This window comes from Nansenia antarctica (assembly GCF_963989245.1).
Source record: "Nansenia antarctica genome assembly, chromosome: 5".
Lineage (NCBI taxonomy): Eukaryota > Metazoa > Chordata > Actinopteri > Argentiniformes > Microstomatidae > Nansenia > Nansenia antarctica.
In genome coordinates, this window is record NC_137690.1 from 68,525,273 (window position 1) to 68,665,272 (window position 140,000).

The 140,000-nt window shown below is 44.2% G+C and overlaps 3 protein-coding genes across 3 annotated transcripts in view; all 3 read left to right on the plus strand.

Moving 5' to 3' along the window:
* Positions 1–20,487, plus strand: part of trip4 (thyroid hormone receptor interactor 4) — a 58,374-nt gene extending 37,887 nt beyond the window's left edge. Inside the window, 1 exon segment of the mRNA XM_080530810.1 lies at positions 20,101–20,487. Within this exon segment, the coding sequence (XP_080386936.1) occupies positions 20,101–20,165 (65 nt within the window). The 3' untranslated portion in view covers positions 20,166–20,487.
* Positions 20,488–36,241: 15,754 nt separating this feature from the next.
* Positions 36,242–114,403, plus strand: znf609b (zinc finger protein 609b). The gene is made up of 11 exons (XM_080531885.1): positions 36,242–36,487; positions 51,784–52,672; positions 91,516–91,750; positions 101,237–101,324; positions 104,768–105,188; positions 105,222–105,968; positions 106,296–107,690; positions 107,904–108,342; positions 108,686–109,042; positions 110,851–110,929; positions 114,315–114,403. Exons 2-10 carry the CDS (start codon positions 51,914–51,916, stop codon positions 110,922–110,924), a joined length of 4,515 nt encoding a protein of 1,504 aa, XP_080388011.1. The 5' UTR covers positions 36,242–36,487; positions 51,784–51,913; the 3' UTR covers positions 110,925–110,929; positions 114,315–114,403.
* Positions 114,404–121,662: 7,259 nt separating this feature from the next.
* The window catches only part of gramd2aa (GRAM domain containing 2Aa), a gene marked incomplete at both ends in the record, with an annotated part of 26,919 nt that continues 8,581 nt past the window's right edge, over positions 121,663–140,000 (plus strand). Inside the window, 3 exons of the mRNA XM_080530820.1 lie at positions 121,663–121,805; positions 128,633–128,753; positions 139,268–139,318. Coding sequence (XP_080386946.1) covers positions 121,663–121,805; positions 128,633–128,753; positions 139,268–139,318 — 315 coding nt within the window. The remainder of the gene's footprint in view (positions 121,806–128,632; positions 128,754–139,267; positions 139,319–140,000) is intronic.

The window sequence follows — 140,000 nt, forward strand, 5'->3', positions numbered from 1 at the left end:
ACAGGGCATTGTAGATACAACTATATTGTGTGTGAACAGATATGCCTCTGACATGTAGAGTAAAGAGTCATGTCAGCCCTATTCATGGCATTTCTACCTGCAGCGTTCAATACAGCACGTTGCACTCCTGTCCTGCCACCCAGTTGGACCCTCGTTCTCCACATGGCTATCTCGTCTATGGGGTTTCCTGTGTGAGCTATAGCCAGCAGCTTCCGTCTGGAAAAATAACCAGCCGCAAAAAAACGAATTCTTTATCTTAATTTGATCCTAATTTCCTCATTCCACAGTTGCAGTGGAAAGTCCCAGATGAAAAGAGTTGAGATTCCAATTAAGACGTAATGACAGTGGCAAGTCGATGGTGAAATCGTCCTTCTCTCTGTGTATCTCTGTGCAGCAATCATCTGAAAGTGCACCCTCGAAAATGATTTGCTGCCATTTACGTGACCCGTGAATGCCTTTTTTTGGCCTGTGTTTTTGGTCGGACTAGACCACATTTACTATTCTTGTTTTCAGCTGAAAAAGCCTCCCAGACCTAAATGGAGGAAACATTGTAGATGAATATAGTGCCACAAAGCCATGCCTGCATTTTGCCATTCATTGAATCGTCATGCTAATCATAAATTACCTCATGCTCGAACAAGGTCAATGGAGTAGAAGGGGCGGCCATTTTGAGAGGCCATCCTAGTTGGCTGTACACTCGTGTCCATTAGACCTACGCAGAGAGGCGAGGACTGTCCTTGGCCATTATCAGTTCAGGAGCCGAGACTTTTGCTTCCACGACCTCCTCCCCGTTCTCCCACCTCCTCCTCTCCCTACTCCACCTGCCTGGTCTTTCATTACAGTGTTTTCATTGAGTCCATTACCCAGGCGTAATGTGCACTTAGCCATCAAATGTATGCATAGCGGCGGCCGACATGCAACTCCCCCAGTGCACTCTACTCATAACCTCCCATACATCCTGTTAAGAACACTAATCTCCCCCCCCCCCTCCCTCCCCCCTCTCCCTTCCCCCCTCACCCACCTTCCTATTGCTGTACACCACCCTTTTTATGTAATTTTATTAATTCTGTCCTATTTCGTGGTTGCTGCCGTAGGCGATTTAGGTGTTATTTGCAATGCTAATGAGGCAAGCAATGGTTTGAGGGGAGCTGGCTGGAAAGATGGTTATAGTCTATGGCTCTCTCAAGCAGCTTCTTTAAGAAACTAACATGCTGGGAGATGTGGGTCACCTTGTTTACTTCAGCAATTCATCCTACTGTAGGTCCCATGAAACCTGGAAAAAAAGCAATAATTGAAAAAAAAAAAAAGAGCACAATGCCAAGACTAGGCTCTTTATAACAGACAAAACTGCATGCCCGGTAAAGGACGGCTTCTCAGCTAAAGCCACAGCTTTCTCCAATTAACCAGGGTTGGGCTCGGTTTGAATTTCAATTGACTCTTTGTAAGAAGTGGATTTGAAATTCAATGCCTGAATTGAAAGCAGACTATCGAAGTCATTTATTGAATTTGGATTCATTGAGAATAATACAAATGTGAATTGGCCCTCACCCTGAAATAATGCCAGCTGCTCTGTCCAATCTCCCAGATAGTGGGGTTGTGGAATTCCACTGTAAGCCTCTGGCAATCCGACTAATGCGTCTGGCATTCCCAATCCCTAAAGTACTGAAACGACACCCCCAAATGTTTTCGCCTCTCCCAACAAAGCTCCTGTTCCATACTAGTAACCCGTCAGGGTTCACACTAGCGATGACAACCACAGAGGAAGACCTATTGGAAAGTATTACATTATTTCCCCCAAATGTTTTAATGTCTTGTTGAAGAGATGTACAGTGCAGTGCAGTACATTATCGCCTACTGCCAGAACTGTGTGTGCTTTGGCCAAAACCCACAATAGCCATAGGAGTTGGCTCCGGCACATACACATGTGGAGCCAGGTAAGTGTAAGGCTGTGCGTCTGTAAATAATCTCTCTGATCTCGCATCGTAAGACTGGAAGTAAGAGACCAGAGTCGGCGATGGGGGGAAGGAATAGATGTCAAGGTAGCTGCGGCTCCATCTCAACTGATTCCACCCGCAGGCAGCTATCACTGAACCTTTCCCTTTTGTTCTTTAGCCAACCCACAGTTCGAGCCGTATGAATCTCCTGCCGCGACCGGAGCTAAAAGAAAACGACTCTGTGTGAATGGGAACGAATTCACAGGGAACTGTAAGCAAATAGACAGCTCGCTACAGATGCTAAAATGATTTGATGGATCGGGGATCTGTGAGAGACTAGAAATAGCATCATGTTCACTTGGCCCCCCCAGGGTAAACACAGCAGGTGGTAGTAGCTTCAGTGCTTAGCTCCAGTCTTGTTTGGATCTGTGGGAAGCATTTTGCAAGCCTCGGTTTTGCTTCTATTCTGTATCTTGCCACCCACGTCCTGAATTCTGGGGATATGCATACATTATACACTCCATGTATTATTCCATTCATTAGTGATTCCTGTTTCACCTGATTGAGTATAATACCTCAGGCTGGGTTGAAAGCGACTTAGTTTCAATCAGAAACTCTTTACTTGAACCCATGAGGGCCTACATAGATGTTTATGTTCATAAACGTTAACAGTCCCTAAAGTATGAGGCAAACCAATATAAACCTTTGCCAAGTATGAGTTACAAAACGTAACATCATCGACCGGTAGCGATAGCTTACACCGTCTTGCCTTCAAAGACATTTTAGATCTCGTTTACTGGTGAGGTTTGTTTTCACATTGCTGAGGATCATATTTACAGAGCCGCTAGACCAGACACGTACAAAAACAAACATGTTTGTGAGACAGGCTTGATACGGTGTTGTAATCGTTGCGTAGTCAAGGTTACCTGCTACGTCTGACGTTTTCCTAAAGCATAGATGTTGTGAGGGTCCTGTAGCAGCAGTGGAACATGATGGACATAAACACCATACAAAGTACCTGAGATTATAGTTCTCAATTATTTTTGGGACGTTTTAAACATATTCACTCTGCGTCATAGTGTAATAATGTTAATAGTAGTAGTATATACATACAAGAGTAGTACCTGTATGAAAAACAAACATATAAACCGAAATACAGTTGAACTCGTTTATATTTGGAGGTGAATGATGTTTAGACAAACCCCCATTCGAAGATATTCTGATTTTACAGGCTACTCAACATAAAACAAAAACAACTTCAACATCAGGAATTGATCAATTTGAAGTTCCTCACAGACACAAACTGGGAGAGCTATTTATTCTGAGTCCGTGCATGCGACCAATCATGCTTCTGGTGTAGCAGGCAAAATGACTGCACTGGCGGGGCATGTATGCTTTGCGTATGCTGTGTTGCTGTATATGATGGGCTTGTAGCTTGTTAGTCTAGAAGCATCTGCGCTCGTAGTCGTCCTGAGGTGAGGCGGGGGATGGGTGAATGAGCTACTTATAAACACCCTGGGAGCACCGCCGAGCTCCAATATCTTTTCCTTTACAGACCATGCTAACCTCTTTCAAATGTTGTTTACAATGCTCCTTACCTCGGGGCCAAGAAGTAAGTATGCTGGCACTGGGCCCCATTCTGATGCTTTGAAAATCCACCACTCTTCCCTTTCTTCCTTGAAGTCATCGCAGATCTGGCTGGCATTACATTCACATTTACATATTTGGCATTTAACAGATTCCAAAAGCGACTTACGACATAATACATTTGTCTAAGTAAGTGAATCATCTATCCATCAGTCATCACAAGGAAAAAGTAATCTATGATCGGGCGGCCAGAGACCATTGGCAGTCAAAATGCTAGAAGGAAGAATATTGTTTTATTTATTTATTTATTATAAATCGTTATCGAACTGCTACCATTTGATGGTACCTTTGCTTTCACCCACCCACCTAGCCAGTCCATTGTGTTATTGATTCTGTCATGGAAGGTTGGAAGGTAGGGTTCATTTTTTATCTATTGAAAAAGGGACCCAGTGTTTAGGGTTGCTGGGTTACTGCTGGCTGTGTGAATGTTAGAGCTTTCAGTCCATTTGTTTTCCTATGAATTGCTTTATCTTAAGGCGTATGTTCTTCTGATTCACATCCTACAAAGCACCTAAGAAAATAAATAAATAGAAGAACAGAAGAAAAAGACGAACCGGTACTCTTTTTGATTTACCTCCTGTTTTTCTTCTTTCTCTGCATGATGCTTCTAATCTAGACACATTTTTTATTTATTTACCTTTATTTAACCAGATAAAATCAGTTGACAACAAATTCTCATTTTCAATGATGATCGGCAAGAATAAAAACAAACATACAAACTGAAATACTCAGGGTCAACATAGAACAATACATACAATACATAAGAACAGCAAAGACCGTGAAGATAAATAAATAAAAACAAATAGAATATTTGTGTGTAACAAATAGAATAGGTGTGCGTGTGTGTGTGTGTGTGTGTGTGTGTGTATATATATATATGTGTGGGGGGGGGCAATCAGCAGGAACTAACAGTCAACTATGACCTGCTGAAGTTTATTTTTGAAAAATGGTAAGTGATGTGAGTTTGAGTGTGTTCGGTAAGGATGCATTTAGCTTTTTCACAGCATAGCCTATTTGCTAATGAGATCAGTGTGTGTGTGTGCGTGCGTGTGTGTGTGTGTGTGTGTGTGTGTGTGCGTGTGTGTGTGTGTGTGTGTGTGTGTGTGTGTGTGTGTGTGTTTGTGTGGTGTAGCGTGCCCTAGGTGGCGGACTGTGTCAGCCTGGCTTGGTCCTGTTTACTCTTCCTCCTCACCCCTCGCTCTCGTTCCCAGACACTTCCTGTAAACACTCAGAAGGTCTGGTGGACCACCTCGTCAAACTAGGCCCTTGTTTACCAGAAGCCCATTGGCTTTACCTTAATCTTCTCCCACAGCACCCCCCCCACCCCCCTCCCCCAGTGCTCGCGTGCTTACATGTGTCTGACTCTAAGCCCTGCCTTGCCGTCATGTGGTTGGCTGAAATCAGAAATGACAAAATACTTTACTAATGACTTCCCTCCCACTAAGGCCAGGTTTGAGTCTGTTATTCCAGGCTTTATATGCGCTGTGCGCAATAGCCTGGGGAAGGGGGGGGGGTGGGGGAGGGGGTTACACCTTCGCCTGAGAGCTCATGAGCTCCCGGGGTAGAAGTATGCTCACAAGTGTCAGCCCCAGCTGAGCCTCTTCTTGGGGTTCCAAGCCGACATCTCCTCACACCTCCTCTCAGGATGACAGTTAACCTGTTTACCTCTGGACAGTTAACCTGTTAACCTGTTAACCTGTTTACCTCAGGTTAAAGGGACACCAGCCGAGCCTACGTACTCGAGCGTTGTGGAGTACTTGAATTGAATGGAAGGTTTGCGAGCGCACAGTAGGTACTGTACTTCCTTGTTACGGCTATAGTAGTTTAATCAGCCCATTCCAACCCCCCTCCCCCACCCACAGGCTTCACGCGCCTCCTCCTCTACCTCTCTACATCTTTGTAATTATCGAGTGTGTTGTATAAAGCCTCTGGTTGCTTATGAAGCTCTCCAGGAGCGGTGTTGACCCACTTTACCACTTTACATGTGGAGTTACTGAGCCCTGGTGAACATCTCCTCTGCTGAACCACTCTCTCTTTCTCTTTCTCTTTCTTTCCCCCTCCACACAGCAGGGATCCTTACATGGTCTCTCCCTGTATACCAGTTGTCTTGTCTTCACTAATTCCTGTTAGTTAGCCCCTTCGGCAAATCACGTTTCACGTCGAGAGCTGTCCTGTCCTGTATGTTAATAGAATATCATAGGCTTGCAATTAGCAATAAGCATGGCTGACTAATAGTCATTTTGTATTCATAGACAATGCAGTATGCTTATATAATAATATATTTCTCATGGCTAACAAAAGCACCAGCCATGACAGCACTTAGAGTACACTGCATAACAAATAAGTGACTGTTTGGATTTAGGCTAGGCTCATAATGCAGAATCAAAGAGAAGTCATGTGTTCGCTTGAATTACAGTAAGCAGGGTTCCCGCGCTGGTCTTAAAAGCCTTAAAGTCAAAATTCCAGCAACCCGATCTATGAGGCCCAAAAGGACGTAAATTCCAGGTATTCGGTCTAAAAAAAAAAAAGAGGTGCTAGGTCTTAAAAATGAGATTAGATTGTCCTGCAAGGAAATCAGTCCGACCACATCTATTTACGCGGAAATTAATCAAACTGGAACCAATATTTATTTTATATTAATTATCCTTCAGACTTTTGTCTGTATGGCAGTGAAATCCCTCATTTCATCACCTTGAGGATGACAAAAAGCTATCATACGGTGTCGCGAATAGGTCTAAAATGATATCCAAAGACGTCTAAAAAAAGATCTAAAAAGGTCTTAAATTTGACTCGTTGAAACTTGTAGAAACCCTGAGGAAGCGTACTGTGAAATTGGCTCTGTCTTAAGCCAGACGGACACTGTGCAGTTTTCACCAACGCAGCCGATTCCACCCTGATGAGAGTGTCTCTCCTACAAGACACATTACCCACGTCACGATGTCCACTGCACGAGCAGGCCCCGCCGGTAACTCACACAGGGCAATGTGATGGAGCCCCCCCCCCTCTCACCCTCACCCTCCCATGTTTGTTTATGGCCATGGCAACAGCAGGCCGTGGAATAGTAAGAAAGTGCAGCGGTAGGCATAGCCTTCTTATGCACGGAGAGCACGGAGGGCTAAAAAAAGACAGGTTAATTTGGACATGATAGTCAGGCGCTGACAGCGTGGGCCTGTCGGTTCTTGAAAAAGCAGTTAGAATTGCACAGCGTCTGACTGGCTTCCACTTACGGCTGCATTTACACCACAGGTCGTAATGCCTAGTTCCGATTTAGCGCCTATATCCGATTTGTTTTGAACGCCTGCTTACATATACCGATACCTGTGCTTACACTAGTAACACTTGAAACAACCCGCATGCGCACATGCTTTGGTTACCGAAAACGAAAGTTAACAGACAGCCGGCGCTTGCAATGGATGCAAACGAGACAGAAATTATAATCCCTTTTATATATAGAATAATATAAAGCCATTGCTTTCCGAACTATGTTTAGATTAGCACTTCACTGTTGAAGTGAGTGAACCTCACGTCAAACGTCATCAAAATGCAAAATGACACACATCCGATTCGTATCTGATTGAGGCCAGTATGAGATTGAGGCCTGAATCGGATCTGAGTATCAGATTCAATGTGCTTTTTTACTGGTTAATGTTACATATCAAATCAGTGCCACATGTGAGCAAAAATCCCCCCCCCCCCCACACACACACACTGAACAATCCAATGTAACCTTTGCAAGACTGCTGGTTGCACATCCTTGGTCAATATGATCACTCTTTAACCTTTACACTACTGATGTTTACAATACTACCTTTACACATACTGTATATTGCACATTGCACATACCTCTTTGATATAGCCTCTTATTCATCTGCACATTACATACTGTACATAAACTACCTTAACTGTACATAGCTCATAACTGTATATACCTCTAAACTTACTGTAGGCTACCTATCACTGTCATGTTTTTAATATCATGTTCTTATATCATTATTTGCACTCCTGGTTAGATGCTTAACTGCATTTCATTGTCTAGTACTTGTACTCTGCAATGACAATAAAGTTGAATCTAATCTAATCAATGTGTAGGTCTGGTGAGTAATGTGTCTGACAGGATCATTTACTGTTAATAATCACGGTTCAATCACCATTTAGCATGTACAACCGTTCGGTTCCACGCTTCGTTTCCGAGCTGAACTCCACAGACCTCACTTCCTGCGCCTTTTGCTCTCGACACAGCTGAAGATTATCAGTAACATCACGACCATGTTAAGTAACCATAGCAAACAAACCCATCGTTTCAACTCTTCTTCTCATTTCTGGAAAAAAGATGGAATGAACATTCCTGCTTTGATGGATAATTTTTACAGTCACGGAACTGCAACGATTTATGACTTACTAGGGATATTTATTGTATTTCCCAGGGATATGTAGCCCAAGACTACCCTTGTTTGAGAGATAATGGCACATTAAACAACGACAGGGAACTTTTAGGACAATGTTTTGCCTTTTTTCGGCTGTTAAAAGGGTCATCGCATGACTAGCCACAAACTCTGAGCCAAACATTCAAAAAAATAAAACAATCTAATCCTGCTTCTGCCCCCTATAAAAAATACCGACAGGCTTTTAAAATGTTATCTTTATCAGGAGGCGGCGGGTTTGGTCAAAGAAGCAGCTTTGCTTTGCAGAGGCCTGGTCTAACACTGCTGTCACCAGGGGTGCATTCAGAATGCTGAAACCAGTATGGCAGATAGGAATGGCATGTACAGTAGGCCTACAGCTGACAAGATTGCCCTACTACTCTGTGCTCTGTGACAAAGAAACATTTCTGTTTCTATAGTTTGTCTATTCAAACCTTTTGGTAACTCTTGAATGCCTCGCTGATCTCTCTCACCTCCTCTGAGAGGATGAAGTGATTTTGAGAGCTACCTAGAAGAGAACACACTGTCTGGAAAGATGTTCTGTGGCACGTGCACAGGATGACATTCTGTTCAGTGACTAGTATGTTAACCCTGTATCTGACTAGTATGCCAACCCTGTATCTGACTAGTATGCTAACCCTGTATCTGACTAGTATGCTAACCCTGTATCTGACTAGTATGCTAACCCTGTATCTGACTAGTATGCCAACCCTGTATCTGACTAGTATGTTAACCCTGTATCTGACTAGTATGTTAACCCTGTATCTGACTAGTATGCTAACCCTGTATCTGACTAGTATGCTAACCCTGTATCTGACTTCACAACAAGCACTCAGTTGGTCATTTTACTAGACAAGTGAGATCATACAAAGCATAACACTGTATCTATAATATGTTATATATGCTATACTGAATTTTTAAGAGCTCCTTATTATAATGTTTATACAGCCCCTTTTGATTGTTAGGGTATTTCACTGATCACTATTCATGAAAGTGTAATGAACTTTGAAATTGGACCGTATAATATTCAAGCAAGGTTTCATTGAATCTGATTAGCTTTACATTAGGGTCCCAGAATCTGCTTCCAAAGTCAATACTTGCTTTCAGGCGGGAGTAGATGGGGATACTAAACAGTAATTACCTATTAAAAACCCTGCCTGCATATCCTTGCCAATACTGAAGTGCTGCTGGAGAGTAGCTCTCGGAGACATCATTGCCTTCCTTGTCTTTTGGAGGTCACACACTCTATCCAGCGTTACTGATCTAGCTCTGACTCAGCCAGCCATTAACGACATAGCTCTCCATAAAAGCATGTCAGACATTCAGAAAATCTGGGGCCGTTAGATACACGCCACCCCCTCCCCCCATCCCCAGGAAATCTATAGCATCTGATGGCGTGTCTAAGGCCGTTCTGCTGCCAAGGACTGGAGGTGGGGACGTGTGTGGGAGGGAGGGGGGCCGGGGGAGATACATTGATTAAATAACTCACTGTTCTTTAAGAGATGATGGATCCTCACTTAGACTGCTAGCCTCGGCCAGTTTCGTTTCTGGGGAGGCGAGAGAGCTGTAGATCCCGTCGCTACTCGTGTGAAGTCCAGTCATGTGACATGAAACAACGCTATGCTAATGAGGACTATACATGACATGACCGTGAAGAAGCTCACTGCATTGTGATGTCACATGAATGACGAGTCCTCCGAAGCCTAGATTTAATTGTTAAACCTCCTGAGGTCTTGTAAAAGGAACGGCAACAGGATAGGGAATGGGAACAACACAACAGCAAACCCGATGCTTTGCCCTCCCCTCTTCTCTCTCTTGTTTCCTCTCCCTCCCTCACCACCACCCGACTCTCCATCTGCGCCCCTACTCCACCCTCTCTGTCTGTTGGGTTATCTGTACATGTGTGGGTCTGCTTTGATGAAAAGAGCAATGCAACAGTGGCCTAGGGTGCGTGTGTGTGCGCGCGCATGCTCGTAGGTATGTATGTATGTATGAGCGTAGCATGGCTCAATTTCCATTTTTATTAACAATCCAGTTACCACTGTCAAGGAGACGGATGGAAGGGGGCCGGGCGAATCAATGTCAACGCGCCTCCGGCATGCTAAGATGCCTGAGCACAGTGTCAGAGAGTGTGTTGTGTGCGACTCACATCCTTGGAGGATGTCTCTCTCTCTCTTCTCTTCTTTTCTCTTCTCCCCTCCCCTCTCCTCTCCTCTCTTCTCCTCTCCTCTGCTCTTCTCTCCCTCTGGGTGGAAGCTGAATGGAGATTGACAGTCCCATCAGCATTCCCCTTTCTACTGACAGAGACGCGTTCACAGCCCTGGGAGACCGGAGCGTCACCTTGGGCTGACGTGACCTTGGGCTAAATGGAATACTTCCCCAGGACCCATCCATCGGGTCTTCATATCCACCACTGTTAAATAACTCACAGATTCACAAACGATTCATTCAAAAACAAAAACGGCGAGCTGATATCAAAGCCTTGTGAGAAATGATGATCACTATCGAACGATAGATACTTAACTAGACCCATCATGTTTCTTTTTTTGTTGGGGCAGTGCTGCATTCAAAATACCATCGGTGGCCCCCGAACTAAGCATGTCAAATCCCCGCCAGAAGTGATGTTCGCTGTCAACAGATATCATTTTTCCTGAAAGCTTTGATGTTGATCCTGGGAGAACTACCGATTTGCTGAATTAAGTCATTTTTAACAGCCTCACCTGGATAAGTAGGATAATGTTGATATCCTGGGGGGCGGTTTTGACCGCAAAAAAACAAGCATTTTCTCTTCATGTGCTCTTTTTTTCCAATCGAGGACATCAGATAAGGTAGCTTAGCTGACACACACAGAGCCGTTACGCACATACAGTAGGTCTTTTGACATACTGGAGATGCTGGAATGTAGAATGTACTGTATGTGTCCAGTGTATTCCAGAGGAGACTGTGTGAGCATGTGTTTCTCTCTCCCACGGTACTCACACTAGAGTGTGATTGGAGGCACTGTGCGGAGTTATTTACCACGGGGAGATCGGGGTTGAGGTGGGTCGGTGTTGGGTGTACGCATAGCTTCACTCTCTCTCTCTCTCTGTCCTACATGCACACACACACACTCTCTCTCTCTTTCTCCCTCTCTCTCACACACAGATGTCTCAGCGTGCCCTTTGAGCAAGGGAGTGCTCCAGTGGGTCATTTCCCTAGAGATGTGCCTTGCACTTGAACTGACCATTAAATAAACCAAACGCTACTGCACACTGCCATGTGGGAACAAAGCAATGCACAAATCCCCCAGTCTCCTGACCTTAAGCAGAGAGAGGGAGGGATTGAGTGAGTGAGTGAGTGAGTGAGAGAGGGAGAGAGAGAGTGAGAGAGAGAGAGAGCGAGAGAGAGAGAGATGCCCGCAGGGGTGTCAACAGAGGTTTAAGATATTCAGCGAGCTGTCAGCACTGACACATTTCTCCCGCTGCACTGCTGCACATATATGGAAATCCAGCCTCCTCTGAATGCAGAGCACTAGATCAGCTTCAATTTATTCCCTCTTCTGCTTTCTCTCTCTCTCTCTCTCTCTCTCTCTCTTTCTCTCTCTCTCTCCTCCCTCACTGTTTTTCTACATCTCCCTCTATCTCTGACTCCCTCCCCTGCTTCTCTGTTTGGTCTTGGCTAGCTCTGTTCCCAGCTTCTTCCCCCCCTGAAGAAGAAGAAATGTATTTAGTTTTTCTTTACACTGTGGAGTATCGAGTGAGGCAAAACAAGAGTCTCGGTTTAACACATTCAATCAGTTCTACAAGGTGGTGCGTGTGGTGCGTGCGTGCGTGCATGCATGCGCACCTGCTCTTGCAGTGCACGTGTGCTCATGTAACAACAAATTAATTTCTGCACTCCCTCTACCTAATTAGCGATGATAGAGCAGTGATAGCCTCTTACTGCCAGTGGTGAAATACAATTAGTCAGTCACCCAGGCTGTGGAACGAGCTATCTCCCCAACACACACTGTGTCATCAGTAATCTAGTCTCAGACTAATCTAAATGCCAGCGCCTCTCTCTCTCTCTCTCTCTCTCTCTCTCTCTCTCTCTCTCTCTCTCTCTCCTTCCCTCCCTCGTGCGTGATCCATCCACAGCCCACGCTACATTTACATTCTAATTAGACGAGGGTAGGCTGTTTTTAATACAGACCCCCTTCTTCATGACGGGCTGTATTCACACTCATTGCCCAGCCCTAGGCGACTGTAGGAGAGATCCGAATGTGTGTAAACAAACGGCCGTTCTAGCCTGGCCCCCGGGCAGAACGAACAACTACTTCCTTTCTACACAGGAAGCCGACGGTTACTAGCTAGCGAACAAGAAGAAGAAGATGGTGGTTTAACACCTATACTGAAGTCATGCTGTGTCTGGGGGGTGAAAGCTGAAAGGCCACATATTGGAGAGGTAAATGCAAATGCACATTTTCCGTCCGATAAATGCAAACCCACCTCAAAGACACAGATGGATACGTTAACGTTTAGTGGAGAACATAGAATGACCACGGATTAGGCCATGCTAATCTCATTCCAGAATGCCCAAATGCTGTAGTAAACAGGTGGACGGCCACATAAAAAGAATATAAGCTTATGTGGTATTTGGATTTCCACCAGCGAGAGTCCAGGTCAGCCTTTTACGTATAGGTGATGCCAATGACGGGGCTTGAGCTACCTTATGTTTTCTGAGTATTATTATTTATTTACATTTACATATGTGGCCTTGTGCACCCCCAGACACAGCATGACTATTGATTCGTCTACTTATTCAAACCTGGCCCTAAAACAAGACAGCATTCTAGTTGTTGCCTGTGGCTAGTTGAATTGGGACTGTTAAATAAATGAGTCTGCAGTCTTCATTTTATTTATTAAGCATCGATTATTCTAGCAGCACAGGTCTTTGCAGTGAACGTAGCTGACTCCTCGAGTGTGAGATTAGTTATTCGTTTTAGAGACGGGCACGGAAAATTACGCTAATGTGTTATGGTGCAATGCATCTGGCTTATTGAAATTTCAATGTCAATGTTTTTGCATCTGTCCTCTCTCTCACGTAAACACATACATAAATAAAATGTGCCAGTGTTCATTGCCAACTATACAGTATATTCTCAGGAAAGTGATTTTTATGTCCTTGCAAAGGGCTGAGATGAAATATTCAAAGACAGAAGAATGTCATAAGAGATGGGGGGAAAGTTATTGGAGCAGGACTCTACTCGACCACCAACCCCTATGTGTATTTGATTTGTCATAATGAAAAGAGAAGAATTTGAAGTTCCAGTATGGAGATTTAAATTAGTGCTAAATGGCCATGATTAATCAGTTGCAATCAAGGAATGAGATTTCATGATAAAGAACATTGATTGGAGAGCTCTGTCTTTAGCCAGACATGGTGTCTTCTAAAATCTGGTGTTGTGGCCGAGCACTGGCCTTTACGTACCATTTAGGCAGGTGAAACCCGTTATAACGATTTCTGGGAAATAACAAATAATCAACTGTAAAATCATGATAAGTTTTGGTATTTAACAATAGTATTTGCATCAAAAAACAAATGTGTTTATTATTAAGCTTCCTCTTTTGGTGTGCTTGCTGCTTAAAGTCCAACCGTTTATGCTTGTCAACAGATGCTAACTGCATATACGCTAATGTTTCTAAGAAGAAAACACTGACAGTTTTCAGCAGCAAGTGTAATGATAACATGAATTAACAAGTAAATGTACAATATTTGGGATATTTTGAACAGTTAAAAAGGCCCAACAGCGATATTTTTCCTGAAAGTGGACATTCAACATTCAACTCATGCCCATAGACAAGATAGTATTGTGGCCAGAAATGTTTACCACGCTACCATTTCTACGTTTTGTGGATAGACACACATTTACCAGTATTAGTAAACATAGCATATTGCGTGTTTTCCAAGTTATCAGTGTCTCCAAAGAGGGCAGCCATGCGCAAAACAACATGTTACCACATGTAACTTTCCAATACTTTCAGTGCATTTTTACACTTGGTTTTAAGAATGAAACCCTCCAGGACAGATGGTGGATTCTTGTAAGTGGAGTGCATAGCTACCCATGGTGCACCAGAGCTCCATATCTCTCTGTAGCACACTGTACTGCAGCAGCCAGTAGCTGGGACTAAGAGCCCTGGGTGATTGATAACCACAGAGGCAGCAGCCCTTCTAGACATTACTCCTGGGCGCATGAGAGAGCTGCTCTCTCCCTGTTGGGCCACATTAGGATGGCCGACCCTGGGTACTGGGAGATTAGTCACTACTGTGTGGAGTTCCCCAGTCACTGTGCAGAGAGGCCAGGTTACACAGATAAGACAAGAGATGGATTAGAGCAGAGTTATTACCACACAACGTTCTTTTTTTCTCCTAAAAGGGCAAATTGTGTAAACCAGAAACTGGCCCAACCCACCGTAGAATGACAAAGAAGGTTATACAACGGGTTGGTCAAATCAAGCATTGTGATTGGCTGAGAAGCATTTCAGCAGTTGAGATATCCTCGATATAAGCGCAGCTACCTCATCACTTTCACTTGCAACACGTATACGTCATGAACACCCTTCAGGATATCTGTGGAAACAGATTTTTCAGTCATGAAAACGTTGCTATACCATGGTTGTTTTTTATTTTATTTTATTTTATCAGTGTAGACTCATTGAGATTTAACAATCTCTTTTACAAGAGACACCTGACCAAAATATTCACAGTATATACAAAAAACATTTAAATGGGAGCTGTCTCATTATGACCTTATCGATACAAACAAGTCAATTAATCTCTGAAGAACTCAGGAAGACCACCTCACCCTCCTATAGAGGGTACAGTGATGAGCGAGGGCTTTGGAGTTGGTGACAAACCTCAGCGCCCCATGTTACTCAGTGTCCAGCAAACATAATGAGGCCACAGACGTCGACATCATCATAATCACTTACAGGCACAAATGTAGCGGAGACAAGACTTCTCACTTCAAAAAGAAAAACATGACTTATTCCCCAAATAAGAACGCAACTTGAGATTTTTCCCCCCCCCCAAGACCTTAGATGTGGGGTTTAAAAGTGAGACACTCATCTATCAAGAAACCCCACGTACTTGTACGTTGCTCTTTCTATTGGCTTGTCCTCCTTAGTGACTATGCTTAGAAGAGACTGTGGTTTAGTTTAAGATTTTGTGAAAACCGTTAACTTTGTCTTTTCAGTACTTTAAAAGCAACTTCAGCTGACAGAGCTGAACAAGTCTGAGTCTGAACAACAGTAAAGGCAGGACAGTTAACAACTTGCCGAGTTGCCATCAAAACTCAACTGCCATCAACTGAACACCCTGAGTTCTATCTGACATGTAGCTGTTGAACCTTGAGACCGCCTGATCAGATAAACCTATGATGACAAGTCTTTGCAACATGATGTCATGATCAACGGTGTCAAGTGCCGTAGACAGATCGATAACAAGGGAGACACAGTGCGGTTTCCTATCCGTGGCATCAGTTACATCATTACGGACTGCTGCAGTAGTATGGAGTGCCATGTTGTTTCCTAAAACCGGTTTTGATCCTTATGCTACTACACTCCTCAAAAACCCAACTGGCTAGCTTAGAAGCAGGCCAGGTAGAGATCTGTTTCACCGGGTTGCCATGCCAACCGTATTAGACCAATCCGTTCCAGAACTATCAATGAACCCTGTGTGAATCCCTAACTACGGTAATGAACTACTTTTATAGGCCGGGAGAGCATAAACCAATACAATATATCATGAGAAATCCCCCATTGGCACCATTGCTTGTTGTCAGAGTTATTGCTGCTGTAAACCAGTTGTATAAAAGCAATAACACACTCCAGGGTGTGTTATATCTAGGATATCGGAACGGCCGCGACGGTCGACAGCACTCTGCTGCGCCTCGCGCCCGTGACCGCATTACCGCATTAACCGCCATTCCGATATCCACGATATAGCACACCCTTGAGTGTGTTATTGGCTTAATTAAGAAACTAATTACATCATAGTTGAAACATGGACGCACACATGGCAACCAGAAGGAGTTTCTATTTGGGTCTTTGGTTTTAATTGAGTTGAGCTCTTCCTACAGGGTACTTCCTGGAGAGAACTGTTCCAATTGAATACCACTGGGTTGTTTATTTCATCCTTGACTTGATCCTCTTCTACCCACACACACACACACACACACACACACACACACACGCCCCCCCATTCCCCTTGACAAGGTGTGTGGCAGCAGGTACAATTGATCCGAAGCGTCACACCCTATTTAGGCCAGCAGCTTCAACGAGCCATCACACTTGTCCTTGCTCCTCAGAGCCTCCCCCACCCCCCCCTGCCATGCTAGCTCCGTCGTTTCCTTCACCACTAACCTGTCAGACACAGGCCGTGTTCAGCTGCTGTGTGTGTGTGACTAAACCAGCACAGCAGCAGTGGTGGGAATCACTCAGCCATTTCAGCCCCTTCGTTCGGTGTCTGTGAAAACAACTTCAGGGGGGCGGTGGGTGGGGGTGGGGGGGTTGGTGGAGTGAGAGAGAGAGAGAGAGACGTCCTCCAAGGAGAAAGAGCTTGCTTTGAGAGCAGACAGCCAGTGGAGCGGCAGCCGTGTTAGCCGCACAGGAGCAGCATCCTTCTCTTCTCCTCAACCTGTAAATGTACCAGCGAGCAGGAGAGGAGCAGGACAGGAATTTAAATTAGGTGTGACTAACACGAGGATGAGAATACTGTGTGCGTGCGTGCGTGCGTGGCTGCATTTTTCCCTCCCTCGCTGCTGCTAAAACAATTGTAGACATCCACTTTGCTGCAGTGGAGAGCTGGTGGGTTTTTTAGGTCTGGCGGTCTGCGGGAAGATTCCACTTTGAGAGGGGCACTCTCTGGCTTGGGTCTGTCTGTCTGGCACGCACATGCTGTCTTGGGAGCACGGATTGAACTTGAGAGCTTGCAAGTGTGAGGAGCCTTTTTTGGAGATTTCTTCATCGTTGATGAAGTATTCATAAAATGGAAAAACTCTGCAAGTTACTGCATTCTTGCAAAAACATACTAGGTCAACGTCACACGTGCAAGCCCTCAAGTTTAATTTGTGCACCCTACACTGCCAATGCGCTCTGTAAAGTTTATGCCGTCGCACAACTGAGTTTAGGCTTGCTCGGTGAGCGCTCGACAGCGCCATCTCACGCGTGCTTGACGTTTGTCACTAATCTGACGCCGTATTGAGGCTAGATTTGAGAAACAAGATGGATGCCTGTTGGACACTGATCTACAGTATAATCAGTTTGACATTTTCCTCCTTTGATTTTGGGGGAGGGTAAGCTGATCCTAGATCTGTGCCTAAGGGCAACTTGGCTTTCTTGGCCTTGTTTGCGTAGTGGGTGTTGCCCCAGAAATTTGAACAAGAACTGTTGAGAATACAAAGATTTACCTTATTTGTGTTGTTTGGTAGGTAATCATTATTCCTAACAGAAATTCGGCAACACAAAGAAGCCTTTCATTGTTGTCATACGGTTGTCTTAAGGTTGTTGTTGTCAATTGGCCCCCTGTCACATTGTAGTAAATACTGAATACAGACCTCTTCACTCTATCCTGGGTTTGGAGAGATTGAATTTTCAGGAACACATTACCGTCTCCTGACTGCGTGTTGCGCGTGCGTGCGCGGGTGTTTGTGTGCGTGAGAGCTATCTTTCTGTGGACACACTGCTGCGCCTATTATTGCCGCCTCCCCAGCTGCAGTGTGGGTAATAAACCTCTCTACAGCAGCCTCCACACTGAGCAGCAATCAATGGGAAATTATCTCAGCCGATCGATGAGCTTTCTCCCTCCTTACTCTTTCTCCCCTGTATCTCTTTTTTCTCTCTATCGCCTCCCTCCCCCTCTCTCTCTCTCATTCCCTCTCTGTGTTTTTTTTCCCCTCTCTGTTTCTTTCCTTCTTTCTTTCTCGTACTTCTGCTCTCTCTTTCCCGCTCTCTATCTCTATTAATGCCCCCCCCCCCTTTCTCTCAACCTTCTCCCCCTCCATCCCTCCATCCCTCTCTTCCTCTCCACCACTTTGAAAGCGTTGCCTCAGCAGCCTTGCAGATTTAACAGAGAGGAGAGGATAGAACCAGCCTGTGAGCCAGAGCATTAGCACTTCCCAGAAACAATCAGCCTCGTTGGCAAAACAACCCTCTTCATTACACACTTGAGAAGTGAACTATCGTCTCACGATTACAGACTTGTTTTTTAGTGGGTTGTTTTTTGGACGGACTGTGAAATAAGGGTACCAATGTAAAAAAATAATATATATATATATATATATATATCAGGGGTGCCACCACACGTGTCACCTTTTAGCTGTTTTAACCTCAAAATAGGTCAACAGTTTTCATAAATGTTCTTTGTTTTCAGGCAAAAAAAATGTTTGTCACCTTTTTGGGCCATCACCAGTTTGCATCCCTGTATATATTATAATAATAATAATAATAATAATAATAAATCTTAATTTGGAACAGATTTAGGTTGTTGAGTGAGATGGAAAGACAACATAATTTGTATTTATTCTAACATGTTTTCTCACTTTCTCAAATGATATCTAATCTTGAATGGATTGATTGATTGAATAGGACTATTGTTTGTGAATATGCATTCTTTCATCATGTTCAAAGGTTTCATTACGACACCCACTATCCTAACAGTTTCTGCTGACTGCCGTAACTAGACAATTCAGAGTCACTCCCACTCACCATGGAGGTTGTGCTCCAGGCGTAACAGACAGACACATGCATACATAAACACACTAACAGTATTTTCAGACACGTTTGGAAATGGTGAGCAAACAGTACTTCTCTTTAACACTTTGTTTACACTGCCTCTAACCAGGCAGTGAGGGTGTGTGTGTGTGTGTGTGTGTGTGTGTGTGTGTGCGCGCGCTCGCGCTCGTGCGTGTGTTTGTGTGCGTGCGTGCGTGGTCCGAGAGACACGCGATGGATAGAAAACAGAAGTGACAACCTCCGACTGCCTGCTTCACTTACATCATAGTTTTCCTACCACAGCTACTTGGAAAACAGAGCTAGCTAATGTCAGCACCGACTGTTTTGAATAGCATGAGGGGTTTTGGACCCTTCGAGGCTCTAGATTATTATGTGCTTAGACATTAACGGCTGGTTCCACACAGATTATCTGGCCTAATATGGGTCTCTGCTGGGCAGAGAGGGTGCTTCGGGAGCCTGGACGATGCTACGGGGAAGGCTGGCAGAGGCAGACATGGAAAGCAGGCTCATTGTAATGCATGGAATGGAATGAGGAATGGTATCAATGTGTTCCGTCCATTCCATGCATCACAATGAGCCCCCAGTCCTTCCCATCATGTCTGCCTCCGCCGAATTGCTGTGCTGTGAATGAGCTCTGTCTATTTGGGGGGGATGTTAATGTTGTGAGTTGGCGGAGGAAATGCGGTTGAGGGGGTAGGGTTATGAAAAGAGTCATTCCACTTCACTTCAACTCTTTTTATGGCTTACTAATTGTGTCCTATCATGTTGAAATGATCCCCCCACACACCGATGGCTATATGCTGATATGGTCACGTATCTACCCAGCCCAGAAAGTGTGACTGTGGAAAACCGATTGAATCACTAAAACAAACCCGCATTGAAAGAATTAGGGATGTTCTTGTCCCAGAGACTTTTGACTACCGGGTTATAAAGAGTTGCTCATTATCTGCCTGATTCTATATGGAACTGAATGCAGTACTTTGTCGCCTATATACATCTGTATAGACAGATTAAAAGACATGGCTAATTGTCCCGACAACAAAAGCCTGTGGACTAATCCATGCTAGCAGTAGGATAAACAGCCTCTAGCCTTTTGTCAGCTCTCTCTCTCTCTCTCTCTCTCTCTCTCTCTCTCTCTCTCTCTCTCTCTCTCTCTCTCTCTCTCTCTCTCTCTCTCTCTCTCTCTCTCTCTCTCTCTTTTCTCTATCTCTCTGCTATCTGCTGAGAGGTCACCTCTAATCAGTGGGTCTTGAGCTTTCAGAAAGGTCACTCTGTCCCTTTGATGGTGTTTTGATTCATCCCTTCCTCCCCTCTTCCCTTCCCTTCCACCCCCTGCCCCCTCCACAGGGAAGCTGGAGAGCCAGTACCACCAGGGTGCCAAAAATGGGTTGGTTCCGTCGGCAGCAGTGTGACATTGGAGAGAATGGGCGATAGGAAAAGGAAGAAAAGGACAGAGGAAGCGTGGCTGTTTCTCAACTGGAGGAGAGAGGGTTTGACTGTGGCTAAAGGGGGACTATTAGCGCCAGATTGAATCACCCCAGTATCTGCCAACTATGTTTTATCGGGAGTTCCAGCTAACAACATGGACACTGTGTAAATGTGTTATGAATCCATGTCATCTAATTAAAGGATTTACAGTCGGAGGTCCATGACCAAGCAGAAATGCACCATATACAGGAATGTCCATACCCATGGTCTCTCGCTAGCCTACATTCTGTTATGTACAGTGTGCTCTTGAACAGCTGTATTTTCTTTGCAATAAAAGATATTCAAGTTGCTTTGATTTTTTTCTCTCCGTTGTTTGCTAACAATGATCAAATCAGATAGAGGGGTCAATGAAGAAGTCATTTGAAAGATCTAATCGTCTTGTTTTAAATGTGTTTGTCTTTTGTGTATCCTTATTTCCGGATACCTTATTTTAGTTTTTCATTATTTATTTAAAATCTTTTTTTTTTCTTTTTTCGCCACAGTTATTTTACAGCTACCGTAATCACATTCCCCAGACACTTCCACTCAAATGCTGGAAGGGTCTAGCCTTCGTTTACAACACAAAGACCAGGTAATTCCCCACATTAGCCATGTCTTAATCGGCTTAATCTACCAATCAATCATCTTCCACATCACCTCCGGCCAATGCTTGCACACCACACGTTTCTGAAATGTACCACCACCAAGGCCAGGTTTGACTGGTTGTTATTATTCCAGGCTTATATGGGCTGTGTGCAAAACCTAGTTTGTCTAGTTTATCTTTCACAATGGAATGTTCAGTGTGACTGAAGCACCAATTGGCCACAGGAGTGATTAAGTCCCTGTTCTCTCTTCATTATCTAGGTCACAATGGCTGTCAGAAGCAGAGGCCTCTGGGCTTCAGGCCTGGGCTCAGAGTGATGGTGTCCTCACGGTGACAGCACCGTCATTGCCTCAATAGGAAATAAACAAAGGTGTCAAATGAGTACCGTGACTTCCAAACAGAGGCCTGGTAGTAGGAGAGCTATAAATATACTGGTTACATTGGGTTAGGTTTTACTTTTATTTAGTCTTATTTATACCGTTCTCACCCCCATATGCTCAAGATTGTGAGACTTTTTTTTAAAAATGTTATCGCTATCCAATATACAGTAGCTAGCTATGTTGCTCTATGATGTAACTACCCTTGTGCTTGTGTGTGTTCATTTCCTTCAGTGCTTTGAGTGGCTGTTTGACTTGAGCTGTTTCTTGCCTGAGGTTGTTTTCGGAGATGTTGCATGAATCACCACCATACACACCCATTGCTAGTTGTAGTGTTTTTGTGTATCCATGCCTAGCATTGTAATTCACCATTGATTAGCCTAGATTTACTCTTGTTTGAGTTGCAGATTACCCCCCCCCCCTCCCCTCTTCCCTACAGCATTCAGCAGGAGACCACCTAATTGCACCAATCCTCCCAGTCATCTCAGCCACCCAGAGAGCGTAAGAGCTCTCCTTTGTTAAACCCCCCCCCTCACCCACAAAAGGTGTTTTCCAGAAGGGGCTGTTCAAGAATTCACCGAATTCAGCCTCACTGAATCAATGATGACAGCTACTTGCCCCTGTGGGTGGCCTTCAGATCAGAGCATTTCTCTGGATGAGGAAAAAGACACCCGAGTTCGCACAAACACAAGCTCTGTTGGTGTTATTCCCTGCATTCGAGCATTCACAATTTTCACTAAGCGTGTTTAAATAAACACCGCATAGATCATTCAAGTCGTTTCTCCTGGGCAAAATGATGGAGGGATCTAATTATGTTAACAAAAGGCCCCAGTGTGAGTCGTTTGAATGAGAGTGAGCCCCTGGTCCTGAGGGTGTGTGCTTCTGCCATCGCTGAGAGAGAAAGAACACTCAGGAATCGAATGGAATGGAATGCCAGTGGCAGCTAGCAGCTCTTCCTGTTTCTCATCACACCAGACAGCTTCCTCCTCACAGCCGTTTCCTTGGGCCTGAAACAACCAGAAAGTGCTTGTGTGTCTCTAGTTCCTCGTAGGCCGGCTGGCAGGTTGCCCATCGCCAGAAGGTGGTTGTGTGTGTCTCTAGTTCCTAGCAGGCCTGGCTAGTTGCCCATCGCCTCTCAGATACCCCCATTTGTCCTCTCACATCATCCACATGAGGAGATGACCGAGGGACAACCCTTGAAATAGCAGCAGCAGCAGCAGCTTCCGGTGCTTTCCAAAAACAACCCATAACACCCCCCCCCCCTCCGCCCCCTCCCTATTTCACTTGTGTTTGTGTGAAAAGTGCAAAGTGGTGTAGATAAAAAATGATTGGAGAATGTCCACCAAGCCTCTCAGAGGATGAGATGGTGTTGCTACAACCTTACATACCCATCCAACCCTCGGGTCGACACAAGTGTTGTGTAGGGACTCAGGGCCAGGAGTTGTTCCTGGACAGGGCACACATTCTCTCTTCCCCTCAAGGCTACTGCTGCTGCTCCACTGGCTGTCCCTCTGTGATCCACTCCTGAGTCCTGAACTGGAACAACAGGACCAGTGGCCAAATGAAGGTACATGAGGCAGGGTTCCCACGGGTCCTTGAAATGTTTGAAAAGTTTGTGAATTTGAGAAAAATAAATCAAGGTCTTAAAAGTTTTTGAAAATAGACATGGGTCATTGAAAGTGCTTGAATTCCCCTCTCTCTATCTCTCTCGAATATATATATATATATATATATATATCGAATATATATATATATATTCAACAAAAAAATACTTAGCTCGTCAACTAGTTCTGTCTCAAACTATGCCGTGTCGGGTCCTTGAATTTGAGGGAATAAAAATGTAGTTATGACCCAACCCTGTGGTTCTCCCTCCTCCACCTGCCAGGCTATAATTCGTAAAATGAGTAGTGGCAACAGAAGGGTCTTTGTGTGTCTTCCCCAAACTGGGATGTGGAATTATACTGAGGAACACTTGAAAGAGGCGGCTGAGGAACAATGCAGCACAGGAACGTCTTGTACCCTATCTACAGTTGAGGCCAAAATGATTAGCCCCCCTTGTGAAATCAGACAAAACCCTTGATTTCTCCATGGAAATTACCATTAACAACAAGTGTTTATGGTGTATTGGTTTAAAAAATAATAAAGACAAAACGTCCACTAAGTTTGATTTGAAACAAGAAACGGCAACGGAAATGACACGTCCAAAATGATTAGCCCCCTGGCCATTAATAGTCAATAGTGTACCCTTTCTGAGCCATAACTGTCAACAACCTCTTAGAGTAGTTATTTACTAGGTTGGCACGGGTCTCTTGAGGGATTTTGGCCCATTCTTCCATTGCAAATGGTTCCAGCTGGTCCTAATTGCATGGTTTCCCGAGCATGGACATTCACTTTGAGCACCCACCACAGATTCTCAATAGGATTGAGATCTGGGCTCTGTGCGGGCCACTCCAGGACCTTGGTTTTGGTGTCCTTTAGGAACTGTTGGACCAATGTTGATGTATGCTTTGGGTCATGCTTCATATTATCCCTCAAAATGTCAACATCATTTTCTTTTTTCATGATGCCATGCACCCGGCTACAACAAGGCTCCCTGTGCACCCGAACAAGGCTCCCAAAATATTTTTGACCACCCCATTTTTCACTATATTTGATATAAAGCAAGCCTAAAAGCTTGTTTTATATTCCAAAATGTACCAAAAGCTACTAGATAGCACTGGTTAATGTTTGATTGTATCAAGTTTTATCAATGCTGCAAACATTGGGGGGCTAATAATTTTGGCCTCAACTGTATGTCGCAAACCGCCACTCCTACCAGAGGTTTTACTACAGGTTTGTGGCCAATGGTGATAGACGTTTTATTATGTGTAAACAGGGAGCGATTTGCCACCGGAGATGCTGGGTATTCCCCTCCTTCTGCTTTATCCTTTACTCTGATCAGTATCTGGTATCCCCAGTGGGGACACAGTAGCCTATATCCCCTCTTCTGATATCTGTTTGTACATTCGTTTCAAGAACAGATCCTAATGCATCACAGCGAACTACAGAGAATTTCCAACTTTTTTGAAATCCTTTTCTTCCCCCCAGCCCCTCCGCTCTAATTATTTTTCCTTTGGGGTGTAGTTTATTTGTATTTAATAATGGGCCTATATGTTTGCTCCTGACTGTGGGGCAAGGTATTTACCTCCTGGCCCCTCCCCCTGACCTGATAGGACCACTGGCTGTGACTGCATCTTGACCAAGTTTATAAGTAAGGATGTGGGCTCTGGCCCTGCCTCTCTTCTCCCTCACCTCTTGAGCAAGCAGCTCCCTCTCTCTCTCTCTCTCTCTGTCCCCTCCCCCTCTCGCTCTCTCTGTCTCTCTTTGCCAGACCAGCGTCCATCTTTGATGTCTGTGTACTTTTGCATTTTGAATAAATGGTCTTAAACTGCTCAATAACTGTTCTTCATTTTAGTAGCCAACAGGTTAGGAATTTACGACAGATGGCGAGCCTAGCACGGAGTCCAAAAAAGGAAATCTACGTTTGAAAACTTAAGCTGAAGCCACAGCTCTGAAAACGGTAAGAATTAAAATAGCGCTATTTTCTGTTTAAACCGCTAGGGGCGCGTGTGCAACAGCTGGGTTTTCAAGCGTTTTCTTTGAGACTAAAACAACCTTCAACTTTAAGGTTTAAAGGAAAGTAACTTGTTGGAGAAAAGGAAACACATCTTTCATAGTCTTTAAACTGGGGGTGAGAGCCGGGTTAAGAAGCCCGTATTTGAAAATATACGATTTGATTTGTAAGGTATTTGTAAATGAGGGATTTGATTTGCATGGTGTTATGGAATATCGTGTATGTGTGTAAAATTCGGTATTAGAGGAAGACGGACTCTAATAGTGTCTATATGAAAAAGTGTAGACTGCCAGCAACAAACTGATAAAGGCATTTTGAAGTGGACTGGTATATATATTATTGATTGTAAGTATATTAGATCAGAAAAGAGTCTGATGTGTGTAAAATTGAAATTTGATAAAGTGTAACTGGATTATGGAGTCTGTTTTGTAAATAAGAGCATTATTTGAAGTAGATTAAGAAATCAATTCTTCAGAACTGGGTCATAGAATCCATTCATAGACGCCATTGCCCTTTGTCCGGAGAAAAGACACGCACAGAGGGCGCGGTTTTCCCCAGAGGTTAGACAAAGGGTTGTTAAATTGACCCCCCTGCTTTCTGCCCTCTGGCCTTTTCACACATCAGGCTACAAACACGCGGTGATTTTTCAAGGGAAACGGGTTGTAGCCCCCCTCTTCTTGCCTCTGCAAACAAACACTCCTTTAGAAAGCATTCCTTTAGAAAGGAACCTGACTGATTAATTACATTCCTTATTTCTTACAGATCATTTCACATAGGTTGTGTAGTAATTTAGAGATAGAAAGATAGTGAATTGATCATTGGGGTATTTTAAAGTAGTTTAAAGTTTAAGCATTGTTTGTTAAAAGTAAAAGATAAATAATAGTTTAACTGGATTGAAAGATAATCGTGAAATTGTTGTCGTGAATGTTGTGAGACTAATCTCTTCACAGGAGCGGTTTTTCAAACATTGCCAAACCGCAAAGACCAAAGACCAGCCCCTCCCCCTCCTCCTTCCTCTCTCATACAAGGCTGTCTTTGTCTCCAGTTTCAAGGAGAAAAGGGGGGGCGGAAGAGTTGGCGCATGCGCAATCGATGCGCGTTAGCCGGAGCACAGCTCCACCTGCTGGACAAAAAAGTTACAAGACATTTTTAAAACATTGGCTCTCTGTAAATTGATGAAATACAACCCTCCTTCATTGATGATGTTTGTAGAGGATTGTTAGATATTACTTTAATTAATTTAATTAATTACTAATTGATTGAATTAATTATTCAGATCATTTCATTTTCTGTTTCACAGAACTTTGATCAATTGTTTTGTGATAATCTAATAATAACCATTTCTTTGTGTCGATAATAGCTAATTGACTTTACAGGTTTGCATCAATGAAGTGTCAATGAATAATTCTAACTAATCATTCATTCCTTTCATTTAACAGTTGATTTATTTACAGGTTGTAATTAATATTTGTAATTTACATATTTTATTTTAGTTAGGTCATTTCCACAGTGTTTGATTAAGGAATAGCAGAATAGTACATATTTGATAGTTGAGCAGTAAAAGGGTTTTTGTGGATCGGTGAATACTTAGGTGTTGATCAGCCTTTGTGATTTAATAATTGTGTTGACCAGAACTGTAATTAGTATTGAATGAGTAATTAAGTGACACATTCATAAACAATTAGGAAACACATTTAAGTATAAAGTACTTACACAGCTATTAGATTTAAGTTAATACTGCACTGACATACACAAGAGGCAAGTCTGTTATTCTGAAGTTGCAGGGTTTTTGTGGGGATGGTCAATACAGTTATATTGGACTAGCATTTGTTTAGCAAACAAGACAAAATAAGGTGGGTTGTAAGAAGCGTACACCTTATCTAATATAGAATATTGTCAGCATATTGAGCAAAGTAGAATGGGGTCGAATTCCACGAAGCTGTTAAAAGATATTAGTGAACATCGTGGAATGTTGGCTACGTTATCCCCTATGGCTGTAGTGGAAAAAATGAATCCTCTTGTTAGGGAAATTAGCAAAATGTCTACGAAATGGAATAGCCGTTGGGCATACATTGAACAGCCGTGGCCGAAAGAGGGCAGCATTAATTTACAATTAATTGCAACATTGGAAATACTTATCAATGGGCACAAAGCACATCAAAGAGGAAAGATTAGATCAGAGAAACGCAAGTTAGAGTTAGCTATTTTAGATCTATTTAAGGTAGAGGGACAGAAAATAGCTCAGATGGAACCGGAAAAGAAAAAAGAATTGGCCAGAACACTGGAACAGAAACTGAACATTTCATCCCCAGACCTGTGTCCTGCCCCCAGTCCCCCTCCATATGCTAAGGCACTGGAGGATCATTCCCAGAAGAAGAAGAAGGAGCCAAGGGGAAAAGGGGACGACAGGAGTGACGAGGAAGATGACAGCGAAGATGGCAGTGCAGACTCAAGTGATGACGACAATGCAGATGGAGGCTACAACGCGCAGGTCAGGAAGATGATAGCCACAGCCGAAAGGAAAGGTGGGAGAAGACGCCCGGAGAAAGAGGGAGATTGTCACCGAATGTCATCAAATACATTAAAGAACTGTCCAGTGCTGATTCGGGGTAACAAGATGGAATATCATCCGTGGCATCATACAGATTTGTCTGAAGTGATCGAGAAACTCCCAGTTCTTCAAGAGGGAGGACATTCGTGGACGCGAGAGGTCGACGTGATACTGACAGGAACGCAGGCCGCGATGGGAGACCTGAAAAGACTCTTAGCTTTTATTGCAGGATTGGATACAATGCAGGAAATATTGATGAAGGCAGGACTTCATAGATATATCAATACATCAGTTTATGATCCAGAGCTCTTCGCAGCAAACAGAGGCAGGCTGTGGAAAGCAATCAGAGAGACCTACCCTACTCACATTCACCCAGACAATATCATTGTGAAGCCACTGGGGGGGGATGAGAATCCCAGGGGTTATGTTGCCCGTGTGCACGCTCAATGGAGAAGTGTGACAGGGAAAGACGCTGAAGATAACCCCTTAGAAAAATCCATAATCAGGGAAAAAATACAAGAAGGGCTTCCTACCCCAGTTAAGGATAAGCTAGCAGAAGTGGTGGGGCTACGACACATGAACAAAGCTGTTTATATAGACCACGTAGCTCATCAAGTTGAGTTATATCGAAAGAACATTCAGATACAGAAGGCACGAGACGAAGAATCCCTCAGAATATTGACTCATTTGCAATTGACTGAAAGCGAGAGGAACATAGAGGGAGTGCAGGCTTTAGCCCCACAGCAACAGCCACCTGGAGTGCAGACTGCTACTTACCAGTCCTACTCACAGGGGCCACAAGGGGGGTATCCTGCTACTTACCAGTCCTACCCACAGGGGCCACAAGGGGGGTATCCATACCCACAAGGGCCACCAGGGGTGCAAGCGGTTCCATACCAGATGTACACACAGCCTGGCCAAGGACCACCACCAGGGGGATGGACAGCAGCAGGGAAGGAGATGCTAGAACCATGCCAATGCGACCAGAATGGACATCTAGCCTGTGCCTGCTGCAACAGGCCCCAGGGGGGCGCAGGGGGGAGCCAAGGAGGAGGATATTGGCCCCCTACTACACCTGCTCCAGGAGTGATGAACCCTTACGGAGGCCCAGCAGCTGGCCTATAGGGGTGCCCGGAAGATCCGAGTGGGAGGTGCCAGCTGGTGGTGACAAAGAAGCCTGAAGGCGCCACACACCTCCCTATGTCTAGAGAATATGTGAAGACAATCGGATTTGAGGGAATTAAACAGCTGATTCCTACAACTGAGCTTGTAGACTTAGAGTACAAGGGACAGAGAGCAACTCTGTCAACACTTGTGTCAGAACACACGCCAACAGGGCTGCTAGGGAGAGATGCTCTATGCCAATTGAACTGTACAGTAAAATGCACACCTGACGGCTGTCAGGTGACGGTGCCATCCGGTGTTCAGATTCCATCGACAGCCAGAGTGATTAAGCATAGAACAGACCTACAAGCTTTGCCTTTAAAGGGAGCTGATATAGAATATTGGGTTGATGGGTCTTGTTACGGGGTAGGAGAAACGTTGTGCGCTGGGTATTCCTTAGTTAAAGCACAGAATTCAAAGTTTATTGTAGAACAGGCTGAGGCAGTTCCTCAGCCTTGCTCGGCTCAGTTGGCTGAATTGATTGCCCTCACAGAAGCATGCAACTTGGGAACCGGACGGAGAGTGACAGTGTACACCGACTCTGCCTATGCACATAATGTTTGTCATTTTAATGGAGCTGTATGGAGGGGGCGGGGTTTTAAGAGAACTGATGGTACGCCTATACAGCATCACGCACAGATCATGAAGCTGTTACAAGCCATGATGAAGCCAAAGGAATTAGCTATAGTGAAGTGTGCCACACACAGGTCTGACTCATCACATGTCACACAAGGTAACAGGGCTGCAGAAGATGCAGCCAAAGCCATTACAGGAGCAGACAAGGCAGGTAAAGGTCTTCTGGTCACACATGAAAAGCAATTACAGGGCATGGTCACACTTGAGGATTTATTGATGTTACAGAGTAGAGCAACTATGTTAGACAAGAACGTTTGGCTAGCAAGGGGGGCAAGTCAGGATGACACAGGTCTATGGAGGAATCATGAGGGGTTGGTTGTAGCACCCTCAGATTTAATAGGCATGTTAATACGGGAAGCTCATGGATTAGCACATGTGGCTAGGGGGGAGGTAAGACGCAAAATCACCAAGGAATATGGGTTTTGGAGTCCATATTTGATGGAACAGATTGACCATGCTTTGGGTCAATGTGGGGTCTGCTGGAGAAACAACATCAGAGTGGGTACACCAGTGGTGTCTGGGCATATCCCTACCCCAATAGGGCCACGGGTGGTGGACAGGGGGGTGGATGTACAGAGTAGGCAGGATGTTGTGCCAACAGGTGCCGAGGTCCCCAGAGAACCTGAGAAGGGGGAGCTACGACGAGATGCTGTGGTGTTGCCTGAGCCAGTGGCAATGCCAGTGTTACAGCCAGTGACATTACCGGCAGTGCCTGAAACCGAGGGGACAGTGGAAAGCTGTCCAGATGCCAATGAACCAGAAACCAACGAAGCAGAGAGTGCTGACAGTCTGGAGGTCCAGCCTGGGAGTGTCCAAAGCCTGGACACCTGTGCTACTGGGGATGCTGGCGAGTGCCTGCACCATGCTTCAGATGATGCTGAGGGCGACTCCCCAGACCTTGATCAGCGTGGGAGGGGACCAGGCGGCTGCCTGAACCTCAATGATACTGACGGACGACGACCAGTTAGGAAAAGATTAAAGACTATGAATAGGGTAGTGAAGCAGCAGATCAAAGGGAACGACGGGAATGGACAGCAGATGATAGCATGGCTGGAAACGGTCTTAGGGGCATGGGAAACTTATTTTGCTAAGATAGGCGCACCTATTATAGCAGACATGATTTTTGACTTTCTTAGGAGGCAGGGCCTCATTGACTGTTTTTGGAAAATCAGTCACTCAGTCCACGTTAATGAACTTTTCAGAAGACTAGTCCTCACCTGAGGTGAAGATCTATGCATTAATGCATTCCCTTTGTCCTATGCTTACTGTTGGAGAATTATGTGTTATGATAACTGAATGTCATTATTTGTGTATTGTTTGTGTATTTGTGTGATTGATGTCAGTTGAGAAGTGATGTGGTGGTTATGCAAAGATAGGAAAGAGGTTCTGTTCCTAGCGCAACGAAAATGGAAGCTCCTGACTATGAAAGTGTTATCAATCTGAGACAGCGGTAAAGGCTGTTCTCCAACTGGGTTCAAGTGCTAGCAACCTCTGACCCTGACGCTTCAAGGACAAAGAAAACATCGGTCGTTGGAAGTTTTTGTGTTGAAATATGTATGATGTACTGTGTTTAGATTAATTTGTATTGTTATTTTTAGGATTCTTTTTTATTGTTGATTGTTTGTATTTGGTTTATATGATATCTTTGGTTGCTGGTACTGGTGCTGGGTTGGTCTGTGTTATTATGTTTCTTGTGTTGTGTGTTGATGTAGTTTTTCTGTTGTTTATTGGAACATGTTGTTTATTTTTTGAATTTTTTTTTTTTTTTTTTTTCTCTTTGGTTTCTTAGTTACAGTCGGTGGGGTTTTGTGTTTTTGTTTTTGTTTTGTGGTCATTTAGTTTCGGAACACCCTCTGGGTATTCCGAGGGGGGAATCTGTAGTTTATTTGTATTTAATAATGGGCCTATATGTTTGCTCCTGACTGTGGGGCAAGGTATTTACCTCCTGGCCCCTCCCCCTGACCTGATAGGACCACTGGCTGTGACTGCATCTTGACCAAGTTTATAAGTAAGGATGTGGGCTCTGGCCCTGCCTCTCTTCTCCCTCACCTCTTGAGCAAGCAGCTCCCTCTCTCTCTCTCTCTCTGTCCCCTCCCCCTCTCGCTCTCTCTGTCTCTCTTTGCCAGACCAGCGTCCATCTTTGATGTCTGTGTACTTTTGCATTTTGAATAAATGGTCTTAAACTGCTCAATAACTGTTCTTCATTTTAGTAGCCAACAGGTTAGGAATTTACGACAGGGGCTGAGCCTTGAATGTGTGTAAATTATAGAAACACTTCTGGCTTGTGGCTGAAGCCACAAATCATACTCTGTGTGTAGAAGGAAGGAAAGGAAACAACATTTACAGGAACACAATGTGCCACATGTAAGATGTCACCCCCTGGAGAGAAGTCACCCTGGAGAGAAATCAGGATTTCTGACCAATGTATTATTATCAAAATGAAATGGAATAGAAAGCATTGTTAAGACAGTGAAAATGGAGATGACCATGAATACTGTGTTGAATCATCCTGAAATCAGCAGATTATCCACAAGCTGCCACCGTCTGATGCTTCATTTTGTGACAACACTGATCCAGTCAGTTGCTATCTGTTCTCTGTCTCCTCCAATCTCCTCCTCCGAGGTCTTCTGCTCTGCCTGCATGGAACGCATCATTTCCTCATCACACCCATGATTGCCTGCCTGCTTGTGTGTGTTTGTCTGTGTGTGTGTTTGTCTGTGTGTGTGTGTGTGTGTGTGTGTGTGTGTGTGTGTGTGTGTGTGTGTGTGTGCGTGTGCGTCCGTGTGCGCGTGCGTGTGTGTGTTCATTCGGCATGCCACATATTCTTTGATGTAAGACAGGCTTATAGAGCTGTTAAGTAGAGCAGAAGTCCTGCTGTCTGCAGCCTCCCTCATTTCTGAAGCTGTAGCCTGCCAGCTCCACTGTTCATCTGCGGAGCCTCCAGTGTAGCTCATGGCTCGTCGACTTCGGTTAGTCACGAGGTCTGACTGAGGCAGGCCCTGACAGCAGGAAGTGAAGCACATGAACTTTTGAGCACCCCGGCTCCCCCAAGGCTAGTAAGTGGGTAAGATGGCGAAGTATGAAAAATCTGACATCAGCTGTGTAGCCGACAGTGTCCTCCGGAGACGGGCGCTGGGAAGATGATCAGATTTATCAAACGATTGCTTCTGCCTCCAAACATTCGTTTTTTGACAATCCAAACAATCCAATCTTAAATCTCCAATTTAGCCTTTGTACTACTGCTGGATGCACACATCTGGTCAATGTGATCACTTTACCCTTTGCACTACTGGTGTTTACAATACTACCTTTGCACACACCGTATTAGTGCACATTGCACATACCTCTTTGATATAGCCTCTTTTTTACATCTGTATATTACATACTGTACATAAACTACCTTAACTTTACAAAGCTCATAACTGTATATACCTATAAACTACCGTACTTGCCATACTGTACCTATCACTATCATTGTCATGTTCTTATATCATCTTCTAGTATCACTATTTGTACTTCTGGTTAGATGCTAAACTGCATTTCATTGTCTGGTACTCTGCAGTGACAATAAAGTTTAATCTAATCTAATCTAATCTAGTATGTGATTACTGGTGTGCTAGATTTTCTATGAACATATCCGTCAGAACATGATGGAAAAGAAACATACTGAATCGTTGTTTTGCTGCAGGCCTATGGACTGTGTGGTTTTGTCATTTACTCTCTTGACCTCGAAAGTGTTATAAAATGATCGCAGTCTTCCTCCTCAGGAGTCTATTATCTTTCACACTTGTCTGGGAGATCAAATAGAATACACAATTGTCTCCCTGAGCTGCCACATTGTTTCTCTCAATTTTCTCAAATCTCTGGTGCTTCTATCAACCTTTAACACTTCCTGTCAGCCTGAAGGGGGACACTTTTTTGAATTAACAATGTTATTTGTGGTGTGACAAGCAGCGGTTGTTGTCTAAGCATTACATTTTATTTTGTTGACGGAAATTATTCATAAGAAAAGAATACAGTGGGTCATGGCAATATTTTAATTGGTTTCCTGGATAAGCACCAAAGCTCAATGTCTGGTAATGACAACTACCACACGAATCAACCCAGAGCCTCTGTACTTCCACATGACTGACTAATGAGCCATTTTTTAAGTTAGCGGTAATGTATACGCTGTCAAAAAAAAATATGGTTTGGCACTGACCTTGGTTGTAATTGATTAGACGAGACAGTTTTTAGTTACATATTTTTTCTTCCGTAGATAGTTCGTATATTTCAGGCCCCATTCATTCTGGAAATTTGTCCTTGCACTTTCCAGACACTCCAATCCAACTCATAATATGACAGAATTCCTTTCTAAAAACTTTTTTGTCACTTTGTTATGCTGTAATACACGTTTCCATTTTGTTATCATGGTATGTGGATTACAGTGTAGTAAAGTGACTTTTAAAGTATGCAGTCAAAAATATGAGTTGGTTTGGAGTGTCTACAAAGTGTTTTTGAAATATTTCAAGAATGAATATGTCCCTACAGGGCCCATAATATGACTACTCAGTATCTAAGGGAGCAAAATATGTAGCTAAAATCTTTCTAGGCTAATCAACTACAGCCAAGGTCGGGGCCAAACCAGAGAAAAAAAAAGGGTGGAGCATCCTTGGTTTGAAGCCTAGGACGTGAAGAGCGAGTCATCAGTGAGATCTCTCTCTCTCAACACTGCTGTTCGCTGACCAATGAAGACTGACTGGTTGTTCCTTGGGGGAGCTTGGCATGAGTGTGCCTGCCAGCGGGAAAGCAATGCACATGGAGGAAATGTGAAAATGGAGAGGACAGTGGCTTGCTACTGTTCTCTCTCTCTCTCTCTCTTTGTGAAAATGAGCACATTAATTCAGCCCCCCCCTCCTCCTCCTCTGTCCTCCCCCCGGCCTCCCCGTGCCTGTTGTCTCTGTTTGTTAGTGAGATGATTCCTTCTGTCATGTCAGAGGAAACATTATCATAATGTTGCCGGGGAAACCAGCAGCAGTGAGGGAGAAAGAGAGGATCTCTCTCTAAAGCCGCCACCACGTTTGAAGCGAGAGGCTATCTTATCTGTGCTGTAGTGCTGTATGAGAAATGGCATCCTCACACTGTTTTCTCTTGTGTCTCCTTACTATAATTCCTCCTGCTGTTTTATGAAGAAAGGAAAAAAAACTAAATTACCTTGGTTGAGAGATAGAAGTCTCTCTAAGGAATTGCATTCCAGTATAGGCCAGCAGTATGAATCTTGTGAGAGCTGGATAATATAATCAGAGTTGCACACATTCTCTGATTGACCTGCACACAGAGCACTTTAAACAGTTCCAAGGAAAGCAAGACAGAGGATCAAACGTTTGCCTCATGACATCACTGAATCGTTTTTTTCTCATCTTTCAAAAGTATCATTCAAACAAACCAGTAAAAACACTGAGGGAGAATGGGTGAATACCTTTCAAAACAGAACAATTTAAGAAATGTGCTGTAGTACTGGTTATGTCTCCTCATGTTAATACCTTTTTTTCGTGTGGATTTCCTGCTGTCTCCCTCTAAACAAATAACTGGCAGAGACTGTGAGATATTCTACCCTGAAATACATTATCGCCAAGCACCCACATGGGAAATGTCTCATGCTCTGTAAATATACACTTGTTATGAAGATAATGACATTAAGTGTGTAAGGAGGGGAGTTATTGATATCTTTAATTGGAGAGGCACTCAGTAAAATGTTGTTGCCTATGGGAACTGAAAGATACTGTGTGATCACATGTACATGCACATGTTTAACGCTACGATTTAGCATGTAAGGCTTGTCACGTAGCCAGAATGAAGTTACATTTTTATAATGATATGTATGTAATGTTGGTATAATGTTAGTTATATTGACTTTATTCACTGCATTAACACATTGGTTATGTGTAACATTTAAGGTTGCCTTTATAAAGGGTTTAGATGTCATTTGTTGACTGTTCATTGTGTTGTATATCTTATAAATCCTTTTAAACAGTTACAACTCATTGGTTTGAAAAGTGATAGACACGAACATGAGCTTATGTGGCACAGAGACTATACTGTTATTAAAGGTGCATTATGTCATATTTAAGCTTTCTAATGGTTCTAAATTACTTATCTTGACTATGTTGAATTGGTAGCAATCTGGGAATAAGATCTCTTGAAAGAAATACTTCAGTTACAAATGCTGTTTTGATCATGAAGGCGCTTTCTAAAATTAAGTGTCTAGGGGCAACACCTAGGTTTGGTTTCCAACTAACCAGGGGTGTGTTGGGCTGACTATTTTCTATCTGTCTCTTCAAATACCGCCCAGCATGCAGAAACACAAACTGCTCATGTATGACACTGCAATTTCATTTTAATTTCACAACAGGACGTGCTGGCTTGTGATATCTTATAACATCATCTGCGTTATCACTTCTGACTGCAGCTCAGTAACCATTTAACAAGCTCTGTTCAGCTCAGGACTCAACAGTGTGGAGCGTGCAGTGCCCCCACCCAGAGCCTGTGTGGTGGTGGTGAGACTAGGGGAGGGAGGATGTTGTTTGGGAACTTCAAACTGAATGTCTCCTCTGTGGCCAGAGGTGGCAGATTTCCAACAGACTTACGCCCTAGTGTTTTTACACCTATTTTTAAACCCTTTACCCTTTATAAAAAAACCTCAATAAAGGCAAATAAAGGCCCTTATGCCCTGAAGCTTGGGTAAACAAGTTAATTGATAGTACTGGGGAAAAAACATTGTGAAAGCATTATGAATCCGTTCCCCATCCAGTTCCTTGTATTATCAGATCAGTTCAGTCCAGCATGGAGCAGAGGAGGGTGTCCAGTCCAGGGTTTCCCGACGCCTCCTCGCTCTGCTCGTCGGTTACATTGTATCCATCTCCAGTTGGATTGGAGGACACGGCACACACACAGTCAACAAGATAGCGCACACAGAGAGTACACCGAGAAGCGAAGGAGGATTTAACTCGGGGGGGAAGAAAGAAATCGATCCTATGTTGGATTTTATTTACGATTCAAACTTTGAAAGGGTGGGCCTTACGAAACGGAACCTGATGAGAAAAATAAAAATGCCAGCCGGTGGTGTTCTCGATGCGGAGCGGGATCTCGAGGTGTGATGGTGGCAGCAGTCCAGTGAGCCGCTGGCCTCCGAGCAGCACATTGGCTCTGTGTGGGTTTATTTTTTGAGAGGGTTTTTTTGTTGTCATTTTGATTCTAGTGAAGTCCATTACTTTCCAAACCCATTCGCATCTACTATGGAGTGTACATAAAAGACCGTTGGGGACCGTGGTTCACAAATCCGGGTAAGTAAAGACAAAGTGGTGTCGGAAATTGTCCCCTTGGCTTTTATTGTTGATGTGGTTGGTTGGTGGGAGTCACACTGAAGCTACTTGATGCTAGGAGAGGCTAGCTTAGCCTCATTGTCTGTCTGAGACACCGTGCTACTATAAGCTAACACAGCACAGCCAGGCTGGCTAGTGGGAACTAGTTACAGTGTAAGTGGCATAGCTAGTAGGCTATTATTGAAAGAATAAAACAACTGTTTTCTTTTGGGGGGAGAGGGGGGGTTTAACCTTAACCAATCCTATTTGGCACTTGGAGAGCTAGCTAGCTAACTAAACTAGCTCCCAGAATGAAAACAGAAAACACATATTCTTGCAACACAGCTCGTGTTTAGTGGAGGCTAACTAAGCTAAGCTAGCGGGTGGTTTGAATGTTGAATGACACGTTTCGTCTTCCACCGTTATTACAGAGATGAGCGATGTTATTATTACGATGGATCAACAACTAACTGCTAAAACCCACGTTGTCATATCAACCGCGTGTGGTTGGGGATTCGAGGTTTACCTCTGTTTTTGGTCACAGCCTAAGCTAAGTGTCTGTGCCAAGTAAACCGGTCCTCAGGTCAAATGTGGTCGTAACGAGTCTGTGCACCAATTTCAGTAAGGTAAAGTCACTGGGGGGCATTCATTCATTTGAATGCTCAGCCTCCATGCATTGAGTGTAGCCTGTCTGCTATTTCTTCCTTGTGCATACATGTGTAAGCTTGTCAGGCACCCTCCTATTCAAATCTCAGATCATTTCCCCCCTCTCTCAAGCAGTTTAGTTGCTGCCACCACCACACACTCCTTTCAGATTGCTTTCTAGTTGGTTAGCTAGACTAGAGTATGGTTGCGTTTGAGTCCCCCCACCCAGGTCAGTGGCTACATTAAAGACCCCCTGGCTAATGTATCTGCTAAATGTATAACGTCTAAAGAGCTAGGAAATGTTAGGGTATGCATAGCATAGAGTACAGCACAGTGTTTTATTTGTATAGCATAGTATAGTGGATAGTGTACATAGCCTTTATTTATGTAAACCAGCTCTTTTCCCTTCTTGTTTTTAGTTTTTTTCCTAGCACCAGGGGAGGCCCCCCTCCCAAATGTCGTTGTTTGGTACCTGTACTATAGCAATGACAAATAAAGACCATTCATTCATTCGAACACTCACTGATCATTTGAAGAAGGTTGAACCCATGAGGGTTGAACCTGATGTAGGATCAAAACATGGTGGTATGAAAGTGGGTCCATTCACCCCTGAATTGAGGGAAATAACATGATGAGGTCATCCCATATGCATTAGGCCCTACCATAATACAGACAATAGTACATTTAATCAATGAGAGCGGGTTTATGGATTGGATGATTCTTTGGAGCATACTGCTGTGTAACTCTGTAAAACAAACATGTTTTTGTTGCATAGCTTCTTGGATCAGCCATTCATCATTGGTGGTAGCTTACTTTAGGGTCCCTTTTACTCTTGTAGGGCTGGTGAACCAGTAGGCTTAACAACAGAGCTTTAGCCCAAATCACACGGTAGAAAGGGATTTTCAGCTTGTTTTTAGAGGCCTACAGCGTCTGATGGTTGTATTTCAGGGTAGCGGATTAATCCTGTGAGGTTCCAATCATCTCATTGAGGCACACTAGTAGATGACAGTCTAGATAGGATTTAGGCTACTAAAAGGTAGCTGGCAATTCAAAACCTCTCAGGGGAATCACTTACAATCACTTGAACAAAGCCAATTAGCTATGTCGGCTAAATCTGACGCCTACATTGGAGGTTTCAATTTGTCAGGCATTAAGTTTGGAAACAAAGTGTGATTGATTTGGATTGATTTTCCCTTGGATTCACAGTAGGTTGGGGCAGGTAGGCCTATAAGATAGCCTATTCCCAGGTGTATAAGGTGTTTAAGCTAAATGTAGGCTATTTCTGTCAATACCGTCCACACTGTCTCCACCTGTATTTTGCCATTATTTGTTTAATAAATATTGTTCAAATTAAACTTGTACACAAGCATCACAAGGCATGATGATGAATAACTCTTGTCTAAGGGCAAGGGGAGGGGTGGAAGAGGTCATAAATCGGACTTTTAGGCTGGTAACAATGGCCAGAGAGAAAAACTAGCCTACTTGCCGTACATTTCGAGTCAAGTCCGCTGAAAGGTATTACTTTATACAGGGTATTTTGGATGGAATGTAATGTATAAATCGTTTTCTAATTACCAGCCCAAGCCTAATACACAGTATCAAGGGAGATGTTTACGTCTTTACTCTAGGTCTAGATAACAAGTGTTTGCCTCCTTTTAATTGTCACCCATCACTCAGATGTATCGATGAAAGCTTTCAGTCCATTGTTTAAACTACCACTATTGGCAGGCAATCATGAACTATGCAGCTTCTTTAGTGTACGTCAGCATCATTTATCAACACACCAAAAATGAACAGATGTAACACAAAGGCATAGGTTAGTCTGCCCACCGCCCAACCCCAGTGCAAGTGAACCAACTTCAAAGCCCTTCTCGTAGCGTGAGGGTCCTATTAGGATTTCATGTGGCAGAGTTTGCGAGAATCAGGGAAAAACGTTGTTCTTCATCTACAGATTACGTTACTATTAGGCCTACTCCTCAATTGACGTCCTGTATATTACACTAGCTTAGTCTTGAGTCTTTCTCTCAGTCTGATGGAGTCTTAGGACGCGTTCAAACTGAAATATATGTTTTGAAATGACCACGGTAAACAAAAATATTTCATGTGAAAGGTAGGTGAAAGGTTAGCCAAATTGATGATGCTCGGACTGACAGACACTCCCTGTGACACGTTTTGTTTACCAATGACGTAAATTGATATCGTAGCTAAACCTCCGTGAAATAAAATGTAGGAACTGTAGTCTAGATACTCCAAGCTCATGGAATTCAAGGAACCATGGAATATTCCGAAATGCACTGATCATGCGCTTTAAAACTTTGCAAGTGTGAAATATAAAATATTTTCAAACAGTGCAAAACAAACTGAACGCAGTCTGAATACAGCCATAGAATGCTGAATTTGTCCCTGATGCTGGATTTGAGAAATTAAAATTATACAGTACTTTATTGGACACACAGACTTGCGGATGGTGTTGTCAATGGTTCCTGAAACCTAACTGTTCTTTCAGATCTAGGGTTTTTGTGTTTTTGTGGCTAAATCAATATTGAATTGTGCTCTAATAGCTTTACCTTCACTGAGCTTAGTCTTTGCAAAATACAGGGTTATGGCTAATCCACCGATAGGGCTTTCTTACCGGCAAAGAACCGTGCCGGTTCGCGTTTGGGAACCTCCGAAAGTTGGCGCTGTCTGGCGAACGAGCCCGCATATGAACGCGGGCTCGTTCGCCAGACAGCGGCAACGTTCGGAGGTTCCCGATCGCGAACCGGCACGGTTCTTTGCCGGTGTGAAAGCCCTATCAGTGGTTTATCTGGCTGTGTCTGGTCTCTTTGCATTCACACTGATTTACACAGCTGGGCCATGAACTGAAAATCAGTTGGGGCTCAAATTCTTTGGTCGCTTTGAGCCACTGAACACACACACACACACACACACACACACACACACACACACACACCATGTCTGTGGACAAGTTAGAGATGCACTGCACCATGCCAAGTAAGGATCGCTCACAGAAATTATTTCTAAATTGTCATGGGGAAACATGTATGAGGCGAGCTATGATTATGGAGACCGTGTCCTACGAAAACAGGGTAAAGAAGGTACCTGGTACAGATGGCTTATTAAAGAGTCTGTTGCACTGTTTGTGTCTTCAGTGTTAGGAGAATGATTAGGCTTAGTTGCCATGGCCAGGTCCTTACCTCCCCCTTCTGCTCCCAGGGTAGGCGAGGCTAATTATTATTCATTTGGCCCGTTTCTCGACAGGTGTCAGGGCTGTTGACATCCTGTTAAAATAAGGTGCTTGCCTAATTGCATTAAACATATTCAACATGCTATTGCCTTTGAAATGTGTGTGAGTAATGCAGAACCTTTTTAGAACTCACCCCCCCCACCCCCCCATAGCTCTGGGCACCATTCATCACTCCTTCTCTCACCTCCCTCTCCCCTGACAGTAATCATTGTTTCATTGCACCACACGGCCTGACTGGCCTTTATTCTCACTCTGACAAATGTTTGTTTCTTTTTGTAGAGATGTTGTGAAATTGTTAAAGGTTAGGCTACATAATTAGCCTACTGGAAGTTTAAGAGTCCAGGTATAGGCCTCGGCTAATACATCTGGAGTGGAGGGATGCCTTGGTGCAAGGTTTGAGATATTCAATCTGAATCAGGAATGTCTAGGTTATCCAACATGCCAGCTGTGGCCAGTTTGAAGAGCCAGTTCAGGATTTTGGGTGTTATACCTCATTTTTCACTTGTTGTGCTGTAGGCTCACCCAGACACTTTTTTCAGTCAATAGTCAAAGCTATTGCTGGGCTTTGCTGCTAGCGTTATCCATGCTAGTGGAAGGGGAATATCGACACAGCTCTCAGTATGACATAGGCTACATCTTACAAACATCTCCACAAGAAATATCGACAGCCGTATCATGGCCTATACACACATATTGATATGAAAACACTATGTTATTTCCACTATTGAAAGTGTAGATATACATTAATCGAACAGGCACTTGTTTGCACCTCAGTTTGCATCTCAGTTCGAATAATATACTACATGCTTGTAATAGTGGATATAACTAATAGGGGTGGGCATCAATGATCGACGATCGATAATTGATCGATAAGGATCTTGGTCGATCACAAAATATTTTGCTCGATAATCGATAATAATAATTTTTAAAAAATTAAGGACACTAACGTTTTCAGTCATCCTCCTATTTGTTATTAACAGTTTTTTTTACTGCTCCTATGGTGAGTTACTTATTTTCTATATTTTTATTTATAACGTAAAATGTGTCTTTAAGTTAAACAATTTAGGCTACTCACTGCCTTGTTTAAGAGGATTGTTATCTGACTGTAGTGTCTAGTTTGAATGTGAATGAATGTGTGCAATAGCAACACAAATAAAGTTTTCCCCAAGGAAAACATGCTTGTTATTTCTGCCCTATTATTTTTTTTTCGAATTTGTTTTCGAAAATGTTTAGATTTTTTTTTTAGATTTTTTTTTTTAATGAAAAAAAAGCTTATCGATTAATCGATAATTGATCGTTAATTCTTGCGATTATCGAAAAAGAAATTTTGATCGTTTGCCCAGCCCTAATAACTAATAATTTTCAGCCATGAGATGGCTGTAGGATGTTTTTGAGTAAGCCTAAGTAAGAGCGGCGTTGTATTCCCAGTCCACTTCCACTAGCATGCCCCTTATGCTGGTGGCCAAGCCCAGAAATAGTTTCACAAGAGTGCAATTATGACCGAAAAAAGTGTTTGGATGAGCCTACTGCACTCCAAGTAAGTGGACAATTAGGCATAACATCCAAAATCCTCAACTTATCATTTAAGAGCAAGTATGTCTTCTTTTTGGCCAACTGGGCTTTTTTCATATGACCGTCCTGTAAAGCAGTTGTATAAAGCTGTCCTGTTGCATTATCCTAGATGTTGTATGCTGAAGGGGTGATGTCTCAAATCAAACAATCTCTACCCTCACTGAGAAGTAGGGGTGGGCATCAATGATCGACGATCGATAATTGATCGATAAGGATCTTGGTCGATCACCTTTTTTATTTTATTTTATTTTATTTTTTTATAATAATAATAATGGAAATTAGTTTGTCCACGTGTCACCAGATTGCGTTCGTCTCTCACCCCTGAACATGTTAACATGATCATCTTTCTGAACAAGAACCAGTAGGCCTGCCGCCTACAGTCTCTCGCTGGAGTTTAAATTTAAGTTAAGCTGGACGCTCTTAAGGACACTAACGTTTTCAGCCATCCTCCTATTTGTGAGTAACTGTTTTTTTACTGCTCCTATGGTGAGTTACTTATTTTCTATATTTTTATTTATAACGTAAAATGTGTTTTTAAGTTAAACAATTTAAGCTACTCACTGCCTTGTTTAAGAGGATTGTTATCTGACTGTAGTGTCTAGTTTGAATGTGAATGAATGAATGTGTGCAATAGCAACACAAATAAAGTTTTTTCCCCAAGGAAAAAAAAGCTTATCGATTAATCGATAATAGATCGTTAATTCTTGCGATTATCGGAAAAGAAATTGTGATCGTTTGCCCAGCCCTACTGAGAAGTCTGTAAGACTTGTCTGGCTACCATCAAATCAAATCAAGTTTTATTTGTATAGCGCATTTCTCACAAGATGACTCAATGCGACTCAATGCGCTTCACGAACCATGAACCATAACACCTATGTCTAGTTGGAAATAGAGTAGTTATTAAGCCTACACAAGGCTTAAAGGCCCCAATCTAAATTCCAAATGTACTGTCTTCTGTATGGTGTTTTTACTTTTACAATGGAATATTGAATAGGCTAGGCCTAAACGTGTACAAATGTGAAAATTCAGCATTTTTACAAAGCGTTCTAAGCGTCTAAGTGTTCTCAGATAGCTACCATAATTTAGCCTAATGTGGGTTGTTTTGATTCTTGTGAAGGGCTGCTCAGAAACTATTAAAAACGTGTTAATGCATTTGCATTGCACCTGTCTGTGTACTAACAACATTGTATACAGTAGGCTACACCAGTGCTTTGTGTTGGAGCTATGACACAAGTGTGATCTTTATTACACCTGTGTAATTTTGCAGTTGCTTAATAAATTGTTTGGTCAATGCCTATTGTCATCATGTCTACCCTAATGACATGTTATTGCATTGTTGCTACAACCTAATGTAGGCTAGTATGCCAACTTTGTGTCTGTTACTATGTTACTGCCTTGCATACAAAGTATTGTATTATAATGAGACTGAAAGAGAGAGTTGAAGTAATTTCAATGGGCTGTAAGAAGACTTTGCTCGAGGCAGCTTTCATGATAATTTAATTGTCACCTAGACTAGTGTTGCATTTGCCTAAGTGACAGCATATAAGAGGTTGTCTGTCTAGTGTCTCCTTTCTTCTTTATCATTGCACTCACATAAAAAAAAAATACTTTTCAGGTTTTCACCTTAGTTTCATCTGCTTTGGTCTGCAGTAAAGATCAAATAGGCTGTGTCGTGTTCTTATCTTATCGCTTGACAGTTTGCCATTATCAGACAGATTTCGGCTTTCCACAAGCGTAGCGTATGTATTTTCGACCTGGTCTTTTTACGAGCGCTTAGTCAGCAGTAGGCTACATGGTGTCTCAAAGGCCTGGACATGATTTACAGTGGACGAACGCTTGACAGATTTCTTCCCCTCCTGACTTTTCATGTGGCTTTTCGATAACTGTTAGTGATTGGGCCGAGGCTAGATGTTTTCCTAAGCTTTCGCCAGCTGTTAAAAAAGAAAGGCTAGGCCATAGAACATGAGGAACTGTCAACTGAATAAAGTCTGCTTGAATTCCTGAAATTCCACATTGGTACGTAATGGGATTCCTTTGGGTGTGAAATGAATGTCAGATTCCTTTTACCGATGCAGGGAGGTAATAGTCGACAGGGTGCCTCTCACTCTCTCCCTCTCTCTAAAAATAGGCCTGTTCACTCTTGTTATTGCTTCCCTCCTTGTCTTATAGCCTAAACTGTGTAGAGTGGGCCCATGCTATTTGAGTTCTTGTTTGTTTGACCAACCTCTGTTTCTGTGGCAGTGTAAACAGGCATTGAGCAGTTAGCCTATTTTAAGGTTAAAGGCATGGTTGTTCATCCTTAATGGCGAGAATGCAATGTATGGTAGGTCTTTGCTAATCGTTGTGCCATTTTAGGCCAACTCTGCCTAATTGTTCTGATGAACCGTAGAGGTTTCACTATACTTTGCATTTGGAAATGTGGTGTGGGCAGTTTATTTATTTATTTAATTTATCTAGGCATAGATCTAGCTCAGTATTTCATCCATACAGCCTTTTAGAAAGCCGAGTTAGAAAATGTGTTTTCATTCACGGAAAGCTGGTGTCAGATTGAGGAATGATCAGTACAATAAGGAGGAAGAAAGCAATGCAGAGTTTGTAAGTATTCAAACTAGGGCTGGGCAAACGATCAACATTTTTTTTTCCGATAATCGTAACGAATTAACGATCAATTATCGATTAATCAATAAGCTTTTTTTGTATATTTTATTTATTTTTATTATTTTTAAAAAATAAAAATAGGGCAGAAATAACAAGCATGTTTTCCTTGGGGAAAAAACTTTATTTGTGTTGCTATTGCACACATTCATTCATTCACATACAAACTAGACACTACAGTCAGATAACAATCCTCTTAAACAAGGCAGTGAGTAGCCTAAATTGTTTAACTTAAAAACACATTTTACGTTATAAATAAAAATATAGAAAATAAGTAACTCACCATAGGAGCAGTAAAAAAACAGTTACTCACAAATAGGAGGATGACTGAAAACGTTAGTGTCCTTAAGAGCGTCCAGCTTAACTTAAATTTAAACTCCAGCGAGAGACTGTAGGCGGCAGGCCTACTGGTTCTTGTTCAGAAAGATGATCATGTTAACATGTTCAGGGGTGAGAGACGAACGCAATCTGGTGACACGTGGACAAACTAATTTCCATTATTATTATTCCCAAAAAATAAATAATAATAATAATAATAATAATATTAATGATTATCGATCAAAATATTTTGTGATCGACCAAGACCTTATCGATCAATTAATCGATCATCGATCATTGTTGCCCACCCCTAATTCAAACAGGCCCCACGTGTCTGTAGGTCCCTCTGTAGAGACTGGCTGTTGTTATGCAGGCATCATGTCAGATGGCGAGGATGAGCTTGTTAATGGAGTTGCTCTTTTTTCATCCGGGCTCCTCTTTGAGCACAGGAAAAATCAATCTGGCAACTTGTCAGCCTCTGAAGATGGGGCCTCCCTTTCACTACTGGCAACGTGAGTGTGTTTTTCCCTTCCTCCCCCACTGTATCAATTGCCTGGAAGAGATCTGTGACATGAGGCCACAGAAAATGTCTCTTCAGATCCATTAGCCAGAAGGCTTTCGCTCAATTTACTAAAGCATTTTTCCCCATGGGCTCGAGGTGTGATCACAATACACAATAACATGATGACAAAGTTAGGGTCCGACAACAGCTTCACTTCCTTGGACTCAAGTTCAGAGCAGGCCTAGGCCTTCTACACTAATAGTCTAGCCTAATTTCCCCCAAATGTACTCAACGCTACAGGCCTAATGTAGACATTTAAACAGTAGCCTAATACTGGCATCACTTCTGCCAACGTTGCAGAGACGTAACGCTGGACTCTGTAACGAGCTCTGCTGCATGCCACAGGAAATCGAAGTCCCACTGTGATTCAGGAGGCTAGGCTGCTCCTCACTTCTCACATTAACATTTGCTGAGATGGAAGCTGGCTGACCTGTAGGCTCATGATTCCGCTCACGTGGAGTGCCCTGTGCATTTCTATTTTGGTAGCTAGCTCAAGCACACAATCCAATTACATGGAGGTTACTGTGTGGCTGTCTTTTACCAGCAGGCAGAGAAAAATTGCTCCTTGGCCAGACATTCGATTGAAGTTGTTATTGGGTTATTACTCTGCCACAGTAAATTATTGGGGAGCTCATGGCAGGTGCCACAAAATATCATTCTAATCTGCCGACAACTTTGTCAGCTTTCTCTGCACCATTCCCCTGTGGCTTGCACAGTAGTTTGTTGCAGAGGGGGGAGGGAGGGAGGGTGGGAGGGAGGAGACTTCTCCCTTCTTTCATGGCCCCTCAAACAGCAGTTTATTGTTAAGAAACTTTCTCCCCTGGATCTGTTCACTGGAGTCAAGGTGATTGATATTCTGCCACACGCCCCATGGAGCAGGGTAAGCTGTAACAGCAGATCGATTTCATTAAGACAGAGTCTGAAGAGAAGGGCAGAATGAGTGTGGCAGTGTTGCTGAGAGTCACCAGTTCAAGTCGTTGGACCCTGGTTGACTGATTATGGTAGTTGTCATTGCTAGTCTCTGGCGGCTGCACAGATGGTACCCTCGAACATTCAGATGCCGAAACTAAATCAGACCATTTAATTAGGATGGAACTTAAATTGGAGGAATACATTCTACAGTGAAAAGTCTCAGAGAATATTCTTGTAATAGGCCTATGTGAGCAATAGATCGCTAACTCACTATTTTGTTCTCAGGGTTCCCGCGCTGGTCTTAAAAAGCCGATTTTCGGATGTCTGAAAACAACAGAAAACGCCCGGTTATCAGATGGATCTTAACATTTTCCTATAACAAAATCCTGTAGTGTGAGGTGTGTTAAGAGTCAGTTCTCTTCAATTGTGCAATCAACTCTCCCGGCAACCTGCTCGGAAAATGGGCGTGGCCGGCAATCGTAAATGTGAAATGCGTTCAATACTTCCGACCAGAAACCATAGGGTTGCCAGATTGTTTGGTGAAATTAGCGGTTTTAGACTGTGGTTTGGGTGGAAAATGTCATTCCCATCTGGCAACCCTGCTCGCCAATCAAGAAGCGTGGGGAACGAGACTAGAGAGTTTGGAGTCTGTCGTAACGAACATCTTTATGTCTGTGGGGTGCTGAAATGGGGAAATTGGCGCACACCACACACAACACGACCAAGGCTGTTCAAATCCAAGATTTTGTTTCTTCATGTGTGGGGTCTGTCTCAGATAAGATTTCTGTTAAGATTTTGAAATTCCTTATGTGTGTACCCCGCTTTAAAGTCTAAAATCCAACAAAACAAATGGCCTAAAAAGGTCTTGAATTCCAGCTATTCGGTCTAAAAATGAGGTGCTAGGTCTTAAAAATTAGATCTTGCAAGAAAATCAGTCCGGCCACATCTATTTACACGGAAATTAATCAAGCTGTAACCAAAGCAAATGCCAATTCGCTTCCTTTTTTGTCTGTATGGCAGTGAAATCTGTAATTTCATCACCTCGAGGATGACAAAAAGCTATCATATGATGTCGCAAATAGGTCTAAAATTCTATTCAAAGAGGTCTAAAAAAGGTCTAAAAAGGTCTTCAATTTGACTTGTTGAAACTTGTAGGAACCCTGTGTTCTGGACCGTGGAGATAGTCACTCACACTAGAGACAGGTTTCTGTGATGGATGTCTGGAGGAAATCGGATCTGAGAAAAAAGGGACAAGCACCAAGGGAGGTAACATCGCTTCATGCCTCTCAGTCAACATGCTGCCTACTGGGATGTTTCCTCGGCTTAAAAATGGCCTTGCACTGCAGTTCTCGTTAAGGGCAGTACAGTAGGTCAACTGGCGATAGAGTTACAACCCTTCATTTGTGGAGGTGTTGGACAAATTGGACCCCACAACTGTTTACCCAGCCAAACAGGGGACAGCTGTGTTCTCCACCCACCAACAACTGCGCAAGCGGTGAGCAAGCAGGGTGATCAGATTAGAGTTTACCAGTTCCCAGTGGTGAGTTCCATGACTTGACCTTTACAAGAACCTGGTGAATTGTGGGCCTCCGATGAGAAGTCTGCAGCTATCCTCCCTCCACTCTGTCAGACCAGCTAAAGCAGGTATAAGGAGTGGGTGTATGGGTCTAGTCCAGGTGTAAGGAGTGGGTGTTTGGGTCTAGTCCAGGTGTAGGGAGTAGGTGTCTGGGTCTAGTCCAGGTATAAGGAGTGGGTGTATGGGTCTAGTCCAGGTGTAGGGAGTGGGTGTATGGGTCATAATGATACATTTGCAATTACGCTTAAATAATAGCCTCCGACAATTGAGGAGCAACCTTATGTCCACAAGAAGACACTAACGTTTAGCGGAGATCTAACAGCACGAAAGCGTGTGATGCAGTATTTACAATCATCTTTCCATGATCAACAATATTAAATTCGAAATTGTTATGAACCATTTGCATGCTGTTACATGAGTAGCCTGAGCTGCATAGCCTATCAACAATGGGCTAGAACGACACAGGAGCAAGGTTAGTCAGACGGCCTTTTTAGTACCTGGCAATCCAATCCAGTTATCGAAACAACAGAACAGCTAACGACCACACACACACACACACACGTGTGTTTCAGACCACCAATTTAAACGTTATGGCGATCCCCTCCATAATCAAAGTACTCCGACCTAGTGATCGAGGCATTTGAAAATTGAAAGGCCTGGAGGCAAACAACAGCAGCACAGAAGCTCTTTACAAACAGGTCAGGGGGGTTCGCTCGAGATCCTTTTGTGCGCTGTGTTGGCCCTGTGTTTTAGTCAGTGGGCGTTTGCGGCAGCACAAAGAGAATCATCAGAACCCAGACCTCTCTGAGTAGTATTGATCTCATCTCCCTGCCTGCCCCCCCACCCCCACCCCCCACCCCCCCTCTGAAGAGTCTTTTGTGCTGTGTTTGTTTGCCCCTGCTGCAGGTTCCCTGTCACAGGGGGAGACGAGCACTGCAGATGTGAGTGTTAATTATTTACTAGTGTGTGTTGGTTGGTTGGGGAGTGCGGGGGTGGGGGGGGGGGTACTCAGACAGGCAGGAGGCAGGGTGTTAGACTCTGCTCAGCCTCAGCCCGTACCCTAATGTGCTGCGCTCAGTCAGCGACATGTGAAAGAGAATGGTAAATGAGTTTATGGAGGGTTATTTACAACCTCTGAAAAGGCACCAGTAGCCAGCAGACAGCCTAATGCCCGCTGCTCGCGGTGGTTTTTATAGGAGGCTGGCGGGAGGGCCACCTGTTCAAGGCAAGCCGAGGGGGGAGGAGGCGGTGGCGGTGGCGGTGGCCATTGGAGCTGTGCAGGCAAGCGTTCAAAGTGCATTATGATGATGATCAAGATCTGGGTATCAAAAGTGTCTATCAGTGTTTGAATAGATACAGTAGGTGAACACTTTTTTTTTTTTTTACTAATTGAAAGGCACAACGTAAGAATCACAGGTTTCCGTCGAAACTTGCACAGTACAATGCGGCAGTTTCCCAGACACAAATGGATAGTAAAGAAAGGCCTAGCTACTCAAAATACATCATCACACGGCTGCAATCAATATTGTGTTTTGAGCACATTATCCTTTTCTCTGGGAAATCGCCCTCATTGTGCTCAAGTTACACTGTTTACTCAGTTTACACACTCAATCTCCAACCTATCAGAAGAGGTGATGAAAGTGTTTTCGTGCCTGTGCTTGATCTGTGCGAGGGAAACCACCGCAATAATGATTTTGAAAAAGCACAGCGTGAACAGCAGCGTGTAGAACAGGGATGGGCAACTTTGAAGCTGGTGGGGGGGGGGGGGGTGAATAAAGTAATCTGTCTGATGGGGCCGCAATGCTGTGCACGCGCGTGCACACACAATTAACCAATTTATGCATTTAATAATTAGTGTTGTTCCGATACCGATACTAGTATCGGCATGGCCACCGATACGCACAAAAATGCTGGTATCGGTATCGGCGAGTACTTTACAAAAACGTTTATTTTTTTACTTAAGTTTTACAAAAACTTTACGAGTTTTACAAAGGTTTTGAGCAGTGCCAGACTAAGTGTTAGCAATAATTTTACATCGAGGTGAGTATGCGGCTCAAAAAACATGTTTTTTTGTTTTGTTTTTTCAAACGCCGTGGTATCGGATCGGTACTCGGTATCGGCAAGTACTGCACGGTCAGGTATCGGTATCGGTATCGGGGTAAAAAAATGGTATCGGAACAACACTATTAATAATAATTATCTCTCATAACCAGTTAACCAGTAACCTGGAGTGTTTGTTAACAATTCCATTGTGAACATTTAATGGAGTGGTTTATATGTTGGGTTCTGATGGTATAGGACAGTTGAACTAAGCTCATGCGGCATTTTTTAAGTTATTCCTTAAGAAACAATGTCTATACTTAAATGACTGAATAATGGATGTATCAATCCCTGATTGATCAGTCGCCCATCCCCGGTGTAGGGCATGGAAGTGAACACAGTGCTCTAGTCAGGTTAGCCCTACTAGTGCTGTCTGAGTGGTTTCTTTCAGCTGTCTTGTTGATGCAGGGTTGTCAGTGTCTACCTGACAGAGCATGGCTATGTAAACCATTTGAGGGTGAGTGAGGCCAGTTAGCCTGTTCCACATCCATCAACGGTGACACTATCAGCACTCCTGGTGGAAAGAGAGCTAGTCACTCAGAACAGCATGGCTCCATTGGGTGTCAATCAGGATTTAGTCCTACGTTTTTCCCCCAAGGTTGCCATGGTGACCGTGGGAAATGGTGGTTACGAGGACCAGGATTTCTGAGCAAATCCATAGCATGCTCTGGGATTACTATCGGGTTTGTGTAATGTTCAGATGATGTTTAAAATGGATGGGCCCTCTTGGCCCAGAATGCAATGATTCCCCCATGTTTTAGAATATTACTATGATAAGAAGTAAGTATGTTATGATTTCTGCAGGAAAAATCTAACTCTCATTCATAGACATTCCTAAGGTTATGAGTGCCACTGACCATCCATGAGACATCTATCATCTATGTTCATGGTTGTTCCTAGCTTAAATAAGGCTTAGGTGGTAGAAGTGGAGGTGAAGCGAGAATAGTTTTTTACAACAACAACAAAATGTGTGCGCCCGCAAACCTCCTGTTTGTGAACGTCATCGCAAAGTCTTGCTAGTCTAGCATCCTTCATCAGCCGAGCAGTCCAGATTGCTACGAGCCTGGCTAAGGCTAGTTACCAGCTATGAGCCTGGCTAAGGCTAGTTACCAGCTATGAGCCTGGCTAAGGCTAGTTACAGCTATGAGCCTGGCTAAGGCTAGTTACCAGCTATGAGCCTGGCTAAGGCTAGTTACAGCTATGAGCCTGGCTAAGGCTAGTTACCAGCTATGAGCCTGGCTAAGGCTAGTTACCAGCTATGAGCCTGGCCAAGGCTAGTTACCAGCTATGAGCCTGGCTAAGGCTAGTTACAGCTATGAGCCTGGCTAAGGCTAGTTACCAGCTATGAGCCTGGCCAAGGCTAGTTACCAGCTATGAGCCTGGCTAAGGCTAGTTACCAGCTATGAGACTGACTAAGGCTAGGAAATCTTAGCTTTGATGTGCCCTCGTGGCTGGCTGGGAGGTGCAAAGAACTATGGATGTTGTAGGACTTCAACATTCAGACATATTACTTCTGGTGCGATAAAAGGCTATTTTCTCACGTTTGCCGGCTAGACAATTTAGACAATAAAGACCCCTAATAGTATTTATTAGTATTAGTATTTAGTAACTTGCTGTTGTTGAGTCAATCTGTGAAATGTTCCTTTCAAGTATCTATCATCTAATTAACGCTCTTTTTATTTTCTCCTTAGGACAAGATGTGGGTAAATGGGAAGGGGACACCTAGACCTTAAGGATTCTCTTACCCCAACACTCTAGTGCCCCAACACTCTGAGAAGGTGGCAGACCTCGTCGGGGCAAACCTGGGCCGTTGGCACTAAGATGTCCCTAAGTAGTGGCACTGCAGGCGGGAAAGGTGTGGACTCTTCTGCGGTGGACACTTACGACAGCGGGGATGAGTGGGACATCGGTGTTGGCAATCTGATAATCGATCTCGACGCCGACTTAGAAAAGGACAAACTTGAAATGTCTGGCACCAAGGACGGAGGGGGCATGGCGGCGCCGCCCAGCGCAGTAGCAGCTTTGCCTGAAAACATTAGGTTTGTTAGTCCCGTGCCCGGCCCTCAGGGGAAAGAGAGCAAATCCAAATCCAAACGCAGCAAGAACTCAAAAGACAATAGTAGCAAGGCCTCAGCTGGAGATGGGGCCAAGAAAGAAACCCAAGGGCGGACCCAAGGGGAGCCAACAGGCACAGCGGCCATTGCTGGAGCCACTGGCAATAATTCCACCCCTGCCAAAGGCATTGAAAAGGGTGGCAAAGCCTCTCGAAATGTGCCCAGTAGTAAAAAAGACAAGGATGGGGCAAGTGGGAAAAGTAAGAAGGAGAAAAGCGAAGGAGGGCCAGTGGTGGCAATAGCCGTCTCTGAGAAGGAGGTGGTTTCTCAAGCTCAAATAGCGTTGGGGGGCAACCGTAGTGCCCCCTTTGAAAACACACAATCTACGGACTTGGCAGGAGCCGATCAAATGGGGAATATTGCACTTGAGTCTGTTGGGATAGTCCCAGCGTTGACCATTAAAACTGAGCCAGAGGAACTAGACAATAGTGAATGCAGAACGTTGAAGAAAGTGAAAAATGAAAAGGTAAGCTAATTGTTGTCTTCACTTCATTTACTGCTGTGGATATTGTGGTTTTTGTAGCCTAATGTCATTCTAGAGATTTATTTTCTAGATTTTGTCTGGGAGTAACATTTGAGCTGTGTCTCACTGCCTTCTCTTGTCAGGAGATTGCAGTTTATGTGTCAGTTGTTATGGTTATCACTCAACACAACAGCCTTGGCTACAGGCTAACAAAAATGTCCTCTCTCTCATTAGACAAACAAGAATGTCATAGACAATCATGCGGCTTTTGGCTGCAGTTAAATTAGTCCAATTCTGCCTGTGGTGATTTAAGTAATCAAATGTTCAACAGGAAAATGAATAAACAAGGCCACCGCTCCTGGTTAGCCAACTGTTCTGGGCTTGCTGATATTGGGGTGAATTCTTTTCTCCCCCTTCAAGCATGGACATGGTAATGCAAGAAACTCATGAGCAGTTGCTTAACTATTTACCCGCACTTATCCTGTTCCCTCATTGAGCTGGTCTATCAGTGTGTCTATTGTGTGCGCCAGAGCAGGCTTTTCATGCTCTTCTGAGTACAAAAGACAGCAGTGCAGGGAGGTGCTAGTGGGGGCTGTTTTGTCTGTCGTTGTGTTCTATGCCTGGTGGGGTTGGTTATGCTAGGTGGGGGAGGGGTGAGGGCAGAGCGCGCCTTCCTCCGCTTTCCCTGCTGCTGCTGTGAAAGTGAAGTGCGGGGGAGAGGGGGGAGGGTTTGGGGAGAAGAAGAGGAGTCCCTTTGACTCCTTCAACCCAAGCCCTGTCAGGAATGTCAAGCTGTGGAGTCTCCTCAGGTAACTCATGTGGAAAGAAATCTGAGGAGCAAAGTGCGAGCAAACTGAAAATAATAATTCCCCTTAAAGACCATTCTGCCTGGTCTGGAAAAAACCACTCATGAACAATTAGAAAAACAATAAAATGTACTGGAAAGATTTGGAGGGTCATGGAAAAAATTATTAATAAGATAACAAATACATAGTCTTAACCCCTTTTCTCTGCCATAATAACTCGATTAAATAAGCAGCTGCATCAAATAAAAACATGTTTGCGCACATAGCTTGTTTCCGCACACGAGTCCAGAGAAGGTCGGTACAGAAGTGTGGATTAAAAGCATCATTGACTGTGCCGCTTTCCGACAGCACTCTTCTTCAACTCGTTGAGAACAGAAACGGCTAGTAGTAAGACGTAAGACAATTTGTGTGGCTACTCGCCCCCTGTACTGTACACCCCCTCGGTCAACAGAAGTCAGGTAGCATATTGGATCAGCGCGACTGCAGTTGGCATGCCACATGCTGAGCTGCAGTGATGTCGGCTACAACCACAACTGGTGAAGTTTACCAGCATGCCATGGTTACCTACTGGTACATAGAGAGGGTAGAATCAAGTATTTTAAAGAACTATAAAAGTAATTAAAACAATTTAGTCCATGGCATGAGTGTCAGTCTGTTATCGTTATACAAGGCGTACATTAACCCTAACTGCGTTAGTTTGGTGATTATACGCCTACACACATCGTATTGGAAAATCGCTGTTTCTGTCAGTTCTGTTATGTAGTCCATTAGGCTTGCTTATTTTATTGTAATTTATTGCCGGGAATAGCCTATGCAGTCTTCACTGAAGCAATTCACGGGTAGGTTCCTGTGTAGCCAAAGTAAAATAATTAAAAGATACCATGGTAAAACATTTTGAGTCAAAAACAAGATTAACAAAGTTAATTATTTGCACACAAGTACCGATGTTCTCTCAATATGAAACATGTGCCATGACACATGGCATTATTTGACGCAGGACAGTGGGGGCTCCCAGTGTTGTCGATGGGTAGCAAGCAAACTGCTGCTTGAAAATGCTGTTGAAAACTGAAGAATTGCATGAAATGCGCTTACAGAAGACATATTTTCCTGGGAGAGGACTTCCAGACCCACCCGCACAAATTATGATTCACCATATTCTAAGCCTATTATTCTACCACAGCCTGGTTTTAGCAGAAAAAAATGCCTCTGTAGTGCTTCTTCATTGACTTGAACACAAGTGTATTAGTCAGTCTTGGCTAAGGATATTAAAGTAGTACAATAAAGGGAGGGTCAATATTGCTGTTTGAGGAGAGTGGAGAGTACAAAGGGGAGGGGTGACATGGGTGGCACGAGGTACCTACTGAGGCAGCCAGCCATTGACAGTAATGGTGTGTTTAGTTTCAGAGTAATGTCTTTGTATTATTTATCCTGAAATGTAATTGGAAAATATCTGGGAAATGTCCTCGGAAGTGGTTTCAAAACATGAGACAAGTGGGATACGCTGAGCTGAGCATGGACAACCTTTAACCAAGAGAAAGGGACACTGGTGGCTCCATTGTACACTGACTTGGAGGCTTTGGAAAACGGTTGTTCATAGAAACCTCTTTGTTTTACTGTATTGAGATTCTATGAAAGTTCTATTTCCCATTCTGTATAATGCTAGGCCTATTATTTGATTTGAAATAATGATGTTCTCAGCTTTATGACATTGAATATAAATTCACTCAACACTTTATTAGGAACATTACTAATATGTGGCAGGGCCTCCCTTTGCTCTTAAAACAGCCTCAATTCTTCATGGCATTGATTCCACAAGATGTTGGAAACATTCCTTTGAGATTCTGGTCCATGATGACATGATTGCATCACACAATGTCTAACAGATTCTTCAGGTGCACTTTCAACCTGTGAATCTCCCGTTCTACCACATCCCAAAGGTGTTCTATTGGATTCAGATCCTGTGACTGGGAAGGCCACTGAAGAACCATGAACTCATTGTCATGGTCTCATGTTCATGAGACCAGTTTGAGACTTATGCTTTGTGACATGGTGCATTATCATGCTGGAAGTAGCCATTAGAACAGGGGTACATTGTGGCCATGAAGGGATAAACAAGGCAGGGCTGTGGCATTCAAGCGATGATTGATTGGTATTAACGGGCCCAAAGTGTGCCAAGAAAACATTCCCCACACCACCTGAATGAATGAGAAGGTAGGTGTTCCTAATAGTGTTCTCCGGTGATCTTGATAATGTCACACCATTAATCTTTGCTCCACTCTTGTTCTAGGGTTAAAGGCATAGTCCACCTAAAATACTAGCATACCCAACATGATTTTGGTAGACAACCCAAAGGAATATCCCTTTAAAGTCACCTCTGAGCAAACTCACTATTAAATCTACAAGAAGATATCAGGTGTTTGTGGCTTGTTTCGTTGTTGTTACTATTCCATTTGGTGAAGTCTGATTATAAGACTGGTGAAGATCCTGTACAGGTTTGACTGTAAACATTCGATGTGATGCTTTCATTTGACATCCTCAAGAGCACTCCATTTCCTTTAATTTCTTTCTGTTACGATGATGAGTCACAACCATTCAGGCTCTTATCCTGCTTGATTGAGTGTGCGGCTATGTGCTCACACAGTCTGTGTCTTAAGATGCAGCCCCCCTAAAGCATTGGCTCTTCATTCTGGAATAAATCATTGCTGCTTCCTCAATTTCAACACTGGCCCACACTCTCTCTCTCCCCCTGCTCTCATACAAGCCTGGAGGAGCCAGGCATTCGTCAGCTGTCTCGACACGATGCTGGCCTTGACGAATGGAGCAGCTCTCATGGAAAATTACATTGGCAATGTCAGTTCAAACGGGGAAGGAGGGAGAAAGAGCGACTGCTCAAAGAGTTAAGGAGCATGGCCACCACTCAGGGTAGTCGTTGATGTGCGGCTGGGGAGAGAAAGCTGAATTTCCTTTTTTACTTGCCTGTGTGACCAACTGACTTGCGCTATTGTGTTACAGCTCATTCCTTTTAACTAGTGCCAGGTTCTTTAAGGACTCTGAAGACGGGGGGAAGTGGATGAATGAGTGGATTTTGTAGCGTTGTGGCCATTTTAATAGAGTAGCTCCCCTTCACTGCACAAACTAAGCTAATAGCCCGACCTGCTCATGTGCAGGTTTGTCTAATTCTATCTTGAGACTTTGGAGCTCTTTGCTGAATTGTCCAATTTCAGTTTTGTGTGAAAACACGCGTCAGCACAACAGGGGAAAAGAAATGGGTTGTTGTTTTTTTCCCCTCAACCCCCGCCACCAATTTCAGACTTGTGCTAGGATGGTCTGCAATGATGAAGCCACATTGTTTTGTCGCACTACATCACAAAACACTTTAAAGGAAACCTATTATTCTCTTTTTCCACAAGTTAATGTAGCTCTCTTGGGTCCCCAAAACAAAGGGGAGTTGGAGTTCTTTAGGTGAAAATACCACTAATTCCAGCATGCCTCTAAACGCATCTGTTTCAATCAGTCCTTTTCTGGACAGGCTGTTTCACGGGTTGGGAAATTGTCAGTGGTTCGCAGTGCGGCGAAGAAACACACGGCTATTAAAAACCAAATATCCCATTGTTCCCCACAAAACAAGGAATGCAAAACCATTTGAATGGTAACGATCGGACCTTGCGATGTCGAAAGTGACATGTGGATAAACACAGGTCGGGAAACCGTCAGTGGTTTTCTGCAGATTCTCTATGTGGCGGCGTAGCGTTTTCAACACACGGTTCCCGCAGGAATAAAATTAAAAACCAAATATCCCAGTGTTCCCCACAAAACAATGAATACAAAGCCATTTAAATGTTGAATTGCAAATCGCATGTCTTTTTATGAAATATTCAGCCCACAAAAAAACGAATTGCTTTATTTCACAAGCACTGAAAAAGTGAGTTTGCCCCTATAGCTGTGTAGTAACACTTAACTCTAGTACCGGTAACAATGTTTTATTATAGCCTAAGTATTAGATAGTAGCCTACATAGTAAATTGAGTTGCGTAATAACAGTTATTCTTATTCCAAATTGTACTGCTTCACTCCATTACTATGCAATTATAAAGTAATTACTTATGTAGCCTACTATGTCATAGCATGTCTACAATGTTGTTAATAGAGTTATAACAGCGTTACTAGACAGATGGGGGAAACGCAACAGAAAGTGTTACCAAACCCTCTTTGCTTGAGCGACTTCCAACACTAATCTTGATTCAAACAAACCAAGAGTAACTGCTAGACAACCTTCCCGCGCTGGTCTTAAAAAGCCTTAAAGTCCAAAATCCAGCAATCCAATTCATAAGGCCTAAAAAGCCCAACATTTCAGTTATTCGGTCTAAAAATGAGGTGCTAGGTCGTAAGAATTAGATCCTACAAGGAAATTAGTCCAACCACATCTATTTACGCAGTAATTAATCAAGCTGGAACCAAAAAAATGCCAATTCGCTTCCTTTTTTGTCTGAATGGCAGTGAAATCCTTAATTTCACTACCTCGAGGATGACAAAAAGCTATCGTATGGTGTCGCGAATAGGTCTAAAATTCTATTCAAAGAGGTCCAAAAGGTCTTAAATTTGACTTGTTGAAACTTGGAGGAACCCTGGACTCATCCAATCAATCATTTTGATTCAGGACATGAAACGCTAAACGACCTATTCTTAATTTCTCCCTTTAAAGCCGAGAGGGTCAGAATTCTCAGCCCTCGTTTCAAACAGGAGACGGCCCCTTCATCTGATAAGCAGACAAGCCTTGCTTTGCATACTGCTCTGTGTTTTCGCCGCAAGCGAGCGACCGTGGAGAAGTGATTCCTCTTGATCAGCAGAGGTGCGCGTTACGTTTGATTGCGACTAATGAAGAGCTCTCATTCAGGCTGCCATGAAGTCTCTAGGTAGCTAAGGGGAATATATTTTGTCCTAGGCTTATTTTTCCACAGTGTTTACTGGTGTTGCCTCAAGTTCTCGTGGTAAAGATGATTTGTGAACCCTTTTTTTTTTGCCTTTCTTTTTTTCCCTTAGTCGTTGGCTACCCAAGCATACTGGCATAGCTCGGATTGATTGGACAGTTTGTAAAATAGGCTCGATCAGGGGAGGCTCAGATGTGCTGTGATTCCTGTAGTGCTGCCTCTGCCTGTTTCAAACACTTGCCTTCAGGGAGCCCCTACTACTCCAGTAAATCACACACACACACACACACACACACACACACACACACACACACACACACACACACTACTCTAGTAAAAGCAGTCAACACTGGTCTAATTGTTTTCCACATGTGTGCCATTAGCCTCTGTGTCTCCACAACAATCTAAAAGGCTTTGAGGTTAAGAGCTAAATACAAACACAGGGCTGTAAAAATGTGAGGTTGGGAGAAGTACAATGGAGGGTTTGCGACAATAATTCTACTGCCCACTGATTAAGTCAATATACTGTGTATAGGCTACTAGCCGCTAGTGTTTGATGTAGGATGAAGAGCTGATGATGGTCGAAGGTCAGTTTAACTGTACCACCTTTTTAATGGTTGGTATGGAGATATTGGTTGGTATGGAGATATTGGTTGGTATGGAGATATGGGTTGGTATGGAGATATTGGTTGGTATGGAGATATTGGTTGGTATGGAGATATGGGTTGGTAAAGCTGATCGTAGCCTGCTGTTAGTAATAGGCCTATGTTTTGGTCTCTTTATGGTTAGAACCCCACCCCCTTTGTTAATCTCTCTTGTTTTTTAAGCATTTGAACTCCGTTTCAACTGAAATACAAGTGTACAGTGAATGATGTAGGCCTAGCTCCCCTCCTTGTGTGAATTGCTGACAGTTATTCAAACATATGATTGGAAAGTTACCAGAATGTGTAGTGCTTATTTGATTCATTATCCGTCTTGCTCCTTACAGCTTAGCTTGAAGGCAGTTCACAGATAGGTAGGCTGAAAAATCACTGGAGCATGTTGTACTTATTCGATTCACTTCCAAGGATTTGACAGTATTCAGTCAGCCAAAGGTGTGGTCTGAGGTGCGCTCTCCTCTTTGCGCCCTGTTATGAAATGTTTAATGATAACAACCTTCCACTTTAACTGCACCATCACAAAACGATTCGAATCCGCATCACCTAGAAACTCCTAAACAATCTCTAGTTTCCTCAAATTGGGCCAATCTGTGTAATTGTAAATGCCGGAATCTGTATGGCAAGACGCATCATTCACCCAAGTTATGTCAACATTGTCCCAGTGGTGTCGGGGAGATAAAGCGTGTGACATACGTACACCGTACGGACAGAGACCGATCTATAGTCCACTCCGCGATTTCGTCATGAGGAACAAGGAAAGAAATGGCAGATTCATGTTAAGCTAGGTTGAGTCTAGACAGAGATAACAATGATATTCATGGGATTGCTATTTATTTTAATAAAACATTTTTATTAAAGTATTTTTTTATACTTACAGAGTTAAGAACAATAATACTGAGACAAAATATCCAACTTTTGTCACACTCTGAGGTACCTTTTATTGCCTCATTCTGTTCAGTTTAACATTTTGAAATGCCAGTAAAAACAAGCCTCTAAAATAACTGTTATGTGTATCAGTGCTGCCACAGGCATCCCTGTCGTATGCTTAATGAATCAGCTTTGGTATGTAGGTCTTGCTGCCTTTCCAGCTTTTCCTAAGCTGTTCTCCACTCAAAAAAGCCTGATTATCTGGGGTTGCTATTGTTGACAGGAGATGAGCCAACAGGATGAGGTGGGAAAGCCTTCTCAGGCAAGTCGATCCATGCCTCTTGCACATTTTCATCGCAGATGTTCGTAGTCCACTCTCTTTAAAAGGGTACTATAGCCTATTAGGCTCAGTCAGTGTGAGAATTTGTATTACTGCTGTTCCAATTGTTGTACCATGGGTCATGGCCTTCAAAATAATTCTTAAAGCAGCAGAATAGTCAACATGTTTTTATTCTGCTCATGGATTTCGGAGCTCATGGATTTGTCTCTGTGCTTTGCCTTGAGCACTCAGGGTGTTCAGTGTCACCTTATTGAGGCAGAGTTGAAAACGGTAAGAGGAGAATCCTCCAGGCAGTGCTGGCAGAGTTAATCAAAACATAGTAGCCTAGATTTTTACCTCAGGAACAGGGTTCTGCCCCATCCCCCATGGCAGTCCAGAGGCTTTGCTCTGCTAGTGAATTGGAAATGGAAATGCTGCGGGCCACTGAGTTTATAGTCCTGTCGGACAGTGTTCCAGGAAATCCTCGTCAAGAGCCATGAGAGAGCCTTGTGTGGAAATATTTAATATTGGAACCGGGTCCTCACTGGTCATAAACTCTGCCTGTAGACATTTAGCGGTCTCCTTGACCTGGAGAACTCTGGGGCTTGATTTGTGCCCTCTTGCTCCCTCTCGTAGGCAGCTGGGAACACTGAAAGAGCTGCTTTTGTACACAACATTATGGAAGAGATTTAGCTTCCGTTCGTTTTTATGATGAATGAAATGAACTCTCACCACGAACAGAATGATTCAGAAAAAGTGTCGTTCCTAAAACAAGGATAAAATTGCCTTTTTCGGGGGGGGGGGGGGGGGGGGTGTAATTTGAGCAGAGAACTTTAGTGGGTGTGGGGTCTTGAAGTCCCCAGAATCTCAATTGAGAGATTAGGCAGGCTATCTTTTGACTAATGAGTTAAAAAATGTGTCGTCTCACAGGATTCGCTTGGACATTCCTTACAATTCTATTTAGGACTACAAACAAACAGTTTCAGACTTCAAAAGATCCTCCTGGATTAAAAGGATCACAACGATGAGGACACTTGTAAAGAATGTCCTATAGCGATTGGCGAATTCATGCTAGCACGTTCTAAGCACGTTCATGTTCTGTAGTTAGCTAAACTTTTTCTAGAACAAATGGGCTCTTTGTCAACAGTGGGATCTTCCTGTTTTTCATTAGTTCCTGAAGGTGTTGCAATAAAATGTGGACTTTCACAGTGCTTGTCTTGGAGCCTATAAACCGTGCCGCACCATGCTGAGAGTCCACATGCCACGGTGTTCCTCCTCTAATTTACTATAACAAGGTGACTTTGGTGGGAACGGCACCACTGCATCCCCCATGCTGAAAGATAAAAGGCATATGCCAGCGTCAGTTTCCATTATAATAATTGACAGTTTTGTGTTTTTTTTTTCTTCATTTGTAAACATTGTGTTCTACAACAGAGGACCTGACTTTCATACCGAGGGGTGAATTACCCTCGTCTTGTTAGATTGTAGATTCAAGTGGGTACATTTAAGAGTAGGCATAGCGCTTATCATGTTTGATTTACAGTGAGCCTGGTATTTGATGTCTGCTCTGTGTTCATATTATGGGATGGTGTTATATCACCTTGTAGTTCACATTGAGCTCACATCATCCATCTCTTTTCCTCAGGTAGTCCTTTTGTGTCAAAATCTGAGCTTTTCCCATACACACCCGCAACAATAACCTCATCAAATATTGATGGAGAGGTTGACTATGAATACAAAACGTCTTGAGCTTGTCCTGCAAAAGCCATCACTGATCTGCAAAACAAAGCCCTTTCATGCCTTGTCTTTCCCCTCCCTCCTCTGTCTCTCCTCTAAGCTTTGTACAAGGCGTGTGTGGATGTGGGTGTGTGTGGTGTGTGTCTGGATCAGTGTGCTGTGAGGGAGGCATGTGTGGGGGAAGGGAAGAGAGGCGAGCCTGTGCTGCTAATTCAGCTCATGAAAGACATGCAGCGAGAGCAGCTGTCTTCCATTGTCAGCCAGCAAATTTCCAACGCGCCTCATTTCGCCTCTCAATGCGTGAGTAGTAAGGGGGGGAGGGGGAAGAGGGTAACGGAGAGGAACAAACAAACAAAGAATGAGAGGGAAAAGGAGAGAAGGCCAAGATTCAAGATTTTTGAGTGCTGAACGTATCTAATAATACATGTATTCCAGCTAGGCTATGCATGCATGGTGAAGGAAAAATGGCTGTGCTGTGGTGAGAGGGAAGAGAGAGAGGGCACATGGGGGGTAGAGGAGGGAGGAGGCAGAGGGAGGAGAACGAACTGAGAACTGAGGTTAAGGAAGGAAAGGGGGGGGAGGGGAGGACAGCGTTATGAATGGATGAAGTCTTTAACCCCATGCACAACTGAATAGTTTGTCCGAGCGCGCTCTCTTTCAGCTCTATGGGGCTGGTGGAATGAGAAGGAGAGGTTGGTTGAAAGGGCCGGTCTATTAAAGCAGACACAGTTCTTGGGGTTCCTGAATCCTTGAGGCATGTGGTCTGATTAGCAGAAGAACAAACCCCATACAGTGGGGAGGAGCAGACGTGGCTTTTCCCCCTCAGCCTGGAATTTTCTGCCTGTGAGGGGAAAAGCTGGCTCTAATGTTTGTTTCTGAACCGACTTGGAGGTTGGAGCCAAAGAGAGTGTGCATTTTGGAATTGTTGTCTGCTTTTGAAGGCTTTGGCTTTGGCTTGGTGCATCAGGATGCCTTGTCTTTGCCTAAACAAAGTGGCTTGTCTTCAGTCGGTTTGCGTTCCAAATCTAAGCCCACCATTTAGCCTCGGACTCGCCCAAATAATTGTGTTATGATATCTTGACAGCGAGACACTTGAGTTTGCTTCCTCCCTCCACTAGAGAGACATTCATGACTTGACCGCTGATGGGGAAGTGTGGAGTTTATTTTATCAGCTTGACGAAAATGTGGGGTTTGTGTGTAGGTGAGACTACTCCTCTAAAAAGGTTTAGCAAGGGTTTTCATGGTGGAAATACGGAACCGTGTATAGAGAACATCCCTGTGCTGTCAGAGAAGAAAGGATGGAGAAATGGCTTAGAGAAAAGCAGGAGATGCGAGAGACTGACGTCTGTTTGATGTTGTGAGCCTGTGCCTGTCATAATATTTATCCTTTTTACAACCTGCGGTTGTAGGGAGAAAATATGATTCCAGGGGTGTCCAACAATTCAAAGAAACTACTGTTGTAATAATATGGGTACACTAGGGATAGGAGGCTACATTTTTAGGCTTACTAGTAGCCAGTTTGTTTTTGAGTTAGACACGGTTCACTGTCGATCATCAAGCTTTCTGCCTGTTTAGATACCCCTTACGCTGGCTAGGCTACTTCCTAGAAATCCCCTAATCCTTCGGTATGATTGTGTTCCTAATCTCAACGTCTCTTGCGACAGTTTAGAGTAGCCTACTTGTGCAAGTTACGTAGCCCTGAATATGGCTTGAAATTGGCCACGATTCTCTACTCGACACTACTATTACTCCCTAACTCAACAAAATTATCCTACAGCATACAAAGGGTCGTAAGGTTTCATTTTCCTACCTCTTGGCTCAACCTGCTAGTGTGGGCAGCCTAATTGGTCAATTAAAGCAAGTCGGTATGAAGCACTGGCATTCATGTATCACCCCTTTTTCACAGCCCACGTTTTATGGGCTTGCAATGGGTGTGAGTGAGAGTTTACATGTGAGCTTGTTGTATAAGAGTTTGTTCCCCCCTCCCCACGCTTGTTTCCTTCATAGGAAGTCCATTTTAACTGCAGATTGAAAGTCTGGTTTCTAACGGTATTAGCTTTAGAAAGGTATTTGTCAGAGAGACTTTGGTCCTAGTAGCTCCATTCTACTCTAGGACAATTCCTACATTAGCACGAATGTGTGAGAGCCAGAGTGTCAGAACCTTGTATTACACAATGGTACCTATCGGTACTCAAAACTACTACCCTAAATTAAAACTTCAATGCAGAGCTATATGACTGCCAGCTCTGGCAATACAATTAGGCTATCTCACTGTGAAGTCTAATGCATTTTAACCTCCTCCTTGGGGCCTCTGTAACTTAGCAACTGTACCATTACCAACAGACATCATTCTAAATGGTCAAAACATTATTCGTCAAAGCTTTCTCAACCGGCTCACAGAAAACTAGGCTACATGTTTTCTGAGGATTTGTTGGTTTTGTAATTCTGTTGTATTAGAAACAGACTATGAAGAGGCTGCAAAAGAGCTTACTCCTCCTTGCTTTTAAAACCACTTCATCAAACCACAGCCTACTTCATCCAAATTGTTGCATTTTTTCATTTTCTGCTATCGGTAACACTCTAAAATACGAGGTCTCAGCATAACAGGTTATTTTTAGTAAGCCTTTATGATATTGTTATTGATATTTTATTTGATATTTTTTAAATCTCCAGCACTCCACTGACCAGCATATTTTGTCCTCCGTACAGAATTAGCCTCGGCTTAATCAACTAACCACACAGTGTTAGATGGCCAAGTCAACAGGTACACTGATACATCTTGGCCTAACAGTCTTTGGCTGTGGCTTTGTGGTTTGAACCTCTTTTACACTAATGAGGTTAGTGCCACAGAGAGGAATCCTTTAATGCGATTAAAAGCATTCTTAAAGACAGTGGCAACAGTTCAAGGGAGAGTCGTGGAGTGTGTTGCTCGGTAACATGCCCCTGAAACCTGTTGTGTAGTTGCCTAGTCCAAACATGTTTCATGCTACATTTGCACTGTTGCTACTAAGCTAACAGGCCTGCTTTGTAATTGTATAACAATAGATTTGAGATGTTTTGTGTTAGCTTACTACACACCTATCATGCTACAATGATAGGTGTTGACAACCATTTGCTGTAGCTTGCAACTGCTCCTTGTAGCCTGCAGCAGAAGTTATGGTGAGCTGTTCTCAGCAGTAACAAATCCAACTGTCTCCACTCTAATAGGTCAGTCCATATACCAACAGCTTCCATGTGGGCTTCTCTCCAGTCCTGCTGCAACTATCCTGTCCCATTCATTACAGCAGAGTCTGAAACTGTCTCAGCTGATCCCTCTCTCCAGTTTCAAGCTCTTGCTGAGAGGCATACAGTGCGAGTCCATGATTTGTTCTTGCTATTAAGTTGACCCTCCCTTTTGCCCATTACTGACCCCTCCCTGTCCCTAGATCTTTAGCTGTCTAGTTTTAGGTTTTTGTAGTTTTAGTTTAGTTTTAGATTATCTTAGACTGTTTTAGACTCGTTTTTGTTTTAGACTGTGTAGTTTTAGTTTAGTTTTAGTCTATACTGACGGAAAGTTTAGTTTATCTTAGACTATTTTAGACTAGTTTTAGTTTTAGACAATGTCGTTTTTAGTTTAGTTTTTAGACTATGTAGGCCAGGTTTTGTATTGTATTTGTTTGTGGTGGATGTTGTATGGCTGTGAACAGGTCACACTTGAAAATGAGCCCTTTTGGGCTCAATGTGTTTCTTACCTGTATAAATAAAGGTAAAATAAAATAAAAACATAATTGAATTAGGGCTGGGTATCGCCACTGATTTCCCAAAACGATTCGATTCCGATTCACAGCTCCCGATTCGATTCGATTCCGATTCGATTTAGTTACAATATCAATTTTCCTTGAATAGGAAGAGATTCTCAGGACTAATGCTATAAATGGTTCAAGGAACCCTATAACATGTAGCATTGTTAAACATATCAATGTTTACATTAAGAATTGACTCCAAAGCAGTTACATGAATGTACTTCTTATTGGAACAGAAATGAACATCATTGACCAACATTTTGCTAAATCAGACACTACAAAAAGTGCTTTTTAACGTGCTTTACTGCAGCCAGTGTAAATAAAGGGGCTACAAACATAGCCTATCGGTAAACAAGACATCACATATCCCTCAGGACTGTCTCAAATAGTTTATTTGCATAATATATATATACAAAATAAAAATGTGCAAAACTCAAACGAAAATAGTGCAATAGATGAGGGTATTTTGGGGAACAAAAAACCACATTGTAAACCATAATGTCCATGAAAGCCCTTCATTACTGCTTTCTCACTTTTTGGAGATTGGAAGATTTTATTCAGGAATAAACATAATTGGAAAATCAATGATTATTAAAATACTGTAGTATACAGTAACAATAAGTTAGTGGAAACACCACAAATCTACGGAACCACTTATTGAGGCATCACCCTGACGTGAAACATGGAAAAGAGGATCCGAAACAAGCCTCGCTGATAAAGTGGCAAGTGATTGTCAGGTACGAGTCCATTGCTCTGGATGTCCAGCTGTCACACGTTATGGCAAGTCTCTCTGCTGGCTGGAGTGAAGTTGCGATGTCACGTTTCACCTGCGCGGACATGTCTGGGACTATCACTTCACTCAACTGTTTGCGTGTCGGTAACACGTAGCGTGGTTCTAGTACACTGACGACACTGACGACGCTGTAGTAATTTGTTGGGCACGCGGAAAATTTGATTGTAATTTGCAACCAAACGTCTTTATCAGCGAGGCTTGTTTCGGATCCGCTTTTCCATGTTTCACGTCAGGGTGATGCCTCAATAAGTGGTTCCGTAGATTTGTGGTGTTTCCACTAAATTTAACCTCCACTCCGCACAGCTTGCATATGGCTTTGCTTTTGTCCTGCTCATCTCTATCGTCATAATTTTTTACATCCAAAATGCACCAAGACATCTGCCTTTAAGCCTGGTCGTTGCGTGAGATATGATAAATTCTTGTAGCGCGAGATCTGGCCACGAGATCTCGTTGCGGGTTGAAGCTGCAAGCAAAAAAAAAAACATGAAAGATCGATCTCGGGATTTATGAATCGATAATCGCTCATTCAATGAAGATCGATTCAGAATCGGGAAATCGATTTTTTTAACCCAGCCCTAAATTGAATATCATCTAGCCTCAATTTAGGTTACACAAGGCATTAATAGCTGGCATTCTTTTCGAAAATGGAAATTCACCAAAATATGTTGCCACATTTTAGTAGGCATTTGTAGATGTGTGGTGTGTGTGGTGTGTGTGTGTCTTCTTAAATCTGGGAAGTGTGGATCTGAGATGAAAGGATTTTCTGTCCTATTCTAATCCAGGCAGACAGCTAGGCCCTTGTGATTATTACCACCCCCTTCTCTCTCCACTCATCTCTGTGAATACAGGGCCTTTCTAATTCACCCATAAAAGGGTTTCTAAAGGGGATTATGCAGCTGATAGAAATTAAAGAGAGAACACTGCTGTCCTTGGGGAGCAACATGTCTAACATTTGTGATTATCTGTCGAAGCTTGAGAAGCGCATAAATATGGGGATTTTATTTGGGAAGAGATTGTAACTGGTGGTCATATTTGCGACTGCCTCTCTGCCCCATCCCCCACCACCTGCCTCTACCGTCCCTCACTAACCCACTGGCCTGGTAAGGATGGAATGCATTTTTGTGGGAAAGAGATTAGCAAGAAATGTAGTCATATGCTAGGTTGTTCCACAGAGACATAAAATGTTAACAATGTCAGCAATCAAAAGAACAATTTTCTTTTTCAAGGACACATTTTGACATCTTACATTAAAAACAAACACACCATGTATTCCCTTTTTAAAGCCCAAAGATAACTGGAATTTATGAATTAATTAACAATTAATGAAATTGAGCAGGCTTAATTTAACCAGACGGCTTCTCCTTTGTTGTGGTTCTGCGTTGGTTTGAGTCATGTTAGTCATATAGCTGTAAGGCTCGTGTTCTCCTCTTTACACGGTCCAACTGTAGAACTGTTGTAGAACATGTGTCAAGGAATGACGTGGTGTGTGTCAGCGAGAGGGAGGGAGAGCATCTCACAGTTTACTAACCTGGGCCTCAGGCCAAAGACTTGAGGAGGACTAATGTGTCATCATCACCACAAAATCACCTAACCCTCACTAAAATCAAATACTCCCTGATGATGATAAGATTTTTTATTTATTGGAACATCAACATCATCCAAACCTGGTTGAATTGTTTTTCTTTTCCTTTTTCCGGCCCAGGTTTTTGATGCCAAGGGGTCTAAACCCGGTGACCTAGCTATAGCAATTGACTTTGGCGTAGCCCACCCCAAACATGGCAGTTAGTCAGTCAGTTAGTGTTCACATGACATTTACAGTCATTCAGTTTGCAGCACAGTCTGGCATCAGGGCCAGCTTGATGAACAGAGTTCATTAAACAAACACAAACTAAAGAGAAGTAGCCTGGTCCTCTGAGACCTCATACATTGGCTACTACTCTTATGAGGGGCCCATCAGGGCAGCCAGAGACCGTCAACAGCATAAACACAGAGTGTTCGGAGTGCAGGGTAACGTTGCAAGTATGTTTACTGCCAAACACGAGCCGTAACATGTTTACACAGCCCCAACGAAATCATGTTTTCTCTCTTCTGGCAACGTGTAATTTCTAATGTTTGTCTTTCTGTGGAAGACCAACAGTTTGAGGAAACTAATAAACGAAACCATTTAGTTAAAAGGTCTCTTTATCCCTAAATGCCGCGTTGACACCTCGTGCTAACGGCATGATGCATTAGAATTGGCTATGAAGCAGCTGTACAAAAAATTGTCAAGCTGTTTTATTTCACGGTTAATTTTATCATTAACGATCATTTAAGAGATTGCTTTTTGCAGATCTCCTTTTTAAGTAGACATCGAATCAAACACTACACATTTTTTATTTACACATTCAAACTCTTGATCTCTGCATCATATACGTTTAAGTATTTGTACGATTTACCACATAATATGACATGATTGATGATGCATTAAAGCTCTAACTGCCACACGTCATCTGCTTAGCCTTCTCCTCAAAACTTCAGGTTCATTATGAGCAGGAGAGCCAGTTTTGTTTCGCAGACGATGGTACCACATGCATCAAAGTCACCTCGCAGAGGAAGAGCCTCTGGTGAATGCTGATGTGCTCTGTGTAGACTGCAGTAGAGTGTCCTTGAATAAACCAAGCCTTACACAGATCGTTTGTTCTGTCTAGGAAAATCTCCTTGTCAAAACACACTTCTATCTCGTTGGTTTCATCTCCTCAAAACTATTTTCCTCCCACCTCTGAACCGACCATTTAATCTGGATCCTGGTCAATAACACGCTAGCCTGGAGTGAAAGCCGACAGATTCCTTTATTCTGCTGTGCTGTCTTTTGTCAAATCGGAATGAGATTACAATATGGCCGTTGATTAACTTTTTGTTTGTGTTTCTCAATACTCCCTGTGGTTTGTTGCTGCACAGATGGTCAGAGGGATTTACGAATTAAACTTGGGAGAGGTTTCTACATGCTATAGAGAATGCATTCATTTTGTTAACTTCATATGCAGGATCACTTTGATTGACTATGTAATGAAGTAATATGTTATTTCAACTCATCCACATTAGGCTAATTGTTGGTGAGTTCACCATCTGGCTGCTCCATTTACATTTTTACGAACTTTGAAATAACAGCACTGGACAAAATGGCTCCAGTGTTTTTTTCTGTACAGAGCCAGCGGGTAGAGGACGTGAATGCGTCTGGATCAATAAAGGTGAAGTTAGTATGGAAATTGGCTCCTCTTTTGTAGGAGAGGCTAGGGAGTTGTTGGGTCCTTCGATCATGCTGAGCTTGCACACTCAATTAGGCTATGTTTTGTTAGCAGGCATGCCTCTCTCTCCATCTGGAAAACCAAACTGTATTCAATCATATCAATTAGGTAGGCCTATAGGTATGCCTTAAAGAGAATTAGAATTAGGCCCAAGTCTAATCACTCAAGTTAGATGTCAGGCTAATTATTATGGTATTTTCCTAATGTTGTCAACATAGCTGGGGCTAATATTCAAGAATTCCTGTCGATTGGTTCCTGTGTTGGATAATGGATCATTGCCCAGAGGAACATAACAATGAATAAGGGAAATATGTAGGCCACAGCCTAATCCTCATGATTTGCCAAATGAACTGCTGCCGGCCTTCATGTGCCATACCACTGCCCTTCATCTCCAGATCAGCTGCTGTTTGTTTTGGCCCTTGAGAACACTAAGAGCTCTCCATCAACGTCGGTCACTTTAGTTGATATGGATCAAATGCTACACCACACTATACATTAAAGGGATAGTTCACTCAAATAAAATCACATATTATTTGGTTCTTTACCCTCAAAGGAGTCTATGGACAAGGAGAGACTTCAATCCACACGGTGGTTCTGTTTATTTGACCACTGTCACTCAGCCTAGTGCCTATGAACACAGCACAGCCGTGGGGAAAAAAACACAATATATCACACCCTCTTGTTTTTTTTAATTGCTTTTTAAAAATGTACTGTATATTAATTAATTAATATTAATTAATTAATTACATGTAATTATTTCTTAATTATTGCTACCTTGTTGATTTGACTCTGCCACCATGTAAGCATTTCATAGCAAATTAAACTGATATTTAGTAGGCCTAACGATAGAGAAATCTTTGATCAGTTATAGCATTAATGTTGAAACGAAATTTAAAGTATTTTATTCCTCCAGCATTTTAGCAGTATTTCTAGTGCATTGTGACATGAACGTGAGTCAGTTTATTCAGATAATGCTGTTCAGTCACATAATGCAATCCAGCGCCATCTTTGTTGAAAAACCCTGGATGGTTTTGTGTAGCTAAAGGATCAAAGTGCCTTCCTCCTTGCACACACTGGACAGCACCGTCACAGCAAGCTGATTGACACCCATCGACTCACAGCTGTACTAGGTGCGGTCTGTGGTGCTGATGCCTCTTGGGCTGAAGGTAGAACTTAGGGTCTTGCCAAGGTACTGGGAAGTAGGAAAGCGGTAGGGCGCATGGGACTCCCAGAACGTCCCTCTCTTGCGGATCTTTGTGGTTTTTCGTATGCTCCTTCAACATCATGGGGCAGTATTTGACCCTGTTTTCATACCGCTTGATGACAAAAGAATCTGGTTGTTGCTCTTTCCCTCTTGGGTCACATTTGAATTGTGCAGGATCTGTATCTCTGCTTCAGTGATAACAGAAGGATGTTGTCTTATCCTTTCCTGTCTGATCTTTTTCAACACGCCGGTATAGACATTGTCTGCTGATATGAATTCTGTGTCTTGCATCGTGAGCGGCTCAAGGGATGTAGCCTACAGATTCAACCTGGCCCAGACGATCCTAAATATAGCAATCTGAGGGGATGGAGAAATGGTTATGTCCAAAACCTTAGATATTGTGTCAAAAAAATATTTCTAGAAGATTTTCCAAACTGTATGACCAAAACATATGTGTCAGATTACCCGGTGATAGCGAGTATCTATTACAGGAGTCTGTCTCATCTAAAGCCCTATTCGCACAGCACCTTATCTGGGGACCTCCTAGTAATTTGTAATAATTACGGAGGTCATCTGTGATCTTAATCCCTTGCGAATCTGCCATGTCCGTAATTTGTAAGTAAGGAATCTGTAAGAAACCAAAGAAGAAGCCAAACACAGAGGTCCTGTGATAATTAGTCCTGTGCAAATCGGCATCTCTGTGGTTTGGGGTTGTTGGCAATGTTTTTGGTTTTCTCCGTGCCTTATTTGTGCCGGGGGTTTTCTGCTGCGGTCGATATTATAAATTAATGTTTTGACAGCATTTTGGGTGCAAATTCAGGAGGCTCATCTCGCTACACAGCATGGCGACCCATTCACAGAGAAAGATGATGAGATGGGTGAAATGCATGGCTTACATATCTATTATGTATAATATATCTATTATAGATCTATATCTTGTTACATAGATATCTTGTTGAATATTTATGTTACACAGAGCCGTGACATGATATCCAGGGGATAATGTCAGTAAATTCAAGTCAAATACAGACTTCGCTTCTCCCGTGCGAATGCTCCACACAATACACAGACGTGGAGGGGGGGGGGGGTAATTTCTAAATCACATGAGGTCAGATAATACCTAGTCCCCTGCAAATAGGTCTTAAGAATGTTTTAGTGAGCCTAGCCTTGCTATAGTGGATTCTATGAAGGTACCTTAAATTGGATGAGGCTAAGCCTGGCACATGAGGACAAAGAGTTGAATCAGACTAGTGCATCATCCCACCACTCGTCTGAAAATGACAACTGATTCCCAGTCTGTCCTTATCACAGAAGGTTATAGCCTACATAAATCGCAAAAGCTTTCTGCTTGGGACTCAAAAGGCTTCCAAATGGGGTTCGTCCACAGGGACAGCCAAAAAACCTTTTTCCCAAAATGTTTTTTCTAAAAGTGTACTGTAGTATCATAGTGGTCACGAACCTCTGCATCAACATCCTCACCAACCACTGTATCAACATCCCTGTCTCATGCTCCAAAAAGTGGAGAGTTCATTGTTGTTGAGTCCATTGGGGAAAGCAAAGTCAACATATGTAGTCAAATCACATTTAAGTGCAAGTAACTGCCATTGGGAACATTAACATACATGTAGGCTACACAAACAACAGGGGATTTGTCTTCAAATATGTTTTTATTTTTCATGTGCTATCTCGAAGGCAGACTAGGAGGAGATTGGGTGTCTCTGTTTGTGTCGCACATAACCTTGCCCCTACTTGTCTTTTTTCTTCTAATATCTGTGATTTGGCTTTTTCTTTTGTAGATGTACATGTGTTATAATAAAGAAAAATACATTAACTTTTCAACAAGATTTGAATCACATTTAAGGCAGATTTGTGTTTAATATAGCCAACGTTTTACCGATTAGGTTTCAGTGTTTCCATAGGCCTACATGTTGATAAAAGAAGAAATTACCGTAATGATTTTATTTATTATAATATATAAATGGTATATTATACCTTTGTGTCCCTATTGGAGCAGATCTTTAACAGCTCAGACAACAGGTTAGGGTGTTTGAGCGTCATTTGGTGAACAGTTGATATTAAGGCATAATGCCTGCTCTCCCTCCTGCAAGTTGTTTGCCAGTAAGGTCTTGTGCCACTGCCAACCCCTTCACTCATAGATCGGATCACAGAGACTGCCAGTTTGACCATGCTCCCTAGCATAAATGGAGATGGCGGCATCAGCTGTGCCTGTGGATAGCAGCTGTAGAGGGGTGGGGGGGGGGGGGCGGGGGGGCACTAGCAGTGCAGACCTCCCTGTTTATTTTTATCAGGGCATTAGCAGATAGCTCCAACTAACGAGGTCATCAAACCAGGATGGATGAGCAGAGTTCTGCTAAGGGACTGTGGACAGTGTATCTGTAGGGGAATTTAGTACTTTCCTCGACACCTCACACTGACTCCACTGTTCCTTAATGATCTGAAGAGCTTGCAGATGTAAAGTAATTTCTTTAGTGAGATCCCCCGCCAGTGGATGTGTGACAGCGCGCTGTGTCGAACTGACACCACTGACACCTCTCTGTGTGTCCTCTGATTAAGCAACCGGCTTGGGGGTTTTTGAAGCCTCCATCTTATCGTACACCCCTGCTTTGTGTTGAGTAACCTCAGAGAAACCTTGCTTGACAGATAGATTAGAGTACATTTAATGGCAACATGGTGTATGAGCAGTGTATAGTAATGTATATCAGGTCAGAGTGTTCAGAGTTAGCTTAATTAATTGTTGTAGCTAGAGAAATTACAGCAATGCTACACAGATATAGGAAACACTTTATGTAAAATAGACTAACTTATATTGTCATTGTATATGCAACTGTTATATGCAACAGAACAGATCACACAGCATTGCTAATGAAAACAATCAACGAATGTGAGTCTAATACCAATACTTGCTAAATAAATATACATATTTAATTGTCAATATATCATTACTAGGGATGCTCCGATCTGGATTTTTGGGGCCGATACCGATCACCGATATTTTTCCTCAAGATCAACCGATACCGATACCGATTTTTTTTTTAAATACATAACTGTAGGCCTACTGACTGGATAGCCTACATATTTTTTGCTTTTTAGACAAAAGTTTTGATCCATTAGGCACCAAGCAAACGCAGACCCATTTTTATGGCATAGTAAAAGTCTGGCCTATCACCCAGTTAGGGCCTGAAGCCCAAGTCAGTGATATGGCTGTATAAAAGACATCATAAACATGGTTTGCATACTGTTACATCCTCCTATGTTTTCTGTTCAGTTATCTGTCTTCCCCAGGAAAAAAAATAAAAAGGAAAAAAATAAAAGATCACCGATCACCGATCGAGTCATTTGGAGTGAAATCGGCCGATTTAAATCGGTGGCCGATAAATCGGAGCATCCCTAATCATTACTTACTTTGACATGTTCAACCAAGTCCCGCGCTGTTGCATGATCATGTTTTTAAAAAGCTCACCTATGCCATCGTTGCTGTTGTAGGATTGGTGTTCAGCTGCAGTATTTAGTGCCCACAGCACCTGCACTAGCTCAAGCTTGTTTCCTACCTGGGTGTTCTCCAAAAGGTTCTCACCGGGGGCTGCAAAGCTAGTGTTTATGGGTTCCAGACCTATTTCCATACTATTGTTGGGGGTGGTGGGGGGGGGGGGGGGGGGCTGATAGGCTAATTACCATACTGCTTACGTTGCAGACCGGATATTTTCCCCAAACACATTTAAAAGCGAGAAGTTATGGCAACTTCCTAATCCAAATACATTTTAAAGACCCATCAACTCATATTTAAGACCAGTCAACTATTTTTTTTTTACTTTTTAAGGCCTGTTGCAATTGTAGGGGAAACACTACCTTTAGCCACACCATCTCGAGATTAACCGGCATCACCTCAACTCCTAAGCAATCTCTAAGGCATTTCGCATTCACCCAAGTTAAGTCCAAATATATATATTTTTTAATAATTGTATAATTATTACATTTCTCCAGCACCTTCACTCAGCTGCTTTCAAGAAAAGTGGCGGGTAGTCCGCTTTGTTATTGATGTTATTCGAATTAGGGGTGGGCATCGACGATCGATAATTGATCGATAAGGATCTTGGTCGATCACAAAATAAAACATTTGGTCGATCACAAAAAAAAAAGATTTTTTTTTTTGTTTTTTGTGATCGACCAAATGTTTTATTTTGTGATCGACCAAGATCCTTATCGATCAATTATCGATCGTCGATGCCCACCCCTAATTTGAATTACAGATTGCACCTTTAAGCTCGACAAGGCTCAATAGGAGCATTGTCTGGTCTTGTTGACAGCCAACAGTAGGAGTCAAGCAGAGGAGCAGGACCTTGAGCAATACACAGAGACCAATCACTACACAGAAGGTCATAGTCTTACCTCAGCTCACCTGTCTACCCTTCAGGACAAACAGACTGAAGCTCAGCTTCTACCCCAGGGCCATTCAGGCCCTGAACACAGCAAAGACCTACGTTCTAGGCCCTGGACAATCTAGACAATTTGATGGCAGCTACTAGATTGAAATCAAGTGCAACACTGAAACACAACTGTGAACATTTCAAACCTGCAAACTGCGACACTTTAAATGAATGTGCAATATGACAACCCTCGGGTACATAAGGTTCAGAGAATAGGAAATGTTAGAATAGGTATAGCATAGCATAGAGTACAGCACAGTGTTTTATTTGTATAGTATAGTGGATAGTGTACATAGCCTTTATTTATGTAAACCAGCTCTTTTCCCTTTTTGTTTTTAGTTTTTTTTCCTAGCACCAGGGGAGCCCCCCCTCCCAAATTTCGTTGTTTGGTACCTGTACTATATCAATGACAATAAAGACCATTCATTCATTCATTCATTCAGAAGACCTGTTTTAGTTTTGAATTTGACAAACACACAACAGTCTTGGGTGTTATTATCTAGTATAGGTTGCTGGATTACATTAAAAAAAAAATATATATATAGTAAGCACATGGGATGGTGATTTACGATGACGAGTGATTCAGTTTGACTTTAATGCAATAAACGAGGCCTATGTTCAACGGCCATCTAGAAATACAACCAAAATTAATGTACGCATTGATGTTGGACTACGGGTAGGGTTTTCTGGAGTGTGTGGTTAGAAGAGTCACCACCCACAGCCTCTGCAGTAGGGAAACAGGCTAATGCAGAACTCTTATAAATAGTTTTGTGGTCGTAGTCTCTGGGGAAATCTCACAGGCAGAATAACATCTCGTTTCCTTGTCTAATATGCAGGCTAGTAAATGGCTTTTGTGTCTCAGTTGCCGACTACTTCATAGGATTAAGCAGTAGCTCCAACACTAACAGCTTGCTTGTATCGTAACAACTTGAGCATTCAAAAACCCTTAAGGCGCCAGTACTGTGGAAGCCAAGCTCTCTTCTCTGCCCTCAAAGAAAAACTTCAAAGATTGGACTCAAGGGCATCTGGGGTATTTTGTGTGAAAGCCTCCAATAAGATTGGGGTGTAATAAAAACTGTAATAGTTATCTATTTTGTGTCTAGATATTCTATTTCAAATGTATACGATTAATCCAAGATATGATGAAGTGGTGCAGTTTTGGTCAAATATGTTGGTGTGAATAGACACCACAGTAAAAATGCCGTAACAAAAGAGCACTTGTTTTTCATTTTCTCGTCTAGACTTAGCACCTTGCAAGTCAAAGCTTTCTTTTCAAGAAGTCAGGTAGGGGAATGATTGTGTTTGGGTGGGAAACCAGCCAGCTGATCTGTGGATAGTGTGCTCCCTGGTTTGTTGTCAGGTTTCCCCTTTGGTGTGAGATAAGGTTTATGGCTATGGAGTGGGCCTGAGAGAGTGAGATCCTATGAGGCTCAGCACGGATTATCTGGCTTTCTGCTACCAGCCCAGCCTCTCTCTCTTTCACAGCCTGAGTGAGTGACCTTGACGAGAATGTGGCTTATTATTGTAATAGATACCGTTGTTGTCGAATGAGTTGTGGTCAGAGCAGGAGGCTGAGCAAGGGGAGTTGGGAGGGGATGGGAGAGGGAATATCCGGTATTTTCCACTGCACAGATGGGACTTTGTTGGAATGTGTCATGGGAGTACAGTATAACGTTTGTTTTCTAAAACTGGAACTAAATTCCCTGAATGTTCACACTAATTAGGCTATTCTTATTGATAATCAAGATTGTTCCGTCTGCACCGGCTATCATTAGCATTTTGAATGGAACCCCCACATCCAAGCTTGTGATTGATGCAAGGGTAGTAATACTTCCTGTGTCTGTTATAGGATTCAGGCAGAAAAACTGCCTGCAACCATTTCCCACGCGGACATCCTCCTCGATCTGCAGCAGTGCATAGTTCAGGTTGCTCGTCTTGCTATGGGGAGGAAAGAGAAGTGGGGGGTGTGTCTAACCATGACAAGAGGATAGTGTACCAAAAACACCATCTGGTTGCAGGCCAGTCAAGCAGCCAAACAGCCAAATGTCAGAGCTGAGGAGGTACAGCTGCAATCAACCTCTCTCAGTAAGAGTTTATGAAAGCAAATTAGAGAGAGTGTTTCCGAAGTGAAGTTAGTTATTGCCGGGATTCTGTTGTGATAAAGGAAGGGTGATCAACTAATTAGAATTATTCTTGAGGTCGTGCACACTCTATCTACATATTGGCCTGTGTGAACATGAAGCGTATTCCTGCTCTGTAGAAGCTTTTTTTTTTTTTTTCTTTCTTTTTACAAAATCTTTTTTAAAATCATCGAACAGGGAATTCTCTGGTAATTGTGTGAAATCTATGAAAACGACAATTTAAAGATTCCTGTATAGCTAGATTAGAAACGTAAAGCAATATTCCACTCTGACGCTACCCTAGACTCAGTTCAGGTTCTGGGATTCATGAAGACCAATTGCAATACGTTACTTTGGCAATTCCAAGTAGCCTACAATATTTGCTGTAAAACAGCTTTCTGCTGATGTGATGGAGTCCTGCCCGTCTGAGTACAGATAAGGTGTAATCTTAGTCTTTATCTTGATTATTGTGCTGCTCACAGATAAGATTCTCAGTTCCCCCTCTCTTTCTTTAGTCACCTGGTAAGGCCACATTACATATAGCCTAAACCAGCTGCTGCTTTTCTTTTAACACTAAAACAGCCATGGTGGGGTGATTTGACCAAGTGGGTAAAATAAATGTTATATCTTTGCACTCGATCAAATTTCAGGACCCTCCTTTCATGACTATTTCCAGGTGCAACTCAAAAAATTAGAATATCGTGCAAAAGTTCATTTATTTCAGTAATTCAACTTAAAGGGTTAAACTTAGATATTATATAGACTCATTACATGCAAAGCGAGATATTCAAAGCCTTTATTTGTTATACATTTGATGATTATGGCTTACAGAAAACCCCAAATTCAATATCTCAGAAAATTAGAATATTGTGAAAAGGTTAAATATTGTAGGCTCAACTGTTACACTCTAATCAGCCAATTAATCCAAAGTACCTGCAAAGGGTTCCTGAGCCTTTAAATGGTCTCTCAGTCTGGTTCAGTAGAATTCACAATCATGGGGAAGGCTGCTGACCTGACAGTTGTGCAGAAAACCATCATCGACACCCTCCACAAGGAGGGAAAGCCTCAAAAGGTAATTGCGAAAGAAGTTGGATGTTCACAAAGTGCTGTATCAAAGCACATTAATAGAAAGTTAAGTGGAAGGAAAAAGTGTGGAAGAAAAGGGTGTACAAACAACAGGGATGACCGCAGCCTGGAGAGGATTGTCAGGAAAAGGCCATTCAAATGTGTGGGGGAGCTTCACAAGGAGTGGACTGAGGCTGGAGTTAGTGCATCAAGAGCCACCACACACAGACGGATCCTGGACATGGGCTACAAATGTAGCATTCCTCTTGTAAACCGCTCCTGAACAACAAACAACGTCAGAAGCGTCTGACCTGGGCTAAAGAAAAAAAAGAACTGGTCTGTTGCTCAGTGGTCCAAAGTAGGGATGCTCCGATTTATCGGCCACCGATTTAAATCGGCCGATTTCACTCCAAATGACTCGATCGGTGATCGGCAAAAATGGCCGATCGCAAAAACCGATCTTTTTTTTTTTTTTTTTTCCTGGGGAAGACAGATAACTGAACAGAAAACATAGGAGGACGTAACAGTATGTAAACCATGAAGGCCACGTTTATGATGTCTTTTATACAGCCATATCCACTGACTTGGGCTTCAGGCCCTAACTGGGTGATAGGCCAGACCTTTACTATGCCATAAAAATGGGTCTGCGTTTGCTTGGTGCCTAATGGATCAAAACTTTTGTCTAAAAAGCAAAAAATATGTAGGCTATCCAGTCAGTAGGCCTACAGTTATGTATTTTTAAAAAAATCGGTATCGGTTGATCTTGAGGAAAAAAATCGGTGATCGGTATCGGCCCCAAAAATCCAGATCGGAGCATCCCTAGTCCAAAGTTCTCTTCTCTGATGAGAGCACCTTTTGCCTCTCATTTGGAAACCAAGGTCCCAGAGTCTGGAGGAAGAATGGAGAGGCACACAACCCAAGACACTTGAAATCCAGTGTGATGTTTCCACAGTCTGTGTTGATTTGGGGAGCCATGTCATCTGCTGGTGTTGGTCCACTGTGCTTTACACAGTGGACCACAGTCAACAGTCAACACAGACGTCTACCAGGACATTTTAGAGCACTTCATGCTTCCTTCAGCAGACAAGCTTTATGGAGATGCTGACTTCATTTTCCAGCAGGACTTGGCACCTGCCCACACTGCCAAAAGTACCAACACCTGGTTAAATGACGATGGGATTCCTGTGCTTGATTGGCCAGCAAACTCGCCTGACCTGAACCCCATAGAGAACCTTTGGGGCATTGCCAAGAGAAAGATGAGAGACATGAGGCCGAACAATGCAGAAGAGCTGAAGGCCGCTATTGAAGCATCCTGGTCTTCCATAACACCTCAGCAGTGCCACAGGCTGATAGCATCCATGCCACGCCGCATTGAGGCAGTAATTCATGCAAAAGGGGCCCAAACCAAGTACTGAGTACATATGCATGATTATACTTTTTAGAGGGCTGACATTTCTGTATTTAAAATCCTTTTCTTATTGATTTCATGTAATATTCTAATTTTCTGAGATATTGAATTTGGGGTTTTCATAAGCTGTAAGCCATAATCATCAAATGTATAACAAATAAAGGCTTTAAATATCTCGCTTGGCATGTAATGAGTCTATATAATATCTAAGTTTAACCCTTTAAGTTGAATTACTGAAATAAATGAACTTTTGCACGATATTCTAATTTTTTGAGTTGCACCTGTATGTGCGTTCTACCACCCAGTATCCTTACATTTTCAAAATCACATCAAGATAAGCTAGAATAAAGCTATTTTGCAGTTTTTCTGTGTAGGAGGCAGGGTAATTTACAAGGCAGCCAACTAGTGGTCTTTGTGTGTAAATAGCAGCTTCCCATTGTAAAGACTATGCGGCTCTTATAGTAGGTAAAAAAGACACGGCTGTTCTAGTGTTACGGCAAACCTACATTTCCCCCTGTCTTGGAGGTTTGGTTAAGCCCTGTAGCTCTCTTGGGTATCCTCATGCTGAAGTGAAATATGAGTTTGTGTGCTGTACATAAAACTAGAGAATCAAAGAGAATGTCAGGGTAGTTATCAAGAAACTCCACAAATCAAATCATAAGAATAAAGTATACCGCTTGAGGAATGTTTTACCCATCTGGTTGCTGCAATAAGGCAACATTGTTAAGATGTTGTGTGCTCTGGCTAGGCTTATCTTCCTTTGCCAGTGTTGATGAGGGTAAATTAGCCTAGCGGCTTTCCTTCATCTCTTGCCTGATACTGCCTCTGAGGCTTCAGTGCAAGCTATTATTTTTACTTCCATATTGCACCAATTTTGGCCTATTTCTAGTTTTAGAAAGAGGGGATTTTTCATGTATTCTATGTTCCTTTCATTGGCAATTTAATTAGGACACAGTAGAATTGGTGGCCAATCTCACTCAGCTAAGCTCCCAACCCTTACACTGATGTGCCGTCAGCCCGTCACTGTCTTTCGCTGTCACTTTCAATCTTTCAATTCTTATAATTTGGAGTACACCGTCTTTAGTGAGTTGTCCTTTCATTGCTAAATACAGACATACAGTATCTCTTTAGGTACAGCCTCTCCTATCTGCCTTATGTTTCACTTGCTGTTCAATAAAGTCTGTTGACTGTTCTGCCTCCACGCATATAACCTGCTTAAAGCAGAAATGCAATATGTGTTTTCAACATCTAGGCCTAACGCCTCTTCTCCAATCAGCCCTCTAATATTATTTTGATGGCAGGTTTATTTCATCTCTGGAAGAAGAGAAATCATGTTTGGCTCAGGCCTACAGTATTTATGACAGTTTTTCCTCTGTCTAGCCTATCTAGGCTATTTTGAATGAGAAACTGTCTTTTCTTGACTTCAGTGAAATTCTAGGTTATGCTTGACTGACTTCATCACAGTTGAGTTTCCCCTCTGTATTATTCATGTGTAGTTATGTGTCCCTGAAAGCCTACAATTAGGCCTAGCAGCTGAAACTGAGAGAGTTGCCTAGAAACTGAGTGTGTCTTTCGCCAGCTGGTGGAATCGGCGTACAATTTCTGTCAGGTTGTTTACATTATCTGTGTAGTTCTTTTTCGGTAGCCTAGTAGTTAGAGAGCTAGCAGCTAGCAATCAGAAGGTCGCTGGTTCGATCCCCACCTGAGGAGGGATTCATTCTCATGTGCCCTTGAGCAAAGCACTTAACCCCTAATTGCTCCAGGGGCGCCGACTATGGCTGACCCTGTGGCTAGAGCAAAAAATACCAAATTCCAACAATTGATTGACAAGTTGATTGCATGGCAAATAAAACATTATTGTAAAGTGTAGTGTTACATCTAAGGCTAGTCACTAAGAAAAAGGCTCTTTGATGTGTCTACTTATGTCACCATGGTGATCTTATAATCTACACAGAGAATAGGCCTACATCTGGTAGGGCTGGGCAATAGGGCCTAACATTAAAAATGTCAGATCTTTTTCACACCACACCCGATTTACGATTTTAATCGATTTATTTTCTGCCACTGTCTAGTGCAACTTGCAGTGCCACACACGTCTTCCACTCGGCTGCATGCCTGTGTTTGAGATGCTGGAATAAATGTGTTGTGCTGGTACTATTTCACATGTGAAACAGCAATATTTTTTCATTACGACATTACGCAAACAGAATGCCTAGCCCAACACTTTTCATCCGCTGTATTGTTTCAGGACACAAGGCATCCATTTGTCAAAACCAGCAGGATGGCTCTGCACTGAGTTAATAATTAAACACAATTGCTGTTTCCACTCGAACCCTTGTCTGACTGGTAGCCAATGCGGAAATGGGACCCTCTGGGCTCAGGCAAAGCTTACAGAGAGTAATTTCACTTGGCCTGAAACATCAGCAACATACTGTACTGTAAGAGACCATTCGTGAAGTCACAAGGAATTCTATAACAAAAATGTAATTGAAATAATGAAGTTTGGCTCATTTTGAACAGTGTTTTGTAGAGTTCCCTTATCCCTAACCTTGTTGTGACCAGGCTTTCCTAGTTCAAAAAAACCTGGGGAAACCATTTGTAGAAAGTAGCTACAAAGCTACAAAGGGGTGGAAAATGTATCGTTTCATTATCTTTGCACTTTACTTCGCACTTTACTTCGTTGAGTTAAAGAAAAGCAACTCTTACCTTTGAGGACACCAACATGAGCCCTGCTTACCCGTACCTCCGCCGTTCTGTTCGTGATGATTTTAGAGGCAATAGATTATTTTTGCCCCGCGCATATTGCTATGAATAGTTCGAAGCTAGGTGCTTGCACGTTCGGTGCGAGAATGCTCGGTTAACCCATTAGCGGGAACATTATTTGTTTCACAAAATAGGCTGATTTAATTGACCATGAACATCAGAGATATACATTACGAATGTTCATTTAAAATACTCTATACTGAGCACTGGTATAAGAACATGAACCAGAGAACAGCAGTGTTATGTACGACAGTATGTCATTGCAGCACTTTGTTGCACTTTACGACGTCACGTTCTGTACGTCCGTTAGAGCTTTACGACCTGTGTGTGTGTGTTGTCAGAATGAATGGCACTTGACAGTAAACGGAGCTCAGTTTGTATACCTGTGTGGATCTACATTTATTAGCATAACACAAACATAATAAGCAGTAAATGCAATAACCCACAGTCGTCGCTGATGATGTTGCATTTTCGATTAATTAGGATACGGGATTAAAGGCACCGGCGTGTGTCCCGCTAAATTCGGACAAACCACAAAACTGTTTTGAAAGCGCGTCGCCTCGCGCGCCTGTTGAGAGCGATTCAGTCTCGATTGCAGTGCGAACACAAACGACGAGGTTAATTGCAACATTGTAACATATTGTAAATAACTACGCCCTAAATCGTAACGAAATGTTGGTCTGGAAGCGGCCTAAATCTAGCTTCAATCTGCATTTTTTCTGTTCTCCGGTCATAATAACTCGCTGCCTTTCTGCGCAGCCTGAATCAAAGTGGACTGTCTGAATCAATTAGTGGCGGAGGAAATTCATTCGTGGCGGCCCGCCACCAATAAATGCATATAGAGGAAACACTGTTGAAGCATTAAAGCTGTTTTTGACAATTTAACACTGACTACACAATATGGTATGGTAAAGGACTCCCCTTTTGTCCTGATTGTCTTTGCAATGTCACAGTTTTTTTTGTATTGAATTTTGCTCTCAGTCTTTCAGAGTCAATCACTAGCTCTATCAGTCATTATCAGACAGTTAGAATAGGCTTAGGATGTCCACTATTGCAAGCAAATGCAGATTACTCACAGTGATTCTCAAACAGAGCTCATCTTTCAGCCCAGACATACAGTAGGCCTAATTTGATTCAGGTTGGGCTGTTATTCATTTCGGAGGAATAGCCTATCTGATTTGGCAGTTCTGATACTGTTATTCAATCCACAAAGGACACCAACAAATCCATCAAAGCCAAGGCGATACAAGAATATTTAGCTAGAGGAAAATGAAAATGAGATAAAAAATGAGGTTAACTAGGCTACCTCCTCTTCCAAGCCACTCATTTTCCCCTTGACTCTGCTAATGAGAAAAGAGGCAGGTTTATGTGTGTCTTTTTGTTAGTGTGATGTGTTGCATCTTTGGATGAGTTTATATGAGTTCTGTAGTGTAGGATGGCCTACTCTTAGACTACTTAACAACATTGTAATTCTACATTATTTTGCATAGTAATGCAGCGATTTATGTTGTTAAGTGGAATTAGGACTGAACAAGAGTTAATTCTGGAACACTTTTTAGTTTTAGTTTAGTCTTGGAAATTTTTACTAAAGGTTTTTGTAATTTGAGTAATGATTAACTCTAGTTATTGTCAGAATGGACCGTTTTAGTCGGCTTAACGTAATTTTATTATTATTGTTGCTAAAATTGCCCCTCTCAAAAGCGAAGATTGACTGTCTGTCAGATTAGCCTAGTTGTGAATGAATGAATGAATGGTCTTTATTGTCATTGATATAGTACAGGTACCAAACAACGAAATTTGGGAGGGGGGGCTCCCCTGGTGCTAGGAAAGAAAAAAACTAAAAAAACAAGAAGGAAAAGGAGCTGGTTTACATAAATAAAGGCTATGTACACTATCCACTATACTATACTATACAAATAAAACACTGTGCTGTACTCTATGCTATGCTATACCTATTCTAACATTTCCTATTCTCTGAACCTTATGTACCCTAGGGTTGTCATATTGCACATAGTGTTATTGCACATTCATTTAAAGTGTCGCAGTTTGCAGGCTTGAAATGTACACATTTGTGCCTCAGCACTACACCTGATTTCAATCCAGCAGCTGCCATCAATCCGTCCAGACTGTCCAGGGCCCAGAACCTAGTTCTTTGCTGTGTTCAGGGCCTGAATGGCCCTGGGGTAGAAGCTGAGCTTCAGTCTGTTTGTCCTTGCGAACATGGTCCTGAACCGCCTGTTCGCGGGCAGCCGAGCAAAGTGTTCGTACCCAGGGTGGGATGGGTCTCTGGAGATCTTGGAGGCCTTCCTGAGGCAGCGTGTGTTGTACAGCTCTTCCAGAGAGGGGAGGGGGGCGCCGGTGATCTTCTGGGCCGATCTCACGACTCTCTGTAGCGCATTCCTCTCTGCGGCTGTGCAGCTGGAGAACCAGTTGCAGATGCAGTAGGTGAGGATGCTCTCCACTGCGCAGCGGTAGAAGGCCACCAGCATCTCCTGTCCGATGTGGTCTTTCCTGAGGACTCTCAGGAAGAAGAGCCGCTGTTGTGCCTTCTTGATGATGGCTGCTGTGTTGTTCTTCCAGGACAGGTCATCCTGTATGTGCACCCCCAGGAATCGGAGGGTTGAGACTCTCTCCACGCTCCCTCCGTCGATGAGCAGGGGCTGGACCTCAGATTTTTTCCTCCTGAAGTCCACGATGATTTCCTGGGTCTTTGACTGGTTCAGCAGCAGGTTGTTAACCTTGCACAGCTTGCTCAGCTGCTCTACCTCATCCCTGTACGCCGCCTCGTCCCCCCCCGAGATGCAGCCCACCACGGTGGTGTCGTCTGCAAACTTTACGATGGAGTTGCTGGGGTGGACGGGGGTGAAGTCGTAGGTGTAGAGGTTGTAGAGGATGGGGCTTAGCACGCAGCCCTGGGGGGACCCAGTGCTGAGTCTGAGGGCTGTGGAGGTGTGGGAGCCCACCCGCACCCTCTGGGGGCGGTCGGACAGGAAGTCCTTGATCCATGCACATATAGAGTGTGATAGTCCCAGGTCTAGTAGTTTGGTCACTAGCCTGTCTGGAAGGATGGTGTTGAAGGCAGAGCTGAAGTCCACAAAGAGCAGTCTCGCGTAGCTGTTTCCCCTCTCCAGGTGGGATAGAGTGGAGTGGAGAGTCGTCGCGATGGCGTCCTCTGTGGACCTGTGGGCTCTGTAGGCGAACTGGTATGGATCCAGGTTGGGCGGGAGGCGTGTGACTATGTGGGCCCGGACTAGTTTCTCGAAGCACTTCATGATGATTGGTGTGAGTGCCACCGGGCGGTAGTCGTTTAGGCAGCTCACCGTGCTTTTCTTCGGGACTGGGATGATAGTTGAGGTTTTCAGGCAGGGTGGGATGGTGGCCTGGGACAGGGACTGGTTGAAGATGTTGGTGAAAACTAGGGGTGGGCAAACGATCAACATTTTTTGTTCGATCATCGTAACGAATTAACGATCAATTATCGATTAATCAATAAGGTGTTTTTTTCATTAAAAAACAAAAACAAAAAAAATCCGGTTTCAGACGGTTTTGATAAAAAACCGTTTCTATTTTTATAAACCCCGTCCATCCCTAGTTGGGTCGCAGTTCAGGCCCGCAGAAGGCTCCCTCAGAAAGGTGCAAACTTGTCAGCAGCAGCGCCTGCTGCGTATTGCTCCCCGAGGAGCTGTGCCATGGCGCTGACCGGAGGTCAGGTTACACTAACGTACGGGAACTTCCGTCATGCCGTACTGCGTTGCGAAATTCAATGCGAAGGCAAATGCAAAGTTCATTTCTCACACATAACGTGGACAAACTAATTTCCATTATTATTATTATTATTATTATAAAAAAAAAAAAAAAACGATTATCGGGCAAAATATTTTGTGATCGACCAAGACCTTATCGATCAATTAATCGATCATCGATCATCGATGCCCACCCCTAGTGAAAACCCCACCTGTATTTCTTCCTGTCAATTTCTGTCACTTTGCATTCGGTCTTCTGCTTTCTGCTTTAACCAAGCATCTGTCTGTTTGCATTCATGGTTGGTTTTGGCCAGGTTGGAGAACGTTCTCCAGACAGAGATGGGGTGGTCGTGACTTGCAAATTATTATTATTTTTCTACCAATAACAGCATTGAAACATGACAATGAGAAAGTCTTACAATTCTGCTTAAGTCATGCATGCTTTTGATTGGACCAAGCAAATATCCATCTCACCATTTAGTCTTTTTTTGCCACAGATTTTCGTCATTACTTTTGTTGACGAAATTAACATGGGACTGGACATACTGAGCTGCAATACAGACTGTGACTCCATACCAATACTATGTACCAATATATTGCCTCATCTACTGGTGAACTTGCTAAACCTTTTGCTTGTTGGAGCTAAATTGAAGACCCTGTATTTGTTTAGCCAATTTTTTAAAACTCACTTAGCTGCTCTAAGTACTGATTCAGGATCCAAGAGACAGGTGTCTTGGCATGACACTATAGCGTAATCCTTTTGTAATCCTTGCTCAAGCCATGTGCTCAGTTTGTTAATCCCAACTCTAATAAACAAGTTAAAGCTGAGGTTTATAGCTATGTCCGGCAAAAAGTGCAGCCACATCCATCCTCTCAGTCAGGGGGGGAAATTACTGTGAAGATCACAGAACATCCACAGAGAGATTTCCTCTCAATCTAATACACAAAGTGATTCTGTCAGCAACTTGCTGTGCTCAACATCAGTCCCCCAATCCATAGAAATCCTTTCACTCAGTTAAACGCCACTCTCAGGCCGCTGCGGCTTGCTCAAGGAATTGGCAGGGGGCTACTTTTGAAGGGAAGGCTTGCGTGACACTGCAGAAACCCTCTCAAACATTGTGGTTTGGGGTGTTTTTAGAAACCAGACTGTAAATCCTGCAAGAGGAAAAGCAGCGATGGAATGTAGCCTAGCGCTGGCCGAGCAGTGTTGAGCAGAGGCTTAAGTGATACGTCAGTTTTTGTAGTTCCCCCTAGCATGGAGCTTTTGGAAGTGGAGGATTTTTTCACTTTGTCTACATTCCGGGCTGCCACAGAATTAAAGTGTTTGTGTTTTGTTGTCGTGCTGAAGATGAGAGACGCTAAAAATAGAGAGGATTCTGTAATGAGGTTATGAGAGTCTTTCAACCCAGAGATGGGCTAGGTTAGGCTACTGCTAGCAGGAGGAAAATGAAACGAAAGCCATCAGCAACATCATAAATCTACGTACCTAGAAGGATCGGAACAGCCTCAACACGTGGAACAACGCCCTGTCTCCTCTCCACTGCCACAGCGCAGCGGCCCTGGTGCCACAACACAGCTTGAGGGGGCAATGCCCACCAAAATGTTGATGAATCTGGAACCTCCTCAATCAAGTCATTTTATCCACTCCACAAAGCGTTATTTGTTTCAAAATCCCCTCATTGCTCCTTCCCCCTCCAAAAACTACGCACATTTGATTTGATTTGATTTGATTGACTTAGGCTGGGCTGACGGTACTATCAGGGCGTCAGCAACATAGTTTGAGTAAATAAACCTACCTACCTAAAGAACTAGCCAGCTAACTATAACCTACTGTATAGGCCTATATGTTGATATGTTTGAGTATAATCGTTTGAGTCGTTTATTTGCAAAGTTGTTCAAATGTGCTCTCTGTTTGTAGCGGGCTAACAGCATAGTAGCCCGACAAGGCTTTTCTGCTGACAAGACAGTGGTCTATGTACGTACGGTATGTTGTTGTTGTATGATCAATTATCCAACCTGTTTTATGACAAAGCTTGAATGTTTTTTTGTTGTTGTTTGTTTTGTCTTAAGACATTTCATATGACCCCTTAACACTTAATCAGCAATGAGGGGTCATTTGACCCATGTGAGTACAAAATCTGTTATATCTTTGCACTCGATCAAATTTCAGGACCCTCCTTTCATGACCTTTCCTAGATATGTGCGTTCTACCACCCAGTATCCTTACATTTCACATCAAAATCACATCAGGATAAGCTAGTATAAAGCTATTTTGCTTTTTTTCTGTGTAGGAAGCAGGCTAATTTACAATTTACAAGCGGCCAACTAGTGGTCATTGTGTGTAAATAGCAGCTTGAGCATTGTAAAGACAAGACTATGGTCATTTGACCCCAGAGGCGGATGTTTTAGTAGGTAAAAAGGCACGTCTGTTCTAGTGTTAATTACATTACCCTGGCTCCCGGCCTGTGCCACAGTCTTAAAGGGCCTCTCCGTGGAGGCTTGTGGTGAACAAAAGGCGTCTCCTACGGAGGCTTACGGGGGACCATATGGGGAATCCTTTAAATTCAACACTTCCTGGATACGTGGAGAGGCCTGACCTGCTGTCCTGTTTTTGTCCTGCCGTCATCACTATGAAAGGCTTCATTAAGTCTCTATAATGCAGAACTGTAAAACGAGTCCCACATCCTGTCTTGTTGTCATAGTAATTGGGGGTAGCCTAACGAGATGTTCATTGAGGAAGAAGTAGGTCTGAGTGTCTGATCCAGGTCACTTGGATTCTTCGGTTAGTACACTGTTGTTAGTACGCTATAACCTACAATACTGTTAGTGCACTGTTACCTACAATACTGTACACTATTACCTACAATACTGTTAGTGCACTGTTACCTACAATACTGTACACTATTACCTACAATACTGTTAGTACACTATTACCTACAATACTGTTAGTACACTATTACCTACAATACTGTTAGTACACTATTACCTACAATACTGTTAGTACACTATTACCTACAATACTGTTAGTACACTGTTACCTAAAATACTGTAGACTACTACCTACAATACTGTATTGTACACTATTGCCTACAATTCTCACTATTATTAGTAGCCTACACTATAACCTACAATACTGTACACTATTACCTAATACTACAATACTGTTAGTACACTATTACCTACAATACTGTTAACTATTAGGCTACCTACAATACTGTTAGTACACTATTACCAACAATACTGTTAGTACACTATCACCTACAATACTGTTAATACTGTTCATAAGCCTACTTACTCTAGACAGTATTGTAGGCTTATGATGAACAGAGTAAAGGATTAAAGTCTAGATAGAATCATCCTAGAGATCCGTCTCTGAAAAGTCTCTCCAGAATCGTGATTGAGACGTTTACAGTCAGGCGCGTGTGTCAGAAGGCCCTGGCCATCGCCATCCTCTCTCATCCTCTGTTTGTGTTTGGTCTCCTGTCAGGGCCTGTCACTTTCAGAGAGGGTTGTTTTTTTCCATTGTGTCTGTGTGTGTGGTCCCTGTCTGTGGCAGGCTTGCTGTGTCTCCATAAGGGCAGGGGGGGGACGGGGGGACGGGGGGGGGACAGAGCAGAGCAGGTTGACTGCTTGGGTGATTACCTGTCCTGTCCCATCCATTCAACGGCACACAGCTTGGCCACGTCATGCATCATCAACTGACACAGAGTTATTAGGATGTCATTAGGCCGCCAGCTCGCCGCCGCGCCTGCCATGTTCATTTGTTGGGTTGTCTGCTAGCAGGGAGGGAGTCAACAGACAGCTTGTTGTGGGAGCTGCGGTGAAATTTGGCGTATAAGACCTCATTTAAAAGAATATTGATGCACCCACCCACCACTCCCTTTCTCTCTCTCTCTCTGTCTGTCTGTCTCTCTCTCTCTCTCTCTCTCTCTCTCTGTCTGTCTGTCTGTCTCTCTCTCTCTCTCTCTCTCTGTCTGTCTCTCTGTCTGTCTCTCTGTCTCTCTCTCTGTCTCTCTCTCTGTCTGTCAGTCTCTCTCTCTCTCTGTCTCTCTCTCTCTCCCCCCCCCCCCTTGTCCCCCATCTCACGCTCAACCTCTTTTGCTCGCCCTCTCATTCATTGAACCGCCTACTGTCCTCTCTCTCTCTTCTCTCCTCTGCCGACCACAGTGTCACAGAACAGGTGGGATCAATTACTAGCCATCTGCAGCCTGCTCCTCACCACAACCAGCTCCCTAATAGAGGGAATCAGAGCGTGGTGGGTCCATGGCCGGGTGTGGTGTCAGAGATCTAGGATGTGTGGCAGGATAAGAACAGACAGAGAGAGAGAGAGAGAGAGGGGTAGGATTTGTAACACTTGGGAGTACAAATGACAAACTGGATGACCCTATCTGAATTCATGGGGGGTGCCTGGATTGATGAATATTTCATTGTGGATGGGCCCTGATTTGTCATGGGGAGGGGGGGGGAGGCGGGGAGGTGGGGGGTAGGGGCACCCTGTAATTTGAACCCTGGTACAGTACACCCTCGAGCTTTCTCAACGACCTGCTTCAGAGTGAGACTAAAGCAGTTCAACGCCTACATGCCTGCTAATCAGGTCTTGGAGATAGGCGAAGTACACACACACACTCTCTCTCTCTCTCTCGCTCCCTCTCTCTTTATCTCTTACACACACACACACACACACACACACACACACACACACACACACACACACACAACCCGTTGGCCAATCGAAGCATCAGATTACATGAAGGGCCACTGGCATTCCTGGAGCTCACCCATGCGTTCAGACTTCCTCTCTTTGTGGCATCCCTCTCATATCTAACATCTGCTGGTATATACACAGCGGTTTTGAAGTGAAGGGTCTCATGTCTTGTCTCTCCCTCCCCCTCCCCCTCCCCCCACCACCCTCTCTCTCCTGCAGATGGAATCTCCGATCTCCACGCCTGCCCCTCCCCCCCTCCACCTCCTGGCTGCCGTGGGCAACAACAACAGCAGTGACGTCGCCTCGCCGTGCGAGCAGATCATGGTCCGCACGCGCTCCGTAGCGGTGAACACGTCGGACGTCGCCATGGCAACGGAGCCCGAGTGCCTGGGGCCGTGCGAGCCCGGTACCAGCGTCAACCTGGAGGGCATCGTCTGGCAGGAGACGGAAGACGGTACGTTGTGTGCCGCGGCTCTCAGAACCAAACCAAACCCTTTTTGACGCTTGAAAGAGTAGTGAGCGAGTCTTCTCTAGTTAATCTGTGTCCTGGGAGTCTTTGATAGACTAAACAGCTGTGTCTAGGCTTCTCGGACCTTTATGTGAACAAAGGCGATTCCTTTTAGTTCAGTCTGGGCCTTGAAGTTCGAACGCGAAGAAAAAGTGATTGAGATCTTTTTTGTTCTACCGTTTTGCCCACCAGTAGGAGGCAAACGAGGGCAACATAGTTTTCCAACTATGCAACAGTCCAACTATATATATATAATAATATCAAAGAAGAATATATATATGTTACGGTACATGTGGGAAAACTAGGGTTAGGGTTAGGTGCTAGGGTGCTACGGTTAAGGTTAGGGTTAGGGTTAGGATTAGGATTAGGGTTAGACATGCCAGCATGTACCAGGTCGACGTAGCACCTAACCCTAACCCTAGTTTTCCCACATGTACCGAATTCCCACATGTACCGTAACATATATATATATCTTATGATTTGATATATATATATCATTATTTCTTTATTTTGTTTACATATTTATCACTCGCAGGCCATGTTTGCAGGGTCTCACTCAGTAACCATCATTCTCAGTCATGCACAATAATGCCGACACCTAATCTTCAAAGGGAGGCTCATGTTCTATCACTGGGCAGGCAGGCAGGCAGACGGGGTAAGAATCGCCCACACAAACACAGTGTTGCCCGTCTGTCTGCTCCGAGCCACTGGGCGAATATAAAGGCCCCTCTGCCTCATCAACATTCCCAAAGCACGGCTCAGCTCTTAAGTGTTTTTCTCTTTCCAGCCGTGGGCGCTGTCTGATTCACCCCGGTCCTCCACACCGGGAACATGTGGGAGTGAACGCAGCCAGCCCCCCCCACACCCCCACCCACCCACCCTAACAACGTCTCAGAGCAGGGGGAGAGCTAGCAATTGCAGGGTTCGGTGGAAGGGGAGGCTGGTACTTAGACAAGGCCATGTCTGTGTGTGACATGACACACACACACACACTCACACTCTTCCTCAATTTCAATCTGCCGTTTGGCTGGAAGAGGTAATCGTTGAGTTGATAGACCCCAGTGGGGGCTCAGAGGGGGGTCGGTTGGAGTGGGTTGGTGGTTTTGTGTGTGAGTGTGTTGCTGTGTGTGTGTGTGTGTGTGTGTGTGTGTCGGTATGTACAGTATGTGTGTATGCGTGTGTGTGTGTGTGTGTGTGTGTGTGTCGATATGTTTGTGCGTGTGTGTGTGTGTGGAGGCCTGCCTCTGTTCGGCAGGTGAAGAGGTCGATATAGTCCTCAGTGTTGTAAACATTGGGGTTGCAAGAGTGCACATCCCCACTTTGAAGCAAGTGTTTTTTCTGTTTTTTCAGCTTTTTTTTCTTCCTCTCTTTATCTCTGAAGCGGCCAGATCTATATCTCAGTGACACACTGTGTGGGTGGAAAAGCAGAACAAACGGTACTGTGGTAGAGAAACATCCCCCTCAGATGAAAGTGTTTAAGGATGTCTCTCCCTGCAGAATGTAACACAATATCTGCATGTGTTGAACAATCTGTCACTAAACCACAGCGCCGTGTGCTAGCCTCTGGTTCGGTGTCTCGGAACGTTCCGCTCGGCTTGCGTTTCGAGGACGTGAGGAAGCAGCTAGGGCCCTTGTTCATTCCTGGCAACGCGCAAACGTCGTGCTATTTCAGGATTACGCTGTAGGTTATTGCAGCCATTTGGCAGAGGCTACAACGCGATCGTATTGAGTCGACGGGGTTGTTCATAGAATGATGAAGCAAGCCGCTAGACTAGGGAACAGGAGATGACGTACTATTGTGACAAATCAACTTACAGCGATTGTGCCGTCAAGAATTGTTAATGTCGTAGTGGCATTATAACGTGACAAGAACATGCTTTTCAAAAATGGAGCCAGCTTTTGAATACACTACCCCAGTTACTCTCTTCACTTCCCCCCCTGTCTCAGACTTCTCCCTCATACTAGGGCGACCTAACAAATGAAAACCAAATGAGGAAATCTGGGCAAACATGCTGCCAAAAGCGAAGATATACAGAACCAGGGGGAGAAACAGTCTGATTAGGAATGACGATGAGCAGTCCTCCTGCTCGGCATGACAACTGGCGTGTGTGTGTGTCTGTGTGTGTGTGTGTATGCGCCCGAGTGTGTGTCTGTGTGTGTGTGGAGTCCATTTAGCATGCCACGCAACAGCTGCTTCCTCACCTCTCTGCCTTTTGCCCTTGTGGAAGTAAATGAACAACAGACTTGAGTGAGAACGTCTGCACCTTGACCTTGCCAGCCTGGAATTAAAGAGCTAGAGGAAAGTGATAGCCGAAGAGGCCAAAGATACTCCCAAAAGAAACATGCCGACTGCCCTCGCAGATGGATTAATCTTTTGTCCCAGATCACAGTTAGTTATCACGTAAAAAAAGGATTGATGTTAAAAAAAAGATTCAATGGAATTTGCGTTTCAAGGTAACACCCTTCTGGAATATATTTGACTCCCGAACAAATCTCGACCTTTGAAAAAAACCCGTATCTGTGTGCGAATCAACGATTCAGCTTTCAACAATGGAGATGCCTGTAGAGGGGCATTTCAAAGTCATCCTCTCTTATATTGAACCGTAAACATGAGACACAGACAGAAAGAGAAAGAGCGAGAGAGAGAGAGAGAGAGGGGGCGGCGGGGGGGGAGAGAAGAAGAGAAGAACGAGAGACCCAGTCACAGAGCGGGTTTGATTCAGACAGCTCGCGGCGTGTGTGTGAAATGAAGCGCCGGGGAGGAGCAGGGACTGGTATTTTAAGGCTGAGCTCTGACACAAATCCCTGGGCACAGCACGGCTGCGGCGTGGCACCATCGCCAGGGTCGCCGCGGCCCAGCGGGGCTAACCCCTCCCAGGCCTCCGCATGCTGATGCCTCCAAATGTCATTTCTGAAATGGTCGGGAAGTTTATTGCTCTTGAATCGCAGCCCAGAAAGGCTCTGGCTCTGTGTCCCAGGCCAAGGGAACACAAGAGAGGTCCCGGCCAAACACTGCAGCTCTCCACGCCAGTACACACACACACACACAGACACAGACACACACACACACACACACACACACACACACACACACATCCAACCCCCCACCGACCCATGTCAACCCCATCTCCAATACGCAGCAGGGTTTTCCCCTAGTGGCTCCCACAGGCACTTAACCGCCTTCATAGATGAATAGTACAGGCTGTTTGTCTGGTGGATTATTTATATACAACATGTTACATCATTGGGAGGATTACGACTGTTAGTTTTTTAAAAGTTAAGAGGTCAGGTTATTTGACGTCGGAGCAGAGAAAGAGGTCAGTATGAAATGGATATTGCTGTTGGGAGATGTCTCTCTTTAGCCACAGCTGACTCTCTTATTTCTTGTTGAACTTTTTATGTGTTGTTTTGTAATCGTATCATATTGCGGACAGCGCGCACGTGTGAAAAGAGGCCCTTGATCTCAGTGTTTTTTTTCTTCCGTTGTATAAATAAAAGTGAAATATGAAAAAATGAAATAAAAACAGGAGCCGTGTCAGGTGGTTGGAAAGGTGCCGTGTCTTATGAAAGGGTTTCTCCTGGTCTGTAGTACACTGTGTCGGCCATGCTCCCCTGCTCTTTTGAACACTTACCTGTCAAAGGCCTCATTGAAATGTTTTTTTTAGCGAGCTAGCTTGCGTAGCTAGGGGTATGCCCTTGAAGTATGGAGCGAGCATTGACAAGTGGCCAGTAGCTGTCCGCCTACACACACCAAAGAGTAAAAAAGAAGGTAAGGGAGCGAAACATTTACATGAAAGACTTTGTATAAAATTAGTATAGAGGACGTGTCGGCAAAGAAAGGACAACTGTCTTCTTTGAGTCGTACACTCTTTTATCAAAACACCCTAGTCGAGAGGACTGTATCAGAACCCCAAATACAGCAGGGACGCCTGATAAGGAGTAAGGACTCTATCAACATATCATTAATATTGTTTGGAGTGTTTGGAAAGGCCGGATGAGTGTCTTGGAGTGAAACAAAGAGGTTTCAATTCTGCACTTCAGGTGATTTGAAAGATTGTTTCAACCGACACCCGAGTTTTGAATCTCTTGATTTATTGGTGTAACATAACACCAGGGGCGGCTGTGGCGCAGGAGGTAGAGTCGGCGTCTAACAATCGCAAGGTTGGCATATCGGCAGTTCGAGCCCCGGCTGGCCACATGTCGAAGTGTCCTTGGGCAAGACACTTAACCCCAAATTGCTCCCAATGAGCGGGCCGGCGCCTTGCATGGTAACTTGCCGCCATTGGTGTGTGAATGTGTGTGTGAATGGGTGAATGAGAGGCCATTGTAAAGTGCTTTGGAATAAGGCGCTATATAAGTCAGTCCATTTATTTCATGTCACAAAGCATCTCATGATGAATGTCTCAAAACCTTCACAACAATGTGTTTCACTTTATGTAGGCTCTGGAAACACCAGCGAAAGAAAGGCTTGGAATGCTTTAAATTGGTGGCAGCTCAACAGTTGCCACCGGTTGTTGTGTTTCACCACGCTATCTTTTAACAGTACACACAAACACACACAAACTGGTCGATGCCTCATAATCTGTCTGTCTGTTTAACTGTTGAAGTGGCCAATTTCCAACTCGCCAGAACACGAGACAATTTTGGAATTGAAATTCCATAGCTGGCTGTGGATAGACGCCGGCCCATTCTGCCTAACTGACAAGTACATCCTTTCATTCACTCAGATATAGTCATAAGGGGTAATCATCAGCCTGAGGGGAATTTATCGGCCCTGCCAATTGTAGCCGTGATGTTATACACCACGCACATCTCAACCAGCATTTGACTAATGGTTGCTTTGGCACCTCCTCTTTGCTTGGATCACAACAGTTTCACTTGAAGGGGAAAATGCCGGGAGGCTTATTTGAACGGTGAAGATGTATTTTCTTTTTGCGAAACGAGCTTATTATGAAGACATCCCCCATACATCTTTGCCCACTTCCGACCGTGGATGAAACGGGTAATCGTGTTAAAGAGGTTCCGTGTCATACGTTGAACCTCGTGTTATGGATTTATCACATCGATTCATCACAGCTGTCCTCCCCTTTTGTCACAGCACTCCCCTGTTTGGTGTTTCAGAGTGTTCATTGTGCCTCTTAGTAAGTGTCACTCACTCCCATTACAAGCGTCAAAGAGAGAAACGGCACGCCGCTGATGACATTATGACCGTTTGAAAGGCATACCAATATCCTGATTTCCACAAAACCCATGACAACTGGGAGTTCAACCACCATTTTCACAGCATGTTACTCTCTGACGGCCCGAGTGAATTAGCCAGTTAATGGAATATTTAATTACAGCGCTGGTTTGAATCAATAAATGGATGGTAACACTTTCACGCTCCCCCTGTACCTGTGTAGTAACTCAAGTTACAACATTATACTGGTATACTGCATATGAGTTTCCGATATGTCGCCATTAGAATAGCAGTTTGCTATCACATCTATTATTCACTTGTAATTGACTGCTGTGCAGTCTCATAATGATTTTCAAGACCGTTTTCCCTCAGAGTTCTCGTTTTCCCATTTCCACAGTCCCTTGATGAACACAGCTCTCAGAGCAGAATGGCTAGTGGGAGCAAAGTGGCATCTCCACAGGGAAAGGTGGCAAACCTTATTAGCAGCTAGAAACATTAGCCGTGCAGCTTGCTGTGTGTGTGTGCGGGGGGGGGTAGTGTGTGTGTGTGTGTGTGTGTCTGCGTGTGTACGTGCGCATGCAGTGGTAATTACCACCTTTAGTTGAAAGTGCCGTTATATTGTTCAAGTGAATGATTGCTCTCTTGCTTAAGACGCGTACTGGAATCGTTAGAGCAACCTACACGACTGTTTGTTTGGATTAGCCACCTCATCTGTCAATTTAAATGGTTAATGTGTTGTACACTGTCAATTTCACATTCATTTTCACATTTGCGCAGTTGTGCCAACATACTTTCCCCTAGTGGCATGAGTCACATCATGTAGGCAAGAATACAGGTATGAAGGACTTGTAAAGCATTGCATTATAATGCTCAGGAACAATAACTACCGACCAGTGTTGTTGTCGTCCTATTGGGCAGGACGAGAGGTCAGAGGGGTCAGAGTCTGAAGCGGTGGCCTGGAGACTTGACCTGCCAGCGGGAGGCCTGATTACGTCCCCTCGCTGCGGACTAATGAAACACGTCAGTGGGGACCTGGGAAGCCGGTGACCCGTGCAGCCAGCCTGACTGATCCTCTCTGTCATTAGGCTCTTATTAAATAACAGTACACAAGGACCGGGGGAGACTAGTGGACGAGGGGCCGCCGCTGCTTGTTGCTTAGTGGCATTAAAGAGGAAATGAGAGGTGAAATTACAGGCCAATTCCCCTCATTAATGTTGGCTTCAATCAGCCAGCCACGGTGACCCTAATGAGGTTGACGGGGAGGAGGGGGGAGGGGGGGGAGGAGGGTAACCCACTGATGCTGGCCTGTCCAGAACCTAAGCCCCAGACCTCCACCCACCCCCGGCTAAACTCCCATTTCAGAGGGATAGCCTTGTGTTTGTCTCTGTGACGCCATTCTGGTCCCTCACTCTGTAAACAAGTGCAGAGGCCAGAGTGAGTGGCTGCTGGTGCCATTCTGGGTTTATTATGTACCGAGAGAGAGAGAGAGAGAGTAGTGGGGGCGGGGTGTGAAAGGTGTTTCGCAGAAGGCCTAAGCCCTCTTAAAGTTACGCAAGACCGAACCCGAGGACCTCTGCTTCCCCCTAACACACAAGAGTTGCTTTCTAGTTCGCTCCGGTTGAGAGAGCAAGGACCCGGACTGGAGGTGAACACTTTCTGGTCTGTTTACCGTCTAGAGCAGGCAGGGGCCAGTGACCGAGTGTCAGCAGGTTCCTGTATACACATGCATTATACACTCACTTACTGGTTTCACACCAGATGCGGTAAAGACGAGGCAGTCCTTCAGCGAAGAGAAGCAGAAATGCTAGCTGCTCAAAGGGGAAGGGGCGATGGAAGGAATGAGGATGAGTGGATGGGTAAAAGGAACAGGAGAAGGGGGTTGAGGAAAAGGAACAGGAGAGGGGTTGAGGAAAGGGGACGGAGAGAGAGAGGTTTCCTGAGCCAATAAGGAATGGAAGCTGCCAGCCAGCATTCTTGTGCCATTAGAGAAGTGACTCCACTGCAGAGTCCAGTTTCTCTGCAGTGCTGAGATGGCATACTGAGCTCACCATTAGAGGGGAGTGGGCGGTAATAAATGTTGACTGTTTTTAGACGGAGATTGAGCTCGCTCTCTTTTTGAAGCCATAAGCTTCTTTTTCTTAGGTGTTTCTCTTTTTTTTTGCTCTCGATGTTAGTGAAAAGAGCGATTTGCCTTGCAAATATGCAATGTGTCATAATTTATCAGCAGCTTTCTATCTGGCTGTGCGTGTAAATTATGATTAGCCTTAATCAGCAGCCGCTGTACAAGATTGTGTCGCAGGGTCACAGAAGGAGAATGTCGGAAGCTGAGGAGAGAAGTGTGAATCTGAAAGCGCTGACTCAGAATGACTTGACTGACGGGTAGAGAGATTTTGAGATGTCAGGTTTCTCCCGCACAGTCTGTCATTTGTGCTGTGTCGTCTTCTCTACTGCTGTGTGTGTGTGTGTGTGTGTGTGTGTGTGTGTGTGTGTGTGTGTGTGTGTGTGTGAGTGAGATACATACTGTAACTGTATTATATGCATTGATCGCATTGTATGCATTGATGTATTGATCGCACGGGACGATCTCACGCTTGGCTAAACTTCGATTGGAGACGAACGGTCAGGTATCTTCCTCTTCTCTGGTCATACCTAGATAGGCTAGCCGTGCGGAGCGCTACCAACTTATCACAAGTGAAATGGCAACACAGAAGCGTGTGGTCAGTATACTCTACTGGTAGATACCAGTCAAGGATATTCACGTATCATGCCCTGTTCATCTCTTTTAGTCCTGCGACGATAGACGATAGACATTCATTCGTTTAGCAGCTCTGTGCTCCGAGCGCTCTGTTAAAGTCTTCTAGCAGAATCATTCAAGCGTGACAGTTTAAACCCCGGGGCTGAAAGTGAACTCCGGACCCATTGCTTAAAGAATCTCTTCTTCATCTTCCGCATGTTTCCCCCATGATAATAGCTTACTGTAGCTCTCATGATAACAGCTTACTGTAGAACAACCGTCTCTCAGAAGGAGCCAGTTCAGTTCACCAGCAGCAAAGTCAGATGGAGGACAGCAAATTATTTTACATACAAATAACCCTCTTTGGTTAATTGAAACTCTGTGATGTGTGATGGTGAAATAGCCTCTTTGGATGGGGGTAGTACTTTTCAGTGAGTACTGAAGCTGATGTAAGGTCTTGGGTCCACTTTGAGGTCAAAGTTTAGGTCTTAGATTCACAGTGGAGGAGGAATTCATGTTAATCCCCAAGGCCCAGTATATGCTTTTAATCTGGATCATTCTTTTTTTTGCTATCCAGGATAATATTTCCCATATACTCCTCAAAATCTGCCAGATAGACCTGATCCTGGATCACAAGAAACTGTCATGATAATTCTGAAATACTGCGTCCAGGCTGTTAGGTGTCAATATGAGACATGAGAAATGTAGGCAAATGATTTCATGTGAATGTGTTTTCCTTTACCTCTTAAGACAACAGCAACAACTATGAAAAAGGTTTGCACATTGTAAACAGTCATTGAAGATGTATGCTGGGAGACTCTCAGAAAACCAGAGTTCCACACTAGCCACACACTACTATACTACAGTACACTATACTGACACAATTTAAAGTGGCCATTATTTCCGGAAATGCCCTGTGAAGCAAACTAAGCTGATTGGTCTTATTGATATGAGCGAGTTCATTTCATTCTTCCACATTTTGTTATTGTTTTTCGGAAATAAAAGAGGTATTTCGGACGTTCAGACATGGTTTTAGGTAAATGAATATGGCATGACTACATGTAACCATCTAGTCACACACAGTTTCGCACTCTGAAACCTGACACCACCACTTCATTCTGCCATGAAAGCTATTGGCTAACGCCTGCCATAAATGGTGAATGGACTGACTTATATAGCGCCTTATTCCAAAGAGCTTTACAACGTCTTCTCATTCACCCCATTCACACACACATTCACACACCAATGGCGGCAAGCTACCATGCAAGGCGCCGGCCCGCTCATTGGGAGCAATTTGGGGTTCAAACCTCCTGCGCCACAGCCGCCCCAAGCCATGACAGCCTACGAGCATGATTGGGGATTTGTATTGGAAAAGCAGTTCCTGGACCTCTTAGTATAATCTCTTTGGTAAAACAAGCGTAAATCTCTTTAGTCTGTCGACCACTCTTTGATACAGCTGAAGACATGCCTGCAAATGGAAAACCCCATAGCTCAGACTTTCTGTTTTCTTTCCTCACAGGAATGCTGGTGGTTAACGTCACCTGGCGGAACAAGACATACGTGGGCACCCTATTGGACTGTACCCGGCACGACTGGGCGCCACCCAGGTAACGCACATCCCCATAGAACACATCCCCATAGAACACATCCCCATAGAACACATCCCCATAGAACACATCCCCATAGAACACATCCCCATAGAACACATCCCCATAGAACACATCCCCATAGAACACATCCCCATAGAACACATCCCCATAGAACACATCCCCATAAAACACATCCCCATAGAACACATCCCCATAGAACACATCCCCATAGAACACATCCCCATAGAACACATCCCCATTGAACACATCCCCATAGAACACATCCCCATAGAACACATCCCCATAGAACACATCCCCATAGAACACTTCCCCATTGAACACATCCCCATAGAACACATCCCCATTGAACACATCCCCATTGAACACATCCCCATAGAACACATCCCCATAGAACACATCCCCATAGAACACCTCCCCATAGATTCTATGGTTATGGTGTTATGGCATAGAACCTCAGTCTCTTCATGTGGAACCAAGCCCATCAAAATCTAGTGTACTGTGTTCACTTAACTCTAGGACCCACATTGTTTTCGCTAGTGTTTCGTTCTTTGCTTGTTATGTTGAGCTATGCTAAGCTACACTAACCACTCAGCACCATTGCTATGCCATTTCAAAGCTATTGTACTTTGTAACAGCATGCTAACAGTGTTGCTACATTGTTCCTACATAAGTATAGAGCAGCGTCTAGCTCCATTCTATAATTAAGCCTGCTTTAACCTTTACCTGTGTGCACAGCATACAATATACCGTCCATCAACCTAGCTCTTTCAGGGTATCCGCGGTGTCTTGAAAAGTATTAAAAGTTGATAAATAAATTTTGGGAAAATCAAGACCCTTAATAAGTATTAAAAAGTCTTATCACGGTTTTATGAGGTCTTGAATTTTGTAGGTATTTTTCTGAATTAGACTCTGTCCAAAGAGTTTGTCCTAAAAACTTTTAGTAAAATAATGTATTCGTTTTATTAAAAAACAAAGATGAACCGGAAATTCTGTTGTATGATAGTGGTCTTGTCTATTGCAAACTAAAACTGTTAAGTTAAAGGTGTCACTGATGTAAACGGTTACAGCTCGAAGTGGCGGTGAGGTCTGGAAAAATATTGACTAGGTCTTTAAAAAGTCTTAGAAAGGTATTGAAATGAACCTCAAGATTCCTGTATATACCCTGTCTTTTGATATTAGCTTCACCACCTTAGCCTCTAATCTCTAACCCATTAGATAGCCATCAGTACAGTCTGTGCTATCTCTGGAGGTGTAGCAGGAATCTCTCCGCAGCGCTCATTACCTAAGCTCTGAGGAGACTCACTCAAGGCACTAGACTCAACACATTTTTGCAAAAAAGACTGACATCCCCAAGAGGAAGTGATGGAAATAGAACTCTATAACAAGGCAGATTGGCCAATCCAATTATTGTGCTAAAAGCTTTTCCCAGCACTGTATCACATTCCACCCCCCCCAGGGGTGGGATGAGCCGGGCCATCAGCATTGTCTTGGTGGTGGTGTCTAATTCTCTCCGTCTATCTCCGTGTTTTAATTCCTGCAATTCCATCTCATTTAACGAGCATGAAAGCTTTGAACCGGTTTTTTGATGAAAATCTCCAATGTCAAATATACGGCATTTAGACAAAAAGTAGACAAGGCATTGATTGTTTTGTTTAATAAGTTTGTAATTTGTACTCCAAGAGTACAGACTGTACAGCCTCGTTGTTTGTCTGAAGGACATTCACTCAGTAAGTTAGCGCAGCTCAACTTTGCCTTCAAGGCTTTCCAGTAAAGCTCATATCATTTGACAATCTTTTCAGTGTGCAGAATCTGCCGGCTCTCACGCTTATGTTGAATAATGAATGAGGATGAGTTCCTGCTCCCCTGTCAGGCAGCCTATGGATGGGTTCACATCCCCTGTCAGGCAGCCTATGGATGGGTTCACATCCCCTGTCAGGCAGCCTATGGATGGGTTCACATCCCCTGTCAGGCAGCCTATGGATGGGTTCACATCCCCTGTCAGGCAGCCTATGGATGGGTTCACATCCCCTGTCAGGCAGCCTATGGATGGGTTCACATCCCCTGTCAGGCAGCCTATGGATGGGTTCACATCCCCTGTCAGGCAGCCTATGGATGGGTTCACATCCCCTGTCAGGCAGCCTATGGATGGGTTCACATCCCCTGTCAGGCAGCCTATGGATGGGTTCACCTCCCCTGGCAGGCAGCCTATGGATGGGTTCACATCCCCTGTCAGGCAGCCTATGGATGGGTTCACATCCCCTGTCAGGCAGCCTGTGGATGGGTTCACATCCCCTGTCAGGCAGCCTATGGATGGGTTCACATCCCCTGTCAGGCAGCCTATGGATGGGTTCACATCCCCTGTCAGGCAGCCTATGGATGGGTTCACATCCCCTGTCAGGCAGCCTATGGATGGGTTCACATCCCCTGTCAGGCAGCCTATGGATGGGTTCACATCCCCTGTCAGGCAGCCTATGGATGGGTTCACATCCCCTGTCAGGCAGCCTATGGATGGGTTCACATCCCCTGTCAGGCAGCCTATGGATGGGTTCACATCCCCTGTCAGGCAGCCTATGGATGGGTTCACATCCCCTGTCAGGCAGCCTATGGATGGGTTCACATCCCCTGTCAGGCAGCCTATGGATGGGTTCACATCCCCTGTCAGGCAGCCTATGGATGGGTTCACATCCCCTGTCAGGCAGCCTTATGGATGGGTTCACATCCCCTGTCAGGCAGCCTATGGATGGGTTCACATCCCCTGTCAAGCAGCCTATGGATGGGTTCACATCCCCTGTCAGGCAGCCTATGGATGGGTTCACATCCCCTGTCAGGCAGCCTATGGATGGGTTCACATCCCCTGCTGCTGGAGAGATTCGCAGGGGGAAAGAGATGACTCATAGTGGCCCCGTGTCTTTTTGTCTCATATTGCTAACCTTCACTGTCGAGCAGAAAGATAATTACATTACAATTAAGAGAGTCATGGGGGTCGGCTATTTTAAGGATGTCAATTATTACTGTATGTTATGATTACAAATGCAGGTAGATTAGTTCACAACCTTTTATTCAGTAATTGATGTTCACTCCGTTAAGTAAGAAATGTATGTAATTACTTTTTTTTTTCTCTCTTATATAATATGAGCTTCCTGTTTTTTTATGTTCACCTAAACATAAAACAACCTACGTTTGGTCTACGCAGAAATATAGAATGACATGAAATACAGAACTAATCAACAATCATAATGATATAATACATTAGACTTTTCTAGACGCTTTACAAACTGAAAAGATCGAGTAGTAATAATAAAAAGAAACAAAAAACAAATAAAATAAAGTATAGGGGCCTAATTAAGGTAGTGCTGGGGACACATGGGAAGGGGGTGGGGGGGTGGAGAGCGTTAACTGGTGATGATAATGATTGCTAATTGCTTCCTGTGTCCCTCCAGGTTCTGCGAGTCCCCCACCAGTGATCTGGAGATGAGGAACGGCCGAGGCCGGGGCAAGAGGATGAGGCCCAACAGCAACACGCCCCTCAACGAGAACAGCAACTCCTCCGACAACAAGGGCAGCAACAGCAGCAAGACGCGGGGCGCCGCCGCCTCCAACAACAACAACAACAACAACAGCAGCAGCAGCAGCAGCAACAGCAAGGGCCGACGGGGGGGAAGCCAACCCACCTCCTCAGAGCGCCGCACGCCGCCCAACAGCAACACCACGGCGGAGGAGGTCAAGGCCAGCCCCTCGCCGGCGGGGAAACGCAAGACCAAACCCTCGGCCTCCGACATGGAGCCTAACTCCAGCTCCGAGGAGACTAAGGGGAACAAGAGAATGCGCACCAACTCCAACAGCGGAGGAGGAGAAGGCGGAGGAGGAGGTGGAGGAGGAGGAGGAGGAGGAGGAGGAGGAGGAGGAGGTGGTGGAGCGCCGCTGCCCGCTCTCCCCATCCCCTCCATTAAGACTGAGCCCCTCCCCCCCGCCCCGGACCGTACGTGCCCCTCGCCGGTGCTAATCGACTGCCCGCACCCCAACTGTAACAAGAAGTACAAGCACATCAACGGGCTGAAGTACCACCAGGCGCGCGCCCACAACAACGACGAGGACATAAAGCTGGACCTGGACGGGGACAGCGAGTACGGGGAGGAGTCCTCCACCCTCCACCCCGAGCCGGGGAGCTGCAACGGAGCGTCCATATCTCAGAAAGGCAGTCTGTCCCCGGCGCGGTCGGTCACCCCTAAAGGCAGGGGCTTCGACGCCCAGAGCCCGTCCCCTTCCCCGGGCAAGTTCGGCTCGAAACAGACCAGTAAAAAGAAAAGCGGCGGCGGCGACGCCGACCCCGACGTGTGCGGCGTTCCGATGGACGGCTGTGAGGCCGGGCCGTGCCTCACCGACGAGGCCAGCAACGACGGCCTGGACGAGAGGAGAGGCTCGGACAAGGACAAGTCCAAAAAGTCCAGCGGCGGCGGCGGAGCAAAGTCCGATAAACTGGCCCAGAAAAACGTCAAGTCCTCCCGCCCTCTCCCCCCGCCGCCGGGGGCTGTAGCGTCCCAGCAGCTCTACTCCCTCCAGACCTCTTCATTCCCTGCAGGAAACCCCAACGCCTCCCCAGGAGTGACCCCCATGATCCAGGGGGTCCCTAAGAGCCCTCAGGTAGTAGTAGTAGTAGTAGTAGTAGTAGTAGTAGTAGTAGTAGTAGTAGTAATAATAGTAGTGTTAGAACAGCACACTAGACAGAATGTAGATACACATGTTTTTATTAGCTAGACAGAGGGTAACAATAGTCACTATGGTCCATCTTCAAATCAGTGCTAGCAACCGACAACAATTTGGACAATTTGAAAGCGTGTATTGCTCTTAGTACAAATTACCTTTTTGTATCTTTGTATCAGTGCTGCATTAGTGTACTATGAGTTGGAGGAATCATTGTCTATGCGTTTGAAAAAGCCTCTTTGTAAACATCTCTTGTGTCTCTTGCAGATGAAGAGTCCCCAGCCCAAGCCCACCGCCCCGGGAGACCCCTCCGCTCTCAACCCCGCCTCCACCGGCACCAAGGACAAGAAGAAGAAGAAGAAGAAAGATGGCAGCGGGAAGGAGGCGGACAGCCCCAAACCACTGGCGAAAGGAGGGAGGCCGGAGGAGGGGAAGAGCCCGTACTCTGAGTCCTCCGACCCAGGGAACAAGAGTGACGGCGGGCTCCTCAACGGCTCCTCTGACCCCCACCAGAGCCGCCTGGCCAGCATCAAGGCAGAGGCGGACAAGATCTACAGCTTCACGGACAACGCCCCCAGTCCATCCATAGGCGTGGCCAGTCGGCTAGACGCCGGGGGGATGCCACAACCCCTCACGCCGCTCCACGTGGTGACCCAAAACGGCGGCGACAACTCCTCGGTGAAGACCAACAGTCCGGCGTACTCTGACATCTCTGACGCCGGGGAGGACGGAGAGGGGAGGGTGGACGGGGTGAGAGTGAAGACAGAAGAATCCGTCAGGGAAGGGGCTAAGAAGGCCCTCTTCCCCAACCAGACGCCCAACAAGGAGTCTCCGTACTATGCCAACTACGAGACCTATTACTCGCCCGGCTACGAGGGTCAGCAGGGTCAGGTCAAGGTGAAGAAAGAGAGAGAGGAGGACCAGGACCAAGTGGAGGAGAAGATCAAGATCGAACCCCACGAACCCCACGAGCGCAAACCTGAGATCACTGCCTCCAGTCAACAGCAACAACAGCAACAACAACAGCAACAACAACAGCAGCAGCAACAACAGCAGCAACAACAACAGCAACAACAACAGCAACAACAGCAACAACAACAACAACAACCCTCGGTCATCCAGCAGCGCGCCAACATGTACATGCAGCCCCTCTACTACAACCAGTACGCCTACGTCCCCCCCTACGCCTACCACCCAGACCAGGCCTACCACAACCACCTGCTGAACACCAACCCGGCCTACCGGCAGCAGTACGAGGAGAGGCAGAGGCAGGTGGCGGAACAGCACCGCAGCGTCGCAGAGAAGAAGTCCGACAGCGCCATGAAAGAACGGGAGGCCTCCATGAAGGAGGAGTGGAAACAGCAGAAGGCCTCCATGCCCCCCGCCCTCACCAAAGCCCCCGGCCTGTCGGACCAGGGAAAGGCTATGCAGCAGCAGCAGCAACCCCCCCCTGGCAAGCCCCCCAGGGACTCCCCCTCAGAGCCCACCTCCAAGGCTAGTATAGGAATCAAAACAGAGGACTTCTCCTCCAAGTCCCAGCAGGCCGAGGGGCTGAAGATGAAGCTGAGCGAAGGGGGGCATCATGGGAAAGAGGACTCCTCCAAGGCGGGGGTGGAGTCCAGAGGACAGGGGGCGATGGAGCAGGCTATGTGGTACAGACAGGTAAGACATCTCCTCGTCTAGATGTAGTGTTATTGTATGTCTCCTGCATGTCTTAGTATGTCACGTTTACTTGTTTTAAGGTCTTATATGTGGGTAGCTTAGTGAAAGGAAGGTCCCACACAAGGCAGTCACATCTGATTAGGCAGACTCATATTTAACATATCTACCCCCCCAACGTGTATCCTAACACTCCTGTCCCACTGTTAACCCCAGCAGTATCCTGACAGCCAGAAGACCCAACAGGATGACGAACAGCAGCAGCAGCAGCAACAACAACAACAACAACAACAACAACAGCAACAGCAGCAGCAGCAGCAGCAGAACCCGCCACGATGGAAAGACGAGCGAGACAGAGAGCGGGAACGTGACCGTAAAGGAAAAGACGACCGGCCGAGACCCAAGGAGAGTCAGGCCGGTGTCCCCAAAGACGAGGGCAAAGAGGCCGCCGACCCGAGGACGTCCTCCGAGGACCACCGCGCCATGGGGAAAGACCCCCGCGCCAACGCCAACGCCCACATGCAGTTCTCGTCTCCCCTGGCCCAGCACCAGGGCTACATGCCCTACATGCACGGGTACCCCTACGGCCAGGGGTACGACCCCAGCCACCCCGGGTACAGGGGCATGCCCTCAGTCATGATGCAGAACTACCCAGGTATGAGATCACCTTACCCAGGAGTCAAATCTTACGATCCAATCAAATTCAACTTTGATTGATTGAAGTCTGTATTGAAAAAAAAAACGATGAAAAAGGAACACTTAACAGTTTAAGTAACTGACTTGTTTTTATTCAGACATATGGTCAATTTTGATCAAATTAGATTAAATGATTAAATGGAACAGATGCTGTATACTGTTTGTTGGTTTTAACCAGCTGTTTTCCAGGATACGGTGTTGACGCTGTCACGTGTCCCTGTGTTGGTATTCTGTCGGTTGGTATTACTTTAGCTTTGACACCTGACAGAAATATAATTTTAACAATCGTCCATCCCCTCCAGGTTCCTACCTGCCTGCAGGCTACCCGTTCTCCCCTTACGGTGGCAAGATGGCCGGGGGCGAGGAGGGAGGAGACAAATCTCGCGCCAGCCCCACCGTTAGCAAAGCAGCATCAGACTCTAAAGCCCTGGACATCCTGCACCAGCACGCCAGCCAGTACAAGAGCAAGTCCCCTACGGTGGGGGACAAGCCCTCCTCCCACGAGAGGGAGAGAGAGAGGGGCGGTGGCGGGGGGGAGCGGGAGAGAGAGCGGGATATGGACAGACCCCGCTCCTCCCCCTCCCAGAGGATCATGCCCTCCCACCACCACCTCGGCTACCCACTGCTCTCAGGACAGTACGATCTGTCCTTCGCCACAGGTCAGTAGGAGACTTGGTCTATAACGCCTTGGTCATGTGACAGCTGCTGGTGAAAAGTGCATCCCGTAGCCGAAGTCATTTTTCAGTTTTTTTTTTACATATTCTGAAAGGACATATTGTAAAGCTTTCAAATGATGCTATACATTGAAATTGGAAAAGAGTTGAAGAAGATATGCGTATTTGAATGTTGTATTGTTGGGTTCTATTTTGCGGTAGTTGGAGAGTAGGTCTTTGGATAAGTCATTAGAAATGATATGCACTATATACATAACTGATACAAACTATAACTGTGCCCTCCACAATTATTGGCACCCCTGGTAAAGGTGAGTAAAAAGGGTTATAACAAATGCACCTTTTGGTGAATTAGCTCAATGTCACACAGATTTTTTTTTTTACACATCCAACCTTTAATTGAAGTCAATTTCAAGAAATAATTATTTCTAACATTGCCTCCCTTTGCCTATACATTTGCCAATAAAACAGCACCGAGTCTTCTCCTGTAACATCTAATAAGGTTGGAGAATACCGGTCCTCTCTTGTGCACTCTCCTCTCCGGTTAAGCCCACAGGTTTCCAATGGGGTGTCGGTCAGGGGACTGAGATGACCATGGCAGAAGCTTGATTTTGTGTTCAGTGAACCTTTATTATGTTGGTTTGGATGTATGTTTTGGTTCATTGTCCTGCGTCGTCGTCCAATGACGACATCAGTTTTAGTTTTCGGGCAGAGGCAGCCAGATTCAGGTTTAAAATGTCCTAGTATTTCATGGAGTTCATGATGTCATGTACCCTAACAAGGTTCCCAGGGCCTTTTGGAGGAAAAACAGGCCCAAAAACATCACAGAACCTCCACCATACTTAACAGTGGAGATCCGGTTCTTTTTGGTTTGGCCATCCTACTTTTTACACCAAACCCACCTTGAGTGTTTGTTGCCAAAAAAACTACATTTTTAATCGGACCATAGAACACGGTTCCAGTCAAAGTAGCGTTTGGCATACTCCAGGCGCCTACGTTTGTGGTTAAAGGACAGGAAAGGCTTTCTGGCATGGTCTTCCAAATAATTTGTTGGCATGGAGGTGCCGTCTAATGGTAGTTTTGGAGACTTTCCTCTGTAATTCTCCAACAGTGATCCTTGGGGATTTTTTTGCCTCTCTTAACATCATCCTCACTGTGTGTGGTGAGGATAAACTTCCAGGCAGGTTTGTAACAGTTCCAGTTGCTTTGAACTTAAGAAAGTATTGTCCTAACGGTAGATATGGGCATTTTCAGGTGAGTAGCTCTTTTTTAAAGCCAATGCCTGACTCATCAAGCTCAACAGACTTTTCCCTCATTTCATTTGTGTGTTCTCTTATCTTTCCCATGTTGATGTATGAATACGAGAATATGGCCTCTGTGTCACCTCATATTTATACCCTAGTGAAACACTAGGTCGTGGATTACTGCTTGAAAGTTCCTAAACACTCTGTTCAACTTAAAAAAATATATATATAAATGGAAAAGATGCTTCTGTTACATTTTGTTCATAAGAATTTCTATAATTGTGGCACACATGGTTTTGTTAGAAAGTATTTCTTGATGACAGATTATTATCTTCTCCAAATAAATGTACTTCAATTAAAGGTTGGATGTTTCTAATTAAGCTAATTCACCAAAAGGTGAATTTTTTATGACCCTTTTTACTCACCTTTACCAATAATTGTGGAGGGCACTATACATGCTTCACTGATATAAATCCTACAACTGATATACATAATGTAAATGACTTATATACGACCTATAACTGATATCCATACATTCTCCACCTCACCCAGGTCTCTCGTCATCAGCTATTGTTGCCAGTCAACAAGCCGCTGGCCCCTCCCTCTATCCGCCGGCACGGAGGTGAGAACGGTAAGGCCCTGGTCAGACAGACACACGCATACAGTAGACACAGAGACACACATGGAAGCCATGCAGCAGTGAACTCAGTGACTTTTGGACAACAGATGCGTTTAAGGAGTGAATGTTGACGACCCCTAATATGTTGTTTTCCAGCTGTGTGTGCTGTCTTTTATTTTGACCCTATAAGAATTGGCATAAAGGTTAGTCGACTTTGTTCGAAGCGCAGAGAGAATCTCATTGCTTTAGGGCAGAACAAATCCGATTGGTATCTAAAAAGTCAATGGGCGGAGTTTAACGGATGCATACCTTTGGAAAACATGGTGCGGGTTTGGAAGGAGAATCTTGTAAATAAAACTTATTACGGTAATTCTATACCGGCCACTAGGGCAATAAATACTATTTTTATTACCATTTGTGCTTGAAATCCTTTTAAATCCTTTTGTTCACCAAGTGTTCTTAACTCAAACGAACATTACTTACCTCTGGGGAAGCATTTAAACAGTGATTACAACGGCTGCCCCTAGCAGTAACTTCCTTATTACCCTTTTCGCTTGAGATCTGCCCTTAGGGCAGTTTGTTCGAATGTTTTGAGTTTATAATAGCTTCTTCAAGTAAATGTTTTGATGAAGTCAACGGGAGCTGAATTACTGGTATTTCAGTCAGGACACTTACACATCGATTTAATCATGTTTAATGGAAATGGTAATACATTAAGGTTTGGTGTAATTGAATGGCTACGCTCTGTATAGCTCACTGCCTGAAGTTTAAACAACATAAAGTATAAAACAACAGCAGGGGGCCCATAACTATCAAACCCCCCAGTAGGTAGGTAAATACAGAGCGACTGAGCGGGCGGAGGCTCGGGCGGTGGGTGGGACGACCAGAGGTGTAAAACTGTCTTAGCCACGGGTGTTGCATCTTTTAAGCCTCGTCCTTGAGACATGTGGTGATGCTTTGCATACGTGCCAATCCGCGGCCTGTCACTTCGACTTAAAGTTTCCCGCCTGAACTTACTATGTATGTCCTAGCTAGCTCTGTTTAGCTTAGCGTTTTACGTCGCTGCCCCCAGGGCAGCATAACTGTCCATACCCTTTTTTTTGTTCATATATCTTATTCAACGTAAGTAGCTAAGAGGTTGCAAAAGAGGTCCCTGCTAGCTTGCTATATCAGGAGAGCAGTTTCTTAGACATAATGTCACACTGAGAGCTTCTGCTGAGAGCTTCTGCTTTCCATTAAATGTATTGTACAGCATTTGTGACAGCCCCTCACTGTGTTAGCTACAGCATCTCTAACAACCTCACTGTGTTAGCTACAGCACCACTACCTACCTCACTGTTAGCTACACCACTACCAACCTCACTGTGTTAGCTACACACCACTACCAACCTCACTGTGTTAGCTACACCACTACCAACCTCACTGTGTTAGCTACACCACTACCAACCTCACTGTGTTAGCTACACACCACTACCAACCTCACTGTGTTAGCTACACACCACTACCAACCTCACTGTGTTAGCTACACACCACTACCAACCTCACTGTGTTAACTACACCACTACCAACCTCACTGTGTTAGCTACACACCACTACCAACCTCACTGTGTTAGCTACACCACTACCAACCTCACTGTGTTAGCTACACACCACTACCAACCTCACTGTGTTAGCTACACACCACTACCAACCTCACTGTTAGCTACACCACTACCAACCTCACTGTGTTAGCTACACACTACTACCAACCTCACTGTGTTAGCTACACACCACTACCAACCTCACTGTGTTAGCTACACCACTACCAACCTCACTGTGTTAGCTACACACCACTACCAACCTCACTGTGTTAGCTACACACCACTACCAACCTCACTGTGTTAGCTACACACCACTACCAACCTCACTGTGTTAGCTACACACCACTACCAACCTCACTGTGTTAGCTACACACCACTACCAACCTCACTGTGTTAGCTACACACCACTACCAACCTCACTGTGTTAGCTACACCACTACCAACCTCACTGTGTTAGCTACACCACTACCAACCTCACTGTGTTAGCTACAGCACCACTACCTACCTCACTGTTAGCTACACCACTACCAACCTCACTGTGTTAGCTACACACCACTACCAACCTCACTGTGTTAGCTACACACCACTACCAACCTCACTGTGTTAGCTACACCACTACCAACCTCACTGTGTTAGCTACACCACTACCAACCTCACTGTGTTAGCTACACCACTACCAACCTCACTGTGTTAGCTACACCACTACCAACCTCACTGTGTTAGCTACACACCACTACCAACCTCACTGTGTTAGCTACACACCACTACCAACCTCACTGTTAGCTACACCACTACCAACCTCACTGTGTTAGCTACACCACTACCAACCTCACTGTGTTAGCTACACACCACTACCAACCTCACTGTGTTAGCTACACACCACTACCAACCTCACTGTGTTAGCTACACACCACTACCAACCTCACTGTTAGCTACACCACTACCAACCTCACTGTGTTAGCTACACACCACTACCAACCTCACTGTGTTAGCTACACCACTACCAACCTCACTGTGTTAGCTACACACCACTACCAACCTCACTGTGTTAGCTACACACCACTACCAACCTCACTGTGTTAGCTACACACCACTACCAACCTCACTGTGTTAGCTACACACCACTACCAACCTCACTGTGTTAGCTACACACCACTACCAACCTCACTGTGTTAGCTACACCACTACCAACCTCACTGTGTTAGCTACACACCACTACCAACCTCACTGTGTTAGCTACACACCACTACCAACCTCACTGTGTTAGCTACACACCACTACCAACCTCACTGTGTTAGCTACACACCACTACCAACCTCACTGTTAGCTACACACCACTACCAACCTCACTGTGTTAGCTACACACCACTACCAACCTCACTGTGTTAGCTACACCACTACCAACCTCACTGTGTTAGCTACACACCACTACCAACCTCACTGTGTTAGCTACACACCACTACCAGCCTCACTGTGTTAGCTACACCACTACCAACCTCACTGTGTTAGCTACACCACTACCAACCTCACTGTGCATTGCAGCACTTAGACTTGAGCCCCCCAGTTCATCATCCTAAGCAGGTATTTTAAGGACGGCAGAGTATATACAGAGTAATTGCACTGCTGATAACAGAGATGTTGTGTCAGCGGTGTGAATCGCCATCGCCATCATGGGCTGCACTGCCCTCTATTGGCAGACTAGTGCATTTTCATGGCTTTAGAAATTCTTACACTGGCTTTTTGATTGGAAATTGATTTTTGCCATTGTGATTGTATTGTAAAATGTGCATCTCTGTCTCTTTGTGTCGTTGCCACAGGGAGACCTGAGCGACTCACCTCGACGCTGCAAAGATTCATGTGACTGGCTCATATGACAGGAAGTCCCTCCCCCCCGGCTCGGAGGCCATTGTAGACATCAGTTGAATGGTGTTTCTATATTTTTAGTTCCCTGCCTGAATGTCCGGCAGGTTGTCGTTTTTTTTTGTTTTTTTTCCTAGCATCTCTAACCTCTTGACCCCTCCAACCGTGGGACTAAAAAGACTGTTCTTCACACAACCCAGGTTCAAAGCCATCACACTGCTCACTGCGCAGACAACCAACCGACTGACTCCTGATGTCCATCTGTCTTTGCACTGTTGACAAACACATGCAGAAAGAGACCAACTTGACTGCCTGAAAAGTCTGAATAGTGTTTGACATTGTTTTTGTCATGTGCAGAAGGTATAATGGCAGGGGATTGGGGGTGGGGGTGGGGGGGGGCTGAAGGGGGGGTCAAACTAAAATAAAGACTGACAAAAACATAGTGAATCATGTTGAAATGATTGAACTTGTTGTCGTTTGGCCTGTTGTACTGGTATGTCCTGAAAAGACACATACTGTATATTATGTGGGTTATGTGGTAAGAGGAATTTGAGGTTACCGCTGCTTTCCTCAGAGACTAAACAGGAGTCGCAGAGGATTACGGTCCTTCTCTCTCTCGCCATCAACGAGTCCTCATTCGCTCTGTAACCGCCTCTTGGTTCACTTTTCAGGGATAAGTCGTATTTTGCGAAGGGAACACACTCACCTCAGTATCCATGTTATGTTTTGTTTTTCTGACATTTGTATTGTTCATTTCTCAGCATGACTTTTTTTTTCAGTTTGTTTCTTTGTTTGTTTGATTCCTTCCTGTTATTTTCCTTAGCTTTTTAGTGTGTCAAATGTCTGTCACTTCCATCCTATACTTACACTGAAAGAGCCAAATGTGTACACACGCACACACAAACACACACACACACACACACTCTGGCCCACTCAGAACAAGACTGCATTGGCTGACGGATAGTTGTTATCATTGGTTTTCTTCTGTTGTGTTTTCAAGCCATGTGAATTGAGTCTGTTACCTCAGAGCTCCGGCATCAACCTCGACCGGGTGTCTGTCAACCTACTGCTCCTTCAGTCTGCCAGCAAAGGGATTGGATCTAAAGCCTGGCGACTGCTACTCCTAGAGGACGTGAAATGTCCTGGAAGCTAACTCACAACAGGAGGAAGAGGATAGAGGAAGAGGAATTAGGCACAACACGAAGCCCCACCCACCGGCCCAACAAAAGGAGCTGCGCTTGAGATGCAGAAACAGATAACCACGCACACCTGCTGGCTGCTAGATCACAGAGCCATGTGTTTACCTCTGTATGGTGTAGTACAGCCCCCTTAAAATACATAACCCTATACAATGTCCCTTCCCCAAGGCAAGCAGTAGAAAAGTACGTCTTACGACAAGCTCAAAGGGCAGCTTGTTGCTGTCGGTTATTAGGCCCCATCGTTAACCGACATTGTTGATTAGTAAAGGAAACTTGGCGGCATTTACTAGTCTTTAGAAGTAGAATGTCTCAGGCAGTTAGAAAAGGAATATGAACACTCCAGGACATGCTTAAACACATGCTTAAATTATTGTCTCACTGCCCCTGAAACTGCAAGTGTGTTGATCCCTAACATAACATAACCCCAGTAAGGGTCTAGGAATATAAACAATAGCAGGGCTGAATCACTGTGCTCTAAAGTGGCCTCTCTTCTCCATCTCCTTCACTCCCACTGATCTCAGAACGTCGGGACAGGTGAAGGCAACGTGGTGGATGGGCTAGCAGGCATTTGCATCCTATCAGTGCCTGATTGAGACCAGGAAACGAGGCCACTTCAGACCGTTGAGATGTGCTGTAGTGTTGGTGTGTTGCCAGGTGCGTGTCCAGAGTGCTTCAACAGAACAATGTTTCCGACCATCTGAATGTGACAGTGTTTGACATGTTGGCGACTCAAACTGTACAACTATGTCCGCCAGGGTTGTTGGGCAGCTGTCATGTCTGGGACCCTGTAGCGTCAGTGGGGGTGTAATTCTAACCTACCCCCAGCAGGTGGCATGCCTCTCTTGTCTTTTATCTTATTCAGCTAATTAAAGGAAAAAAGCTCTTAATTCTGTATGTTCAATTGGAGGAGTTTCTATGTCACTCATTAATGGAGTGAGACATTTATGATTTTGGCAGTTTATAAGTGGTCCCATTTGGTGCTTAAATAAACACCCGTTATCCTGCTGGATCGAGGACTCACTAACTGATGTCGTGCATTTCCAGCATACGTTTCAGACCCCACCTGAAAGAAATATGGTAAAGATCTTTGACCCGCCCCACTCTTTTCTTATCAAACCATGTACTGGTGATGGTTGCACCTGTCATTCTAAATCCCTGAAGTATCAGTCACCAGTGATGTTTACAAACTGTTTTCATTTCTGTGTTTGAATTCAGTTAACAGAGTTAACACTCTCACCCCCTCTTTCTGCGTTTTCTCCATACTCTCTCCTCCCTCCTGGAGTTTGTCTAAAGTGTACAATACCACAGTTCTTTTTTTTATATATACAATACTGTAACTTGCCTTTGTACATTTGGGCGAAAAAATAAATCTTTTAAAGAGACAATCTGTCCTATGTGAGTGGTTCACTTCATTCTGACATCATTCACATGGGGTTTTAAAGATTCAGTATGGAGCTTTTTTCACTAGAGGTACTTAAGAGGGACATGTGAATGGCAATGAGGTCAAGTCACCACTCAAGGGTGCTCTGTAGACAGGTGTGTATAATTCAAATTGAATATGGAGAGAGGTATCCATATCATATTCCAATCATACACAGCCGCCATTGACCTCAGTCAGGGTAATGTTATACTTTAAACTAACTGTTATGCTTTATACTTTAAACTACTTTTAACTAAATGTTATACTTTAACTTTAAACTATAATGTTATACTTTAAAGTTATTGCTATCAAACCCTTTGTGAGTAACCAACGCATGTGGAATAGGTTCATAAATAAATGTTCCTTTTTTGGCACTTTAATTGTGTACAGTAAACAGTAAATGTCAACACCTTTAATTTTTTTATGCACCTTTCATCTTCTCTGTTAACAAATATTTGTTGTTTCCCATATGCACAGATACAGTAGCACCACAGTTGACAGTGACAGTGACAGTGACATGTGCCTCCCTCTGTGCGTGCTCCAACAACGTGATCATACAGCAGCAACAGTGGGGGGGGGGGGGAGATTATGCGAGGGATGATTTTGTTGAGTGTAAATGTGAAATCTGATTATCCTCTATAGGGGGTGGGCGGGGAGGGAGGGGGTTGGCTAGAGGAGAGAGAGGAGTAGAGGGATGGGGGAGATCTGCTGAGGCAATGGCTTTACCAGCAGTCACTGGCGCAGAGGGCAGGGCAGGGCAGCTCAGTGGCACCGGAGCAGGTTGTCGATAGGGACGGGCCGATAGGGACGTGGTGCAGTAGGAGAGGCTCCTCTTGCTCTGGGACAACGTGGGTACAGCGGCAGACACGGGGGAGGGGGGGGAGGGGGTTCATGGGATGCACTATGTACGCAGCCAGCCCTGAGGCCCTGGGCTTGCCCGGTGACGAGGCCACAGGCAGGGGCAGACGCCGCCGTCATCACCCCCATCTCCCCCATGGTTCCTGCAGCCAGAGGATAGCAGCCAGCAGAGCCAGGTCAGTCACACACCAGCACAGCTCTGCTACCTGTGGACTGTCGGCCTTCAGAGTCAGTAGAGATATCTAGAGTCTAAAGACATGAGGAGGAAACATGGGATGTTTTTTTTACTCACTTTCTTTACACAAATGTTTGCGTTTTAAAGGTGTTTTCATGATTCATGATGCCACTTATATTAACTTAAGTGTTGGCCGCGCCTTAACCTCTGCAGCTGACATTTTAACCTCACTCTAGGAGACTGGTTTTACTCCATGTAATGAAGGGCTATGTATGCACTACATGTATTGCTGTCAGCAATTACAGTATGCTCTCAGCACACAGGAACCATGCTCATGAAACAGAGAGGTCAAAGGATCAGAATTGATCTCAGCCTATGTGTTGTTGGATTGCTTGTTACCTGGTTATTTCGCAGTGATGAGCCAGAGGGCAGAATACGTAATCATAGAAATTTAGATTACAAACTGGTTACGACCATAACTCACTAAAAACAAATGAGGCACAGACACACCAGAAAGAAATTACCGATAGACACACACACATACAATATAGTTACACACAAACAAATGTTCAATTTGTGATGTGCTTGACGCCTTGCTTAAGATTGACGTCGGGAAATCCACTAGAGCTGCTTGATTCTTTCCTGTTACAGCGTCCCATTCCCCTGATTGCAGAGTCATTAACTCATATTTTTAATCTGACAATTATCTCAGGTGTTATCCCTACGGTTTGGAAGAAAGCCCATGTGGCTTCCAAAACCGTCTGACCTAGATAGAGGCTGTCATCCAGTGGAGGGTGGACATACAGACCTATTCTATGCTACTTTATATTAGTTTCCCCTCCCAATAGAAAGTGGAATTTGAGAACGTTCAGTATGATTCATGGGTGGGTGCGTGGGTATCATATGAAGCTGAAGTGTTTAAGTTAATCAAGAAAAGAAAGAAGAAACATTGGTCAGCGGAAAACAGTACTATGATGAGATTATCAGTAGGCCTTTTGCATTTTCAGTGTTACACTACATAAACAGTAGCCTGTTATACACTATTATGTTTTCATACTCAAATATAAAACACACAAATACAAGAATAGAACTTTCTGAAATACTCTATACATCTCAGCGATGACAGTTGGATTTGTAAAAGTGTTCTTCATACAGAGTCTGTTACCTCAGAGCTCCGGCATCAACCTCGACCGGGTGTCTGTCAACCTACTGCTCCTTCAGTCTGCCAGCAAAGGGATTGGATCTAAAGCCTGGCGACTGCTACTCCTAGAGGACGTGAAATGTCCTGGAAGCTAACTCACAACAGGAGGAAGAGGATAGAGGAAGAGGAATTAGGCACAACACGAAGCCCCACCCACCGGCCCAACAAAAGGAGCTGCGCTTGAGATGCAGAAACAGATAACCACGCACACCTGCTGGCTGCTAGATCACAGAGCCATGTGTTTACCTCTGTATGGTGTAGTACAGCCCCCTTAAAATACATAACCCTATACAATGTCCCTTCCCCAAGGCAAGCAGTAGAAAAGTACGTCTTACGACAAGCTCAAAGGGCAGCTTGTTGCTGTCGGTTATTAGGCCCCATCGTTAACCGACATTGTTGATTAGTAAAGGAAACTTGGCGGCATTTACTAGTCTTTAGAAGTAGAATGTCTCAGGCAGTTAGAAAAGGAATATGAACACTCCAGGACATGCTTAAACACATGCTTAAATTATTGTCTCACTGCCCCTGAAACTGCAAGTGTGTTGATCCCTAACATAACATAACCCCAGTAAGGGTCTAGGAATATAAACAATAGCAGGGCTGAATCACTGTGCTCTAAAGTGGCCTCTCTTCTCCATCTCCTTCACTCCCACTGATCTCAGAACGTCGGGACAGGTGAAGGCAACGTGGTGGATGGGCTAGCAGGCATTTGCATCCTATCAGTGCCTGATTGAGACCAGGAAACGAGGCCACTTCAGACCGTTGAGATGTGCTGTAGTGTTGGTGTGTTGCCAGGTGCGTGTCCAGAGTGCTTCAACAGAACAATGTTTCCGACCATCTGAATGTGACAGTGTTTGACATGTTGGCGACTCAAACTGTACAACTATGTCCGCCAGGGTTGTTGGGCAGCTGTCATGTCTGGGACCCTGTAGCGTCAGTGGGGGTGTAATTCTAACCTACCCCCAGCAGGTGGCATGCCTCTCTTGTCTTTTATCTTATTCAGCTAATTAAAGGAAAAAAGCTCTTAATTCTGTATGTTCAATTGGAGGAGTTTCTATGTCACTCATTAATGGAGTGAGACATTTATGATTTTGGCAGTTTATAAGTGGTCCCATTTGGTGCTTAAATAAACACCCGTTATCCTGCTGGATCGAGGACTCACTAACTGATGTCGTGCATTTCCAGCATACGTTTCAGACCCCACCTGAAAGAAATATGGTAAAGATCTTTGACCCGCCCCACTCTTTTCTTATCAAACCATGTACTGGTGATGGTTGCACCTGTCATTCTAAATCCCTGAAGTATCAGTCACCAGTGATGTTTACAAACTGTTTTCATTTCTGTGTTTGAATTCAGTTAACAGAGTTAACACTCTCACCCCCTCTTTCTGCGTTTTCTCCATACTCTCTCCTCCCTCCTGGAGTTTGTCTAAAGTGTACAATACCACAGTTCTTTTTTTTATATATACAATACTGTAACTTGCCTTTGTACATTTGGGCGAAAAAATAAATCTTTTAAAGAGACAATCTGTCCTATGTGAGTGGTTCACTTCATTCTGACATCATTCACATGGGGTTTTAAAGATTCAGTATGGAGCTTTTTTCACTAGAGGTACTTAAGAGGGACATGTGAATGGCAATGAGGTCAAGTCACCACTCAAGGGTGCTCTGTAGACAGGTGTGTATAATTCAAATTGAATATGGAGAGAGGTATCCATATCATATTCCAATCATACACAGCCGCCATTGACCTCAGTCAGGGTAATGTTATACTTTAAACTAACTGTTATGCTTTATACTTTAAACTACTTTTAACTAAATGTTATACTTTAACTTTAAACTATAATGTTATACTTTAAAGTTATTGCTATCAAACCCTTTGTGAGTAACCAACGCATGTGGAATAGGTTCATAAATAAATGTTCCTTTTTTGGCACTTTAATTGTGTACAGTAAACAGTAAATGTCAACACCTTTAATTTTTTTATGCACCTTTCATCTTCTCTGTTAACAAATATTTGTTGTTTCCCATATGCACAGATACAGTAGCACCACAGTTGACAGTGACAGTGACAGTGACATGTGCCTCCCTCTGTGCGTGCTCCAACAACGTGATCATACAGCAGCAACAGTGGGGGGGGGGGGGAGATTATGCGAGGGATGATTTTGTTGAGTGTAAATGTGAAATCTGATTATCCTCTATAGGGGGTGGGCGGGGAGGGAGGGGGTTGGCTAGAGGAGAGAGAGGAGTAGAGGGATGGGGGAGATCTGCTGAGGCAATGGCTTTACCAGCAGTCACTGGCGCAGAGGGCAGGGCAGGGCAGCTCAGTGGCACCGGAGCAGGTTGTCGATAGGGACGGGCCGATAGGGACGTGGTGCAGTAGGAGAGGCTCCTCTTGCTCTGGGACAACGTGGGTACAGCGGCAGACACGGGGGAGGGGGGGGAGGGGGTTCATGGGATGCACTATGTACGCAGCCAGCCCTGAGGCCCTGGGCTTGCCCGGTGACGAGGCCACAGGCAGGGGCAGACGCCGCCGTCATCACCCCCATCTCCCCCATGGTTCCTGCAGCCAGAGGATAGCAGCCAGCAGAGCCAGGTCAGTCACACACCAGCACAGCTCTGCTACCTGTGGACTGTCGGCCTTCAGAGTCAGTAGAGATATCTAGAGTCTAAAGACATGAGGAGGAAACATGGGATGTTTTTTTTACTCACTTTCTTTACACAAATGTTTGCGTTTTAAAGGTGTTTTCATGATTCATGATGCCACTTATATTAACTTAAGTGTTGGCCGCGCCTTAACCTCTGCAGCTGACATTTTAACCTCACTCTAGGAGACTGGTTTTACTCCATGTAATGAAGGGCTATGTATGCACTACATGTATTGCTGTCAGCAATTACAGTATGCTCTCAGCACACAGGAACCATGCTCATGAAACAGAGAGGTCAAAGGATCAGAATTGATCTCAGCCTATGTGTTGTTGGATTGCTTGTTACCTGGTTATTTCGCAGTGATGAGCCAGAGGGCAGAATACGTAATCATAGAAATTTAGATTACAAACTGGTTACGACCATAACTCACTAAAAACAAATGAGGCACAGACACACCAGAAAGAAATTACCGATAGACACACACACATACAATATAGTTACACACAAACAAATGTTCAATTTGTGATGTGCTTGACGCCTTGCTTAAGATTGACGTCGGGAAATCCACTAGAGCTGCTTGATTCTTTCCTGTTACAGCGTCCCATTCCCCTGATTGCAGAGTCATTAACTCATATTTTTAATCTGACAATTATCTCAGGTGTTATCCCTACGGTTTGGAAGAAAGCCCATGTGGCTTCCAAAACCGTCTGACCTAGATAGAGGCTGTCATCCAGTGGAGGGTGGACATACAGACCTATTCTATGCTACTTTATATTAGTTTCCCCTCCCAATAGAAAGTGGAATTTGAGAACGTTCAGTATGATTCATGGGTGGGTGCGTGGGTATCATATGAAGCTGAAGTGTTTAAGTTAATCAAGAAAAGAAAGAAGAAACATTGGTCAGCGGAAAACAGTACTATGATGAGATTATCAGTAGGCCTTTTGCATTTTCAGTGTTACACTACATAAACAGTAGCCTGTTATACACTATTATGTTTTCATACTCAAATATAAAACACACAAATACAAGAATAGAACTTTCTGAAATACTCTATACATCTCAGCGATGACAGTTGGATTTGTAAAAGTGTTCTTCATACAGAACAAACTGAACAAAGGCTGAGTTCTATGCACGATCACCACTTGCTGTGGAAAGCCGGATATTGAACTCAAGTGTTGAACACTTTGCTTAATGCTTCTATATCACTCAGACCACTCACCTTACATAACTCTCTCTGTATTAAATGCTGGTGTTGCTGATTGAATTATCATCGGACTGGTAGTCACACACGTGCAGGCCAGGCACTTGATCTCATACCCGCACATTTGAAATACTTTTTCCTCTGTCAAATCATAATTACGTAATGAATCTCGACAAAGCTGTCAACAATAATACCCTATTGTAACAAACTGAGGTAAACACTGAAGTAGATTTTCACCCAACAAAAAAAGGCATAATTAGGCACATGATTGAAAGAAGAAAATGTGTTTATTTGCTGTAAACATCTACAATTAATGATGTCACACAGATCAACTGCAGTGGGTAAAATATCCTCTTGTAAGAGTGTAAGAGGCCGAGCGCCGATTGGCTAATTCTTTGACCCACGACCTCCTCTCTTCTTGGTGATGCGTCGGAGGGTGAACCGTGACACCAGTTGGGCCTCGGCACCTCTGCAACTTTCCTCCGCCACACAGTCCCGTTAGCTTTCGGCCTCTCCGCACTCGTAAGGTCAGTGACATGAAAACAAAGTGCATTGATGGTGGGTTTATCCTTCGCCACACTGGTCTTCCTTTCGTGAGCGTTGGTAATGTTCATTGTGGTGGCCAGTTTGGTCATCTCTGGCATGTTATAGACCTCTACAACATTCCTCCTCCACATGGTCTCATTGGCATCAGCCATCTGCCCACTCCCGAAGTCGGTTACCTGGATATGAGGGGGACTAACAGTGGGTGAAGCCTCAGCCACGCTGGTCCTCTGGTGAGCTTTGGTAATGTTCCTTGTGGTGTCCGTGTCCAGTTTGGTCATCTCTGGCATGTTATAGACCTCTACAACATTCCTCCTCCACATGGTCTCATTGGCATCAGCCATCTCCCCACTCCTGAAGTCGGTTACCTAGATATGAGGGGGACTCATGGTGGGTGAAGCCATAACCACGCTGGTCCTCTGGTGAGTGTTGGTAATGTTATCTGTGGTGGCCAGTTTTGTCTGTATCCTGCCATCAACCTCTCCAACCTCCCTGCTCCACACGGTCTCATTGGCCTTAGCCATCTCCCCACTCTTGAGGTCAGTTGTGTGGCTACGAGGGGGTCTGACGGTGGGTGTAGTAGCCATTACCCTGGTCCTAGGGTTAGCGCGTTCCGGGGTCGTCATCACTTTGGTGAGCCAGTTTGCCCAGCGGTTGAAGAGGTCCGTCAGGGCCGTCTGGGTGTCTACCTGGAGCGGAGGAGTGCTGGCCCACTGCCGGGGCACCATGGGGGGCATGAGTGTGTCCATAAAGACCTCCCTGTCCGGGAGCTCCAGGGTGTTGAGGGCCACCAAAATAGCAATGCAAAAAATTACAATGGAAAACTTCAAAGCTATTTAGAAAGAGCTCAAATCCAGCAAATTGAAAACACAGCTGCACTCAAAGAGAAACAGTTGAATTGTGTATGTTCAGAGTGTTCATTTGGAAGGTTGAAAAGAGGTTGTCCAGGTTACTGTCATAAAGCGGTCTATGATGTCACGGTGGGCAGTTAGAATGTTAGACATTATTACTTTATTGCTGTATTATTATATATATATATATATATATATATAGTATATATATATTACAGTATATGGTGAAGATGAATTCCGATGATTAGAAGAGATTACTACGATACCCACGTATTCATTAACAACCATTTCAGTTCTTGCATAAAGGCTCTAACATTTATTTCCTAAGAAGTAATTATGCATATTCTTATAATGTACAGTATACAATGTTTAAGATATTATCCTATCTGATTTTATACTGTATCAAAGACACGCACGACTCTATTATTTAATTAGTAATGCCACAGGGAGCGATCGATCGATGCAACACTGGTCAGCAGCCCCTTATGATGAAATATAGGGCCCTATTTTTCGACTATGCGTAAATATTGATCGTAGAACACCATAGGTGTTTGAATTTGTCAACTCCCCTTGACACCTCCACCGACACTGCAATTTACTCTCCCGTGTTATTCAGGGCAGACACACTGCAGTGAGACGAATGACCAAAACGGTGTTTGCACGTGGTTATACTGAAATGTATGCACTCTCTGCAATGTTGCTTTGGATAAAAGCGTCAGCAAATACACCCGGGGGGGGTATGCGTATGCGTATGCGTGTGCGTGTGCGTGTGCGTGTGCGTGTGCGTGTGCGTGTGTGTGTGTGTGTGTGTGTGTGTGTGTGTGTGTGCATGTGGGGCTGGGGGGGGGGGGGGGGGGGCAATCAGCAGGAACAACAGTGAACTATGACCCCGGAAAGTTTATTTTTGACAATGGTAGGTGATGTGAGTTTGAGTGTGTTCTGTATCCAATCGTTTGCTGCCGCTAAACTGAAGGAGTTGCGGCCGAATCCAGTGCAGCTGTTGGGATGGTGAGCTTGATGACCTCCGTATGTAACACCGTTAGCCAATTATTAATTAGTTACCAACATTATTGAATGAGGTATCAACATTTCTGACAGATGAAATGTAACCCTAATGTAACGTGAATGAAAATAGATACGTTAATAAACAGTTAGAAAGATGCGTTTCACATTGACTGATCAGCTTACAGGTTTGCTACAGATGGTTTTGGCTAACTACTGTAGCTACTACCTCCTAGCCTCATTTGGCATTGATTTTAGCTAGCGAAAATACAAATACAATTACAATAGCAAATCCAATTTCCCAACTGTGCAACCACTATGTAACAATTGAAAAGAACATTGCATTATTTCACATCAGGGTTAGTTTTAGCATTAATAACTCCTGATTGCAAGCTCCTTCTTTGGCAAGCATCACGTGATTATCGACCATCCTAATGACATAACCTGTTGTAAAAGGGTTATAATTGAATAATAACAGATGATTATTTAATTGATTTATTAGCTAATTATAAACCATTTATAAACCCTTTACATGTGACTGTAAGGTAAAGTGTTACCAATATATTTGAGACATTTCGCAGCGTTTGTGTCTCAGTTAAACACCACATTCATGGGAAGGAGAAAAAAATCTATAATCAATAAATCAATAATAATAATTTAAAAAGTCCCCATGTGGAGCTTATGTATACAGTATCAGACAGTCCAAAGACTTGGTGTTATGTTCTCACAGACACGTCACCTGCCTGTTCTCAACCTGCCTTCATGATATTATTTTGACAGGTATGATACTGCTATTAGCCTGCTGAGCTATAGCCCATGCATTAGCCTGGGAAGCTAACCACAAGTCTTTAGGTCGCAGGCAAGGTGACTCTTCATGCACATGCATGCTTTACTAAATCACTTATGTCACGCAACATATCCTTGTTGCAGGTGTTAAAGTAGACACCCTTTTTAAACTACCCTTCTCCTCTCTTCCTTCTGTTTCTTCTAGCATGATGACTACCAATGGCCCCAGGTCATTTACTCCTGCTATGACTGGTGGATAGATGATTCACTTACTTAGTCAAATGTGTTTGTTGTAAGTCACTTTGGATAAAGGCATCTGCTGAATGCCAATAATGTAAATGTAATATAAATGTAAATGTAACAAACTCCAGGCTCTCCTGTGTGTGTGTGTGTGTGTGTGTGTGTGTGTGTGTGTGTGTGTGTGTGTGTGTGTGTGTGTGTGTGTGTGTGTGTGTGTGTGTGTGTGTGTGTGTGTGTGTGTGTGTGCGTGCGTGCGTGCGTGCGTGTGATGATTTTGACGAATTGATCAGCTGATTTTGATCAATAGACTTCAATGACAACAGGTTTCATCATTGGATTATAAGCGGCGTCCATGAATGATTTTGATCTGATTAATTCTAGTCTGGAGACCTCGTTTGCAAACAGGCCTTTGTAAGAAGAAGGAAAGGAGAGCGAGAGGGAGGGAGGGAGGTGGGAGAATAACAACAGTGTTCTACTCCTTTAACAGAGGTCCCAGAGACTGCAGAGCTTAACTAGATTACAGCTAATTGGATTGGAAACTGTCTTGTGATGGCCCAGTAAGTGTGCGCTAATACGGAGAAGAAGGACAAGGAGGAGAAGGAGGAGGAGGAGAGGAACGAAGGAGGCTGATGCCTGATGATAAACATTCACATGGAGGACGTCGCAGTACGCCAGGCGAGGTCAGAGAGAGGGAGGTCAGTATGATGAGCCAAAAGATCGCTTCAGATTAGCCAATTAGATACATTATTCTGACACAGAAACTTGACTCAGTGAACAACATTGTTGGTGTTGTACTAGATCACACAATACCAGTATATCATACAACTACAGTAGTATGTGTTCAGTTAATATAGCTAATCAACTGGTAATACATACAGTACTTATACAGTATAGTACAGGTACAATACCTGTCAGTGTCTGTGTCCAATATTAGGTCATACCACAGTACTCTGGTCATTCTGTACTGTTTCCAGAAAGAGGAGGTTAATCCCTGTCTGATCTATAGCGAACTCTGCCTCAACCGACAACGTTCGCTCCTTCTGTCTACCAATTGGATGTGTCATATATGCGTCATATATTTTGAAACATGTTGAAGACATACATTTTTCTAGGTGTGTCTTTGTGCTAGTATTGCCATGCCAGCTGCAGGTTTAGACAAGCTAAGGCACGGTCCATTGGGGCTCTCTCTTTCTTTCTCACTCTCTCTCTCACCATTATTGAAAAACACAGGAAGTCCATAGAGGCCGGGACTCATTCTCTCTATCTCTCTCACACACACGCGCGCACACACACACGCACGCACAGATACACAACATTTTCAGTTTTTCCTCTCTGCTCCTCTCACTAAAAGAGGTTATGCTATAATATCTATCCTGGACTAGTTTGTTACAGTGCAGTGGTGTGGAGAACCTGTGGGAGCCCTACAGCACAGATGACGGGCTACCAGAATACCCTCTGAGTAACCATGAGACTGAGAAATACATCTTAGATCAGCATTAAGGGACAACTTTATCTAGTGTGGTGAGACTAACACCTTGGGGGAGATAGTCATCTATAACCCCTAGAATCAGGAAGAGGTGTGTGTCTCTGGACAGAAAAGTTATTGCCTCAGCTGTAATGACTAAAGCCAATTAGAGATAATGAATAGGAAACTCAGGATGCAGAGAAGTCAGGAGACTGAGTCAGGGTTCTGACGGAGCACAACGCAGCTCACACCTGTAATGATAAAGGATGATGGCACTGACAACTGCTGTTTCTGTCCCTAACAACAGCTGTGTGTGTGTGTGTGTGTGTGTGTGTGTGTGTGTGTGTGTGTGTGTGTGTGTGAGAGTGAGTGTGAGTGTGTGTGTCTCTGTGTGTGAGTGAGTGAGTGAGTGTGTGTGTGTCTGTATGTGAGAGTGAGTGTGAGTGTGTGTGTGTGTGTGTGTGTGTGTGTGAGTGAGTGAGTGTGTGTGTGTCTGTATGTGTGTGTGTGTGTCTGCTTGTTTTTCCACACACGTTGGGTGTGAGTGTTTGTGTGGCCTGTTTGTGAGGCCAGCCATCTGTATGACCTCAAAACCATTTGGGTTCTTTGTATGGGGACAGAGATGGTGGGAGACTGTTTTTGAGTCAATGTTGTGTGTGTGTGTGTGTGTGTGTGTGTGTGTTCAGGCCCAGGACCATGACTGAACACCAGGAGCAGAGTGAGGAGGGAGGCCCCCTCCCCCCACAGGACCTGGAGCCCTCCAAGGATGAGGACACACAAGGACCCCCGCAATCGCAATTCAGGCAGGTGCACTGCACCACACACACACACACACACACACACACACACACACACACACACACACACACACACGCACACACACACAAACATACACACACACATACACAGATTGTTTATTGTAGGAGCCATGTGACAGAAAAGGCCCTAAGTCGTTGTGTGTGGTGCTGTGACCAGTCTCTATGATGATAGGCCCTGTGGGAATTATGTAACATGCATCTGAGGCGGGGCCATTATAATCCTATGGAGTCTGTTTCAGGATGCAATTTGTGTGACTGTGTGATGTTGTGATTGGGATTGTGCCGTTCAGCAGTTTCAATGAAAGTGAAACACATTCAATGTACAGTAGGAATTCAAATGGTCATGGTTAGCCACACCTAATTGTAAGCATGGCACCTTTTGCTAGAAATTATTTACAAAGAAATTATATGGGATCTTTGTGACTACGTCTGTATTTTTTAAACCTCATATTTTGGTATGAAATGGAGCTATACCCAGCGATATGGCTGTTTCATATCTATTGTATCTATCTATCTATCCGTAACTAGTTTCAATGTTCTAACTGCTCCAGACGTGCATGTGGTGCATAGACTTATTGCGTGAAACTGACAGGCAGACAGGACCTGTTTTGGGTTCTTGTGCGCAGATTAGTGACTGAAATTGTACAAATGATCTCTGTAAGACCTTGGAAAACTAGTGTGAAGCTTACAAATGATCTCTTTCGATCACTGTAAGACCTTGGAAAACTAGTGTGAAGCTTGTCTTTTCTTTCGATTTACCTCAAGATCTGTCCTCATAGCAGTTAGCATCTGTAGCCCAGGGGAAACTCAACATTCGTAGTTTCAAAGTCAAATGTCTCCTGTTGTTTTGAGGTCAGTCATGTTATTGTGTTTCTCTGATTCTAATTCTAATCCATCAGCCTCCTCCCATGGCTCAGTCTGACGCCGGAGAGCCTTAAACATCCCAGAGGGAGGGTCGCGCCTTAAACCTCTCTGACCTCTCCACTGTTCCTCTGTCGCATTTCCACTTTCTTCGGTTGAATTATTGACACTATTGACCCGTTCCCCCAAGTGGCCCAGGTTTGTTTTCAAGGGTTTAGAGAAAGGTGTTCGATGTCTTGTACTTGATTTTCCCTCTTTGCTGCACTTTGCTATTCTTGAATCTTCAAGAATTTTGGTTTGTGCATTTAAGGCATAAAGCGAGACTTACAGTAGTTGAATTCATACCTGGTTGTCTTCCCTGGACGGCTGTTGTTTAGGCCCTGTGTGTGTGTGTATGTGGCAGGTGCTTCAAAGTAAGAGAGAGAGAGAAAGAGAGAGAGTCTGCCCCTATGGACTTCCTGTACTTTCCTCCACCTGGAAGACCAGAGCAGCAATAGCGTCTATTTATAGACAGTATCCAACAGGCAAGGCATATGCAGAGGAGCAGGCGGTGGCCAACAGCTCACCTCTACTCCACTGCTACTCTACATTTCTGTTCTGTTGTATGTTCGCCCTCAGGAGGGGTTGTACTGTACTGTATTCATAACAGGAGTCACACTGCTGTGTGTATTGCGTAACAGTGTAACAGTATTGCCTCCTCGCACACCCGAGTCTCAGACCTGTGACCATCTAGTGAAACACCTGATGTTGACCAGCTCCACCACCACAAAGCTAGCAGTTCCATGACGCCGGCGGCGGGGGGGATATATTTTAACTAGGGATGTCCCGATCCGATACTGAGATCGGATATCGACCCGATATTGGTCCTGAATGCTGGATCGGAGATCGGACCAGAAAAAAAAAAGGCTCCGATCCGCGTGCCCGATCCGCGTGCCCGTTCCGGCGTGTCGCTCAAGTGACGACAACAGTAGTCGCCAGTGGTCACGTGCATGACAGTTGGCTAGTAGCTTTGTGAGAGTCATGTCAGCAGTGTGGGAATACTTCAGTCTTAAAGACGAAAAAAGTCCATTTAGCAAAATTGCAAAAGCAATAACGGAGAAATTGGTTCGGTTTATTGTGCTCGACGACCAACCACTTTCGGTGGTAGAGAATGTGGGGTTTCGGAGTTTAATTGAACACCTAGAGCCGCGTTATACTTTGCCCAGTCGGCATTATATAACCGAAAATGCCATCCCGAAAATGCACAATGAAGTGTGTGAGTTCCTCGCCAAACTATTGGAGAATGTCGATGCTATTAGCTTCACAACGGACATTTGGAGCTCAGACGTGTGTCCAATGTCGTTGTTGAGTCTCACAGCACACTGGATAGACTCTGATTTTACTTTCAAGAAAGCGGTGCTGCATGCCCGTGAGTTCCGTGGCTCACACACTGGGGATTCCATTAAGGCAGCCATGGAGGAGATGCTGCTCGAATGGAAAATTAACAAAAGCAAAGTCCATGTCGTTTTAAGAGACAATGCTAAAAATATGAAGAAGGGCATGGACCAACTTGGAGTGGCGAGTCTGGGATGCTTTGCGCACACTATGCAGCTTATTGTGCATGAGGGACTGTTGTCGCAGCGCAGCGTGAGTGACGCACTGGCTAACGGGCGGAAAATGGTAGGCCATTTCAAGCACTCGCCTTTGGCATGAATGCTGCTGTTTAAATAGTTTGAACTTTAAACCAGTTACTGAGTACTGGTCACTGAGTACTGCAGAGTACTATTTTTGTTGCTTTAATAAAGGCTGGCAGTCTTTAATTTAACTGTTGTTGGTGTGGACTATATACTGGGGAGGTATTTGAATGAATGAATGAATGAATGGTCTTTATTGTCATTGCTACAGTACAGGTACGAAACAACGAAATTTAGGAGGGGTGGCTCCCCTGGTGTTAGGAAAAAAATAAATAAAAAAAATATATAATATTCAGGGGTCAAAAAATGTATACAAATATCGGATCGGTATCGGTATCGCCGATACCCGAAGCCCAGGTATCGGTATCGGTATCGGTAGTGAAAAAGTGGGATCGGGACATCCCTAATTTTAACTCGAGTAAAAGTGAGTTTATCATCTCAACTCGGGTTACACTCACCCCTCTAATCTCTAACTCCACAGCGGACCCAGCTGTTGAGCTGAGCGTCACTGCGGATCCGACTAAAACGACCCCGCTGTGACAGGTGCCACGCTGCCGCAAACAGTGTTGCTTCCTTGCACTCAAGGTCACATGACACGACACGTGACACCTCTGTTTTCCAACACACCTGACTGCCCACTAAATACCTGATGTAAACCAGCTACGCCACTGAAAAGCTAGCGATTCCATTCAATTGTGCGGACAGACATATTCCCTATGGAGAAATACGATTTGATATACTCCATAATCCCCTGCTGACTGCAGATGTGTATATAAAACATTGCTATCCTTGGATGAGAGAGAGAGAGAGAAATTGAGAGAGAGAGAGAAATTGAGAGAGACAGAGAGAGAGAGAGAGAGAGAGAGAGAGAGAGCGAGAGAGAGAAGGGTAGATGCTCTCCTCCATTGGCAGCAGAGCAGAACGGGGTGAAAAACAACCCTCCATTGAGAGCAGGACGTCCCAGCGCCTGGGGTTGGACGGTCCAATGGGTCATCACCCCAGCGTTTAGGGACACGCGGCCCCTCTCTCCTCTCACAGATGTGACGCTCAGCTGTAAAAGACCCTGTTTTCGCTCACAGACTCAGCAGGAAGTCACAGCATCTCTGACCCTCTCGACTGCCTCAACTGCCTTTGACCCTCGTCCTGTGTGTCATTCTAGCATGAGTGCTCGTATATTTTTAAACCAAGGATTGGTTTAAAAGATGTTTGCTTTGTGATGTTTGCTTTGTGAGTTTTGTAGTCGTTTTTGTTGAGCTATGATACTGTATTTTGGTTATGGGGCCCATGTTGATGTATGAACGTTTACTTTTATACTGCTGTCTCTTTGTCAGACGATTGTTAGAACAGTGTCTATTGTATAGTATAATATAGTCTCTATTTCTCTTTCTCTCTCTTTTCCCCTCTCTCCGTCTCACACATGTCTTTCCATCCCTCCTAACTCTATCTTTCTAAATCTTTCTCTTTTTCTACTTTATGCCCCCCCATCTCCTCTGGTTACATAAACATGTTACTCTGTTTAGTACACCAGGATAAGAGACCAGCAGTACTCCACCTGGTCTAGACACACTTGAACAAACAAAGACACACACACACACACGCACGCACGGACACACACACACACACACACACACACACACACACACACACACACACACTGGTACCTACCAGAGCCAGAGGAGTCTTTACTGCTCTTTTGGCCAACAGCAGGGTTCGAGTTATGTGGGAGCCAATGGGAGCTGAGCTCCCATAGAGATGGTCTGAGACTCTCTGAGCTCCCATGAAGGCAGTAAAATCAAAAATCTGTGGGGGTCGCTAATAATACATTACCACAACTATTATTTGATCAAAATGTCAATGTAATGAATATTATTTAATTTATATTATAAATATTGTAAAATAAACACGTTTTCCAAAAGAGCTACGCGCACCATTAATCTCCTGTGAATGACAGTAGGCCTTTGACTGCCTGCACTTCACCACCAAGACACCATGGGGCGCAGTAGAATATTGTACAACAGCAAAAGGTTGATTAATCAGCTGTGCGGTAAACCGTTGGAACACACAGTGCACAGCTGATTAATCAATTAAACCAATAGAGTGAGACAGGATATGTTCATATACCAGTTGCCTTTCAGGAAGTAGTGAGATCGTGCACCTAGCCTATTATTGAGAAGCAAACATTCATTCATTAGCTATACAGGAGTATATACATACAGTAGCTACCATGCCGCCCAAAAAAAGGCAATTTTTTGACCCTCTCCCGTTCATCCAATCTTGGATAAAGAAAGAACATCGGACGTCAGCATCATGGGTTCCAGGACCGCGACCGCAGCCTACTGAAAACAGACCAAACAGGTCTATCTTGTCTCCGTAAAGGTAAGGTGGCTTTTACTTTTTACTAACCTAGTGTACATGTATTTTTCGCTCCTTCTGTATAGCAAAAATAACACAATTATTGGCCGAGATACATGTGTGACTATCGCTTTTATAGCTGTTGTTTCATGTGGGGCTGTTGATGTGGTGAAATGAGTAGCCTGCAGCTGTAGCGTCAGGATATGTTGGTATTTGAGGAGGAGGATGAGGATGAGGATGATGTTTCGGTACCGGTACCGTTTTTAAAGTATCGATTTGTCACCGGTATCGAATAAAACCCAAACTGTACCCAACCCTAACTATATGTTTACATGCCAACTAATTAGCTAATTCATTTCTGTCATTTAGAGCTGAGGGGAGCAACAGAGAGACGGACAACAGGACAGTAACAGAGAGACAACGGGAGAGGAGAGCAATAGAGACAGAACTGAATGCACTGAACTTTTTTTTTTATTCTTTGCATTATTAACACTGTTGTGTTATTGTGTTATTAAAGTGTTTAAGTGTTTTATGGTAAAGCATTATGAGTGGTGTGTGTGCAGGGTGCTCGTGAGTTGTATATTTTGGGGAGGGGGGAGGCTTGTGTATGGGGGCGGGGGGTCCTCACACAAAGGAGTAGCCTAGGGCCACTGACCACCTTAATCCGCTACTGCCTATAGCTAATTAAAACTTGTAAGTCCCATCGCTGTGTGGGCATGATTCGCGCGTGCATGAGAACATTTCGCACTGTTATTTTGGAGACCCCCACAGAGATCAGCTTATAACTCGAACCCTGGCCAACAGTCCCTAACCAGAAGGGCAAAACAGAAGGAGCTAATACGACATGAGATGCTAAGGGGTCTGTGGTCACACTCACAGTCTTGTGACTCAAGGAGAGTAGATCAAAGAGGAGGAAAGACATATGAATATGCGTCATTTAGCTCTCAGCATTGTTCATTGTCCCTTGTTTGACTCAGATATTGAAAAGGTACATTATTTATATTGGGGTAATTTGTCTGTGTTAACAGGAGTCATGCGAAACGACGGTGTGACTTACCCTGCAGTGCTAAGGGCATTCCTCGTGAGTCCATTTGGATGCCTGTGTGTGTGTGTGTGTGTGTGTGTGTGTGTGTGTGTGTGTGTGTGTGCGTGTGTGCGTGCGTGCGTGCGTGTGCGCCTGTGGGGGGATGGATGGGTGGGTGTGGCTGGGTGCGTGTGTGTGTGTATGTGTTAAAATCCTAGAGGCTTTTCAGATCAGATGCCTACAGTGGATCCTTGGCCTCTCCTGGGAGAACCACATCTCCCACAATTCAATCCTCTCCAATACCGACACCACATGCATCGAGGCAGTACTATTAGCCAAATGACACCTTCAATGACTCAGCCATATAATATGCATGCCAGACCATCGCTTACCGCGCTAAGCCCTCTACAGCCAGCTAAATGGACTGACTTATATAGCGCCTTATTCCAAAGCGCTTTACAATGGCCTCTCATACACCCATTCACACACCAATGGCGGCAAGCTACCATGCAAGGCGCCGGGCCTGCTCATTGGGAGCAATTTGGGGTTCAGTGTCTTGCCCAAGGACACCTTGACATTTGGCCAGCCAGGGTTCGAACCCCCGATCTGCCAACCTTGCGATCATTAGACGCCAGCTCTACCTCCTGAGCCACAGCCGCCTCAGCTAAATGATGCGCTGCAAAAATGAAGTGAGTCAGAATCAGAAGTCATAATTCTCCCCCACCCCAATCCCAAATAAAGCCAGCGCCGCCATCAACCACAATGGACCACTAAGATGGTGTGTGTGTGTGTGTGTGCGCGCACGTGTGTGATGTGCGTGTGTGTGTGTGTGTGTGTGTGTGTGCAAATGCGTGCCTGTGTCTGCGCACAGGCATGCATGCGTCTTTTTGTGTGTGTGTGTGTGTGCACACGTGCGTGCGTGCATGCATGCGCTCACTGGTTATGGCCATTCACCCAAAGGTCAAAACCATCATAAAGTGGTCTCTTCATGATCGAGAAAAAACCCAACCTCTCTGGACAATGGTCTCCTCATTGGGACACATTACAAATAGAATCAGTAGAACATGTTCAGAATGTGCCACATTCTGGCCCAGGGTCAATTCAAATGTTAAGGATGTATAACATTCTTTATCGTGTTCTGTGTGTCCTACCCACACTGTGTTTTATGTTTCTATGGAGTTCCAGAGCGCCACTCTGGTTGTTTTTGTAGCTACTGGTTTGCCACTGTTATGTACACAGAGGTTGGACCTCCCTCTACCTGTGCTTATCCAGTGTTACTGGTGACAGGGTCACATAGCTTGACAGTTTGCGTGGCTAGTCTGGTTATTCAGGAAGTCACCATTATCCCCTCTGTGCATTTTGCTTGCTGTCTGTGTGTGACAAGATAGCTTGTCGGCTGGCATGTGTGTTCTAAGGTATTAATTATTATGTCTGCGTCAATTTAACTTGAATGTGTGTTTTCTGTTTTGTGTACGTACGGTACGCATATCTACAGTTCATTACATGTTGACGTGTTAAGGTTGTTTTGGTGGCCTTGACCCGACCTTGAATCTTGCCGAGGTTGTGATGTCATAAACAGCACACACACGCACGCACGCGCACACACACACACACACACACACACACACACACACGCACACACACACACACACAATACTGTTTGACATGCCAAGGTCAGACTCAGTCCATAATTGTGTACACAGTTCATAACTTGGATGCCACAGGTAATGATAGTGTTGAAATGTGCCACTGCTTTCCAACATGGTTAAAATGGAGAAGAAATAGGCCCTCCCCAAAAGAACCTCTCTCTATATCGGTCACACTGGATAGCATCTACTAGCTAACTACTACTATCACTGGATAGCTACTAACTACTGCTGTTGACTAGCCTCACAGTCAGCTCTTGAGGAGAGAACCATTGCACACTCTGTTTACAATAAAGTTCAACAGTTGTATTGATCTGATTATATTATATAGCTGGTTTAGTGCTTCTTCTTACTGTGTTCAATACTTTCTTCCTTTGTCATTCCCCTTTATTGCACACAACCTTTTTTAATGGATTAAAACAATCAATTTTTTACAATTTCTTTAGTTGTGTAGTTTTAGTTTCGATGTGAATAGCTGCAATGGAAATATATTGAGTTACAAAATTGCAATAGCAATACCAGCTGTTAGGACACCCTATGCCCTAATAGCTGGTATTGCCCCCTTTGGCTGAAATAACCTCAATTAGACATTTCAGATAACGGTCTACCAGTCTCTGACATCGACTGGGAGAAGGTTTTTCCCATTTCTCCATGCAGACTTCTTTCAGCTGTGTGATGTTTGAGGAGGGTCTTGCATGCACTGCCTGTCAAATCACAATAGGATTAAGATGACTTTTGACATGGCCATTGCAAAACTCTCCATTTCTTTCTTTTGAGCCATTGAGCCCTTCAAGTGGATTTACTGGAATGTTTTGGGTCGTTGTCATGTTGCATGGTCCACATCCGCTTCAGCTTAATACATTTTTTTTGGACAGATGGTCTCACATTGTCCTCAAGCACCCACTGATACAATAAAAAAAATCATAGTGGATTCTATGATGGTGAGCTGGCCAGGCCCTGCTGCAGCAAAGCAGCCCCAAACCATATTTCCGCCCCCATGCTTCACAGTTGGTTCTTGTGCTGGTTCTTGTGCTCAAAATATCTTTGGTTTGCGCTAAACATGTCTTCTGTTACGGTGCCCAAATAATTCAACTTTGGATTCATCTGTCCAAAGCACATTGTTCCAGAAGTCCTGGGGCCCTATTATGCACTTCTTAACTTGCCGTCTTAAGTCTTAATTAAGACGCACCGCCAGGTTAAGACCTACCGCCACCCTTATTATGCGCTTCATACGCGCTACTGCTATTATGCAGGTGTCGATAGGCGCCCACACATAAGACGTAAAACTCCCGTGCATATATTGCTCATTGTGGGAGTGTTCATATGTTAATGAGGTGCACTAGGCGCCCCTGCTATTATGCGATCTGACTTTGCTCCTAGCGCTAAGAAGTGGTTTGAAAAGTTCTTAAGTTTAGACTTCATGCACGTTTTGAAACACGAGCGCGCCTCCGCGGTTTGCGCATGCATGTGGGCACACATGAACACGCACGTGGCTCCACGGCAAGACGTCAATTACGGTCACAGTATAAATGCCACCACTGGCAAATGTTAAGCCAGAGAGAGAGAACAATGGAATATATCCTAGGAAGGAATTATGATAGACGAAGACGGCGCGCCGAGCGCATATACCGGCAACGACTTTGTTACCTCGGGCCAAATCTCAAATCAATCCTGGATTCGTGATCTAAGCATTTTAGCGCTTTCAATTGGTGATCCAACTGTTAATAATGCTATAATATATTGCAATTACAATTATATTATAGCCTATTATTAAAATATGTATAATATAGCCTATATATATTCTTTTATTCTGTTTACAGAGCAGCAATGCTTGTATGAGCTGCGCTTCACCCGTCAGGCAGTAACTGACATATGTCGAGCACGTTACTTTCTTCTGCAGAGAAGCGCGCTGACCTCCTTCTTAGGACTTCCATAATAGCATAGCGCTAATGACTCAACGCAGCCGGTTCTTAAAGGGAATGGCACCTGGCACGCTGATTGGGTTGATTGAGAAGACGCCCAAAACACACCCATGACTAATTTCTTTGCTTAGCGCCGGGTTTTAGGCGCCCACTACCGCACGCATAATAGCAAAGTGGCCTTGACCACGCCTCCACGTCTTAAGTTTAGATCTACCGCCTCGTCTTATTTATGAAGTGCATAATAGGGCCCCTGGTGTTTGTCTATGTGTTCTCTGGCTCTTTTTTTAGAGCAAGGGTTTCCTCCACCTCCCATGAAAATCAACGTGTGCAGTCTCTTTATGATGGTAGATGCATGTACTTTGACATCAACTGTGGCAAGAGCTACCTGTAAGTCCCGTGATGACATTTTAGGATTGTTGGAGACTTCTTTAAGCATCTTGCGGTTTGCTCTTGGGTTGAACTTGCTAGGACGGCCTGACCTGGCCATGTTGGCAATTGTTTGTTCTCCACATTTCCCAGACTGATTTCTAATTGTTAAATCCCTTCCCAGTCTTTTGATCTCGTCATGGTGATACCACTCACTTTAATAATCAAGAGCAAACCAGAATCCTCTCTAACAATGTTCTAATCATTTGCACCAGATGTGGTGCACTTGATTTAATTAGTTACAATTAGGCATTTTAACTAGTAATAAATGTGTTAATCACAAGAAAATTGCATTTCTATTAATTACATTTTATAAATCATAATTATTTATTTATTTTAAATCTGTTGTATTTGTTTAGGTATATTACCTCCATCTCTCAGTATTGTTAAAATTAATATCAAATGTCTATATGTTTAAATATGTTGAAAAAGACAACGGTTTTCATGGGGTGTCCTATCTTTTTTCACATGACTGTATATATATGCACAATAGCCCAAGCCATCAAACATATAGTATTAGGAGTCAACAGCAAAAGCTAACATCTTTCTATCGTTTTTTCACACTGTCTTACATCTGCTTCTCTGTGTTCAGGATACAGTTGATTGACAACCTGACCTTTGAAGATGTGAAGAAATGCTACAGAGGTTCCGTGAGTGACAATCTCTCTTGATGTTATCTCTAATTTGATTTTGATGATGAAATAGTACTATAAATAGTAAAATAGTACGGTATGAGTAAGCCTGACCGGGAACAGGGCAGCCAGAGACTCGGATACATCAAGGTCTTAGCCTTGGATTTTTTTTTTAAAAAGTCACCCCATCTCAACCCATAATTCACGATTAGACTGTAAAGCCATAAAGATGGAATAGCCGGGATTTGATTGTTGTTGCCCCCGCATAAAGCGGTTGCATAATTGCGGAGGAGGTTATTCAGGTTAACCATTAACACTAACACTCCTCTACCAGCCCAATCCGACCATCCAGAATAGTTCTTTCAGATTGTTATCCCTCTCTCCTCCCCCTGTCCTGAGGGTAGAGGAGGTACCAGGGATATGAAACAGAACAGAGCAGCGAGAGGACACACAGACAAAAGACTCTCTCTCTCACACAAACAGCAACAGAGCCGGCACAACAGCTGTGGGTTTTTTAGGGGAGGTGGAAGGATGGAGAGAGTCAAGGGGGGGCGGGGGGGGGTTGGCTACAAGGGATGTTAGTTCTGTAGCAGTGTGTTTTCTAGTGTTGGGGGGGTGAGAGAGAGGGGAGGGGGACTTTAACACGAGACAACAGCGGGTACTTAATACGAGCCAGAGCCAGAGGGAGAGGGAGAGGGAG

Excerpts from the sequence above, each read along its gene's own strand:
- znf609b (XM_080531885.1), top strand. The coding sequence starts at position 51,914 with ATGTCCCTAAGTAGTGGCACTGCAGGCGGGAAAGGTGTGGACTCTTCT. Across the intron at positions 52,673-91,515 it reads AGAAAGTGAAAAATGAAAAG|ATGGAATCTCCGATCTCCAC; the intron begins GTAAGCTAATTG and ends TCTCTCCTGCAG. Across the intron at positions 91,751-101,236 it reads CTGGCAGGAGACGGAAGACG|GAATGCTGGTGGTTAACGTC; the intron begins GTACGTTGTGTG and ends CTTTCCTCACAG.